Genomic DNA, 144,179 nt, shown 5'->3' with positions numbered 1-144,179 from the left:
ACAAAGGAGCCAGAGTAGCCAAAGCAATCCTGAGCAAAAAGAACAAAGATGGAGTCATTAAAACACACAATTTCAAAACACACTACAAAGTTAATGTAACCAAAGAGCATGGTATTGGTGAAAATACAGACACAGGCAATGAAAGAAAATAGAGAACATAAAAATGACTCTATGAGGGCTGGGGATTTAGCTCAGTGGTTCTGCCGCCTGCCTTGCAAGCGCAAGGACCAGAGTTCAATCCCCAGTACCAAAAAAAAATGACTGTATGTATTCATAGCCAATTTATTTTGACAAAGGCACAAAGAACCAACATTGAAGAAAGGATGGTCTCTTCAATAAATGATGCTGGGTAAACTGGATATGCATATGCAGAAAGATGAAATCAGACCTCTATCTCTCAACATAAACCAATAAACTCAAAATTGGGCAAATATTTAAATGTGAGACACAAAACTACAAAGCTACTGGGAGAAAACATAGGGAAAACTTTAAGACACTGGTCTCAGCAAACATTTTTATATTACCCCAAAAGTACAGAAGACAAAAGCAAAAATTGACAAATTGGGTTACATCAAACTAAAAGTATTGCACAGCAGAGGAATCAATCAACATAATTAAGAGACCACACATGGAAAGAGAGAAAATATTTACAAACATTTAATCAAAAACAGATTTTCAGAATATAGAAGGAACTCAATTCAAGAGCATAAAACAAATAATCCAATTTTAAAATGATGAAATGGTCTGAAAGATGTTTCTCCAAATAAGATATATGAATGACCAGGGAATACATGAAAAAATATTCACCATCACTAATCAGGGAAATGCAAATCAAAACCACAATAATGTGTCACCTCACACTGGTTTTCATCTGTACTATATAAAAATAATAAAAGATAAGTATTGGTGAGGATGTAGTGAAAAGAAAACACAAACTGTGTTGGTGAGAATATAAATTGGTACAGTCAATTGGTATAACATAGGTTCCTCAAAAAATTAGAAATAGAACTACCAGATGATCCACCAATCCCAGTGCTGGGTATACAGTAGCTTAAGAAATTCAAATGAGTATTTTAAAGAGACACCTGCACTCTTGTGTTTATTGAAGTACTATTCATTATAAGCAAGATATAGAATCAACCTAAGTGTCTATCAATGGAGTTATGAATAAAGAAATTGAACTAAAAAAAGAAATAAAATGTGACATATAAACACAGGGAATATGATTCCACCATAAAGAAATGAAGTTCTTTCATTTGTAGCAATATAGATGGAACTGGAGGACATTATACTAACTGAAATAAGTTAGGCACAGAAAGACAAATACTTCCTAGTCTCATTTATATATGGAAGCTGAGAAATTTATTTCATAAAAGTAGAGCATAAAATAGTGGTTACTAGAGCCTAGGAAGGGTTGGAGGGCATAGGGATAGAATGAGTATAGTTAATGGATACAGGGATGCAATTGGATAGGAGGAATAACTTCTAATATTCTCCTGTACAGCAGGGAAACTATGACTGAGAACAATTAATTTATATTTCAAAATTGCCAATAAAGAAGGTTTTGAGCATTCCCTGTCAGGAGTCATTCTACATAATTTGGGGGAAAATCGTTTCATAATTAAAGCATGACTATAGCTGTCTAAGGCCCAATGTCACCTTGCCCGAGAGCCAGCTATGGCATATAGAAACATAACTGTTTTAGCTCTGGTCACAAGTTGAGGCCTTAATGATCCCATGATACTATGATGCTCAAGGGCAAGAGTACATTAGCTGAAGGCATCCTGATTCTTTGAAAATGGGGTAATAATAAAAAAAGAGAAAAGTTTCACCTGGGGGAAGGACAAGATCTTTATTAGCATGCTATCTTGTCCCATCTACTGTTAGAGAATGCTCTCCTTACTGCTCTCATTAACATAAGATCCTCAGTGACCTAAGATCCTCATCAACATAGGATTACTGCCATGCCGTAAGTCATCTGATACTCCCTCCAAATATTGTATGTATCCAATAAATAACTGCTAGCTTGGAGTGTCTTTGTTTTTGCCCACTCTGAGGCACTGACCTCCCGGCCCCACATGTACTTTGAAATTACGCAATTCTCTATTGTCTTTCTTTCTTTAGCCCTCACTGGTCCCCTTTCTTGCCAGTCAGGATTGATCGCCCTCTGATAGTTCCCAACACAGAGAAATTTTAGACGTTTGAAGTGATTGATATGCCAATTACTCTGATCAGGTCATAACACATTATATACATACATTGAAATATCACAGTGCACCCCATAAATATGTATAATTATTATGTCAATTTTTAAAAAATTAATGTGTATAGATTAAGATCTCCAATCAAAATGCAGCTGCTCTCAGAATTTTTTTAAAGATGCAATAGTACAAATGGCCAATAGGTATATGAAAAAATATTCAACGTCTTTGTTATAGTTTTTATCCAGATGTTCCTCAAAAGCCTCATGTGATCATAGGTGGGAGCTTTGGAAGGTGATTGAACGATAGGGGCATTATAGCTGACTTGCTATTAGGAAGTGGGGCCTCGTCAGAAGAGGCAGGTCACTATGGGCACGACCTAGAATGTTACATCTCTCTTCCCGGCTCCTCCTCTTTCTGCTTCCTGTCCACCGTGTCATAAGCAGCTCTCCTCTACCATGCCCCTCTGTCATGCCATCCTGCCTTAGAACCAGGTGACTATAAACTGTAATTGTAAGCCAAAATAAACCTCTCTTCCTTGAAGAGGTAAGCGTTGGGTTTTGTTTCCCAACAATGAGAAAGATGACTAAGACAGGTTTTGGTGTGGGAAATGGTGCTTGCTAAAGGCCAAGAGAGTATAGAATGAATTGTAGAAGGTCGTTATAAATACCAGCTACAACCACATGTCCAGTTATAGAAACAAAGATTATAATTGCAATTTTTCTTTATTTTGTTAATACTCTTGTGTATACATTCACATATATTATAAATAAGTATTTATGTTTTCTTTGTAACATAATGTTGATAGACTTAATATTGGTTAATTATTATTAAATCTAAATATAATGTGCAAGTTATGAAATATTAAGAGAGATGCAAGATGGCCATATGTGTATCACCCAAATAAAAACTGCTTTCTATTCTGGGGAGGGAATTAGTGCACATCCATTTGTTCACAGGATAGTTATATTACAGTAAGGATAATTATGAACTTTCTATTGTATTTGGAAACTATGGTTTAAGATGTGTTTGCTTGTCAAGTTGACAAGGGGTTGACTGTGATAGTTAATTGTGATATGTCAATTTGAATAGATTAAGAAATGCCTAGCAGATTAGCAGAGCATAGTTCTACGTGTGTCTGTGGATGATTGACATGTAGACTGAGGAGGGTACACCAACCCTGGATGTGGGAGGCAGCAACCAATAGGCTTATAGCCTGGATGGAAAAAAGGGAAAGAAGAAGAAAGTCTTTCCTTTTGCTTCTTGGGAGGACCCAAGACTTTGTCATTACCTTTGGATTTCATCTTTAGTTCCTTCAGGCTTCCAGCAGACTCTTTAGCCTTTCAACACAGACCCTCTGGCTTTCTGACACAGACTCACCCTGGACTCTGCAGTGAGCTCCAGGCCTTCGAACTTTGGATCCTCCGATTTTCCAATGCACAGATTGCCATCTTGCATTCTTCCACCTCTGATTTTACAGGCAGCCATTGTAAGCCTCTTTAGTAAATCTTTTATATATCATATATTTTATATTAAATTGTGGGGGCATTGGCTAGAGGTATGTATGAGATGGATATGCACAGGTAAGGGACTTTTGGAGCCACACACTCCAAACTTCCTGGAATGTATGGTTACAGATTAAAAGATAACTTACAGGGCCACAAGTCAAGTAGGATCAAAATGCATTGCCTTAAGGAATGAATGTTCTGGTCTTTGTTCTCCCCATATTCCCATTTATCATTTAGATTGGTCTCAAAGTCAGTCATTTAACACACCACCCTGATCTTTCCCTGTCCTCCTCCATCCCCTTTAAGAGTTCCTGCATAGACACCCTTCTTTTTTATTTTATTGTTGCTTCGTGGTTATATCAATGAAAGGCCACGGAGGCTTCAGTTTGGGGTTGTCATTTGAGACTTTCTCATGCTGAGGGATTGTGGTTAATGGCAGACCCCTTGGGCCCTCTTGGAGTATGGATTGGACATTGACTCTGAGTAGTCTTTGAGTAATTTTTCACCCTTTTGTGCCATGCCACAATTGCCAACTGTGACATTAAATCTGTTCCTCTACTGAACCCTAACTGTTATAATCTTTCACCACCAGGGGAATGCAAATCAAACTATATTGAGATGCCATATCACTCCAGTCAGATTGGCTATCATCAAGAAGACAAAAAAGAACAAATGCTGGCAAGGATGTGAGGGAAAATGAAGACTTCTATACTGTTGGTGAAAATAAAAATGAGTACAGTCACTAAGGAAAGCAGTACAGCATTTCTCCAAAAACTAAACATGGAACTACCATTTGATCCAGCTGTACCACTCTTTAGTTATTCCCCCCAAAATTAAAGTAACATACTAAAGCGACATCTGTATAACCATGTTTGTTGTAGCATAATTCACTATAGTTAAGCTGTGGAACCAGCCTAGGTGTTCATCAACGATGAATGAATAAAGAAAATGTGATATATAAATGGAATATTACTCACCCATTAAAAGAATTAAATCATGTCATTTGCAGGAAAAATGAATGGAACTAGACACAATCATGATAAGGAAAATAAACCAGCTCTGAAAGACAATTATGAATTTAACTTCAGATATTTGAAGATTCACAAAATTTTCTTCTGTTGCACATTTCTAGCTTAATTTCAGTGTGGTTTGAGAAGACAATGTGTATATACCCTGTAGTTTAGATCTGAAATGTTACCCAATGGCTCATATATTAAAAGGCTACAGTCCTTGGCACTGTTACAAGGTGTTGGAACCTTTAGAAGGTGAGGCCAAATAGAAAGGAGTTAGGTCATTCAGGCATGCCCTCAAAAGTATATTGTGACCAAACCTCCTTTCTGTCTCTCTTTTTGCTTCTCGACCACCATGAGGTGAAGAGGCTTCCTCTGCCACTTGCTCCCAAGATGATGTGTCTGTCATGCTGCCATAAGCCCAAAGCAATAAGGGAAAGGAGATAGACCTTAACCTCTGAAACCACAAGCAAAAATAAACCTTCTCTTATTAATTTGATTATCTTAGGTAATTTGTCACAATGATAGAAAGCTAGCTAACACAAAATCAATTCTTAAATTTGAGGCTTGTCTTATGGCCTTCCATATCATTTATATTTTAGAAGCTTCCATATGCTTTTGAGAAGAATATATATTCTGGTTGCTGGTTGGAGTGCTCCAAAAATGTCAGGTCTACTTTATAGTGCTGTTTAAATATTCTATATCCTTGTCTATTTCTATCTCATTTTGCTCTCTATTATTTTTTTGGTACCAGGGATCGAACTCTGGTCCTTCTGCTTGCGAGGCAGGCAGCAGAACCACTGAGCTAAATCCCCAGCCCCTTCATTTTGCTATCTATTATAGAGTTGGGGCATTTAGGTCTCCAACTATTATTGGTGAATCTTCCATTTATGTCTTCAATTTTGTTAGTTTTTTGTGTCATGTAGTATTGGGCTCTCTTGTTAGGTGAAGATATGTTTATTATTATTTTCTCCTGTTGAATTGATTCTTTTTTCATTATAAATACCTACTTTTCTCTTGTAAAACTATTTATAGGGAACAGAGAAAGGGGATGTTACTAGAACCTCTGCAGTGAGTCCTAGTCTCCTCCGAGCCATGGCAGCACAAGGCAAATTAACTAATCATACAGGAAAGGTAGAAAAAAATGAGACTTGGAGAAGAAGCTGAGCTTTGGGCCTGATCAGTGCTGCTCTGGGCAGCAAAGACGAAAGCCTGGGAGCTTGCTGCACCTTTTATTCAGTACATCGGGAGAAACAAATGTAGCAAATGACTTGCAGAGAGTTCAGTACATCAGGATAAACAAAGTGTAACAAATGACTGGGGGGTGGCAGAAATCCAAGAACAATGAGGAGCTGAGTAGATGAAGATTTTGTTCCTCCTAGGATGTCTTCAGCTGGTGTAATCTTGTCCTGGAGCACCACAGCATCACCAGATCACTGAGGTCTCAGTTGTCACCAGAGGCCAAAATGGAATTATATCTCGAAATGCCATAGCTGGCCTGAAGGCAGGAGAACTAGGCCTAATCAAATGATTTTTCCCTAAAATTATATAGCATTGCTCCTGAAAACTATTGATCTTAAGGCCCATATTTTCATTAGTATACATACTACAGATCTATTATAGGTACTGTTTGCATAAAATTTCCCAAAACTTTTACTTCAAATCTTTCTCTTTCAATACAATGTCTCCTGTAGCTATCATTGCATCTTTTTTAATACTCTATATTATGAAGGGTTTCATTCAGCAGTCATACATGCATATAACATACATTGATAATCCACCCAATAACCCTCTTACCCTCCCCTCTCCTCTTCCCTTCTCTTTCCTCTTCACTAACAGTATAGCATCTACTTTCATATTTCTTCTCTTTCTCTCTCATTTTTAGGTTCCACATATGAGAGAAAATGTATCATATTTGTCACAGAAATTAGAAAGTATTTTGAGCTGATATAAACAGAACACATCACAGGAAAATTTACCAGATACACCTAAATCAATCCTTAGACAAAAATTTATAAAAGTACATGTCTATAAGATAGTCTTGGTTACTTTCTCATTGCTGAGACACAGTACACAGTACCCACAATGTACAGGAGGACAGGTTTATTTTGGCTCATAATTTGTATAGGTTTGTCCATAGCTGGCTGGCTCTAAGGCTAAGCAGAAGGGAGGGGAGCAACATCTCATAGCATGGTGGTAGGAAGCAGAGATCAAGGCAGGAAGGAGGAAGATAGACCATTCCAGACTACATCCCAGTGAACCACCTCCTCTGACCGGGCTTCACCTACCAACATCACATTTAGCTTTAAACTCACTGATGAGTAACAAGCCCCCAAGATCCAATCACCTCCCAAATGTCTCACCTATGCAGACATGAGGCTTTGGGGGAGATCTAGATATAAATCATAATAGATCTTAAATCAGTAACCTAAATCTCTGCTTTAATAAACTAGAAGAAAAAGAATAAACTAAACTCAAGGCAAGGAGAAAGAAGATAATAATAATATTACTGTGCAACTCAATGGAATAGGCAGTAGAACTATACAGAAAACTAATGAAACCAACAGGCGACTTTGTGAAAAGATAAATGAAATAGAAGAATCTATACCTAGACTGACCAACAAAAAAAGAAAACACAAAATTACTAGTCATAATAAAGAAATGGGCATTACTACTAACTACAGAAATTTAAAAAATTATAAGGTACTACCATGAACAATTTTAGGCTAACAAATTAAACAACTTACATAAAATTAATAAATTCCTAGAAAGACAAAAAGTAGTGAAATTGACTTAATTTTTATTGATTGACTGATTGCAGTGCTGGGGATGGACCCGGGACCTCATGCATGCTACTACCACTGATCTACTGACTTTAAATATTTTTTATTAAGTTTATTTATTGGTACATTTTAGGTATACAAATACATTTGTCACTGGGATCTTGTACCTTTACATGATGTATCTTGGTTCTTATTTTTTCCCCATTCACCGGCCCTCCCTTCACCCCCTCCACCTTCCTTATTTACAAATAATTTGTTTCCATTTTTTTCTTTTCTCATATTTTTTCTTTCCCCTTCTTTCCTTTCCCCTATCCGTCCCATTTCCCCTATTCCTTTAGACCTTTTCTTCCTATTTCACAACATTAATTATACATTTTGATCCTTATTTACACTTTTAGTTTTTCACACCAGAGAAACTATTTGGTATTTACACATGTGTGTCCTATTTATTTCAGTTAAGAGTATGGCCTCAATGTGCATCCCTGACTTTAAATATTAAGAAACTAAATCATGGATGTGGCCCTGAGTTCCATACCAAAGCATCAGGAGAAAAAAGTAATTGAATATATATATATTATATTATATTAATATATAAGCATATATATATGCTTATATATTAAGACCAAGTGGTATTTATCATAGGAATGAAAGGTTGATCAAAAACAAAATTAATTTACATAACAAAACATAAGAGAATAAAGGAGAGAAATCCATAATCACTTCAATTGACATAGAATATGTATTTGACAAAACTCAGCAGCTAATCTTGATTTTTTTGTCTTTTGGTGGTGGTAATGTGGGCTGAATCCAGTGGCTAATGCATACTAAGCATGTACTCTACCAATGAGCTACATTCTCCACCCCACCATTTTAATTTGTGTGTGTGTGTGTGTGTGTGTGTGTGTGTGTGTTTGACTGAGGATCAAACCCCCAACCACCGGGGCACTCAACCTTTTTCTTTCTTTCTTTCCTTTTTTTTTTTGAGACAGGCTTTCACTAAGCTGCTCAGACTGGTCTTAAAACTTGTGATTCTCTTGGCTCAGCCTCCTGAGTAGCTAAGATTACAGGCGTGTACCACTTTGCTGACTTGATTTTTTTTTAAAGGAATTCAACAAACTAGAAATAGGAAACAATCTAATCGATCTATTGAAGGGCATTTACAAAACAAACAAAAACTACAGTCAAGGGAATAGTTAATGATAAAAGACTTAATCATTTTCCATTGATAATTGGAATGAATCATAGAATTTGCTCTCAACATTTCTATTAAACAATGTACTTAGTCCAAATTCAAACCCACGCAATCAGGCAGAGTGAGTGCAAGACTGAGAGCATTATCCAGATTACCTGATCTTAAATACTATGGAATTCATAAATGCATACACACATGCACACCTACATACACACACACCTGCACACAGATGTACTACACCTGGTTAACATGTTGAGTAAGGTCACAGTTTACTACATCAATACAAAAAAACTCTAGTTTATTAACACCATGCATTCCAAAAATGAAGTTAAAAAAATAATTCCATTCACAATAATATTTTTTTTCCGTAAACTCTTTTCTTCGTAGATTTTAGGTATACAATACATTTACATTTATCATTGGGCACTTGTACATATACATGATGTATCTTGGTTCTTATTTTTTTCCCCATTACCCGTGCACCCTTCACCCCCTCCAACCTTCCCTATTTACATAGATTTCATCTCCATTTTTTATCTTTTCTCATAATTTTTCCTTTCCCTTCTTTCTTTTCCCTTTCCCCTCTCACTACCCATACCCCTTTGGATGTTTTCCTATTTCAAATTATCAATTATTCATTTTAATCATTTTAATCCTTATTTACACTTTCAGTTTCTCACACTAGAGAAACTATTCGGTATTAACACATGTGTGTCCTATTTATTTCACTTAAAAGCATGGCCTCAATAATGCCTCCATTTAGCTATAAATGTCTCTAGTTTCTCCTTTTTTATAGCTGATTAGTACTCCATTTTATAAAAAAAAAACACATCTTCCTTATCCAGTTTCCAGTTGATGGGCACTTGGGCCATTTCCAAGCTTTAGCTTTTACAAACTGTGCCGCTATAAACATGGGTCCGCATATTTCGCTGTGGAATGATTCTTTTATTTCTTTTGGGAAGATACCCAGCAGGGGAATAGCTGGGTCAAATGGGACCTCTAGCCCTAGTTCTTTGAGATATCTCCATACTGACTTCCACACTGGTTGCACCAGTCTGCACTCCAACCAACAATAGAGAAGGTTACCTTTCTCCCCACACCCATGCCACCATTTGTTATTGGTTGATATACTGATAGCAGCCATTCTTTCTGGGGTGAGGGGGAATCTCAGTGTCATTTTCATCTGCATCTCTTGAATGACCAGTGATGTTGAACACTTTTTCATATATTTATCTGCTGCTTTTACTTCTTTGTCTGAGAAATGTCTGTTCACTTCAGATGCCCATTTTTGAATTGGGTCTTTGAATTTGGGGGTCTGATTTTTTTCAGTTCTTTATATATTCTAGATAGTAGTCCTTAGTCTGAGGTACAGGTGCTAAACATTTTGTTCCAGACTGCCGGTTATCACTTAGCTCTGTTGGTGGTTTCTTTTGCAGTGCAGAATCTTTTTAATAAGATGAGATCCCAGGTGTTGATTCTTTTTGCTAGTTCCCGTGCTACTGAGGTTTTGTTCATAAAGTCTTTTTCTATGCCAATGTCTTCAAGAGTTCTACCTAACTTATTTTCCAGCAAGTTTAGGGTTTCTGTCTTAATATTTAGATCTTTAATCCACTTCGATTTTAGTTTAGTGCATGGTGATAGGTACGGGTCTAGTTTTAATCTTTGGCAAGTCAAAATCCAGTTTTTCCAACACCATTTATTAAATAGGCTATCTTTCCTCCAATGAGGGTGGTTGGCTTCTTTGACATAGATGAAGGGGCTGAGTATGTCTGAAGTTGTTTCTGCATCTTCTACTCTATTCTATTGTAAAAGGAATTGTTTCCCTAATTTCTCTCTCAGTGAATCTGCTATTTGTGTATAAGAAGTCTATTGTTTTTTGAGTGTTGACCTTATATCCAGCTACTCTACTGAATCTGTCAATTAAGTCTAGAAGGCTTTTGGCCAAGTTTTTTGACTCTTCTATGTAAAGTATCATATCATCAGCAAATAATGATGGTTTACCTTCTTCCTTTCCTATCTTTATTCCTTTTATTTCTTTCTCTTGTCTAATTGCTGTGGCTAATGTTTCCAGAACTATATTGAACAGGAGTGGTGATAGTGGGCATCCTTGTCTTGTTCCTGATTTTAGCATGAAAGTTTTCAGTTTTTGACCATTCAGTATGATGTTGGCTGTTGGTTTTTCACAGATAGCCTTAATCAAGTTGAGATAAAGACCTTCTATTCCAATTTTCTGTAGGGTTTTATCATGAATGGGTGTTGAATTTTGTCAAATGCCTTTTCTGCATCTATTGAGATGATGATATGGTTTTTGTCCTTAACTCTGTTAATATAGTGTATTACATTTATTGATTTACAAATGTTGAACCATCCTTGCATCCCTGGGATAAATCTGACTTGGTCAGGGATTTTGAACTTCTTGATGACCCTCTGTATTCTGTTTGCCAGTATCTTGTTGAGGATTTTTGCATCTGTGTTCATTAGAGAGATTGGCCTATGTTTCTCTTTTTGAGTTGGGTCTTTCCCTGGTTTTGGAATCAAAGTAACACTTGCTTCCAGGAATAAATTTGGAAGCCTTGCTTCCCTTTCAATTTCCTTGATGAGTTTAAAGAGTAATGGTCATAGTTCTTCAATTGTCTTGTAGAATTCAGCTGTGAAGTGATCAGGACCTGGGCTTTTCTTTGTTGATAAATTTTGTACTACATTTTTAATTTCACTCATTGTAATTGAGATGGTTAAAATTTATATATCTTCTTCATTTAACTTTGGCATTTCGTATGTATCTAAGAATCTGTCCATTTCTTTTGTGTTTTCCATTTTATTAGAGTACAGGTTCTCGAGTAGGTATGGAAAATCTTCTGGATTTCTGCTGGGTCTGTTATGACTTCACCTTTTTCATTCTTTTTTTTTTTTTTTTGGTACCAGGGATCGAACTGAGGTCCTTGTGCTTGCACAGCAGGCGGCAAAACCACTGAGCTAAATCCCCGCCCCGACCTTTTTCATTCTTAATTGCATGGATTTGAGCATTTTTTGATAAGGTTGGCTAAAGGTTTATAGATTTTATTTATTCTTTCAAAAAACCAACTCTTTGATTCATTAATTTTTTCTATCATTCTCTTAGTCTCCATTGCATTGATTTCTGCTCTGATCTCTATAATTTCCTCTCTTATAGGAGCTTTATGTCTGTTATGCTCTTCTTTTTCTAGAAGCTTGAGGTTCTGCATTTGGTTATTTATCTGAGTTCTCTCGTTTTCCTAATATGGGAATTCACTGCTATGAATTTCCCAGTTAGAACTGCTTTTGCTGCGTCCCATAGATTCCTGTATGTTGTGCTGGCATTATCATTTACTTGAAGAAACTATCTAATTTCTTTCTTAATTTTCTCTGGGGCCCACTGGTTGTTCAGGAGGGTGTTATTCAACTTCCATGTGTTTGTGGGTGCTTTGTGGTTTCTTATGTTATTGATCACCAATTTTCTTGCACTATGGTCTAATAATATACAGGGTATAACTTAAATTCTTTTACATTACTTAGACATGTCTTATGAGCTAACATGTGATCTATTTTAGGGAACGACCCGTGTGCAGCCAAAAAGAATGTGTATTCTTATTTTGTGGGGTGCAACACTCTGTAAACATCTATTAAGTCCATTTGTTCAATAGCTTGGTTCAGTTCTAGAACTTCATTGTTAATTTTTTGTCTAGATGATCTGTCTCTTTGTGATAGTGGGGTATTGAGGTCCCCCATTATAATTGTGTAACTGCTTATTTGGTTTTTCATGTCCATTAATATTTGTTTTGTATAGTTGGGGGCATTCATATTTGGTGCATATATATTTATGATTGTCATCTCTTCTTCTTGGATTGTTCCCTTCACAAGGATGTAGTGACTATCTTTGTCTCTCTTAGTTTTGGTTTGAAATCTATTTTGTCTGCCAATAAGATTACTACCCCTGCTTTTTTCTGGATTCCTGTCTTGTTGAGTACTGTTTTCCATCCTTTTACTTTCAGTCTATGAATTTCTTTTTGAGCTAGGTGTGTTTCTTGTATGCAGCATGTTGCTGGATTTTGCTTCTTAATTCATTCTGTCAGGCTATTTCTTTTGATGGGTGAATTGAGGCTTTTATAATTGATAGTTATAATTGAGAGATATTGACTCATCCTTGTGATGATATTTTGCTGTTTTTGGCTCTTTTATTTCTTATTTGTTCCCCCTTTCCTTTTAGTTTCTTACATTGCCTGGTGGCTTCCCTCTGTTGGGCCTCATGGAGTTGTGACCTTCCTTGTCTTTTTCTATGATATTGCTTAGAATTGTTTTGAGTGTTGGTTTAGTGTTCATGGAATTTCTCATGTGTCCTTTGTCATGCAAGTAGCCAATTTCCACATCTATTTTGAAAGATAATTTTGCAGGATACAACAGTCTAGGTTGGAAGTTATTTTCTTTTAGGGCTTGAAATACTTCACTCCAGGCTCTTTTTGACTTGAGGGTTTGTGTTGAGAATTCTGCCATGATTCTGATGGGCTTTCCTTTGTAGGTGATTTGTTTCTTTTATCTAACTGCCTGTAGGATTTTGTTTTTCTGTTGGGTTTCTGGGATCTTGACCATTATATGTCTAGGTGTAGATGTTTTTTGATCATGGCTAGTTGGAGTTCTATATGCCTCACTTATCTCTATGTCCAATTCTCCACTTGTGTCTGGGAAGTTTTCTACTATTACTTCTGTGAACATTTTTTTATATGTCAATTGTACTTTGTCTTGTTTTTTCCTGGACTCCTATCAGTCTTATGTTATTCTTCTTTGCATCATCTAGCAGCTGCTGGATGGATTTCTTGTGGTCCCTTACTATTTTCAAGAGATCTCTGTTTTCCTGGTCCTTAACCACAATCCTGTCTTCTATATCTGATATTCTATCTTCAGATTTCCTTAATCTGCTCTGTATGCTTTCAATGGAGATTAAAAACTGAATATCTGTTTGAATCTGTTTCATGGATTCCATTTTTTCTTATGTCGGGCAATCATGGTTTGCATTTCTTTCTTATGCTGGCCATTCATGGCTTCCTGCATGTTTCTGAGCTCATCTATTTTTTTTATCTGTTTCTGTTTTAGAGCCTCTAATCATGTCTTTCACTCTTCTCACCATCTCTGTAGTTATCTGGGAGATTATTTCTGCTTTGAATTTTTCTAGAGCCTCATTTATCTGTATTCTTACTTCCTGTGCTAATAGTTCAGGTTGTCTACGTGGTTGATTATCAGACTTTTCCACCTTGATTTCCCCCAGACTTTGCTGTTTGTGGGGCGGAAGTCTGAGTTTGTGCCTTACTTAAATGTCTTCTCATGTTTGTTTTTGGTACTGTCCTTGGTTTACTTCCTGGGTTAATATTTTGAAGTTGCTTATTGTACGTATCTTTGTTGATGTATTTAGAACCTTTATGGAATGATTGCTTCTGAGAGGTGTCTTCTAGATATTGCTGGCCTTTATGTTTTGAGTCTCTAACGGCTCTGATGCTGTCTCGTTTTCATTATACCAGGAAGGACAACTGATTAGATCAATCACAGCACCTTACCCAAATGATAGAATCAGCAACACAATAGCATCAAATACCTCTTAGAAAATGACAATTTGTGTTAGTTATTAATCTATCACCTTTAATTGTGTGAATTAAATCAAAATCAAGGACCAACCCAACATATGTTTGTAGTGAATAAACTCTTCAATATAGTAACTTTACCCTTTGGGATGGGAGTTAGACTGAGTTGGGGTGGGAAGAATAGGTATGTAGAAGGATAGGGGAGGGTTAGTAGTGAGGCCAGAGGGCACAGGCAAGAGAAGAAAAGAAAGATAAAGAAGAAATATGAATTAGGGACAGAACAGGAACACAAACGGAGATTAAGAACAATGTGGGAAAGCACAGGAGTGAGGCAGAAAGGGAGAGAAAGAACAGAGAAAAGAAAGAATAAGGAGAAAAATAAATTGTTTTATTTTTTATTTATGTACTTATTGGTACATTTTAGATATGCAATACATTTACATTTATCATTGGGTGTTTGTACTGGAACATGATGTATCTTAATTTTTATTTTTCCCCCATTACCTGTGCGCCCTTCACCCCCTCCACCATTCCCTATTTACATAGACTTTGTTTCCTTTTTTTTTTAGAAAAATAAAAATTTTAAAAGAGTAGCAAAGAAAAAAATTAAAAATAAGAGCAAAAATATGGTGGTAGTTTTGAAAATAACAAATAAAAGATAAACATGAAGGGCCTCCTTCAGGGTATTTCTCTGCTATCACAATAGACAATGTGGGGAGCAGTGTGCAGTTATAAGTCCATGAGTCTCAGCAAGCCAGTCACAGACCCGTGAGATTCAGGCAGATTTCTGGCTACAAGTCCCAAGTTGAGCTCCCTGTCCTCCTGCAGGGTTGAACTCTGCAAGGTTCTATTGCAGGTTCCAGCTGCCTTTCCCCTAAAGATAGTCCAAGTATAGATGGGAGGTGATGATCCCTCCAACTTACCAAGCTTGGTGGTCTGGTGTGTGTTTATTGCAGAGATTCTCTTCACTCTTCCAGTGGGCTTCAGTTTTCATCAGGGAACCTGAGAGAGGCCCTCTCTTGGTTATTCACTTCTGCAGCTCAGGACAATGGCCTTTATGTCCCCGTGTGACTATGTAGTGTGTATCTAAGTAGCTGCACAGCCAAGAGGCCAGAGGCGGGGAAGGGGCTGTTGTTGCAGTTGCCCTCGTGGCTGAGCTGACAGCTGGTGGGTGTGCCTTGGGGGTCTTCACTGGCAAGGTCTCCTGGTTGCAAGTGGGCAGAGCGAGCCGGACTGAGCAGGTCACAGCCACCCCATGCCCACTCTGCCCGCTCGGCTCCATTCACAATAGTATTGAAAAGAACAAAATTATTTAGGAATAAATATAACAAAAGCATCACAAATTTTGTATAGTGAAAACTATAAAACATTATTGCATGGAATTAAAGAAGATCTAAATAATACAGATGGCACCCCAGGCCTCAGAGCAAAGAAAGGGCCCCTGAGGAGCTGAACCTTGTGGAGCTGAGCTGCACACACCACCATGGGCACTGCCCCACCCTCACCCCAGGCCTCCACGTGAAGAGCAGAGTCAAGCGGGTGCCTGCAGCACCACTCCAACAACCCTCCCCCGCTGTTCTGGCCTCCTGATTGCCCCAGTACCTGGATCCACACCGCAGAGGCACAAGGGTTCATAAAGGCCATGGTCATGCGCTTCAGAAGATAGAACAGAAGTAAACAACAGAAAGAGGGACTCTCTCAGGCTCCTTGATGAAAATTGAAGCCCAGTGGAAAAGTGAAGAAAATCTCTGCAATAAAGGCACACCAGACCACCGTAGTTGGTAAGTTGGAGAGATCATCACCTCCCATTCATATCTGGACTATCTTCAGAGGAAGGGCAGCTGGAACCTGCACTAGAACTTTGCAGAGTTCAACCCTGCAGGAGGACAGGGAGCTCAACTTGGGACTTGCAGCCAGAAATCAGCCTGAATCTCAGGGGTCTGCTGCTGGCTTGCTGAGACTCATTGAATTAGATCTGCACACTGCTGCTCACGTTGTCTATTGTGACAGCAGAGACATACCCTGAAGGAAGTCCTTTATTTTTATTTTAAAATTAATTTTTCTCTCTTTTTTTTTTTTTTGTTACTGGGTATCAAACTCAGGACCCTGCACTTGTGAGGCAGGCAGCAGCCCCACTGAGCTAAATGCCCAGCCCTCTTAGTTTTAATTTTTACTTTTTACATTTCATTTTTTTCTGCTCTTCAAATTTTTCTTTTTTCCAGCTTTTTCTTTTTTCGTTCTTTTCTCACCCTCTCTTACTCTCTCACTTGCTCAAACTCCCACATTGTTCTTCATCTCTCTTTTTGTTCCTATTCCTACCCTAATTTGCATTTCTTCTTTCTCTTTCTTTTCTTCTCTCTTTTTCCTTCTCTCAATTGTCATTAGTTCAAAGTAATGTGAATATAGTTGCTACCTTCCCTATTGCTGTCAGGTTGTTCTGTTCTTGTCTTTGTTCTTTCATTCTGTCTTTTCTTCCTCTCTTCAACAGTTTCCTAGAGTTATCAGTTTCCTTTGCATGATCTTCCTGTGTCTTCTGGCCTCACTTCTAACCTTTCCCTATCCTTCTACATATCTATCCCTCTCTTGCCAACTCCTTATAAGTCCCCATCCCAAAGGGCAAACTCGCTATACTGAAGAGTTTATTCACTATAAAAATATTTTGGGGGGGTCCTCGATTTTAATTAAATTCACACAGTTAAAGTTGATATATTAATAACTACCACAATTTGTCATTTTCTAAGCTGTGCTTGATGCTATTGTTGTTGCTGATTGCATCACTTGGGCTAAAGTGTTGTGATTGATCTAATCAGTTGCCTTCCTCACATAATGAAAATGAGATTGCCTCAGTCAATAGAGACTCAAAATCTAAAGACCAGCTATATCTGGAAGACACCTCTGAGAAGCAATCATTCTATATGGGTTCTAAATACAAGCAAGAAAGATGCCAGAGATACCTACAATAAGCAATATCAATATATCAACCCAGGAATTAAACCAAGGACAGTACCAACAACAAAAATAGAAATCAGAAGACATTTAAGCAAGGCACAAACCAAGACTTCCAGCTCACCAAAGGCAAATTCTGTGGGAAATGGGGTGGAAAAGACTGATAATCAACCACCTGGACACCCTGAACTGATAGCACAAGAAGTAACAAAACAGATGCATGAGGCTGTAGAAAAATTAAAAACAGAAAAATTTCCCAGATAACTACAGAGATGGTAAGCAGAATGAAAGACATGATTAGAGACTCTAGAACAGGAAGAGATTAAAAAAAATAGACAAGATCAAAACCATGCTGGAAACCATGAACACCAAGCACAGGGAAGAAATGCAAACCATGAAACACATTCAAAAAGATCCAGGAGACTAAAAACTCTATTGAAAGTATACACAGCAGACAGAGCCATTCTGAAAAGAGAAAATCAGCTATAGAAGATAAGATCACAATTAGTGACCAGGAAAAGAAAAATTGCTTCAAAATTGTAAGGGACCATGAGAAATCAATCCAGCAGCTGATAGATGATGCAGAGAAGAATAACATAAGACTGATTAGACTCAAAGAAGAAACAGGAGAGAGTGCAGATGACAAAAAACACTGTTCACAGAAGTAATGGCAGAAAACATCCCAAGCAGGGGAGAAGAACTTGACATACAGATAAGTGAGGCATATAGGACTCCAACTAACCTTTTTTCAAAAAAAAAATCTACACATAGGCATATAATTGTTAAGATTCCAGAAATACAACAGAAGAACAAAGTTCTCCAAGCAGTCAGAGAAAAGAAACAAATCACATACAAAGGAAAGCCCATCAAAATCACAGCAGATTTCTCAACGCAAACACTCAAGGCAAGAAGAGCTTGGAGTGATGTATTCCAAGCCCTAAAGGAAAACAGCCTCCAACCCAGATTGATGTACCCTGCAAAACTATCTTTCAAAATTGGAGAAATAACATACTTTCATGACAAACAGCACCTTAGGAATTTCATGAATACCAAACCAGCACTCCAAAAAATTTTAGACAATATACTAGGAAAAGACAGTGAGGATCACAACCCCAGGAAGCCCAGCAGAATGAATCCATTGGGCGCGACAAGAAATTAAATGTAAAGGGGGAGAATTCAACAAAAAGAAAAAGTCATGACAATGATAAGTCAATATGTATCAGTTACAACCATCAATGGCAATGGTCTCATTTCACCAATCAAAAGAAATAGACTGGCAGAATGGGTCAAGAAGCAAAATCCAACAGTATACTGCATACAAGAAACACACTTAATTCAAAAAGAAAGTCACAGACTGGAGGTTAAAGGGTGGAAAACACCCTTTTCCATGTCACAGGAACCCGAATAAAAGCATGAGTTGCTATTCTCTTTGCAGATCAAGTGGATTTCAAACCAACACTGATTAAGAGAGACAAAGAAGGACACTGCATCCTTGTAAAGGGAATAATCCAAGAGGAAGAGGTACATAAATACATATGTACCAAATGCTAGTGGGCCCAACTTATAAAACAAATACTAACAGACATGAAAAGTCATATATGTACTAATACAATAGTAGTGGGGGACCTCAATACCCCACTGTCACCAAGAGATAGATCAAATAGACAAAAAATAACTATTGAAATACTAGAACTCAATAGAACTCTTGAACAAATGAACTTAACAGATGTTTACAGAGTGTTCCACCCCACAAAATCAAAATACACATTGTTTTCAGCTGCACATGGGTCATTCTCCCAAATAGACCACATACTTGTTGATAGAACATGTCTAAGTTAGTGCAAAGGAACTGAAGTTATCCCATGTATATTATCAGACCATGGTGTGATGAAATTGGAGATCCATAGCAAAAGAAACTCAAAAAATTTCATAAACATGTGGAAATTGAACAATACAATTCTGAATAACCAATGGGTCACAGAGGAAATTAAAGAAGAAATCAGACAGTTCCTTCAATTAAATGACAATGACAATACAACATGTCACAATCTATGGGACACAATGAAAGCAGTCTTACAAGGGAAATTCATAGCAGTGAATACACATATTAGGAAAACAGGATGAATCCAATTAAACAACCTGATGCTGAGCCTCAAGCTTCTAGAAAAAGAAGAGCAGGACAACCCCAGAGCTCATACAAGGGCGGAAATTATAAAGATCAGAGGAGAAATCAATGCAATGGAGACTAAGAGAAAGATACAAAAAATCAATGAAGCCAAGAGTTGGTTCCTCAAAAGAATAAACAGAATTGACAAACCCTTAGCCAACCTTACTAGAAAAAGGAAAGAAAAGGCCCAAATCCATGCAATTAAGAATGAAAAGGGTGAAATTATAACAGATCCAGCTGAAATCCATACGATCACCAATACCTACTTCGAGAACCTATATGCAAATAAGATGGAAAACAGAAGAAAGGATAGATTCCTAGATACCTGTGAATTACCAAAGTTGAACAACGAAGATTTAAAAATTCTAAATGACAGTATATCAATCAATGAAATTGAAAACATAATTAAAAACTTATCAACTAAGAAAAGCCCTGGTCCTGATGGCTTCACTGCTGAATTCCACAAGACATTTACAGAGGAACTACTGCCACTATTGTTTAAACTCTTCAATGAAATTGATAGGGAAGCAATACTCCTGAATTCATTCCTGGAGGCAAGCATCATCTTGATCCACAAAGCAGAAATAGACCCAATCGAAAAAGAGAACTTCAGGCCAATCTCACCAATGAACATAGATGCAAAACTCCTTAATAAGATACTGGCAAATAGAATACAGAAGATCATCAAGAAGATCATACACCCTGACTAAATGGGATTCATTCCAGGAAGCAGGGATGGTTCAACATATGCAAATCAATCAATGTAATACACTATATCAATAGAGGCAAGGAAAAAAACCATATGATCATCTCAGTAGATGCAGAAAAAGCATTTGACAAAATCCAATGTGCATTTATGATAAAAACCCTACAAAAAATTGGAATAGACGACCTCTACCTCAATCTGATAAAAGCTATCTATGAAAAACAAACAGCCAATATCATACTAAATGGTCAAAAACTGAAATCTTTCACACTAAAATCAGGAACAAGACAAGGATGTCCACTATCACCACTCCTTTTCAATATACTTTTGTAAACATTAGCCACAGCAATTAGACAAGAGAAAGAAATAAAAGGAATGAAGACAGGAAATGAAGAAGTCAAATTGTCATTATTTGCAGATGACATGATACTCTATATAGAAGACCAAAATAACTCCACCAAAAGTCTTCTAGACTTAATAACCAAATTCAGTAGAGTAGCTGAATACAAGGTCAACACACAAAAATTAATAGTTTTCATATAAACAAACAACAGACTGACTGGGACAGAAATAGAGCAAATAATTCCTTTCAGAATAGCATCCAAAAGCTGAAATACTTAGGAATCAACCTAACAAAGGAAATCAAAGACCTCTTCTCTGAAAAACTATAGCACTCTGAAAAGAAAGATTGAAGATGATATCAGAAAATGGAAAGACATCCCCTGCTCTTGGGTAGGAAGGATCAACATAGAGAAAATGGCCATACTTCCAAAACTACTATATAGATTCAATGTAATTCCAATTGAAATCCCAGCAGTATACTTACTTCATGGACCTTGAGAAAATAATCCAAAAATTCATTTGTATCAAGAAGAAACCTAGAATAGCAAAAGCAATTCTAGGTAACAGAGACATGGCAGGGTGTATCACAATCCCCAACTTGAAACTATACTACAAAGCCATTGTGATAAAAACTGCATGGTACTGGAAAATAAACAGACCTGAGGATCAGTGGAATAGATTAGAAGATGCAGAAACAACTCCAGACATACTAAACTACCTCATCTTTGACAAAGGAGCCAACCATCTTCACTAGAGGAAAGACAGCCTATTGAATAAATGGTGTTGGAAAAACTGGATTTCAACTCGCCAAATATTAAAACTAGACCCCTATTTTCACCATGTACTAAACTAAGATCGAAGTGGATTAAAGATCTAAATATTAAAACAGAAACACTAAACTTGCTGGAAGATAAGTTTGGTAGAACTCTTGAAGACAATGGCATAGGAAAAAAACTGCATGAACAAATCCTCAGTAGCACGGGAATTAGCATGAAGAATCAACAACTGGGATCTCATCTTATTAAAAAGCTTCTGCACTGCACAAGAGAGCACCCACAGAGCTAAGAGAAAACTTACAATGTGGGAAAAATTTTTACCAGCTGTTCCTCCACAAAGGTCTACTATATAGAATATATAAGAACTCAAAAGAATTGGACCCTCCCAAATTCAAAGACCCAATTCAAAAATGGGCTTCTGAAATGAACAGACATTTCTCAGACAAAGAATAAAAGCAGCAAATAAACATATGAAAAAATGTTCAATATCACTGGTCATTGGAGAGATGCAGAGGAAAACAAGGCTGAGATTCCACCTCACACAGAAAAAATGGGTGCTATGAAGAAAGCAGCCAATAACAAATGCTGGCGGGGCTGTGGGGAGAAAGAAACCCTTCTTCATTGTTGGTGGGAGTGCAGTCTGGTGCAACTACTCTGGAAATCAATATGGACATACCTCAAACAACTAGGATTAAACATCCCATTTGACCCAGTTATTCCTCTGCTGTGTATCTTCCCAAAGGAATTAAAAGAATCATGCCACACTTATATATGGTCACCCATGTTTATAGTGGCACAGTTTGTAATAGCTAAAGCTTGGAAACAGCCCAATTGCCCATCAACTGGAGATTGGATAAAGAAGATGTGGGTTTTTTTTTAATGAAATGGAGTAGTACTTAGCCATAAAGAATGAGAAACTAGAGACATTTATAGCTAAATGGATGCACATTGAGGCCATACTCTTAAGTGAAATAAAGAGGACACACATGTGTAAATACCAAATAGTTTCTCTGGTGTGAAAAACTAAAAGTGTAAATAAGGATCAAAATGTATAATTGATATTGTGAAATAGGAAGAAAAGGTCTAAAGTAGTAGGGGAAGTGGGAGGGGTAGGGGAAAGGAAAGAAGGGAAAAGAAAAAATATGAGAAAATGAAAAAATGGAAACAAAGTCTTTGTAAATAGGGAAGGGTAGAGGGGTGAAGGGAGTGCAGCGAAATGGGGAAAAAACGAAGAACCAAGATACATCATGTAAAGCTACAAGATCCCGATGATGAATATAACTGTGTTGTGTACCTGAAATGTACCAATAAGCTTAATGGAAAAAATAAAATAAATAGACTTTTCCAAATTGATCTACAGACTCACACTGATTACTACCAAAATTCTAGCTGACTTTTTGAAAAGAAATTGATGAAATGATACTAAAATTTATGGGAAATTCAAAAGATTCAGGGTAGCCAAAACTGTATTGAAAAAGAGCAAATTTTGTTGACTTGTATGTTTCAATTTTAAAATTTACTACAAAACTACAATATTCAACATGGTGTCATACTCTCATAATGAAAGGCATGTAGAAAAACTGAGTAGAATGTGAGTCTAGAAATAAACTCAAACATCCACAAGCCATTGAATTTCAACAAAGGTATGAAGACAATGGAGAAAGGACACTCTTTCAACAAATATTGCTAGATTAATTTGACAGTCACAGTGCAAAAATATGAACTTAGACGTTCACTTTTCTTTTTCTTTTTCTTTTTTTTTTTTGTGCCAGAGATTGAACTCGGGACCTTGTGCTTGCAAGGCAGGCGGTGGCATCACTGAGCTATATCCCCAGCCCAGACCTTTACTTTTCTATGGACAAGAAAATTTTAATTGGGCAAAAAAAATTTAAATGGGCAAAAAACTGTACACATGTTGATGGCAGTGTTATTCATAATAAGTAAAATCTGGAAACAACTCAGATGTCTCTCAGTGGGTGAAGGACTAAACAAACTAAAATACACCTATTAAGTGAATACTACCCATAAATTAACCATTGATATATGTAATAAGTTGGGTGAGTTTCAAGATAAGTATGCTACAATACTTGACAAAAAATACCAATCTGGCTTCTGTTTTTGTAAATTATTTAGTCTCTACTGTTTTTGTTTCACTCACATTAGCTCCATTTTCACATCAAAGCAGAATACTGTCTTGCATGGAACTCCCCCCCCCCATTTTTTGTTTTTTTGTTTTTTTATTTTTTTGGTTAGGAGACCCATGAACAGCTTTCTTGCCTAAATTGCTCATTTTTATTTACTTACTGTCATGTGAAGGACGGTTAATTGCTTTCTTAAACATTTCTGTAAGGAAAGTTAAAAAATGCTGAACTTCAAGTTTTGGATGACTATGGTTCTTACTAGGAACAGATTTTGCCTGGTATATCCAGGTACTCTTTAGAGCCTAGTATTGATATCAATAAAGGAATGCACTTCAGAATAGCAGTATATTTTATACTGATGCAGAAGTGATTTCAAGAAACAATGACTTATTAAAATTGCTTTTTATTTTCATAATTTTGAAATTGATGAGATATTTTATTAATATTCCAGTCATTACTTTTAATTCAAGAATGTAATTTTACCAAAAGAAAAATTTGAAAATTTCTATTCAAGTTAATGGAATTAGCTATTAAAAGAAAAATAAGGAGAAGAATCCTGCTGTTTTCAGTGTTTCCTGATTTCATTTTTGTACATATGAAGAGGAATTTCAATTATGAAAAATTTTTAAAAGATATAAAAATATATGTACTTTTATTTCCTGTCTTGAAGATTTTGAGTTACAATATTATTTTCAGATTATTTCAAGAATGCTGTGTTTTGAAATGAGATCCCATTTTTTCCCCATTATAGATTGTTTTCATAAAATTCTGATATTGGTTGTGGCCTAGTGCCTTAGGTTTTACAGATTTTTCTTTTAAATGCAAGACCTTTTCAACAAAATAGTGTTTGTCATCAGTTTAGTACTAAACATTTATAATTACTGTGTAATTATAAACAAAAATACATAAAGCTTTGAATACAATTATGTAGCATAAAAGTTAAGTTGTTCACTATGATGCCATCTTAGAATTAAACAAAGCTATTACTAGGGCTGAAAAGAAAGAAAAAAAAGATAAGCATGCTACGTAAAAAAAGTCAATCCCCAAAGATTACACCCAGTAATATCAAGGCCATACTCTTAAGTGAAATAAATAGGACACACATGTGTAAATACCGAATAGTTTCTCTAGTGTGAGAAACTGATAGTGTAAACAAGAGTTAAAATGATTAAAATGAATAATTGATAATTTGAAATAGGGAAAAAGGTCCAAAGACGAAGGAGTGAAGGGAGGGGAAGGGGAAAGGAAAAGAGGAAAAGGAAAAACTATGAGAAAAGAAAAAAAAATGGAAATGAAATCTATGTAAATAGGGAAGGGTGGAGGGGGTGAAGGACGCACAAGTAATGGGGAAAAAAATAAGAACCAAGATATATCATGTACAGGTACAAACACCCAATGATAAATGTAAACAAATTGTATACCTAAAATGTACCAATAAAATGTACCAATTAAAAAAAGATTACACCCAGTAAAATCTACATAACAACCTTGAAATGACAACAATATAAATGGTAAACATATTAATGGTTCCCAGAAAGTGAGGGGGAGGATTGTTCAAAAGTCTAACAGAAATGATCTTTGGGGTGATGTAATTGTTCTATAACTTGACTTTGAAGGTGGTCATAATATCCTACACTTAAAGTTTTACAGAGCGTACACACACACATACACACATACATACACTCCCAAATAAGTACATTTGGTTGAAAATCCAAATAAGAGATTGTATCAGCATCAATTTTTTGTTTGTGACAATGTATCATAATTATGTAAGATGGTAAGATGTTGCTATTGGAAGATATTGAGGGACCTCTCTACCATTTTTTTACAAGGACAGATGAATCTACAATTGCCTCAATAAAAGCTTAACTTTAAAAATAGGATAAGAAGTTTCAATATAAGTAGTACAATTGGGGCTGGGGGACCACTCCCCTTCACCCACTAAAATTTAAGCAATAATCTAGGGCCAGTGCTCCTTCCATTGTTCTGAGAGAAGTAGAAAATAATATAACAAAGATTCAGGAAATCTCTACAGCTCCAGGCCAGAGCACTTGGGTGTTAGATCTTGTGGGCTGACCTTCAGTAACTTTTTCCCCACTAGAATTTCCTTAAAGGTTCATGCATATGTACTGCATCTCAAATTTGACCAGAGTGAACGCTGGGACAGGCCTGCATGCCCGAAGCTGGTGACATGGCTCACCAACCTGTCAACCATTCCTGTCAATCTCATCCAGAGACTCAATGAGATGTACTGGGGCTGGGGTGCACATCTTTTACAATCTGAAAGTCTGATTTATCTGTGCATATTTCTTAATTTACTGCTACCCTGACACCACTTTTCTGTTCATGCCACCTTTTTTGTTTCTGCTGGCACAGACCTGCCCTGAGCATGTCTTCCCATTATCTTTAAGAAATGTAGCTCATTTTTCTTTTATCATTGGATGTACACTTTTAATTTTTTGCCCATTGTACACTAGAGCCTGGAATCTGTCAGATCCACAACATACTATCAGTTTAAGTAGGTATTTCCTCAAAGAAGGTATGCAAATGGGCAATGGGCACAAAAAAGATGCTCAACAGGATTAGTCACTGGGGAAATGTAAAATAAATCCACAATGCACACCTGCAAGAATAGCTATAATCAAGAAGACAGATGACAACAAATGTTGAAGAAAATGTGGAGAAAATGGAACTTTCATACATTGATTGTGGGACTGTAAACTGATAGACTCATTTTGGACAGTTTTGCAACTTCTTAATAAGATGAACATAGTCTTAACGTATGGCCCAGAAATTCCACTTACAGATATCTAAAGAGAAATGAAACCATATTTTCACACAGAGACATGTACATGGATGTTCCTAGTAGTACTTTCATAATATACAAAAGGTAGAAGTAGCAGTACTTTCATAATATACAAAAGGTAGAAGTAACAGGTAAATGAATAAACAAAATGTGATATACCATAACAATGGAAAGCCATTTATTAATTAAAAGAAGCAAAGAACTAACACATGATACAACATGAATGAAACACAAAAACATTATGCCAAGCAAATGCAGCTAGATGTCAAAGACCACTTCTTTTGTAATCTATTTTATTTGAAATGTCCATTAAAGAAACACAGAGATATAGGGCTATTGCTGCAGCTCAATGTTAAAATACCTGCTTTGCCTGTGTGAGGCCCTGGGTTCAGTCCTCACTACAGGGGAGGGAGAGAGAAGGAGGGAGAGGAGAGGTGAGGGGAGGGAGAGGGGGGAACAGAGAAAACAGATTAGAAGTTATATAGGGTTGAAGAAGAATGGAAATGACTGAAAATGGGGCAGAGTCTTTAAGTGTGATAGAAAAGTTCTAAAATTAGTTCGTAGTGATGCTTGCACAAGTGTGTAAATTTATTAAAATCATTGACTTATATATTTTAGTAATTAAATTAAATAAAACTATTATTTAAATGTTATAATTCTTTTCAGCTGTTTCAAGGTTGAGACCCTCTCAAATTATTAAACTTGTGTTCTTGTGCCTCATTGTCTCCAATAATTAGGAAAATTGCCCCATTCTTAGCACATCAGATAGAATGACACGGCCTGCTTTCTTCTCTATCCACTCATTTTACTATTCTTAATGCTAAAGTATCATTTAGAAACCATGGTGTTTCTTGTGCTTACTGACAATGGGTAGATAAATTGTTTTTCTCTGCTTGTCCAATTCCAAATTCTCTATAGTTCAGCAAAACAAACTACCTTTGGAATCACCCATGCCTTTTCAGCACAATGTATATGTAAGAAAATTGATGAGCTGATTTGACTATATTTGTATGTTTGTCCAAGTATATCACTTCTATAAATTTTGTCCTTTCAACTTTTGCCTAAATGTCCGGGGCCTCTTTCCATTTTGACAGAATTTCTATCTCCCTTTTCCCCCCTCCTTCCATAAATACTACATAGTACAAGAAGTAACAGAAAGTTCCTTTTTAAAAGTAAAATGTTAATAAAAATGCTTAGCCTCTCCGGGTTGTGGCAAAGTTCTAAGGCAAAAGTCTCATAAACTGTAATACTGAACAAACAAGGACTCGATATTCATATACCTTGAGATACACAGGGCAAAGTTCTAAGCTCAGTTTTATAAAACATGCTTTCCCTTAACAGCCTGCACCGAGTGTAACAATACCACATTTTAGTTAATAGGAACTAAAATTAAAGGGTACATCCCTTGGATACAGTATTAAGATCAGCACCTGCAGACCGGACCTCGATAATTCCCTGGAGTTCACCTCTAAGGGACCCCTCCCCTTGGAGCTGCGCAAGCGTACAGCGAATTTGCTCCTATCTCCCTCTTGTCCCCGCCTCCAACATAACCCCCTCCGTCTGCCCAAGACGCAGGCGCATCTCCTCAAGTCTGGTCCTTTCCCACCTCTACTTTCTCTTTATTTCGTTCCCCCTCCTCTTCTTGCACCTCTGCAGGTTCAAACTCTTCTAGAGGAGAGTGGCGGCGATCGCGAAGTCACGTGATGAGCATCCTGCTGCCCAACATGGCGGAGTTCGACACCATCTCGGAACTGGAGGAGGAGGAGGAGGAGGAGGAAGAAGCAGCAACGTCGTCGTCGCCGCCGTCGTCGTCGTCGTCGTCGTCGTCGGTGTCTGGGCCCGACGATGACGAGGAAGATGAGGAGGAGGAGGAAGAGGAGGAGGAAGACGAAGAAGAAGGGATAGAGGAGGAGGCGCCACCCCCACGTCGGGTAGTGAGCGAGGAACATCTGCGGAGATATGCCCCCGACCCTGTATTGGTGCGGGGCGCCGGCCATATCACTGTGTAAGTGAGAAGGGGCCGTGGGGTTTGCAAAGGCAGAGATTTGGCGACAGAGAAAATAAGGGGGGGGGCGGCTATGGAGTGGGGGAAGGGTGATTGAGGCGTGCAGTTAGGAAAGGACACCTGGTCTAAATGGAGAAACCGAGTGAATAGGTGTGTAAAGGGTGAGGACAATGTGTTCATGTAGCAAATGCAGGTTTAAAGTAGGGATAGGACAGGGAAGTTAGGGCTTTGAGAAACAGAGGCATTGGGGTGAGGGTGAATCTCCTTTTTTTGTATGTATGCTGGCAAGTGAATAGTCTCTAAACTGCAGGATGTGCGAGACTATTCTTTACTACCAAGATTAGTGTCTAGTGGAAAACAGCGACTGCTGTGACATGTGACAAGAACTAGGCTTGGATTTTTCAAAACAGAGATATGTTTTGTGAATGTTATAAATATCCATCCACCCACATATTCATCCATTCAGTCTTCCTATCTAATAATCCTTATATGAATGAATACAATCATCCTTTCCCTATTTAGAATACCACTCACTCTGACGTTACTTAAATATTATACCATTAGAGGTTCAGATTGATAAGTACTGTAGTTTCAGGGGTCTCTGGTGCTAGTCAGTGTTGCTTCTTTCTGGCCCTGTGACCTTGGTGGGTTGCTTCCTATTTCAGGGCCCTGGTTTCTCCATCTGTAAAACGAAGGTTTGGAGTAGATTTTTTAAAATGTAATTGGTATATGTTTTTGATACATAATAATTATATTCATCTTGGAAAATTGATACATATACATGGTTTCTAAAACCTTGCAGCTCTGAGATAATTTAAGATACTTCCGGGGGATTTTGTATGCCCAAATACTAAATTTACAAAAATTAAATATATATGGAAATTAGTCTTCCAGGAGCTGAGGATGATTTCTTGAAAATTTATCCAGGGTAGCTTTTTTTTTTTTTTAACAAATTGAAATCACGGATCATATTTAAGAAAATAAAATGGTGGTGGGGGGACTTTATAAGATTGGTTGCAAAGGAAGAAGAAAAATTGGTATTTCTCTGTGCTTCCTTGTTTTTATTTTCTTGAATTATAAATATTTGGAAGTGTGAGTATTCCGTTATGTTCATTCTCTTAACTGGGCTTTACTGTACTTTCAAAGTAGCCCTGTGCTTTCCTATTATATTGCCTATAATTTTGATGATGGCTCAAACTATAACCTCTGACTTTCAGTTGAGTTTATATTATATGAAACCATCTAGTATGTATTACCTGCTCCATCGTATTAGCTTTTAATATTTTTTAACATGTCGAGTATTTTGACTGTAATACATTTTTGTAATCTTTGCATAAAATGTATTAACAAAGATTTTGAAATTGTAGAAGGATTTAGGGAGGCTCTTAGACCTGCTTTTTGACTAGGGAATCTTAACAAAATTTTCCTTTGTCCAAGAATTTTGCAGATAGCCTACAATATTCAGATGCCAGCTTACCATGCTTTTTTACATCTATTTCTTTAGCTAGGGGGAGGCAATTTATTACTCAAACTACTGTAATTGATTCTCCAGGGAAGGTTCCTTTCATGCATGTTATTTTACATAACCAGAGCAAAGGTATCTTATTCCAGCCCATAATTTTATTCTCCAGCATTCCATCTCCACCTGTTATTTTATAAAATTCAGACAGGGAAGGAGCAAGGAAACAGAATTTAAGTTCCCTGAAATTTATTTGGGGCCCCATTCTACTTTCCATATAACCATGGTGAAGTACTTACCAACTTATTTTCTTCATTAAAAGCAGAGCACTGACAGTTGGTATGCCCAGGCCTTTGTGAGAGGTGTAATGTCCTTCCCAGTGTTAGAATTCTGAAGTGGTGGTGCCGGTGGTAACTGTTAAATTGACTGAAGCCAAGACTGTGAAAGCACCAGCCAGTTCTTGGATCACTAGAGAATGTATAAAGTTTAAAAACTTATTTAGTTTTATTGTACACATTCTTTCACCTAGAAAACACATTTGATATTAAATGTGTGGAATTTGAAGAAAAGATTAAAAATTTAGGGGCCGGGGATTTACACCAGTGGCACCACACTTGCCTTGCAAGTGCAAGGTCCTGAGTTCTATCCCTGGTAGCCAAAAGGAGAAAAAAACGGTTAAAAATGTAGGAGAAAGTTTTGCTGAATCTGAGAAATGGGCTATGGTAGTAAAGCCTTCCTTAAATCAGGTGAAGTAATATTCTTAGGAAATCTTCAGCACTGCAAACATAACAGCAACAGCAACAATAAAATATCAACTTCCGTTTAATTTTTTCTGGCGTAGGAGTGTTTGAGTTTCCCTAAACTGTATGCCCTGTTTTTGTTTTTGTTTTTCTGTGATGCTGGAGACTGAAACTAGGGCCTTGCATGTGCTAGGAAAGCACTCTTATCACTGAGCTACATCACCAGCTCTACCCCTATCTGAATGAAAGATTTCTTATCCTCTCTCAACCCTGATTTTTTTGTATTCTCTGTGCAATGTTTATTCTGTAGAGGACTACAGTTTTTGTCAGTTCAAAATGTGAGAGCCATGACCAGTTGTCATATACATTTCAGAAAGCTCAAAGAAAATATTTTGAAGGTTTTCACTATGAAGAAGTGATAGATGTTTCAGGTGATAAATATGTTTAACCTGATTCAAACTCAGTATATCTTAAACTCAACAGTTTTTTTCCTTTCTGCAATGGCTGTATTTCTAGTTGCTCTGTTTTTGACCCTTGTACCACCATTCTGATCTATCTCTCAGGTTAATATTTAAAATCTTTGAATTATTTTGACTCTTCCTTCACCTTGAATTACCTTATGCCCATCTTTCCTAGAGCTGTGTCATCATATCTTTTGAAACATCTCTTAGATTTTTTTTTTCATATTCTTCATTCCTATTTGGTACTCCTCTGGTTTGGGTTGCCATCATCTTCTGCTTGAATTATTACCAGTTTGTTGCCTCTCCCCACTCCTGTCCATCCTGTATGCTTGTGCCAAACTGATTTTCTTAAAATATAGCTTAATCATGTCACTTTCCTGCTGCTAACCTGCACTGGATCTTTATTAGATCTAAATTTCTATGCTATCTTCCTCAGCATAGGAACTCCTCAGAGTTCAAGGAGTCCCTCCACTTATCCAAAGCTTACCCCTCCTTTTGTATCTTCCACACCCTTCTCTTCCAGCCTCCTCATAGATCTTGCCCATCAGGCAGCCCTTTCCTCTCCAGTAGTACCTCTCTCTACCTCTCGACTAGCTCACACTATAGATGTATTCAATCTTTCTGATTTTTAAAAAATGAAATAAGACAATAGCCTTCCAATACGTACATTCCCTTTAGCTATTATCTAATTTATTTTCCTTGTCCTCCGAATTTTGTAAGAGTAGCTATGCTAACCATATTTATTTCCTCTGATCTAGATTCTTCAAGCTCCGCCATGGAGGACTTGACCTCAGTTTGAGCTCACTATTACCCTCTTTTTTGCTAAGTCAATGGACATTTTTTATTCCCTGTCTTTCTGTCCTCCCTGCTACATTTGACATGTATGACTCCTTTTTGCTTGAAGACTTCTACTCCAGGGTTCACAGACATACAGGCCTTCAGAAGTAAGTAAGACAAGTCACAGAAGACAGTGCAGCCTAAACAGTGATGGGACCTTAGTTGAACTGGAAAGTATATTTCTAACCTAAAGGTGTTCACATTCTGATTAGAAGAAAATGCTTTTCCAGCCAAACACTTTAATCTCCTGATTCTCCTTGTACTTTTCAGACTTTTTTTTTTTTTGTACTGGGGATCGAACTCGGGACCTTTCGCTTGCGAGGCAGGCAGAGGAACCACTGAGCTAAATCCCCAGCCCTTTTTCAGACTATTTCTTAACCATCTCATTCAATGGGCTTGTCTTCCTTTCTTGCCTCTTAAATACCAGTGATCTCCAGCGTTTTGTTCTCTACTCTTCCTATTCTTTCCTCTCCCTAAATGATCTCATCTCATGATTTCAATTATCTGATGTCTCCCAAATGTATATCTCTGTAGCAGGCTCCACTCAGGCTTTTACCTGAACCTTTTCACTTTATGGCCCACTGTCACCTTAAATTCAATGTGTTTATTTTTTTTTTTGGTACCGGGGATTGAACTCAGGACCTTGTGCTTGCGAGGAAGGCGCTGGAACCACTGAGCTAAATCCCCGGCCCTCAATGTGTCTAAACAGAACTCAGCTTCCTGTCCCACTCTTTATATCCCCCAAATCTGAGAAATGCCTTCCAAATTTATATTCTCTATCTCAGTTGAATGTACCTTTACACACCCCATTACCCATCCTTGGTTCTCCTTCCCACTGCTAAGAAATCAGCAGATATTAATAAATATGTGATTTAATTGCCTCTTTTCCTCCCATCACTTCCCTTATGCACTCCCCTTTCAGCACCCTAACTAGTTGTTCTGCCTTCATCCTAACCACTCTTACCTTCATCCTCCTGCCTGCTGTTAGAGTAAGACATCAAAGTTCTCAAAGACTTAAGATTATTCTGTAGTTTTTACTTCACCTCCAGGAGAGAGTCTAAACTTATAGGAGTGGACCCTGCTCATTTCCTGCCCTTTCCCTCACGGCTTATATGTTTGCTGTTTCTTATCTTACTGCTTGTCTTCAACCTGGGGTCTCCATCTAAAATGGGCCAGGGCTGGGAATGTAGCCCAGAGGCACAGCGCCTGCCTGGCAAGCAAGAGGCCTTGATTTCAATTCCTGGTACCAAAATAAATTTAAAAAAAAACTGGGACCAATATCCACCTCCCCTTACCCTAGTTTTCCGTATATCACCACCTCTTACAAGTCTTCTTTGTCCACATTAAATTGTAAATGAAAATTGTAAGCTGTCATAGCAAGAACAATTTCTCATTCCCTGTGAATCCTCAATACCTTGCACAATACAGGGCATGAAGTGAGTTGAATGAATATTGGTTTACTTTAGTAACACTCAATATCCCCATTGTAGCTAAAACTATACCATAGGTACTACTTAATTGAGTCATGCTGTGGAGAGGACTTCAGAGCAGAGATATATATGGATAAACAGTGTCATCAGTTTCATTGATGGGGTTTATGGCATGACCTTACATCTGAAAGTGTTAAGGCAGCCCCTATGTGTACCCTGTCTACTTATATGTATCATCTTAATATTTTTACTTTGTAGTTACTTTAACAAGATATTAATCTTTTAACATGCAATTAATTACAGTTTCTTAAGAAGTAGAATGGCCTAACCATTGTAATTCCAGTTCTAAAATAATAATCATAAATAGATATTTGGGTTTCTTTTTCCAAATTTTAAAAATATACAACCAAATTATCTGCTATAGATTTGAGATTATAGAAACAAAAATAATGAATAGTCTCGAGGTTATTGTTTCAGAAATCCTATGCATCTGAGTGATAATATGTGTAAGTATATTTATCGCTTTTCTTTTTTTAGAATAAACATTTAGAACCATTGTATTGAGATACAGAAAAAATTACATTTCATGAGATTTTTTTCATTATTAATAGATATTACCATGCTCTTTAAAGTCTTAAAATATATGGAATTTACCCTTGCTGGAATACTGGTATAGATATTAGTAGATATGATAGACTGCCAATTCTCAGAAATTCATGAATTGTTAAATTAAAATTAATTTTTAAAAGCTGAGGTTATTAGGTGTAGAATGGAAGAAGATGACCAAATTCGTGGAACAGTGCATTTTTGCAAAAATTAGAGAGTGCTGCAAATTCTGATACTTCTCAAGTCAGAGAAAGGGATGCCTTTTCCCTTACCTATCTTTGAGGAATTATAGTAATGCTCTGTTAATTTGTGTTTATAAAAAGTGAATATTTTGTAAGGCTTTAGATTTTGAGAATAGTGAGTTTATCTATGGTGACTTGTCATTATGAAGTGTGGTGAGACATGGTTATTTCTATATAAAAAGATATACCCAGGATCTTTTTAAAAATCTCTTTGTTTTGTATAGAATAGCCTTTCATTTCCCATTTTTCTTTGGTATAATAAATACAGAGTTCAATGCATGTGCTTCAGAATCAACATTAAATGCATAGTTTTCTTGTAAAATCGTGTAACTTGTTGGCAGAATTTTACTACATAGTTTTCTTAAACAGTCTGAGCACATGAATTTTAACTTACACAAAGTTTTGAAAGGCTCATATATGTCTACTTTCAAAAAGATTAAGAACAGTGAGAAGTGTAAGGGAGGAAAGGAGAGGGAAGAACAACTAAAAGGACCCATTATTTGCTTCAATTTTCTTTACTCCAAAGAATTGTTCCAGGAAGTTAAAAATTTACATATTGAAGACATTTGACAAAGAAAATACTAATTAGGAACCATCAGCTAGGTAAATTCAAACACATAATAGAGTTTATATTTACTAAAATTGATAAAGAGAGTATGTAGTCTCCAAGTGCCTGTTTAATGCTGAAGAGCCCCACATCTTGCCCAGTGTCTGTCACAGATGAGTAATGAGTAGATGAGCTTGTCTAACCTCTGTGAACTCAAAGTTCTTAACTTAATGGTTTGTTTGTGAAATAGAGATGAGATGCTTTTTCAGTAACAGCCATTTTAACATTATTTTAGTAGATATTAAGTAAAACTGTTGGGCCTGAATATCTTTGAGTTATTCTTTTTTTGTGTTGAGTTTTTAAAGAGGAAAGTTAAATCCCTCGTGGACAAGAACAGGATTGCTACTATTAGCCAAAATTATGAAAGAGTATTGGGCTTTGCTTTTCTTTATACTTTTTGGTGTGGATATAAATTGACCCTCCATACCCACAGGTTCTGCATCTACAGAATCAACCAATTGTGAATCCTCCCCCCACCGCAAATTACATCTATACTAAATGTGTACAGGCATTTTCTATTCCTTAAACAATACAGTATAGCAACTATTTACGTAACATTTACATTTTACTAGTTACTTTAAATAACCTAGAGGTGATTCTAAGTATATAGGAGGATGTAAGCAGGTGTATGCAAATAATACACTGTTTTAATATAAGGGCCTTGAGCATCCAAGGATGTTGATATCCAAGTTGGGGCCTAGAACCAGTCTCCCACAGATACTGAGCACTGACTGTATGTAGGTAATAGGGGAGTATTTTATGAAGTAAGATGCTGCTTTCTTTACCATTTCTAATATACTTTTTATATTTTAGAAAAGACAGTTCCTTTTTCCTTTTTATATTAGAGAAGAAAATTGGTAATGATAATTCAGCAAATATTTCTTGAGAACTTGAGCACTAGAGGTAAGTACTGTGAAGAATAGAGATAACAAAATTCAGGCCTTATTTTTCAAAGCTACCAGGATAATCGCCTTTAAGATATTGATATGGAGCAGCAAAGAAAAAAGAATATTTTATTACTTGTTGAATTATATAGTATAGATTGGTAGTGCATTCAAGGCATTACAGGAGGGGTTGCAACTTGACTTGAGGCTTGGATACTCTGTAGGATTTAAACTAGAGAGAGGAGACAAATGAACCACATGAGCAAAGACAACAGCCAGAGTGGCAGTGGGCAATGGAAAAGAAAGAATCATGAGAATGATTTTAGAGGAATAAGTGACAAGACTTAGGGACCACCTACTTTTAAGCAAGGTGCAAAAAACAAGAGAGAGAAATGTGCAAAAATGATTCCAAGATCTAGGTTAAAGGAAGAGTAATGTGCCATTGATAGAGATAAAGAATTTGAAACTGGTTTCCAAGAAAGGGTAACATTTGATTTTAGATGTTTCAGTTGAAATTGTAATATTTTCTAGCAAGATATCCAAATGAAAGTTTTCATTATACATTTGGAGATGAGGGACTAGAGTCTCTTTGAAAATATGTATCACTAGAGATAATAGAACGGATGGTCGTCAGTGTAGAAGGAATTGTTGAAAATATTAAATTCAGATAAATTGTTAGAGTTCCCTTAGAAAAAGAAGCAGATGAATTAAAGTTAAGTTTTGGGAAAGGGTGTGTGTTGGGGCAGAATGAAAAGAGTGAGAGTGTTAGGAAGAAGGGTGTAATCAACACTGTCATGGCTGCAAAGTTAAGAGAAGAATTTTCTTCTTAGAAGAAGATATTGAATTTGGCAATAAATAAGACAAGGTGAACTTGTCTTTCTGAATGAATTTACTGAATGAAAAATTATTTTCTGTAAAATGACCACGTCAGAAATAAAATTTCAGAAGATTAAGAAAGGAAGGGGTAATAGGGAACTGGATAGCAGAAAAGTTCATTTGTTAGGTGGACAAAGTGCAATGAGAGTAAAGCTAAGAGTTTTTTTAAAAAATAAAAATACTCTAGCTGGGCATGGTGGCGCACACCTGTAATCCCAGTACTAGGGAGGCTGAGGCAGGAGGATTTCTGTGAGTTAGAGGCCAGCCTGGGCTACATAGTAAGTTCAAGGTCAGACTGAACTACATAGTGAGACCCTGTCTCAAAAAACAATATTCTAAACATTTTGATAGTTATATCTGTATCTATCATATATTTGATATCTAGTAAGGAATGGTAGCTGGCAAAAATTAAAATGGTAGCAATCTCTAATATAGGTAGGATCATGTTATTGACACTGAATCTCAAAAGCATTTAGATAAAATGTAGAAAAAATATATATATATGTATAAATATATACTTTAAAATATATGTATATACATTCTAAAAATGAAACATACATCTATTTTTTGTTGCACAGTAAGAATGTACTCTTTGTGGAATAATGAATGACATCTTTTTGACTAGTGATAAAGTCACTAATGACTTAAGTGAAATATGATTCTTGCTCTATTAAATATTTGTTGTTATTGATGGCTGAGTTAGCACATAATTGTAAATATGTTTATAACACTAGAGTGTCAATTTCTCAAGCAGTAGATGAATTGTCATAAAAAAGTCATGCATAGGGATGACCCAGCTTGTTTTAAGTTTAGCTGCACTATCTCTTTGTGCAGATTTAGTATATGTGCTGCCAAAGTGAGCACTCTGTGTGCAGATTTAAAGAGAATGTGTGTTTGTATACTGTATTTTCATTGCATGTTTTAGTGACACCTAATCAGAAGTAATGAGTGACTTTTTAATGTAGCTAAGTTCTATTTACAATTGCCAGTTTGTTTTCTCTACTATTTTAAAATAATAGAATTTGGTTTAAAATATATTTTCAACATGTCAGGTGTAGTATATTTATAAACAGATATATATCTTGCCACTAGTTGCTAAATATAGTCTTTGTGCTTAGGACTGGGTTGTGTCCTTGAAATCAGCTATGAGCATAAATCATGCAAAGAGAATATGAAATTTCTGCATAGAGTTTTAATAAGACATTGAACTCCTGACATTTTCTTAAGAGACCCTATGACTAAAATGCCATAAATCATCTGTTATTATGCTTCAAATTTTTATTAAACACCCACTAGATAGAGTCCAGTATGCTACTGGACATAATGGAAAATAGCAAAATAAATAACCCACAGTTTCTGTTCCCAAGGAGCTTAAATAGGACAGAGAAGATGTAATAGTTGGGTCATCATTTGAATTTTGGTTCTCCCCACTTACTAGATAAATACATGACTTGGGGCAATTCATTAATTAATTTAAATTTTTTTCTGAATGTTAGCTTCTTTGTTCAAAAAATGGGAGTGACAGTACCTTTCTTGAAGGCTTTTAAAGTTTTGAACTCATGTCGTTATTTAGCACAGTATCTAGCCTGATAAGTACACAGCTATTGGTAAGTGTTATTGTCTTTCTCACATGGAATTCCATAATGATTACCAGTGTCTTGCCCTTTTTGCTTACAACTTAGTATCCAGTAACATAAAATTATAGTCACTGCAATATGGTATCATTTAAGATTCAAGAAGTGACCTATGGTATCCCTACTGAAATTAACAAGTAGGTGAGCAAAGGCTTATTGAAACTTTTTTGATTTCTTATTACAGATTTTAGTGTGCATCCTGGAAGAGAAAGCCTTAGAGGCTAGGATCTGTTTTCTTAAAATTGATTGAGAACATGAAAGCCATTCATAAAGATCAACCCTTGAATATATGAAGAATAACTGGTCACAGATTATCAAACTCTATATTTCCGAAGGCTGCATTAATGGAGGAAGAGGATACTTTCTGTTGGGAACATTTTTCATGCATACACCAAAGTAGAAAGAACAGTATAATGCTTTCCCACATACTGCCTGCCCATCACTGAACTGCAGTAGTTAATAGTTTTAATGAAGAAATATTTTGGTAAAAAAGTATGACATTTCCAGCTCTATTATAGGTATTTCTCCAATTTATTAATTTTGAATCTCATATCATAGGTGTGGTTGAAATCCTACTTTAACATTTGCTCTTTTTGGACAACGGTTGCTATTAATTTGAATTAATAGTTAAAGATATATTTTCTGTAAATGTCACTGAAGATATTTTCATGACACACTTTTTTCAATTTAATGTTTTTAGGACTTCTTTATCTATTTTAATTAAGTGTATTTTAACTGGTGTAAAAAAACTTAAACATTGTTCATGTTTAGGACACATTTGAAATCAAAAGACCAAAAGAAAAATGCATGGGTTTGTAACTTTTTTAGGAAAGCGAAAGGGTTAAATATGCTGGATAGAATATATTTTGTTCTTTGTTTTTAAGGTTTGGCTTGAGCAACAAGTTTGATACTGAATTTCCCTCAGTTCTAACAGGGAAGGTAAGTAGTAGTTTGCTTTGAACTTTCTCATTCTAATGCATTTAGCATTATGATAAGTGCTTTCTTTGGCAATGAAGTCAAATCGCAGGAGGCCTCTGTTCTTGAAAGGTGTGTTGAGAGTGATTGAAAGCTGTCTCTGACTACCAGCTTCTGACCAGTTATTTTATCCATTGTTCATTAATGCTGACCAATATTTCTTTAGATATTTAGCTTTTCCAGTTTTTCCTCTTTTCCCATTACAAGTAGCTATGATTGTTTCCATTTCCAATAATTTCCAATGTTTGTTAACAGAGTTATATTCTTTAACCATATCACTCTATTATTTTCAATGTACTCTATGGTGTCAAAGAATATGTACAATTTTTAAAAGAAACTATATTTGAAAAATCCTGTTAAAACCGTAATGCTAACTTTTAAGCCCAAGGGAACATTTTCTGCCTAAAGAAGTTATTTACACCCATTTATTACTTGAAGAAATATAAAAGAAAGAAGCCATTAGATTGCAAAATATGCATTAATTTCCAAATGATGGATAACTGAAGGTTTGGGTAATTGAAATGGTAATTTGAGGTTAAAAGCTGTTAATTTTTACATTTGGAATACTATAATTTAATGTTTCTATTTAATAATTTTTAGTTCTATCATGATGATATTTGTCAGTATAGATTTTAGTTTTATTTCAAAATTATTTCATTCTCTAAAGTGCTATTTTTAGTGTTAAAATTTTTCTCATATCATTAGTAAGGAAAGCAAGGTACACAGTCTGGTAAGTATATTTCAATATATGAAATGGAAGAAATCAGCACATTAATAATTATACTTTGTGTATACAAGAAATTCTAGAAAGAAACGTATTTTACAAAAAGAAAGTCTAGAAAGATATACATGAAATGGAAGAAATAAGCACATTATTAATTATATTTTGCATAAAGAGATTCTAGAAAGATACATGTGAAACTAATAAAAGTTTTTGCCATTGACAGAAAAAGGGGACCAAGATGGATGGAGGGAAGGGTGGGGATGAGGCTACTTTCTGAACCTTTTGAACCTTCATTTACATCTAATTTGTTCTCTCACCTAAACTGGTTGAGAATGAGATATGTTGCTTCTACTAATATTAGCTCCTTTTGTCATGATGCATTTTCCAGGTGTTTGCTCTTTTCATTTTTAGCCTAATTGTAATTTTCCCTCCAGCCACTTTGGGGATTGGAGGAAGAGAGAAAGATAACAGACTTATTTCTTTTTTCAAGAGATATGTCTGAGATCATAAGAAAATGTATTTAACCCTGAAAAGCAATTTATACTTTATTTGCCTCATTTTCCCCTGAAAAACTGGAGCTAGCTTGACACAGAATATAATAAACAAGCTTTGTAGTCAGATCTGGGTTGCAATTCACATTCTTTTATGGCTACTGGCTATTGGTCTTGGGCAAGACACTTCTAAGACTCAGTTCTTATGTGAAAAATGGCAATGATACTGATGGTTACTTCACTTCTTAAAGATTAAATATTAGTGCATAAATGAAGTTTCTAGTGTATTCTCAGATACTTAATGATTTCCTAATGTCAGTTTGGGCTTCTCTTAACTATTCTCATTGTATCCTTTTACCCTGATTATTTCTTTCAATTTACTCCCTGGCTTTCAATTTTTTTTTGGTACTGGGGATCGAACTCAGTTCCTTGCGCTTGCGGGGCAGGCGTTGGAACCACTGAGCTAAATCCCCAGACCTGACTTTCAGTTTTTAATTGCTCTTGCCCCCTTTTCTTTATCTGAGTTATAATTTATTCTCTAGTTCTACTACTAATTTATCCTGACTGTTGACCCTTTCTACCTCTTCTAGCTATAACATCAAATCCTTCTGTACAATAATAAGCATAATTCCTGTGTCAGTTAACTTTTGAAAATATGTGGTCACTTCGCTTTTTAGGACCCCAAAATTTTGTGGTGTGGGTCTTTGGCCTCAGTCTCTAATACATTCTGTTTTCCTACCCTGGTCATTTAGGATAATTCACCAATTGAAGTAACAGCTTAGACTTAGATGTGTTGTTATAGAAATTAATCAAAAATGTGATCTACAAATTAAACAGCCATGAATATATCTCTTGAATATAACATTAGTAAAATGATGGTAAATTCAATACTAAAATTAAGAGAATGTGAAGTAAAACATCTCCAACAAAAAGGATATTCTTTTTGTTTCCCTTGCTATTGCAAGTTTTGTCTGGACAGTTACATCTAGCATTATTATTGGCTTCCTTTTTATAAGTTTGAATTACAGGTCTAAGAAATTCTAGAAAATGAATAACCTAAAAAATGACAGTGAATGCAGTTGCCTCGTGTAAGAATTACCTGATTTAGGAATTGGCCAGTTTCATTTGTTCAAGGAATCTTTGTAACATCTTTTCACACCTCCTCATCTCTTCTCAGGCTTCCTGAAACTAAAAGTTTCACTTACTCAAAAGATACTACAATTGGTTAAATTAGAGGAGGAAGAATGGTAAGCTGCTTTTGGCGTGCCTTAATGTAACCTAAATGATATGGATAGCTGTTCTTACACACATCCATTCTTTTCAGGTAACCATGTTTTGTGGCACACATCATAAAGATGTGTGGGTATTTATTCAAGTGTGTATCATCTTTAGTGTGCCAAGTTTCCCTTGTATTGGATAAAGCATATATGATACTGTGGTAGTTTTCTTATTGTGGAAAACATTAGACAGAATGCTAAAGGTCAGTTGTTGTTTGGTTGATTGATAGACAGATTGATTTGGTGCTGGGGATTGAACCCAGGGCATGTTGCATGGTACCACTGAGCTACACCCCCAACCCTTAAAGGTCTGATTTTTAAAAATCATATGGCTGTAACGGGCCCCTCTGCATACTAGAGGTAAGAGCCCCCTGGCTTGCTCCATGTTAAGCTGACTTGGTGTCTCTTTGTCATTCATTAACAACCCCTCCTCAGTGAGAACAAAGTAGCGGGTCTCTGTCCTGGAACAAGGCCTGCCAGCCAGGTGAGGATTAGATACAGGTCAACATACCACCACTCCCACCACAGAGGAGGAGGCTTCCAGGTCAACATGCCACTGCTCCCAGCGCAGAGGAGGTTAGTCGCCCCAGTCGAAATGAGAAGACATGTAAACAAGCCTCAAAACCAGACTTCCAAATCACCTACAGCAACCCCAAAGGGAAATGAGATGGAATACTCAGATACTCAACCACCTGGACTCCCTGAAATGGCAACAGAAGAGGATCTGGAAAAAATGAAATCAGAAATAATTTCTCAGATAACAGCAGAAATTGTGCCCATAGTGCAAGACATGATTAATAAATCTAGAGAAGACACAGATAAAAAAATAGAGGAGCTGATGAATATGATGGAATCCCAACATGGGAAAAAGATGGAATCCATAAAACAGATGCAAATAGATTTCCAGGAGATGGAAAACTCCATTGAAAGTCTATCCAGCAGAATGAGCCAATGTGAGGACAGAATTTCAGATATAGAAGATATGGCTGCTATTAGAGACCAGGGAAAGAAAAATTGCTTCAAAATTGTAAGGGAACATGAGAAATCAATCCAGCAGCTATTAGATGATGCAAAGAAGAATAACATGAGACTGATCGGAGTCAATGAAGAAACAGGAGAGAGTGCAGATGACATAAAAAAAACTGTTCACAGAATTAATGGCAGAAAACATCCCAAGCAGGGGAAAAGAACTTGACATACAGATAAGTGAGGCATATAGAACTCCAAGTAGCTGTGATCAAAAAAAATCTACACATAGGCATATAATTGTTAAGATTCCAGAAACCCAACAGAAGAACAAAGTTCTATAAGGAGTTAGAGAAAAGAAACAAATCACATACAAAGGAAAGCCCATCAGAATCACAGCAGACTTCTCAACACAAACCCTCAAGGCAAGAAGAGCTTGGAGTGATGTATTCCAAGCCCTAAAGGAAAACAGCTTCCAACCCAAATTGATGTACCCTGCAAAACTATCTTGCATAATTGATGGAGAAATAAGATACTTTCATGACAAAGAGCACCCTAGGAACTTCATGAATACCAAACCAGCACTCCAAAAAATTTTAGACGGTATCCTAGGAAAAGATGAAGATCACAGCCCCAAGAAGCCCAGCAAAATGAATCCATTGGATACGACAAGAAATTAAATGCAAAGGGGGAGAATCCAACAAAAAGAAAAAGTCATGACAATGATAAGTCAATACTTATCAGTTATAACCATCAATGGTAATGGTCTCAATTCACTAATGAAAAGAAATAGGGAGAATGGGTGAAGAAGCAAGATCCAACAATATGTTGCATACAAGAAACACACTTAATTCAAAAAGAAACTCATAGACTGAAAGTTAAAGGGTAGGAAACAATATTCCATGCTACAGGAACCTGAACAAAAGCAGGAGTAGCTATTCTTTTTGCAGATCAAGTGGATTTCAAACCAACACTGATTAAGAGAGACAATAAAGGACACTACATGCTTGTAAAGGGAACAATCCAACAGGAAGAGATGAGAATCATAAATATATATGTACCAAATACTAGTGCACACAACTATATAAAACAAATACTAATGGACATGAGAAGTCATATATGTACTAATAGAATAGTAGTGGGGGACCTCAATACCCCATTGTCACAAATAGATATATTAACAAGACAAAAAATAAGTAATGAAGTACTAGAACTCAATCAGTCTCTTGAACAAATGAACTTAACAGATGTTTGCAGAGTGTTCCACCCGACAAAATCAGAATACACTTTCTTTTCAGCTGCACATGGGTCATTCTCCAAAATAGACCACATACTCGCTCATAGAACATATTTAAGTAAGTGTAAAGGAATTGAAGTTGTCCCCTGTATATTATCAGACCATAGTGCGATGAAATTGAAGGTCAATAGCAAAAGAAACTGCAAAAATTTCATAAATACATGGAAATTGAACAACACACTTCTGAATACCTAATGGGTCACAGGAAATTAAAGAAGAAATCAGACAGCTCCTTCAATTAAGTGACAACATCAATACAAAGTATCAGAATCTATGGGACACAATGAAAGCAGTCTTATCAGGGAAATTCATAGCACTGAATACTCATATTAGGAAAAAGAGCAAGCCCAATTAAACAACCTGATGCTAAACCTCAAGCTTCTAGAAAAAGAAGAGCAGAACAAACCCAAAGCTCATACAAGGGAGGATATTATAAAGATCAGGGCAGAAATCAATGAAATGGAGAGAATGATCCAAAAAAAATCAATGAAGCTAAGAGTTGGTTCTTCAAAAAAATAAACAAAATTGACAAACCGTTAGCCAACCATATCACAAAAAGGAAAGAAAAGGCCCAAATCCATGCAATTAGGAATGAAAAAGATTTAATTACAATGGACCCAGGAGAAATCCAGAGGATCATCAATACCTACTTCCAGAACCTATACACCAATAAGATGGAAAAAAACGAAGAAATGGACAGATTCATAGATATGTTTGAATTACCAAAGTTGAATGAAGAAGACCTAAAAATTCTAAACAACGCAATATCAATCAATGAAATTGAAAACATAATTAAAACCTTATCAACTAAGAAAAGCCCACATCCTGATGGCTTCACTGCTGAATTCTACAAGACATTTAGAGAGGAACTACTGCCACTACTGTTTAAACTCAATGAAATTGAAAGGGAAGCAGTACTTCCAAATTCATTCTTGGAAACAAGCATCACCTTGGTCCCCAAAGCAGACAAAGATCCAACTGAAAAAGAGAACTATAGGCCAATCTCAGTAATGAACATAGATGCAAAAATCCTTAATAAGATACTGGCAAATAGAATGCAGATCATCAAGAAGATCATACACCCTGACCAAGTGGGATTCATCCCAGGAATGCAGAGATGGTTTAACATACGCAAATCAATAATACACTATATCAACAGAGCCAAGGACAAAAACCATATGATGATCTCAATAGACGCAAAAAAAGCATTTGACAAAATCCACCATACATTTATGATAAAAATCCTACAAAAATTGGAATAGATGGTCTCTACCTCAAATTAATAAAAGCCATCTATGAAAAACCAACAGCCAATATCATACTAAATGGTCAAAAACTGAAATCCTTCACACTCAAATCAGGAACAAGACAAGGATGTCCACCATCACCACTCTTGTTCAATATAGTTCTGGAAACAGCCACAGCAATTAGACAAGTGAAAGAAATAAAAGGAATAAAGACAGGAAATGAAGAAGTCAAATTGTCATTATTTGAGGATGACATGATACTCTATATAGAAGACCCCAATAACTCCACCAAAAGTCTTCTAGACTTAATAACCAAATTCAGTAAAGTAGCTGGATACAAGGTGAACACACAAAATTCAATAGCTTTTCTGTACACAAACAACAGACTCACTGAGAGAGAAATAGGGCAAACAATTCCTTTCACAATAGCATCCAAAAAACTGAAATACCTAGGAATCACCCTAACAAAAGAAATCAAAGACCTCTTCTCTGAAAACTATAGCATTCTGAAAAGAGAGATTGAAGATGATATCAGAAAATGGAAAGACATCCCTTGCTCCTGGGTAGGGAGGATCAACATAGCGAAAATAGGCATACATACAAAACTGCTATGTAGATTCAATGCAATCCTAATTGAAATCCCACCAGCATACTTCATGGACCTTGAGAAAACAATCCAAAAATTCATTTGGAACAAGAAGAGACCCAGAATATCGAAAGCAATCCTAGGTAACAGAGACATGGCAGAGGGTATTACAACCCCCAACTTGAAACTATACTACAAAGCTACTGTGATAGAAACAGCATGGTACTGGCAAAGAAACAGACTTGAGGACCAGTGGAACAGATTAGAAGATGCAGAAACAACTCCAGACACATTCAGCCATCTCAGCTTTGACAAAGGAGCCAAACACCCTCACTGGAGTAAAGATAGCCTCTTTAATAAATGGTGCTGAAAAAATTGGGTTTCAACTTGTCAAAGATTAAAACTAGACCTTTATGTCTTAACATGCACTAAACTAAAATAGAAATGGATTAAAGATCTAAGTATTAAAACAGAAACGCTGAACTGGCTGGAACACAGGTTAGGTAGAACTCTTGAAGACGTTGTAGGAAAAGATTTTATGAACAAAACCTCAGTTGCCTGTGAACTAGCACAAACAATCAGTGGGATCTGTTCTTACTAAAAAGCTTCTGCACAGCAAGAGACCACCAACAGAGTGAAGTGACAACCCACAATGTGGGAAAAAATCTTCACCTGCTCTTCCTCAGACAAAGGTCTACTATCTAGAATCTATAAAGAACTTAAAAAAAAATCAGACCTCCGAAATTTAAAGACCCAATGAAAACATGGACCTCTGAAATGAACAGACATTTCTCCAACAAAGAAGTAGAAATAGCAAATAAACATATGAAAAAACGTTCAGCATCACTGGTCATCCGAGAGATGCAAATGAAAACAATGCTGAGATTCCACCTCACCCCAGAAAGAATGGCTGCTATCATGAAATCAACCAATAACAAGTGCTGGCAGGGCTCTGGGAAAGAGGAACCCTGCTCCACTGCTGGTGGGAGTGTAGACTGGTGCAACCACCTTGGAAATCAGTATGGAGATACCTCAAAGAACTAGGACTGGAAATCCCATTTGACCCCGCTATTCCACTGCTGGGTATCTTCCCCAAAGAATTACAAGAATCATACCACAATGATATATGTGCACCCATGTTCATAGCAGCACCGTTTGTAATAGCTAAATCTTGGAAACAGCCCAAATACCCATTATCTGGTGACTGAATAAAGAAAATGTGGAGTTTTAAAAATAAAATGGAGTACTACTCAGCCATGAAAAATGAAAAATTAAAGACATTTATAGCTAAATGGATGCACATTGAAGTCATACTCTTAAGTATAATAAATAGGACACACGTGTATATACTGAGTAGTTTCTCTAGTGTGAGAAACTGAAAGTGTAAATAAGGACTAAAAGGTATAATAAATAATGTGAAATAGGAAGAAAAGGGGCAAAGGCAATGGGGAAGTGGAACAAATAGGGGAAAAAAAGAAGGGAATGGAATTAATATGAGAAAATGAAAAAATGGAAACAAAGTCTTTGTAAATAGGGTGTAATGGAGGGGTTGAAGTTAGGGCAGGGGAAGGGGGAAAAAATAAGAACCAAGAGAGGTTATGTAAAGGTGCAAATTTCCAATGATGAATGTCATTATATTGTATACCTAAAATGCACCAATAAAATAAAGTTTTTTAAAAAATCATACGGCTGTAACATTAATTTTATTCCTTTTTTCTTTTTAATGAGAAAGTTTTTTTACCAGTAGGCACTTTCATTTGTATAGGTTTCTTTGGATTCTCAAAATGATTCCCCAGTAACTGGGATAAGAGATTTTATGGGAATGTAAAAACAAAAAAGGAAAAAAAAACCCATCTGAATTCCAGTCTTTATAACCCTTGGGTTAAAATATTTTCAAATAAATAAATGCAATAGCTGAAATATAAAAAAACTGTTCTTCTAAAATCAGTCTTCCTAAGCATGAGTGAATTTCTACATAGCTTTTATGTCTGCCTGAAGTAAGCAAAATTGCACAGTGAATTCTGAAAACCTTAAAAGTCTTTTGCCCAGCTTTGTGGCTCAGTATTAATTTTTTGCTTCTTTTGTTTCAATGTTCATAATCTTTTATTAGGTTCAGAAAAGATTGTTTTCACTATTTCACTAAAGATAAATCCTCCTATCATGTTAGAGCATATCAAGGAATATATGCACATGGGTTCTGGTAATCAGAAAATGAAAGAACCATAGAAGTTTGGAAAAGAAATTAAAGTGTCCGGCCCTTACTTTGAAACAACTGAATACTACAGTATTATTGGGAGATTAATATGCAATGTTGGGAATCTTAAGCCATAAAATTTGACCATTACTATTTATGGCAAGTGATTGACAGGGCTGTGTTCCCCACAACTGAAGCAGGAAATCAGTCCTGCTGGGTTTTGCTTAGATTTTCTTCTGTTTGCAGCATCTCCTGCTTCCTGTTGTAAAATATTACAACCCTTTCCCTCACCTTTATGGTTTTTTTTTTTTTCTAAGAGTTAAAGTAATGAAATGCTTTTTTACAACCTACTAAAGTAAGTGGCTTCCAGCTAACCTACGTTACTAGAGATACTCAGTTATATGGAAGTAAATGAGTAAAATGTTATTTAATTCTGATTCTACACAGTTGAACATTTATTTCACATCATTTAAAATTGAGAGTTAACTAATTCTCATTTCCTATACCTTTGTCTCTATTTTATGACCTTTATTGTAATTCAAATACAGGTTTTGTTCAGATAATTTTGGTCTCCTTTTAAAGAAAAAATGCATATCTGTTGTTTGACATTCTGTTAAAAGTTTTTCACTGTATTTGTCTTATGACTTCAAAAATTTGAATCCTCATTTTTAGTAACTAGAATATTTTAGTTTTTTATTTGTCCATGAGAAGAGTACAGACAGACTATTTGTTGTAAGTGGAAAGTGATGGTGATAAAGAAGGAAAATTGCCACATTTTAGGAATTTTTCTTTGCACTTCCAGAAGCATTTAGAGTGACACATAACAAATTTTATATACCTTGACATATAATGTATTTCATTCACAACGTTTTAAATAAAAAGCCAGTTTTCCTTTCCATCTTTCCTTTTTTTCTCCTAATTTTAGTTTCCCTCACATTTCTAACTCTATTCTTTCCTAGTGAGAATAATTTGCCAACTTTTTGTTTGTTTGTTTTTGAGACAGTCTCTCTGTGTAGTTCAGGTTAGCCTTGGACTCACTATGTAGCCCGGGGTGGCCTTGAACTCATGGAGATCCTCCTGCCTCAGCCTCCTGAGTGCTGGGACTATAGGCCTGTGCCACCATGCCCGGCCTAGAATTTGATTTTCTAAGACTCCTTGTAAATGTTTTTTTTTTCTTTCAGACCGACTCATTTCTGCATTTATCCTCACCCTTTACTTTTAATATCTTTCATCTGTACTTGTGCTGACTTTTAAATAAAAATTTAAATTCTAAGTCCTTTTATTTCTTAATGGGCAGAGCTAGTAATTTTATGATGTGCATGAGTTTATATCGTAATTTAACATTTTAAAAAGTGTGGTATTGATTCTGGATACACAGTTTAAAGAGATTTGATAGTAATGTTGTTACAAATTAGTAGAGGTAAATCTATAAACATATTTTTCTTTATTTAAACTTCTACTTGGTTACTCAGTAGTTCCCTAGGAAGAAAGAAGTTGAATATTGCATTTTTAGAGAGGCGAATCTTACCATATTAACAATTTGGTATCTTGTTTTTATAAAGAATGTGAAAGGGCTGGCAATATAGGTCAGCACTACGGTAGAATGTGTGCTTACCATACACAAGACCACGAGTTCAATTCTTAGCACCCCAAAAAGAAAAAGAAAGGAAGAAGAAAGGAAAAGAAAAAGAACATCTTCTCTGAAGAACTGAAGAGCAATGAATCTACATTCAAATGTAGCACATTATCCTTTGGTTTATCATATATAGTAAAATTGTAGAGTATTAATTATATAATCAAACTCCTTTCCTCAGGTCCAAGTCCACACAAAAGTGAGCTTTTCTTTTCTCCAAATCTATTCAGAAACATGATGTATAAACTCCCTTTTTCAAAGTATTCTAGTTTCGAAGTTCTTTATAAGATATAATTTCCATTCTCAGTATATAAAACAAAAGCTTTTTTCTGTTTTATAGATGCAAAATTGAAGCTAAGAAAAATTAAATGATTTTTTCTGGGATTTTTCTTAACCAATAAGAACTTGAATCCAGATCTCTTCATTTATTATCTAGTGTACTTAGCTTGTTAGTATTTTCTATTTTCAATTATAAGGAATGGTTCTCTGAAGTTATTTTTATATTTTCCCCAGAGATTTTTGTCATTTAATTGAAATTATGTGTACACAGTGATTGTCATTGGATCATGTTGCTGACAATCTAAATGGAGAATGAAACGAATTTACTTGTCCTGTCCAAACTACATTTTAATCTTTACAATTCCACAAGTGTTGTTTATTAGGAAGAAAGATTTATTGGACTAAGCAATTAAGCTTATTGGGTAACATAAACAGATCAAATAAAGCTTATATACTTAATATTTTTATCATAATAGTGCTGAAGTCTGTGATCATATATCCTTACATCATCAGCTAATAAGTATATATTTTATAGTGTTGCTTATAAGGCATCTCTACTAAAAGATGAAAATGTAATAAATTGATTCTTCTAGTACAATTTTTTTTGTTTGAGAGAATAAAGCCCTATATTTATTGATACCTAACATACCAGTTGGGTTTTTATTGTACAGTAGCTTAATTTTCTTAACAATTTCATAATTTTTCCTTTTACAGCCAGATGCTAAAAATTTTTCCCATAAATGTAAAAATCTGACCATGTTCTAAGTAAAGGAGAATCAGATTTCTGATCCAGAAATATGATTTTACTGAAAGCAAAGTATTTTTAGTATGTCTTTGAATTGTATAGTCTTCAAGCAGAATTTTGGGTGTAAATCTAGTTATGATGTCTTTAGTTTTCTCATTGTTCACAACGAATCACAAGCAGCCACTTCCAGGAATGGAGCGGTAACTAGAAATATTAAATTTGTATATTTTAACTTAAATTTGTAAATTTCAAATTTGTATATGTCAACTTTCAAATACCTGTTTTATGCTGAATAATATTAGGCTGCTTTAAATATAATTGCTAGGCATTATCTTGTTAGTATAACATTTCCCTGCAAACAATGGCAAATGTTAAAATTATTGTGTAGCAAATTTGCCTTCGAGAAAATGTTTAAGAGTTGCCTTTTAAAAAGTAGTCCAGGAATATTGCTAAGGTCTAATTTTAATTCCATTTCTTCTGGAAGTATTTGAGTTTTTATTGCTTTATGCTTCTACTCTTACTTAACTTTAAATCAGAGTACCTAAAGACTATAAACAGTATTGCCTTAATATTGAGAATATTTGGTAACAAAACTGCTTAATGAGTATCCTTAACCATTAATTTTATTGCTGTCATTTTATTGTTAGTCATTTAAGAAGATTATTTTTGAACATCAGGCTAAGATCTTTGAATATGAAATTGTTTTATTTTCCAATGTTTTTCAAGAATGTGATACATATTTATGGGTGCAGAGGGGAGAAAAATAGACATTTGAAATTCCTTAAAGTATTTGTAATAGGACATTTTTCCTTAGATTTAGAGATAAATAGTGGGGAGCTTCCCACAAACTGTTAAAGATAGTGCCCTTGTTGTAGGTAGCTCCAGAAGAATTTAAGACCAGCATTGGCCGTGTGAATTCATGTTTGAAAAAGGCTCTCCCAGTCAATGTGAAATGGCTGCTTTGTGGATGTCTCTGCTGCTGTTGCACACTGGGTTGCAGCCTGTGGCCTGTTATTTGTCTCAACAAAAGAGTGAGTATAGCCATTTTATTGTATAACAATAATAAGAGCTAATGTTTATCTAACACTATGTGCCCAGAACTGTTTCAGTATACTTTACATGATTTGTTTTTAGTTCTATAGTAGTTCTATAGTAGTCCCAATAGTAGTTTATTTTAGAGATAAACTCAAGGGCAGAGAGATTAAGTCATTTGTATAACCTTTATCAATACTTTATCATTTAATATGAGTTCCCATCATTCTAAATAAATGTGGTATAATCAGAGTACTTAAGTAAGCATAAATACAAGTGAACTTACTCTTTTGTCAAAATCCAAGACTATGACTTAAAACATTTTTAACCTGTAGGTATGTGGGAGAGCTTCTTCTGATCTGAAAAAAAGGCTCAAGGGAGAGAAACTTACAAAGTTGGGGGGAAAATTCTTAGCCTTGAACATGTTACAATATTCTAACAGAATATTACTAGTTATGTCATGAATTTAAGCATACTGTTTTAATCTTGTGTTGTTTAAAATTTCATTTTTGTTTTGGGCATGTTTTCCCACAGTGGGAAGACACCTTTAAAATGTGTGATTGAGGTCAACATGGATAGTGAATTCATTTTATCTGAAGTTCTTTTCCCAGTACCATATTAATGTTTTCATTTAAACTTTTAAATTATTAGCCCACTAAATCAGATTCCAAATGATAATATCTCGTGGAGGAATAATTGTTGTTGCAATTACTTCACTAAGGTGAAAAGTATTCCCAAGAAATACTCATCATTTTTTTCCTCTCCAGTTTTCTCCTACCTTTTTCATGTCTACTTCAAAAAGACAAATACAGTAATAAACTATTACCAGCATTCTGACTTTTTTAATGGAAAAATGCTAACCACCAGTAGGTCAGAGCTTTACTTTAAGTACAGCTTAATTTGTCTTAATCAGTCTTCTCAACCAGCTTTCTGTAGTTTTTTAGATTTCTTAATTGTCATATCTGTCTTAAAAGCTATGACCAATAAATCTTACCCACTTCTATCATTTTAAAAGCTTCAGTGTGAATTAATTGTGGTTGGAATTTCTCATCATGTAAATATAGCCAATTTCAATTACTTAAGAACAGATTTGTTTTTTATTTTAATATTATCTAAGATCTGTCATTTTTCTTTGACCTATGTGTGCTTTGTCCATTTATGAATACTTCCACTAGAGGGTTTGAAATAAGGAGAAACAATTTTTTTTACTATGAGTATTTCTAATAGAATAATAAATGGACAATGAGATAGTCCTGCTGAATACTGCTGTGATCTCTCCTTATTGTCCATTACTTTAGTTAAGAATTGAGATGTTGGGGCCTGGAATTTAGCTCAGTGGTTTCGCCACCTGCTGCGCAGGTGCAAGGACCTGAGTTCGATCCCCAGTACCAAAAAAAAAAAAAAGAATTGAAATGTTATGTTAATGTACTCCTTCCCCACGAGTATTATAATCATTATGTACCCAAACATCTACTAATAAAAAAATTAAAGTTGAATAAGAAGAGTTCATACTGAACTTGAAGTATCAGTCTATTCTAATTCACTGATGTTTCAATTAAAAATAATTCAATAAAGATTTATAAAATATTTTCCTATGATAGTTCACTGTCCTTTCTGGATCCTGTTCCCTCACCTATAAAATCAAAATAATACTTCTTATAAGGTAGTTGTAATGATAATGAGATAATGATAATGAGATTTAAGGTACCTTACTGCTTTTTTTGTCTACAAGGAAAAATAAAAGCAAAATACAATTTATGAATTTTTATACCTTCACTACTGCTTCCTAATCTGTAAATAAGTAGTATGGACTATAATAATTTAAATGGACAGATAATTAGTATCCATGTAGCCTAAATCCCTTACTTTGTATGTGTGGAAACTAAGGTCAAGAGCAGTGAAGTTACTTACCCGGGGTTACATAACAAATGACACAACCAAAGAAAAAAAATCTTTGTTTTGGTTTGGTTTGGTCTTTGTTTCTAACACTGTGTTCTCTTGACATCATGATTCTTATGTCAGATGTTCTATTCCTGACACAGGAAATATTTGGATATGTGGTGTGATAAATGGCACTGGGTTTTAATTCTCTAGCAGTGATTGGAAATTTTTTTCATAAAGAACCATATAGTAAATATTTTAAGCTTTGTGGCCCACAGGTCTGTGTTTTATCTATTTAACTATGCCATTATAGCATGTAAACAGTCATAAAGTATACATAAATGAGTGAACATTGTTGTGTTCTCATAAAATGTTAATGCTATTTGAAAAATTAGGTTATAGTTTGCCATTCTAGCTATCTCTGATTGGGTATCTAGCTTTATGGAAGTCATGTCTGTTTATCCATAAAATAATATAGAAATAATACGATTACTTTGTCTTATGTCACAAATTTGCTTTGTGAACCAGTCATTATAAAATGTTTCCAAAAAACAACTTTCGTGTAAACAGTCTGCCTTACATACTGTTTTTATTTTGTATTTTATTTATTTATTTATTTATTTATTTATTTATTTATTGGTACTGAGGATTGAACTCAGGACCTTGCGCTTGCAAGGCAGGTGCGGCACCACTGAGCTAAATCCCTGGCCCTTATGTACTGTTTTTAACCAGTTATAATTCATGGACACTTTCAGTAGCAAATATGGTGATAGAGAAAGAAATTAAGTTCAGGATACCTTCAGCTCCCTCTAATAACTTTTGGCTCTGATGGGTATTCCATGGCAGCATGATATATGAAATGAGGGTTTTCATTTACCTGTTCTTACATATATCACTGAAACAACTGTAATATCATAGCAAATTTAAAAACTGGGCTAAAGGCCTAACCATGCCACCACCCTTAAAACTTAACCTTTCCCTCTTTTTCTTTAAAATTGGATAAATTGGGAGGGATGTTCAGAAGGAAGGGACTATTCTCCATCTCACAACATGAGTGTGATGTTTTAGGAGATGGAACTTATAATCCACTGTTTGATTCTAGGTTTTTGTATCTAATCATAAAAAGAAGGAAAAGCAAATGATAGAAAGAAAAGCCCCATCCGTACAGTATGCTATATGGAAGAGAAAATCAGTCTTTGCAGTAAGAAACAAACACTTCTGCTAAGAGTTAAGCACATTATATAGAATCTCTATGTAGACCTTTTATTTATGCCTTTCACAGAATACATTCTGTGTTTTTAGGCAAAGATAGCATGCATAAAGCTAGTGCATAGAGTATTAATAACTTGGTCATAGCATATCTTTTCCTTACTGTCTTTGAACTTTTTAATTTTTGTATTGAACTTCAGTCATTTGACTATAGCAAAGAAAATGATGGTGTTTCTGACAAATTCTAAAGGCTGATGAGTTCACTTTGTCTTTTTGTCAGTTTTGCTAGCTAATAGTTTTACTGCATGTGGGATTTTGTCTGCTCTAATGTGCAGTGCTTGGTATTTAGCTAATGTTGATATGTTTCCTCATCAGTTGAGTGTCATTCATCTAGTTTTTAAAAAGCATTTTGAGAAATAATTTATTTACCATGAAATTTACATATATTAAGAGGACAATTAAATTTTAGTAAGCTTATAGTGATTGTATAACTATCACTACAACCTCATTTTAGAACATTTTCATTATCCTAAAAAGGAAACCTTGTGATCACTTCTAGTCACTTCCCATTTTCACAACCAGTTCTCCTAATTCTAAGCAACACTCTTCTACTTTCTCTTTTGGACATTTTATATATTACATTCATAGAATGTTATTTTCATGGCTAGCTTTTAAAACTGAGAAAAATAAATTTCATTGTGAAAAACATACAACATAAAATTTGCCACTTAACCGCTTTAAAGTGTATAATAAAGTGGCATTAAGTGCACTGACAGTGTTATGCAACTATTACCACAGTAGTTCCAGAACTTGTTCCTCACCCCCAAGGAAAACCTCATGCCTGGTAAGCAGTCACTCGCCATTTCCCTTACCCTTGGGAAGTGAAAAAATATTCCTTGTGCTTTTTTCTTGCAGAACAATTTAAGAAGGATTGGTATTATTTCTTAAATATATGGGAGAATTTATTATGAAGGTATCTGGTCCTGGAATTCTTTTTAGTGGGTTTTTCATTACTTATTCAACCTCTTAACTTGTTACATGATTATTTAGATTTTCTGTTTGTACTAAGAACTTGTCCATTTCATCTAGGTTGTCTACTGGCCTACCATTTATTTATCTTACTATTTTCTTAAAATCATTTTTTTTCTGTAAGATTGACAGTAATGTTCCCACTTTCATTTCTGATTTTAGTAATTTGAGTCTTTTTTTTCTTAATCCATGTAGCTGAAGGTTTTTCTAATTTGTCTTTTGAAAGAACTAACATTTGGTTTTGCATAGCTTTTAAATTGTTTTTCTATTCTTTATCTTCACTTTGCTGTTTTTGTTCTTCTGTTAGCTTTGGGTTTGAATTAGTCTTTTTTAAAATTCCTTAAGGTATAAAATTTGGTTATTGATTTGAGACCTTCTTTATTTCTGCTTTAACTAAAAGTCTTGATATGCTGTACTTTGATTTTCATTCATTATTTTCTCATTTCCCTTGTGAGTTCTACATTAGTCCATTAGTTGTTTCCGAATGTGGTCTTTAAGTTCCACATTTGTGAATTTTCCTTTTTTGTTTTATGATTTCTCATTTTGTTATTATTGGTAAAGATACTTTGTATAATTATAACCTTTTTAAGTTTATTGAGTCTTGTTTTGTGACAAACCATTTAACCTGTCCTGAAGAATTTTCCATATATACTTGAGAAGAATTTGCTCTTTATTGTTGTGGGATGGAGAATTTTCTATGTATGTTAGATCTAATTGGTTGATAATATTGTTCAAGTTTTAATTGATCTTCTGTGTAGTTTATTCATCCATTATTGAAAGTAGGATAGTTTAGTCTGTATTATTGTACAACTATCCATTTATCTCTTCAGATTTCTCAATTTTTATTTCACATATTTGGTAATTATTTCCTCTTGATGAATTTATCCTTTATCAACTTACTTTTATGGGCTGAATGTTTATGTGCTCACAAAATTCATTATGTTGAAGCCCTAACCCCCACCATGATGTTATTTGAGGTAGGACTTTTGGGAGGTAATAAGGCCTAGAGAAACTCATGAGGGAGGGGTCATTATGATGCGATTAATACCCTTATAAGAAGAGACTAGAGAACTCTCCTTAACCTTTTCTCTTCCTTTTCTTTACTGCTTCCCATCTCTCTCTCTACCTCTATCTCTATTTCTCTCTCTCCTTACCATGTGACGATACAACAAGAAGGCAATTCTCTACAAGTCAGGAAGAGGTCCCTCACCAGAACCAAGCCCTCAGACCTCACAACTGTGAGAAATAAATATCTGTTTATTAAGCCACTCTATCTGTGGTCTGTTATAGTAGCCTGAGAAGACTAAGACATATATATATACTGGCCTCTTTTTTTTTTGCACATGAATGGTGTGTGTGTGTTTGTGTGTGTGTGTGTGTGTGTGTGTGTGTGTGTGTGTTTAAAGTCTGTTTTGTTTAATGTAGCTATCAGAGCTTTTTTTGGTTACTATTTCTTGGAATGGATTTTTCTGACTTTTCACTTTCAACTTGTGTCTCTAAATTGGATCTCATGTACAATGCATATATATATATATATATATATATATATATATATGGATGATGTGTTTAAATTCCTTTTGCAGATCTTTTTAAATTGAGAGTTTAATCTATTTACATTTAAGGTGATTACTGATTATTAATTTGCTGATGCTTCTGTAACAAAGTACCACAGATGAGTGACTGAAACAACAGAATTTTATTTTCTCAAATTTCTACAGGCTGAAAGTCTATGATCAAGATGTCTTCAGGAGGGTTTTTTATTTGAGTCCTTCGACTTATAAATGGCCATATTCTCTCTTCACATGGTCTTCCTAATATATCTTTGTCTTAATCTCTTCTTATAATAATATCAATCATTAGATTAAGTCATACTCAAAAGACCACATTTTAATTTAATTGGTTCCTTAAATATCTTATCTCCAAATATATACCACTCTGAGGTACTGGGAATTGTGACTTCAACATGAATTTTGAGGGGATATAATTCTGCCCATAACGCATCAGAAAAGATTTGTTCCTTCTATTTTGCTACTTGTTACAGACATGCCATCACATCTTTATTATTCTTGAATTCCTCCATTACCTCCTTATTTTGTTTAATTGATTTTTGTAGTGTATTTTATTTTTTGTATATTTTTGTTTTCCTAGTTGTTACAATTAAGATCTTAACCTTATAACACACTATTTTGAATTGATACCACTTTAGGTTCAGTAGTATACAAACTCTACTTCTTTGTATTTCTATACCTCTACTTCCCCTTTTATCACCAGTTACATCTTACATACCATGTGCCCATTAACATGGACCCTTAATTTTTGTTTTATGCTTTGTCTTTTCAATCATGTTGGAAGAAAAGTTCAAAACCAAAAGTATAATATTGGCTTTTAAAAAATACTTATGATGCACGTTTACCAGTATTACTTTATCCTATGACTCAAGTAATTGTCTAGTGTCTTTTCATTTCAGTTTGAAGAACTTCTTTAGAATTGCTTACGTGCAGTTCTAATAACAATAAATTCCTTCAGCCCTTGTTTGTCTGAAAATTTCTTAATTTCTCCTTTTCTTCAAAGTGTAATTAAGCTAAGTACAGAATTCTTGGTTGACAGTTTTTCTTTTAACACTCATAAATATATTATTCCCACAACTTTTGACCTTTATGGTTTCTGATATGAAATTAGCTGTTAATCTTATTGAGGCTCACTTGTAGGAGGTTGCTTCTGTCTTTCAAGATTTCTTGTTTTTTGTACTTTCAATACTTTAATTATACTTTGTCTTGGTATGGCTCATTTTTGAGATTGTCCTTCTTGGAATTAATTTAGCTTCCTGGAACTTTATTTTTTGCTTTGTGCAGATTCAAATTAATGCCCAGTGTCAGTAAGTTTCAGCCTAAATAACCTCCTTTCAGTTTTTATCATACAGTATCTTTATTTCATCTTTATTTTTATATGTAATTTTTTAGATCATACATTTCTTGAAATTTTTTAGGTTTATAGAAAAAATAAGCAAACAGTATAGAGACTTGCTATTGTGATTTGAATCACAAATGTTCCCCCAGAAGGCTCATGTGTTCAGAGATGGAGCTTCTGGAAGGTGATTAGATTATGAGAGTAATCCACTGATGAGTTCATAGCCAAATATGCTGTTAGGAGATAAGGCTTGATTGGGGGAAATAGTTCACTGAGGGATTAACCTGGAAAGATATGTATTTTTATGCCTGGCTCTTTTGCTCTTTGGCTTTTCCTTGCTTACTCTGCTTCCTAGATGCTATGATGTTAGCAGTTTTCTTTCACCATGCACTTCCACCCTGTTTCTGCCTTGAAGCCACAGACCATGGATTGAAACCTCTGAAACTATGAGCTAAAATAAAGCCTTAACCCCCTTAAGTTATGTATGTCAGATAGTTTGTCCTGTGACGAAAAGCTGACTCATACAGTTGCCAAAAATCCCGTCTTTCAATGCCAGTTTTCCTTACCATTAGCATCTTGCATTAGTATGATACAATTGCAACAACTGATGAACCAGTGTTGATCCATTATAATTAACTAAAGCTTATTGGTTTACATTAGGGTTTACTGGTTTTTACACTCTGTAGTTTTTCTTTAATTCATTAACTTTATTGGTACATTTTAGGTATACAATATGATGACATCCATCATTGGGAATTTGTACCTTTACATGATATGTCTTGGTTCTTATTTTTTTTCCCCATTCCCCCGCCCTCCCTTCCACCCCTCCATGTCTTCCTGTTTAAAAACTTTGTTTCTGTTTTTTCCTTTTCTCATATTTATTCTTTTCCCTTCCCCTACCCCTCCCACTTCCTCTTCCCCTTTGGGGCTTATCTTCCTATTTCATATCTATTATACATTTTGTTATTTACACTTTCAGTTTCTCACACTAGAGAAACTATTTGGTATTTACACGTTTGTCCTATTTATTTCACTTAAGAGTATGGCCTCAATGTGCATCCACTTAACAATAAATATCTCTAGTTTCTTATTCTTTATGGTTGAGTTGTACTCCATTTTATAAAAAGAAAATCTTCTTTATCCAGTCACCAGTTGATAGGCAATTGGTCTGTTTCCAAGTTTTAGCTATTACAAACTGTGCCACTATAAACATGGGTGCACGTATATCACTGTGGTATGATTCTTTTAATTCTTTTTTTTTTTTTTTGATAGTGGGGATCAAACTCAGGTCCTTGCACTTGCGCAGCAGGCAGTGAAACCACTGAGCTAAATCCCCAGCCCTATTCTTTTAATTCTTTTGGGAAGATAACCAGCAGGGAAATAACTGGGTGAAATGGGACCTCTAATCCTAGTTTTTTACAGTATCTCCATACTGATTTCCACAGTGGTTGCACCAATCTGCACTCCCACAAATGGTGGAAAAGGGTTCCTTTTCCCCCACAACCCTGCCAGCATTTGATATTGGTTGATTTCTTGTTAGCAGCCATTCTTTCTGGAATGAAGTGAAATCTCTTCAAATGTTTAATGACATGTAACTGTCATCATAGTGTCATACAGATCAGTAGTTTCAGTGCCTTAAAAATTCAAGGTACTATACCTGTTATAGTTTATATATAGATAGCCCCACATGAGCCTCAGGCACACATAAGTGGGGCTTTTGGAAGCTGCTTGGGTCATGGAGATTTATAACTGTCAAGCTGTTAGGAGGTGGGGGTCTGGTCAGAAGAGGTGGGTCATGGGGGTGTGTGGCCTAGAAGGGTTTATCTCCCTTCCTGGCTCCTCCTTTTACTTTTGGCTTCCTGCATACCATGCCATGAGCTGTTCCTCTTTTCTGCCATGCCCCTGTGTCATGCTGTCCTGACTTGGATCCACCAGACTATGGGCTGAAACCTCTACAAACTGTGTGCCAAAAATGAAAGTTTCCTCCTTTACTTTGCTGTTATCTGGTATTGTGTCTCAGCAATGAGGAAAGTGATTAAGACAATACCTATTCAACTGTCCATATCCCAATCTATCACCAAACTTTTTGTCTCCAATTTGCTTTTTCTTGGATGTCATATATAGAATTATAAAAGATATAATCTGTTCATATTTTCTTCTTTCATGTATCAATGCATATTTACAGTTCTCTATGTCTTTTTGTGGCTTGGTAGGTCATTTCTTTTTATCATGAAATAATATTCTATTGTTTCTATGGGCCATTTTTTATCCATTCCTCTATTGAAGGACATCTTGGTTGCTTCCAAAGTTTTGCAATAATAAAGAAAATGAGTCAGCAGTTTTCAACTTGCTTGGGTGAATGCTAACAACTGTAATTGCTGGATCATGTGGTAGGAATATGTTTGGTTGTGAAAGAAACTGCCAAACTGTTATGCAAATTAGCTCCACCATTTTGCATTCCTGCCAGAGATGAATCAGACTTCCTGCTTTGCACATCCTCACCAGCATTTGGTGTTATCATTGTTTTGGATTTTTGCCATTCTAATGTGTTTAGTGATATTTTCAATTCAGCAAAATCATATGATGTTAAATAGCCTTTTATGTTTATTTCCTGTCTGTGTATCTTCCTTGAACAGGTTTCTATTCATACCCGTGTAGGTTTTGTTGTTAATGTTATTTTGCAATACTGAAGATTGAAATTGGGGCTTTGTACATACTAGGCAAGTGCTCTACTGCTGCCACATCCCCGGTGCTTTCCCCTTTTATTCTTTTGATACAGAGTCTAACTAACCTTGCTCAAGCTGGCCTTGAACTTGTGATTTTCCTATCTCAGCCTCTCGAGTAACTGTGATTATAAAGATATGCTACACTATAACTGGCTCTATGTTCCTTAAAAAATGGCATGGGTGTGGGGTGCTTCTAGAAGAAAAAGGGCTGGGTGCCCTCCAGAGTACTCTCATCCATAATTTCTGGAGGGCTGGGACTGAGGGGCCTATGCCCACCTTCTAAATGTGGTGTTTTATTATTGTTGACCTTTTAGAGTTATTCATATATTACTTTGGATACCAGTACTCCACAATATGTGTGTATTGCAAATTGTTCTCTCATTCTGTGGTTTTTTTCTTTTAACAGTGTCTTTTGTAGAGCAGAAATCATGCTTTTTGGTATTGTATCTAGTAATTTATTGACAAAACTAGAGATCAACTAGATTTTATTGTATGTTATATTTTAGAAGTTGTATGGTTTTACATTTATATTTGGTTTGTGGTCCATATTGAGTAATTTTCTTTAAAAGGTGAATCGTCTGTGAGTAGATTCTTGTGTGTGTGTGTGTGTGTGTGTGTGTGTGTATGTGTGTGTGTGTTTGTGTGATACACATTTGAATGCCCAGTTATATCAGCACCATTTGTTGAAAAGACTATTTTTTTACCATTAAGTTGATTTTGATTACTTGTCAAAGATCACATGGCTGTATTTGTGAAGGTGTGTTTCTGGAATCTATTCTGTCTCCTAGATGAATTAATCAATTCTTTTGACAATATACACTTTTGATTACTATAGTTTTATAGTAAGTTTTAGGTTCAGATAGTGTCTGACCCCTGACTTTGTTATGCTTAAATATTGTGTTGACTAATTTGGATCTTTTGCCTTTCCATATAAACTTTATAATCAGTTTACTGATATTCACAAGAGAACGTGCTGAGGTTTTGATTGGGACTGCATTGAGTCTGTGGATTAAGTTGGAGAGATCAGACATCTTGACAGTGTTGAGTCTTCTTATACATGTTCATGAAATATCTCTCCACATACTTTCTTTTACTTCTTCCCTCAAAGTTTTGTGGTTTTCTTCATAGAGATCTTGCACATATTTTCATAGATGTGTATGTTAGTATTTCCATTTTGAGAGTTCTAAAATGAATGGGACAGTGGGGTTTTGTTGTTTTTGTTTTTTTTTTTTGCTTTTTGTATCATCTGGATCTTTGTTTATTGGTGATGTTCTCTCTCTCTCTCTCTCTCTTTCTCGTGGGTGTGTATGTAAATCTCTTACAGCTAGCTGCTGCTACTTTCTCTCTCCCAATGTCAGCCCATTTGCACACACATGTAATAAACTTGAATTTTCTCAGCTACCTGCTAGAATCAATCCCTGATTTTTGTCTCTTGTTTACTGGAATACACTTTTCTTTTCCTCACAAAAAGTCTGTTTAAATGAGTAGTTTCACATGCACTATGTATAACAGGTGGTACTTGGAATTTAACTCAAGGCCTTTTGGACTGAGCTACATCCCAAGCCCATTTTTCTATTAATTTTTATTTTGAGATGGGGTCTTGCTAAGTCACTAAGTTGCCCAAGATTTGGCTCAAACTTGGAATCCTTCTGCCTCAGCCTCTCGGGGATTACAAGTGTGCCCCATCACACCCAGCTGGTATTGTTTTTTAGTTCAGAATCCATTTGAGTTGATGCTGGAATGGGGTCCACTGGGCTGTAATAGATGTATTCTCATGTGAGAACATGAATTTCAAGAGGTCAGGAATAGAATGCTACACTAAATGTTTACATCTCTCTAAAACTCATGCGTTGAAATCTAGTCACCATGTAATGGTATTAAAAGGCAGGTCTTTGGGGAGGTGATTTGACCATGTAGGCAGAGCCCTCATGAGTGAGATTAGTGCCCCTGTAAAAGAGACCCTAGCTAGTTGTGGTAGCACACACCAGTAGTCCCAGGACTTTTGGAGGCTGAGGCAGGAGGATCACAAATTTAAGCCCAACCAGGGCAACTCAGTGAGACCCTGTATCACAAAAGGGCTGCCGACAGAGCTCAGTGTGAAGGCCCTGAGTTCAATCCCCATTACTGTAAAAAAAATTTAAAAATGAAAGAAACCCTAGAGAGCTTCCTCAGCCTTCTGCCAAGTGAGGACACAGCAAAAAGATGACTGCCTGTAGATCAAGAATTGGGCCCTCATGTGACATTGAATCTCTTGGCAATCTGATCTTGGAGTTCTTAGCCTCCATAACTGTGAAAAATAAATTTCTGTTCTTTATAAGCCACCTTGTCTGTAGTATTGTATTATAACAGTCTGAGCAGACTTAAGACACATCCCAATCTGTTTACTTTTTTTTTTATCTTATTGCATTACCGATAACATCCACTATTATTTTGAATGGGAATAGGGAAAGTTGCCATATAACTGATCTTTGCAGGAAATCATCTAATTTCTCACCTTTAGGTATGATGTTAACATTAGATTTTTCTTCCTAGATGCTGTTTGTGAAGTTGAGGGCATTCTTTTCTATTCGTAGATTGCGAAGAGCTTTTATCATGAATGAATATTTCTTTTGGTCAAATATGATCATATGACATCAAGCTTGTTGATTTAATGGATTACATTAATTGATTTTTAAATGTTGAACCAGCCCTGGATACCTGGGAAAAATCCCACTATATTGTGGTAAATTCATTGTTGTATTTGATTTGCTAATGTTTTACTCAGTATTAGTGCATCTATGTTTATGAGAGATACTGGTCTGTAGTTTTGCTTCTATGTAACATCCTGGTCTGGTTTTGGTATTAGGGAAATATTGGTCTTATAGAATTAGTTAGGGAGTGTGAGAGACCAAAATATTGATTATGCCCAAAGCAGGCTGTAAGCAGTGCAGGCTGTAGAGTTAACGTCACAATTGGCCTGTTTATAGAAGTGAGTCCAGCCGAAGCCTACATGCCGAGGTCAGAGTAACTTGCACCCAAATTCCATTCCCACAACTAAAACTTTCTTAACTGAAGGACTGTGTTCTAATTACAACCATATTTTTTGTGTATTTTGTTCCTAATTCAAGAATGCTTTGTCTTTTCTTTTACAAGCCTTGCCTCCATTAGTTTCCATAGAAACTACATGATTGCACACCCTTGCATGTAGTTTGCCTTTACTAATAAAAATCAATGGCTTTGACAGACCAGCACCTTTTGCTAAAGTAGCATTGGCCATCTTGGCTCCTCACTTTGTCTCTCTTATTTCTGTCTTTTAGTTTTTTTTTCTCAGGCTTGCATCATACACTGAGTGGGAGACTGGAGCCTACTGCAGAGGTTTCTGGTAATGTTTCATGGGTTTCCAGTATGGAGTATTCCTTCTGCTTCCATTTTCTTGATTATATAATAGAGAATTAGTATAATTTTTCTGTAAATATTTTATTGAATTTATCAGTGAATCCAACTGGGTCAAATTCTATTTAGTAGGTTATGACTTAGTTTCATTAAAAAGAGATAACCCTATTCAGATAGTTTCTTTCTCCATGTGTGAGTTTTGTATCTCTCAAGTAATTGGTCCACTTACTGTAAATTATCAAATTCATAGAATTGTTTATAATATTCCTTTACTACATTTTTGTGGGCTTTTTCTCTGAGACAGGGTTTCACTTTGTAGTGTAGGCTGGCCTTGAACTCACTGTGGAGCCCAGGCTGGCCTCAAACTCACAAAGATCCTCCTATCTCAGCCTCCAGAGTACTGGGATTACAGGTGTGTGCCACAATGCCCATTTTACTGTACGTGGGATGAAAAGTGATGGCTTCTATTTTTTTGTTATTAATAACTTTTATCTGCTCTCTTTTCTTCTTAGTTTGCCTTGACTATTGGTTTATTAATTGTACTGATCAGTTCAAACATCTAGCTTTTGATTTTGTTCATTTTTTTCTATTGATACCCTGTTTTAAACTTTATTGTTTTATATTCTTTTATTATTTCTTTTCTTCTGCTTCCTTTTTTAATTTGTCCTTTTTCTAATTGCCTGAAATGAAAGCTTAGATTATGTATTATAGATCTTTTATTTTTGCCTATTTTTATTAGTATATGTTTACAATACATTCATCCTGGGGAAATGATACATATAAATTTCATATCTTGATCCTTTTTACTTCCCCTTCTTCCCATCTCCCTCCATCCCTAGATTCCCTTCCCCATCTCTACAAAGTCTATGTCCCTGTTTACTACCTGTCTTTTATTTTCTTTTCATTGATTGCTATAAATTTCTATTTAAACTTTGCTTTAATTGTATCCCACAAATTTCATAAGTTGTATTTTTATTTTCATTTAGTTCAAAATGTTTTAAAATTTTTCTTCACTTATTTCCCTCACGTATTATTTAGTAGTCTGTTAAATTTGAAGTATTTGACAAGGGGTTGCAGATATCTTTTTATTATTGATTTCTAGGTTTGTTCCTTGGGGTCTGAGAGCATATTCTTACTTTTGTCCTGTAAAATTTGATAAGGTGTGGTGTTATAACCCTAAATACTGTCTTCATGAATGTTCCATATAAACTTGAGAAGTATCTATATTTTTCTATTGTTAGTTGAAATATAGTTGCAACTTAGAACCATTTGATTGAGTGTACAGTTCACTTCACTTTTGTCCTGATTTTCTCTCTGCTTCTGACAGTTACTAATAGTTGAATATAGACAATGCCAGCTATAATAGTCAATTAATTAATTTCTCCTTGTAGTTCTATCAGTTTTAGCCTCACATATTTGAGTACATTGTTAGATGTAAACACATTAAGGAGTATTATATTTTCTTGGAGAATTGACATTTTTCTCATTATGTATGACATTTATCTCTGATAATTTTTCTTACTCTGATATCAGCTATTTTGAAATTACCAAATTGCCTTCAGCTTTCCTTTGACTGCTGTTAGCATGGTATATCTTTCTCCATCCCTTTACATAGTTCATATTTGCCTTTATATTTAAGTGTGATTCTTGAAGACAACATATAAATTTTTTCTGTCCTCTCTGACGATCTTTTTTTTAGATATAGTTAGACCATTGGCAATTAAAGTGATTATTAATATGGTTGGATTAATATCATTACTCTTTTCATTACCCTTGTTCTTTCCTTTTTGTATTTTACTGCTTTTTTCTTTCTCCTCTTTTAACTGAGTATTATATATGACACCACTTTTTTCTTCTTGTACCATATCAATTATATTTCTTTTGCCAGGAATTTAGCTCAGTGGCATTGAGCTTGCCTCTCAAGTGCACGGTCCTGAGTTCAATCCCTGGTACCAAAAAAACAAATATATATAAATACATATATATACATATACATATATATATATATATATATATATATATATATATTTAACTTTTTTAGTAGTTGTCTTTTTTCTTTCCCATTAAGTTTATTGGTACATTTTCAGTATAAAATGCAGTTACATTCATCATTGGGAACTTACATCTTTACATGAGTATCTTGTTTCTTATTTTTCCCCCTTCCCTTGCCCTCCCTTCACCCCCTCCACCGTTCCCTATTTGCAAAGACCTTGTTTCCATTTTATCCTCTTCTCATATTTTTTCCTTTCCCTTTTTTCCCTTCCCCTACCCCTCACAATTCCCCTGCTCTTTTAGACCTTTTCTTCTGGTTACACAATATCAATTATACATTTTTTAAATTACAATATTAAGATCTAGGAGACATTACCACAGATTTTACAGAATTTAAAAGGATATACAAAGCATATTACAAAAATTATTTTTGAAATAAATTTGACAACTTCTAAGAAGTACCTTGGAAGACAAATTAATGAAACTAACTCTGGAGGAAATATAAAATTTGAATAGCACCTATTAAAGAAAGTATATTCCTAGCTTGAAAACCTACCTATATGACAACAGCAGGCTCATAAACATTTTAACTGATAAATTATATCAAACAATTAAAGCAGAAAAAACAAGGAACACTTCTCCCCTCATTTTAGGAACTCAACATTGTGCTAATCCTAAAACTGGATAAAGATAATAGAAGGAAAAAGTATGAACATAGATAGAAATTTGTTTAACAAAACAAACTATTGGAAGTCAGATCTGGCAGGATGTAGAAAGTGGTTTTGTTATAGGGATGGCAGTGTTGGTTCAGCATCGGAAGATCCACCCCCAAAAGTCATCATTTTAGAAGAGGAAAGGAAAAAGCCATATGATCCTGTCACTAGTTGGAGAAAAAGTATTGGACTAAATTCTACAGCTGTTCGTGGTAAAAGCTATCAGGAGCCTAGAAGTAGAACAGAAACTTCTCAACAGATTAAAGACATGTACTCCATACTTCCAGCGAGAATGCCTTATATGAATGGAGAAGATACAATGCTTTCTCCTTAAGATGGGGAACAAGGGCACATATGCTTACTCTTTATCTGTCCATTAAACTTTGAAACCTAGTCCCCACCAAAATAGTCTGGCAATAAAATGACACAATTAGGATAGGATTGGCATGGCAGAAACAAAATCTTTATATGTAGATGAAATGATCATCTACAGAGAAAATACTAAGAAATCTCTAGGAGCCCCTAGAACTTGTACTTCAATTTAGCAGGATTAGAAAACACAAGGTATATATAAAAATTCAGGTCTGTGTATACTTGCTATAAATGAAGAATTGGATATTGAAATTTAAAAGTTATGTAGGAGTACAAAGGAACTAGAAAAGTTAAAAAGAAAAAGAAAAACAAAAACAGTGTTGGAAGACGTTTAGTACCTAATTTTAAGACTTCTTCTAAAGCTACAGTAATCAAGGCAGTGTTGGTGTAAGGAAAGACATATAGATCATTGGAATAAAACAGAGAATCTAGAAATAGAACCACACATATATGGTCCACTGAGTTTTGAAAGATTATTTAACATTAACATTTTATAGAATATAAACTCAATTCAAGAGCTGAGGAAGAGATAGTGTTTTTAGCAAACGGCACTAGAACACCTGGTATCCATATATAAAAAAGTAACCTCAACCCTTTTTTTCCATACATGAAAATAACTTGAAGGGATCTATGAACCTAAATAAGAAAGCCTAAAAGTATAAAACTTTAAGAAGAAATTATAAGGGAAAACATTTATGAATTCAGGGTAGGCAAGAACTAACTACCTAGGATACAAAAAACATGATGTATAAAAGAAAAAAATTGATAAATGGGAATCCATCAAAATGTAGAACTTCAAATGACATCATTAAAATGAAAAGTAATCCTTAAACAGACCATATTTACAATGTATATAACCTATGACCAGAATATATAAAGAATTCTTAGAGCTCATTAATAGACAACCGAATTAAAATGTAGACGTAAGAAAATGATAAATAGCCAGTATAGCACAAGGAATGGTGTGCAACTCTAGAATCAGAAAAATACTAATCAGTACAATAATAAGATTGAATTATACACTCATTAGGGAGATGAAGTTAAACGTTTTAAAAGCCTTGTCATGACTTTTTCATTTTGTTGGATTCTCCCCCTTTCCGTTTAATTTGTCAGGCCTGGTGGATTCATTCTGCTGGGTTTCCTGGGGTTGTGATCCTCATTGTCTTTTCCTAGGGTATTGTCTAAAATTTTTTGGAGTGCCGGTTTGGTATTCATGAAGTTCCTGAGGTGCTCTTTATCATGAAAGTATCTTATTTCTCCATCCATTTTGAAAGATAGTTTTGCAGGGTACATCAATCTGGGTTGGAGGCTGTTTTCCTTTAGGGCTTGAAATATATCACTCCAAGCTCTTCTTGCCTTGAGTGTTTGCATTGAGAAGTCTGCTGTGATTCTGATGGGCTTTCCTTTGTATGTGATTTGTTTCTTTTCTCTCACTGCTTGTAGAATTTTGTTCTTCTGTTGGATTTCTGGAATCCTAATTATTATATGCCTATGTGTAGATTTTTTTTGATTAAGGCTATTTGGAGTCCTATATGCCTCACTTATCTGTATGTCAAGTTCTTTTCCCCTGCTTGCGAAGCTTTCTGCCATCACTTCTGTGAAGAGCTTTTTTATGTCATCTGCACTCTCTCCTCTTTCTTCATTGACTCCAATCAGTCTTATGTTATTCTTCTTTGCATCATCTATCAGCTGCTGGATTGATTTCTCATGGTCCCTTACAATTTTAAAGCAATTTTTCTTTTCCTCCTCACTAATTGCAATCTTATCTTCTATATGTGAAATTCTATCTTCACATTGGTTCATTCTGCTGCGCAGACTTTCAATGGAGTTTTTAATCTCTTGGAAATCTGTTTGTATCTGTTTTATGGATTCCATTTGTTTCCTATGTTGGGATTCCATCATGTTCCTCAGATCCTCTATTTTTTTATCTGTGTCCTCTCTAGATTTATTAATCATGTCTTGCACCATGAGCAAAATTTTTGCTGTTATGTGAGTAATTATTTCTGATTTCATTTTCCCCAGATCCTCTTTTGTTGCCAGTTTAGAGAGTCCAAGTGGTTGAGTATCTGATTGTTCCATCTCATTTCCCTTTGGGGTTGCTGTAGGTGATCCAGAAGTCTGTTTTTGGGACCTGTTTATGTGCCTTCTCATTTCCATGGGAGTGGGTGCTTCTGGCGCCCACACGGCTCACCTTCTCTGTCCTAGGAGCTTGGGATGGCAGTGGGGGAGCTTCCTTCCGGGCGCTGGGACCGGCTCAGCTTCTCTGCCCTAGGAGCCTGGGATGGAGGCGGGGAGCTTCCTTCCGGGAGCTGGGACAGGCTGAGCTTCCCTGCCCTAGGAGCCTGGGATGGAGGCAGGGAGCTTCCTTCCAGGTGCTGGGACCGGCTGAGCTTCTCTGCCCTAGGAGCCTGGGATGGAGGAGTAGTTGTGTTTGATTTTGCAATATCATTTACAACCAGTCCATGTCTACTTTCAACTAGCAATATGTCATTTCTCAGGTAGTACTAGTACCCTGTAACACGCTATTCCCAATTCCTCCTTCTTATTATAACATTGCTGTCACTTATTTCCCTTATCTACAAGCTATAATCATTGAATTATTTCTATATTATGTTGAGTAAACTGTTACCTCTTAGATCAGTTAAGAATAAGGGAAATAAAATATTTTGTTTTACCTGCATTTATTCCTTCTCTAAAACTTATCTCTATGTATATCATTTTCTTTTTCTTTGAAAAACTGCTTGTAACACTTCTTGCAAGGAAAATCTGTTAACCACAAACTCCCTTAAGTTTTATTTTTTTCATAAAATCTTTATTTCTGCAGCATTGGAGGGTAACTTTACTGTGTTCAAATTTTCATGTTAGTGATTCTTTTGACTATTTGGTATTTCATTCCCCACTCTTTTGCTAGCATGGTTTTCTCTCCTTGCTCTTTATCTGTAAGGCTTTTTTCCCTTCTGCTTTCTTTCAAGATTTTTGCTTTGTGTATGATTTTCTACAGTTTGCACATTGCACTCATTGTATATTTTCAAATATTTATTCAAGCTTTGTATTCTCTGAGCTTTCTGGATCTCTCATTGGTTTGGGGAAATTCTGTCACTGTTGCTTTTTTTTTTTGTTAAATTCTTTTATTGGTACATTTTAGGTGTACAACACAATTACATTTCTCATTGGGAATTGTACCTTTACATAATACATCTTGGTTCTTATTTTTTCCCCATTCCTAGCCCTCCCTTCACGTGCTCCACCCTTCCCTATTTACAAAGACTTTATTTCCATTTTTTCCATTTCTCATCATTTTTCCTTTCCCTTCTTTCCTTTCCCCTGCCCCTCCCACTACCCCTACCCCTTTGGACCTTTTCTTCCTATTTCACATTATCGATTATTCATTCTAATCATTGGTACATTTTAGGTATACAGTATAATGACGTTCATCATTGGAGATTTGCACCTTTACATAATCTCTCTTGGTTCTTATTTTTCACCTTTGCCCAGCCCTCCCTTAAACCCTTCCATTCCTCCCTATTTACAAAGATTTTGTTCCTATTTTTCCATTTTCTCATATTAATCCCATTCCCTTCTATCCTTTCCCCTAGCCCTCCCACTTCCTTCCCCTTTGCCCCTTTTCTTCCTATTTCACATTACCTATTATACATTTTAGTCCTTATTTACACTTTCAATTTCTCACACCAGAGAAACTATTCAGTATTGATACATGTGAGTGCTATTTATTTCACTTAGGAGTATCGCCTCAATGTGCATCCACTTAGCTATAAATGTCTCTAATTTCTCATTTTTTATGGCTGAGTAGTACTCCATTTTATTAAAAAAACCACATTTTCTTTATCCAGTCCCCAGTTGATGGGCATTTGGGCTGTTTCCAAGTTTTTGCTATCACAAACTGTGCTGCTATGAACATGAGTGCACATATATCACTGTGGTATGATTCTTGTAATTCTTTGGGGAAGATCCCCAGCAGTGGAATAGCAGGGTCAAATGGGACTTCCAGTCCTAGTTCTTTGAGGTATCTCCATACTGATTTCCACAGTGCTTGCACCAGTCTACACTCCCACCAGCAGTGGAGCAGGGATCCTCTTTCCCCACAGCCCCACCAGCATTTGTTATTCGTTGATTTCATGATAGCAGCCATTCTTTCTGGAGTGAGGTGGAATCTCAGCATTATTTTCATTTGCATCTCTCGAATGACCAGTGATACTGAACATTTTTTCATGTATTTATTTGCTATTTCTCCTTCTTTGTCTGAGAAATGTCTGTTCATTTCAGATGCCCATTTTCGGATTTGGTCTTTAAATTTGGGAAGTCTGATCTTTTTAAGTTCTTTATAGATTCGAGATAGTAGACCTTTGTCTGAGAAAGAGCAGGTCACATTGTGTGTTGTTTCTTTACACGGCTGGTGGTTTCTCTTGCTGTGCAGAAGCTTTTTAATAAGAAGAGATCCCACTTGTTGATTGTTTGTGCTAGTTCACAGGCAACTGAGGTTTTGTTCATAAAATCTTTTCCTACACAGATGTCTTCAAGAGTTCTACCTAACATCTGTTCCAACTGGTTCAGAGTTTCTATTTTAATATTTAGATCTTTAATCCATTTTGATTTTAGTTTAGTGCATGGTGAGAGATACAGGTCTAGTGTTAGTCTTTGGCAAGTTGAAGCCCAATTTTTCCAGCACCATTTATTAAAGAGGCTATCTTTCCTCCAGTGAGGGTGTTTGGCTCCTTTATCGAAGATGAGATGGCTGAGTGTGTCTGGCATTGTTTCTGCATCTTCTAACCTGTTCCACTGGCCTTCAGGTCTGTTTCTTTGCCAGTACCATGCTGTTTTTATCACAGTAACTTTGTAGTATAGTTGCAGGTTGGGGATTGTGATACCCCCTGCCATGTCTCTGTTACCTAGAATTGCCTTTGATATTCTGGGACTCTTCTTGTTCCAAATGAATTTTTGGATTGTTTTCTCAAGGTCTATGAAGTATGCTGCTGGGATCTCAATTGGAATTGCATTAAATCTATATAGCAGTTTTGGAAGTATGGCCATTTTCACTATATTAATCCTTCCTACCCAGGAGCAGGGGATGTCTGTCCATTTTCTGATATCATCTTCAATCTCTCTTTTCAGAGTGTCATAGTTTTCAGAGAAGAGGTCTTTGATTTCTTTTGTTAGGTTGATTCCTAGGTATTTCAGTTTTTTGGATGCTATTGTGAAAGGAATTATTTGCCCTATTTCTCTCTCAGTGAGTCTGTCATTCGTGTAGAGGAAAGCTATTGATTTTTTTGTGTTGACCTTGTAACCAGCTACTTGACTGAATTTGGTTATTAAGTCTAGAAGACTTCTGGTATAGTTCTTGGGGTCTTCTATATAGAGTATCATGTCATCTGCAAATAATGACAATTTGACTTCTTCATTTCCTGTCTTTATTCCTTTTATTTCTTTCACTTGTCTAATTGCCGTGGCTAATGTTTCCAGAACTATATTGAACAAGAGTGCTGATAGTGGACCTCCTTGTCTTGTTCCTGATTTGAGTGTGAAGGATTTCAGTTTTTGACCATTTAGTATGATATTGGCTGTTGGTTTTTCATAGATGGCTTCTATCAGTTTGAGGTAGAGACCATCTATTCCAATTTTTTGTAGGGTTTTTATCATAAATGCATGTTGGATTTTGTCAAATGCTTTTTCTGCATCTATGGAGATAATCATATGGTTTTTGTCCTTGGTTCTATTGATATAGTGTATTACATTGATTGATTTTCGTATATTGAACCATCCCTGCATCCCTGGGATGAATGCCACTTGATCAGGGTGTATGATCTTCTTGATGATCTTCTCCATTCTGTTTGCCAGTATCTTATTAAGGATTTTTGCATCTATGTTCATTAGTGAGATTGGCCTATAGTTCTTCTTTTCGGTTGGGTCTTTCTCTGCTTTGGGGATCCAGGTGATGCTTGCTTCCAGGAATGAATTTGGGAGTATTGCTTCCCATTCAATTTGATTAAAGAGTTTAAACAGTAGTGGCAGCAGTTCCTCTCTAAATGTCTTGTAGAATTCAGCAGTGAAGCCATCAGGGCCCAGGCTTTTCTTAGTTGATAAGTTTTTAATTATGTTTTCAATTTCATTGGTTGATATTGAGTTGTTCAGAATTTTTAGGTCTTCTTTGTTCAACTTTGGTAATTCATATGTATCTAGGAATCTGTCCATTTTTTCTGTGTTTTGCATCTTATTGGCGTATAGGTTCTGGAAGTAGGTATTGACGATCCTCTGGATTTCTGCTGGGTCTGTTGTAATTTCACCCTTTTCATTCCTAACTGTATGGCTTTGGGCTTTTTCTTTCCTTTATCTGATAAGGTTGGCTAAGGGTTTGTCAATTTTGTTGATTCTTTTGAAGAACCAACTCTTGGCTTCATTGATTTTTTGTATCGTTCTCTTAGTCTCCATTGCATTGATTTCTCCTCTGATCTTTATAATTTCCGCCCTTGTATGAGCTCTGGGGTTGTCCTGCTCTTCTTTTTCTAGAAGCTTGAGGTTCAGCATCAGGTTGTTTAATTGGATTCATCCTGTTTTCCTAATATGTGTATTCACTGCTATGAATTTCCCTCTTAAGACTGCTTTCATTGTGTCCCATAGATTCCGATATGTTGTATTGTCATTGTCATTGAATTGAAGAAACTGTCTGATTTCTTCTTTAATTTCCTCTGTGACCCATTGGTTATTCAGAAGTGTGTTGTTCAATTTCCATGTGTTTATGAAATTTTTTGAGTTTCTTTTGCTATGGATCTCCAATTTCATCGCCCTATGGTCTGATAATATACATGGGATAACTTCAATTCCTTTTCACTTACTTAAACATGTTCTATGTGTGAGTATGTGGTCTATTTTTGAGACTGACCCATGTGCAGCTGAGAAGAATGTGTATTCTGATTTTGTAGGGTGGAAGACTCTGTAAACATCTGTTAAGTTCATTTGTTCAAGAGTTCGATTGAGTTCTAGTATTTCATTACTTATTTTTTGTCTAGTTGCTTTATCTATTTGTGAGAGTGGGGTATTGAGGTCCCCCACTACAATTGTATTAGTGCATATATGACTTTTTCATGTCCGTTAGTATTTGTTTTATATAGTTGGGTGCACTAGTGTTTGGTGCATAGATATTTATGATTGTCATCTCTTCCTCTTGGATTCTTCCCTTTACAAGGATGTAGTGTTCTTCTTCATCTCTCTTAATTAGTGTTGGTTTGACATCTACTTGATCTGCCAAGAGGATAGCTACTCCTGCTTTTTTTCGGGTTCCCATCGTGTGGAATATTGTTTTCCACCCTTTAACTTTCAGTCTATGAGTTTCCTTTTGAATGAAGTGTGTTTCTTGTATGCAGCATATTGTTGGATTTTGCTTCTTGACCCATTCTGCCAGTCTATTTCTTTTGATTGGTGAATTGAGACCATTAACATTAATGGTTATAACTGAAATGTATTGACTTGTCATTGCCATGACTTTTTCTTTTTGTTGGGTTCTCCCCCTTTACATTTAATTTCTTCTCATGCCAGATGGGTTCATTCTGCTTTGCTTCCTGGGGTTGTGATCCTCAATGTCTGTTTCTAGGAAATTGTGTAAAATTTTTTGGAGTGCTGCTTTGGTATTCACGAAGTTCCTAAGGTGCTCTTTGTCATGAAAGTGTCTTATTTCTCCATCAATTTTGAAAGATAGTTTTGTAGGGTACATCAATCTGGGTTGGAGGCTGTTTTCTTTTAGGGCTTAAAATACATTACTCCAAGCTCTTCTTGCCTTGAGGGTTTGCACTGAGAAGACTGCTGTCATTTTGATGGGCTTTCCTTTGTATGTGATTTGTTTCTCTTCTCTAACTGCTTGTAGAACTTTATTCTTCTGTTGAGTTTCTGGAATCTTAACAATTATATGCCTATGTGTAGATTTTTTTTGATCAAGGCTATTTGGAGTTCTATATGCCTCACTTATCTGTATGTCAAGCTCTTTTCCCCTGCTTGGGAAGTTTTCTGCCATTATTTCTGTGAAGAGTTTTTTTATGTCATCTGCAGTCTCTCCTGTTTCTTCATTGACTCCAGTCAGTCTTATGTTATTCTTCTTTGCATCATCTAGCAGCTGCTGGATTGATTTCTCATGTTCCCTTATAATTTTCAAGCAATTTTTCTTTTCCTGGTCATTAATTTCAGTCTTATCTTCTATGTCTGAAATTCTGTCCTCACATTGGCTCATTCTGCTGTGTAGACTTTCAATGAAGTTTTCAATCTCCTGGAAATCTATTTGCATCTGTTTTATCAATTCCATTTGTTTCCTATGTTGGGATTCCATCATGTTCCTGAGCTCCTCTCTAGATTTATGAATCATGTCTTGCACTAGGGGCACAATTTCTCCTGTTATCTGAGAAATTATTTCTGATTTCATTTTTTCCAGATCCCCTTTTGTTGCCAGTTCAGTGGGTCCAGGTGGTTGAGTATCAGAGTGTTCCATCTCATTTCCCTTTGGGGTTGCTTTTCAGGTAATCTGAAAGTCTGGTTTTGAGACTTATTTACGTGTTTTCTCATTTCACCTGTGGGGGCAGGGCTGTTGTCGCCTGCACGGATTACCTCCTCTGAGCTTGGAGAGGTGGGACAGGGGCCAGGAGCAGTGGTAGGGATGGTGGCCCAAAAGCCCTTTCCTCTGGGCTGGGAGAAGCGGGAGGGATGGTGGCTGGGAAGCCCCTTCCTATGGACCAGGAGCAGTGAGAAGGCAGCTCAGAAGCCCCTACCCCTGTGCTGGGAATGGTGGGAGGGATGGTGGCCCAGAAGCCCCTTCCTCTGGGCCAAGAGCGGCGGGACAGAAGGTGGCCCAAAAGCCCTTTCCTCTGGGCTGGGTGCACTGGAGGGATGGTGTCCAGGAAGCCCCTTCCTGTGGATCAGGTGCAGTGGGAAGGCAGCTTAGAAGCCCCTACCTCTGGGCCGGGAGTGGCAGGACTCAGTACTGTGGTCTGGTGGTCCATTGTCCTCTGTATCTTTGTAGTGTGGAACCAGGTGGCTGTACAGAGGAGCAGGTTGGGGCAGGGGGGCTCTCCAGTGGATTGTTGCCGGGGTGCAGGCTGATTCGGCATGTTCCACACAACTCGCGACCTTGGTAGGGTGTGCGCAGACCTGCCTGTCTGCCCTGGGCTGATTCGGTGTGTTCCGCAAGACTCACCACCTCGGTAGGGCGTGCCACTATTGCTTTAATTATTTCCTCTGTTCTTGTTTTTCCATTATATATATTGTATACTTTGTAATTATCTTGGATATTCTCTTTAAGTTTTTCCTTTTCATTTTAGTTTCAGAAGTTACTATTGATGTATAGCCATGCTTCACTGATTCCTCCCTGAGTCATGTCCTGTCTACTCATTAGCCCATGAAAGACATTATTCATTTCTGTTACAGTGGTTTTGCTTTCTAACATTTTCTTTTTATTCTTTCATAGTTCCCATCTCTCTGCTAATATCATTCTTCTGTTTGTGCATGTTGTCCATTTTTCCACTAGGACTCACAGTATATTAATCTTAGCTTATTTAAATTCCCAATCTTGTACTTTCAGCATTTTTCTCACTTCTGAGTCTGATTCTGATGCTTACTCTCTCTTCAAAGTGATTTTGGTTTTTTCTGTAACTTCTGGTTTGTTTGTTTTTTTAAAGCTAGACATAATGTATTGAGTAAAAGGAACTGAGTTAAATAGGCCTTTAAGGTAAGATTTTAAGATTATCTGGTTAGTATTTATGCTGTTTACTGTGTGCTATAGCCATAAATGTTGGAGGGTAAACTGTCCCATAGTGCCTAGTATTCATGTTTTTGTCTAGCCTGTTTTCTTAGAGACTTATTAAGTATAATCTGGCAAGCACAGTTTTTTCAGTTAGATTCCCCTATTGATGTATTGGTAAGGTATGAAAGAAGAGTAAGCACTGTATAGCCTTATCAACTGGAACTCAGTTTTTTAAATGGGCCCATGCCCCTAGGCTGTGGCCTTTATAAGTGCTTCTCAATTTTGTTTTGTCTTGTTTTTTCCCCTTATGTGACATAGGAATGCTAGAGTTTGCTGGGATGTATATATATATGTGTGTGGGTGTGTGTGTATATATATACACACACACACACACACACACACACACACACACACACATATATATCTCTCTTTCCCTAGATTGATCATGCTTGGCAAAATCTATAGTTGTTTAGGCTATGATAGTAGCCCTTAGTAGCCACTCTTTTACAGAAGAAAGGAATGCTCTGGGCATATTTTTTAATGGCTTCTTTTCTCCTTTCCGTGCCAGAGCATAAGGGGATTTTTCTCTGATTACTGAGAGAATTTGATAGGGTTCCTGGTAAGTGAAACTCAGCAAAGTGTGGAGCCTCCCCTAAAACTGGGATATCCTGACTTGTCCCTACTAAGGCTTGTCCCCTTTAAGGTTCCCCACAATTTGTCAATTAAAGTTTAAGTTTTGCTCCTGTGGTGGTCCTGGTTTACATGGTGTTGTCTTTTATGTTTTTGCATGGGTAGGTTGTGCGACTTTGTATTTGCCAGTCTGTCTCTTCATTATTTGATGCACTTGTGTACATTACCACCTCACTTCTAGGAAGAATCTTACAGAAGTTGTTGATTTTCCTTTTATTCCATTTTTTTTATGTTGTGCTCCGAGGAGAGAGGACTTCTAAGCTCCTTACATACCTAAATAGATCACCTTCATTTTTTAAAGTTGTCATGCTTGACACTTATTGTTTCATCACTTTTTTTTTTCTGGTACCAGGAATTGAACTCAGTACCTTGAGCTTGGGAGGCAGGCGCAGTGCCACTGAGCTAAATCCCCAGCCCTGTTTCAACACTTTCTTATCTCATCATCTTTGTCTTCCATTGTTTCTAGTGAGAAGTTAGCTGTTAATATTCTTCAAGTTCTCTTGTAAGTGATGAGTCATTTTCATTGAGCTGCTCTCCACATTTTCTTTTTGTTTTGTCTTATTTTGTTTCTTGAGACAATGTCTTGCTATATAGTCCAGGCTGGCCTTGAACTCACTGTGTACCCCAGGCTGACCTTGAAATCACTGTGTTTCCCAGGCTTCCATCAAACTCATAGTGATCTTCCAGTCTCAGCCTCCTGAGTGCTAGAATTACAAGTGTGTGCCATGACATCCAGCTTCAACATTTTCTGTCTTTCTGTGGCCTTCAACAGTTTTACTGTGATAGATCACATTACATTTTTTCTACTTGAAGTTCCTTCAGCTTTTTGAATGTATAGGTAAATATTTTCCATCAAACTGTAGAAGATTTCTGCCATTATTGTATTATTTCTTCTATTTTATTCTTGCTATCTTTTTTTCTCAATACATGTATGTTGGTAAACTTAATGATGTCATATATATTGGGGAGGGGGGTTCTGGTTATTTTCCGTTATCCTTTTTATCTTTGTTCTTAAGATTTTATAATTGCTTTTAATATGTATGTTTTCAAGTCTACTCATTCCATCATCTTCCACCTCAAATCCTAAATCTATTTTATGTCCTTATATCAGTTGTGAATTTTAGCAATTGTATTCTTGTATTAATAACTTTTCATGCACTGGGACAAAATACCTGACACTCACATTTAACATGTTCATGTCAGGGCCATAATTTGTATGTCTCACTGCTGGGTGGCCCTGACTGGAATTCAATCATCTGATGTTAAGTATCTAACCACCGGTGGTTCAAGCCACCCAATGGGACAGTTATTCATGTACCACTGGTGGTTCGAGCCAACAGGAATGTGTTAAAGAAAGAGAGGTTTATTTTGGCTCATAGTTTCAGTAGATTGAATCCATGGTCAGCCAGCTCCAAGGCAGAAACTGCGTAGTATAAGGGCCCAACAAAAGAAAGCTGCTCACATCATGTTGGCCAGAAAGCAGAGAGAAAGAGAAACCAGTTCACACCACCTATGACCTACCTCCTCTGACCAGTCCCTACCTTCTAATAGTACATTCCACCCTGAATTTATCAATGAATCAATCCACTGATGAGAACAAAACCCCCATAATCCAACCACCTTCCAAAAACGCTGAACCATGAATCCTCTGAACAAGAGACTTTTGGGGTGACATTTTAGATCTAAATCATAATAATTCTTTAACTCCAGAATTCTATTTTATTCTTTTTAATAACCATCTCCTTGTTGACATCCATTGCTTGTTAAGACATTGACATAATCCCTTTTTTTTTCTATTCATAGCATGGCATGCATATTTTATTTCTGTATTGTAATATACTGATTACTTTTTCTGCAACTTTTGTCCTTTTGGCTCTGGATGTTTAAAGTTACTTCAAATTTATCTTTGCTTCTTTTTTAGACTCTTAAATCTCTATAACAAATTTTGTATGGTCAGATTGTAGTTTTTTAGAGCTTAGTGCTTTCATTTGAATATAGTATCATGTTTCTATCATCTGGACACTTCTGTCATATTTTGCCAGCTAATGAAATCCTTTCTTGGCTTCCAGTATGGTCATTGGGTTTTTAAAATATTGTTTTATTGTACTAAAATTACACAAAATTTACTATTTTAATCATTTTAAGTAAACAGTTTAGTTACTTAAATTGTATTCACAGTGTTACACAACCATTACCATTATCTATTTCCAAAGCTTTTTTACTACAAACAGAAATTCTATAACCATTAAGTAATAACTCTTTATTCCGCCTTCCTTTAGACCCTGAAAACCTGTAACCTATTTTGTCTCTCCAAATTTGCCTATTCCATATACTTCATATAAGTGAAATAATGCCAAATTATCCCTTTTGTATTTGATTTATTTTACTTACCCTAAAGTATTTGAGGTTCATCCATATTATACCATGTTTTGGAATTTCATTGTCTTCTTTGGCTGAATAATAATTCATTTTTGTATATATACTACATTTTGCTTAATCACCTATTGATGGACACTTGGTTGTTTTCACTTTTGGCTACTTTAAATGATACTCTAATGAACATTGCTGTATAAGTATTTGTTCCATTCTCTGCTTTCAGATTATTTGCATATTACCTATGAGAGCAGATATGTGGATCACATGGCAGTTGTTTATCTTTTAGGAAGCAGCAAAATGTTTTCCATAGAAGCTGTACAAGTTACATCCTCCTCATCAATGCACAAGAGTTCCAATTTGTCTAGCTCCCCACCATTTGTTGTTTTCCACTTCATTGATAAAAACTACTCTAATGAGTATGAAATGTTACTGCTTATGGTTTTATTTTTAATTTCCCTAATATTGATACTGAGAATCTTTTTATTTGCTTATTGGCCATGTGTTTATCTTTTTGAAGAAATTTCCGTTCAAGTCCTTTTATCCATTTTGTTACTAGGCTTTTTACTGTTCTTGAGTTGTGGATGTTTTATATATCCTGGTTATTAATCCTTTATCAGATATATGATCTACAAATATTTTTCCTGTTCTGTGGTTTATCTTTTTATTGTTTTGATAATAACATTTAATACGTAAAAGTTGTTAATTTTGATGAAGTCCACTTAAACTATTTTTTCTTTTCTTGCCTGTGCTTTAGGCATCATATCTAAGAAATCATTATAAATCTAATATCTTAAAAATTGTTTTCCATGTTTCTAAAAGTTTTATGGTTTTAGCTATGATGTTTAGTTCTCTGATTAATTTTTGTATATGGTATAAGGTAATGCTCCAACTTCATTCTTTTGCGTATGGATATCCATTTACCTACAGCATTTGTTGAGAAGACTCTACTTTCCCATTTGAATAATTTCTATCCTTGTGGAAAATGAGATGACCGTATATTCAAGAGTTTATTTTAGGCTCTCTATTCTACTTCATTGATCTATATGTCTATTTGTACCAGGACCACACTTTTTTTTATCACTATAGCTTTTTTAGTAATTTGTTAAATTAGAAAGTATGAATTTTCCAACTTTGTTCTTTGTGTTCAAGATTACATGACCAATAGAGGTACCTTCAGATTCCATATGAATTTTAGGGTAGGATTTGCTATTTCTCTCCAAAAACGTCCCTGGTATTCTGATAGAAATTTCATTGAATTTGTAGATTTGGAGTAGGTAGTGTCATTTTGATAATATGAAGTCAGTCTTCCAATACTTGAACACAGGATATCTTTACATTTATTTAAGTCTTCTGTAATTTTTTTTCAGCAATGCTTTGTATGTGTTTTGCCTCCTGGGTTAAATTTAATTATAAATATGTTTTTGCTGTTACTGTAAATGTAACTGTTTTCTTATTTTCCATCAGATTTTTTGTTGTTCTTTCATAAAAACACAGTTGTTTTTGTATATTGAATTTACATCTTGCAACATTCCTAAATTTGTTGGTTGCAACAGATTTTCTGTGGATTCTTTAGGATTTTCTGTATAGGAGGTATGATTGAAAAATACAGTGCATGTTCAAATAAAAAATTGTTACAATAAAAGATACATTGTCATTAATCCACCTCACTTCAAGCACACTTATCCCGTTGTTCTTACCATTTTCTGAAGCAATTCTGGAAGTCCTTTTTTGGTCAGTGCATTTTAGTTGCACTGTCATAGCTTCCTTGATATCCTGAATAGATTCAGAACATTTACCTTTTCTTATGGTTATATCTGGATGCCCCTGCAAGCCTCATGCACTACAGCTTACTTACTTTTAAGAGATGGGGTCTGGTAAGAAGAGGCAGGTCCCTGTGAGCATGACCTGGAAAGGTATATCTCCCTTCCCAGCTCCTCCTTTCACTCTCAGCTTCCTGGCTGCCATGACTTGAGTGGCTTTTTCTCTGCCATGCCCCTCTGCCATTCTGTTCTGTGGTGGAGCCAGCCAACCATGGACTGTCACCTGTGAACCAGAACAACTCCTTTAAGTTACAGTGTCAGGTATTTTGTCCTAGCAGTGAAGAAAGTTACTAAAACACCTTTCATGGCCATTTTGATTTTGAGGAACAGCTAGAAGTCACATGGTGCTAGATCTGGTGAATTAGATGGATGAAGACACACTGTAATGTTTTTTATAAGCCTGGCTTTCCCTTGGATGGCACACTGCAACAGCATTCACTGTATTGTTGATCACACCTTGTAAAGACACTCACTAGAGAACTACCAGAATTGCTTCAGGAAGTAGCAAGAGTTATAGGATAAGTGTATTCAAAGTGAGGGGGGTATTTTGATGGGGATTAATGGTACTGTTTTTTACCATAATAAATTTTTTTAAATTTAAACATTCAGCATATTTTTTGGTCACCCCTTGTGTAAAGTCATGTCATCTGTGAACACAGATACTTTTAATTCTCTCTGCTGAGCATGGTGGCACATGCCTGTAAACACAGCACTCAGGAGTCTTAGGTCAGGATAATCACCATGAGTTTGAAGCTACCCTGGGCTACCTAGTGAATTTAAGGCAACGTGAACTACATATCAAGATCCTATCTTAAACACCTACCCAAAATTATTTGAAAAATTTTACTTCTTTCTAATTTGGATGCCTTTTGTTTCTTTTCCATGCCTAATTTTTCTGGCTTAAATTTCCAATACAGTGGGCCCTTGACTTATAAACTTAATTCATTTGCAAGGGCTGGTTGTAACTCAAGTTGGTTGTAAGTCAAGACTATTTTTCCCATAAGAAATAATGGAAATCCCCATAATGAGTTTTGAATCTCCTGAAGCACCCCTTAACTAACCTTTTCATAATAAAAAGGGATTGTACAATATACATAATTTACCAGAAACACCAATAATTTTCCTAGTGTATTCACTAAAAAGTTATAAAATGTGCCTAGTTTACCAGAAACAATAATTTCATACTGTACTCACCATTCAAGTTGACATCTTTGGATTGCAGAAAAGGAGGATGAAATGGAAGGTGGTTATTGTTTGGAAGGAGAGTCCTCTTCCATATGAACATCAAAAATCTGGCTCTGTGGTGTCCTTTCTCTCCTTGGGAGAGTCTATAGGCCACTAGGACCTGCTTCTGGCTCACTAGGTCTCAACCTTTTCAGAACTAAAAACTGGTCTAAGGTTGTCTGTTCCTGTCTTTTCTTTAACACTGTTCTGTAGTATGACATGACATTGTCATTAAGCAAGTGAATACAATGATTGTCTTTTTCTCTGTCTGGGTGGGTCTTCTCTACAAATGTTTGTAGCTCTGTCCATTTTTTCAGGATTTCCTTTATTTTAGAAGAAGAACTTTGCTGCACTGATTGTTAATACTCCCCCTCCTCTTCAGAAAGCTCCTCAGCTGCCATTCTCTGTCTCTCCACCAGAAGTTGCTAAAGTTTCTCTGCAGACAATTCCTCTGAGTGTTCCTCCACCAGTTGCTCAACGTCGCCACTGTCTACCTGCAAGCCTATGGACTCTGCTGTAGTGACAGTGTCATCAACCACAGGGTCAATTGCAGGCTCAGGCTCCTCTACACAGCCTTCAAAGTCTCTCTTCTATATAATTTTAGGCCACACTTTCTTCCAGGCAGGACTCAGTATCCTTAGAGAGACATTGGCCCAGGATTTCTTAATTAACCCCACACAGGAAAGACTGGCATTCAGGTCGTAACTCATGACCTTGGTCGTAAGTTTAAACTAAAATTTTAGTCATAACCTAAGTTGTTTGCATGTGAGACCAGTCGTAACTTGAGGGTCCACTGTACTATAATTGAATAAAAATGGTGAGTGGGCATCATTATCTTGCTCCTATCTTAGAGAAAATCTTTAAATTCTTCACCATTTATTACAATGTTATCTTTATGTTTTTCCTGTATAAACCTATTATGTTAATTTTCTTTCTGTTCCTAATGTGCTTTTATCCTGAAAATGTGTTGAATTTTCCTTTTTATGTGAACCATTTTATTGATACATAGCTGACATAAAGAAAAGTATATCTTAATCTATTCAGGCTGCTATAACAAAATACCATAAACTGGGTAGCCTACACAAAAAAGAAATGTGTTTCTCACAGTTCAGCACCACAGTCAAGGCGCCAGCAGATTTGGTTTCTGGTGAGGGTTCTCATTCTTGGTTCATAAAGGGAACCTACTCATTGTGTCCTCACATAGTAGAAAGGATTAGCTCACTCTATGGGGTTTCCTTTATAACTAATCATATGATTGACCCCCAGTGTCCCTACCTGCTAGGGTTAGAATTTCAACATATGAATTTGGGAGGAAGGGTACATAAGTACAGACATTCTTCATTTAATGACTGGGTTCTGGTCCTGTGACCAGGTCATTGATTTAATTGGGCACTAAATGAGCAATTGTATATAGTATGTACATTACAATATTCAGAACAAAGAAATGATCAAAGGAAACTCCAACTTGATGACTTTCCTTTTATTTGCATAACTGTTACATGCAGTATTATAATGTATAACAACATAAATTTACTATATAAAAAAGGTATATTATACAAAAGAAGAGATTAAGCCTCTAAAAACAAAATGTATAGAACTTTACACAAACAAGACAGTTCATAAGTCTGAGCAGTGGATTGTGAGTCCAAACAGTCATTAAACAGGTAAGTCGTTAAATGAGGAATATCTGTATTCAGTCCATTCCACTATATATATTTAATGTATACATCTCAATGAGTTTGAAGATAAATATATACCCTGGAAGCCATTATCACCACCAAGGCTCTAAATATATCCATCACCTCCAAAGATTCTTCCCACTATATATATTATTGTTTTTTTCTCAGTAAGAATACTTAATATAGGATCTACTTTCTTAGCAGTTTTAAGTATACAGTATGGTGTCATTAGCTGCTGGGCACTATGCTGTGTAATTGATCTCCAGAATTTATGAATCTTGTATAACTGAAACTTTATTCCATTTAACTATCAAGTATCTCTATCTCCCTATGACCTGGCAACCACCATTTTACTCTCTGCTTCTGTGAATTTGAATATTTTAGATTTCACATGTAAATAAGATTATACATGATTTGTCTTTATATATCTGTCTTATTTCACTTAATATGACCTTCACTCCATACCTTTTATTCTAAATGATGCATCTCTCTCCCTCTCCCCATCTCTCCCTCTTTTTAATATATCATAATTTCTCTAGCCATTCTTATGTCAGATGCTTACATTATTTTTATACCTTGGCTATTGTGAATAATTATACAGTGAATATGAGAGTACAGCTATATTTTTGAGATCCTAATGTCTTTGGATATATACCCAGAAATTGAATTGATGCATCATATGTTAATTCTGTTTTTTAATTTTTGAGGAACCTCCCTAGTGTTCTACCATTGACTCTACTAATTTACATTCCCACCAACACAGTATAAGGGTTCCTTTTTCTCTACATCCTTACCAACACTTATCTTTCAAAAAAAAAAAAAAAGATGTCCTAACAGGTGTGAGATTATATGTCATTGTGTTTTTTTAATTTCCCTTATGACTGATTATGTTGAACACCGTTTCATGTATCTGTTGACCATTTGGATGTCTTCTTTTGAGAGATGTCTATTTAGGTCTTTTGTCCATTGTTTAACAATTTTTGGTTTTTGCTTTTTTGATTTGTTTCTATTCAGTTATAGAAATTTCTTATACACTTTGGATATTAATCCCATATCAGATAGCTGGCTTGCAAATATGTTCTCCTTGTATGTACTGAAGCTTTTGACATTGATGTTATCTTGCTTTTGTTGACTATGCTTTTGTCATCTTAGCCAAAAATTTCATTTCCAAAGGGCAGTGTCAAGGAACTTATTCCTTATGTTTTCTTTTACAAGTTTTACAGTTTCACGTCTTATGTTTAAGCCCTTAATCCATTCTGAGTTTGTGTGTGTGTGTGTGTGTGTGTAGTGTCTATTTCATTCTTTTCCAAGTGGATATCTAATTTTCCAACAATTTTTATTGAAGAGATTTTCATCCTCTATTGTGTGTTTTTTGTGCCCTTGTTGAAAAGTAGTTGACCATATATGGGTAGTTTATTTCTGGTCTTTCTACTCTCTTCTGCTGTTCTAAAAGTCTGATTTTATGCCAGTGTTATACACTTTAATTATTACATCCTTGAAATATAGTTAGGAATCAAGCATTGTGAGGTCTCCAACTTTATTCTTTCCGAAGATTCCTTTGGTTAAGGATGTTCTGTGATTTCATACAAATTTTAGGATTGTTTTCCTGCTTCTCTGAAAAAATGCCATGAGAATTTTCAGAGAAATTGCATTGAATCTGTAGATTGCTTTGGGTTGTTTGGACAACTTAATAAGATAAATTTTTCCAGTCCATGAACACAATACAAATCTTTTAGCTTCTTGGTTTAATTTATTCCAAATAATTTTTACGCTACTATAAATGGGATTTTTTTGTCATGTATAGAAATGCAACTGATTATTATATGTTAATTTTAAATCCAGTAACTTAGCTGAATTAATTTACCAGCTCTACCTTTTTTTTATCCACGTTTTAGGATTTTCTATATATATAAAATCATGTCACCAGCAAACAGAAACAGTTTTGCTTTTTTATGATTTAGGTACCTTATATTTCTTTTTCTTTTTCTTTTTTGGTACTGGGGATCAAACTCAGAACCTTTCGCTTATGAGGCAGGCACAGTGCCACTGAACTAAATTCCCGGCCCCCCTTATATTTCTTTTCTTTTGGTACGGGGGATCGAATTCAGGACCTTGTGCTTTTGAGGCAGGCGGCGGAACCATTGAGCTAAATCCCCGGCCCCCCTTATATTTCTTTTTCTTGCCTAATTCTTCTGGTTAGTACTTTCAGCTCTATTATTATCATATGTACCGAGCTGGTGGTTCTGCAAACAAGGAATGAAGTCGTGAACCAAAGGGGAGGAGGTTAGGAGCATTTTTATTGGTAATAAAAAGAACAGCTCCTGAATTTCCAGGAGGGGTTCCAAGTGGGTAGTCATGTGGCCCCTCATTCTAGAGTCACTTTCATAGGTAAGCAGGGCACAGGAATTGCTAAATTATTTAGTGGCCACCTATCATGAGTGGCTGTGTGAAGTTAAGATGACCAATTGGAATTCAGGCCCTCTAACCAAGTTCTTTCACTTGTAGGGTTTAGAGGAAACTGAGATCTTAGGGGAAAAAAACCTGGTTATTTTGCATTATAATTTCTTCACAACTGAGGAACTTAGTAGGGAGTGGCTGCATCTCCCTTTAGAAGGGCTTCATTCATTCCATGTTGCCTGAGGAAGTTCATTATTGGTCCAGAGTCCTAGTTCTCTGTTATTTAAATTCTCATCAGTATGGCTTATTACCCAGCTCTGTTGCCGCCGGCCCTTCCAGCTAGCTGCCACATTCATAAGCTAAGTAAACCATCCCCCCCCCAAATATCCCTAACTGTCATATAGGGAAAATGGGAAAAGATCAAATATAGCTACTTCCTGCTGAAATCAGTTCACGTAGAGGAGACAAGATGGCCGTCAGGAATTTTCTCCAAAGAGCTAATCTAAGAGGCTTTTCATAGGTGCCTTGTTGGGGTTCAGCAGTTACAGGGTGTCCTCAGAGGTCGATGTAGTAAACCCCTGTAAAAGGAGTTTGGCGCATTCATCATTGGCTCCACCTGCGTAACAATTTGGACCCTTTTTTTTTTTTTTTTTTTTTTTTTTGACAGCCATTAGGCAAGAAGAAACAGATGTTACCAAGAGATTAACAAAAGGCATAATGGGGTGAATAGGGGAAAGAGCTGAGTCCAGACACTGTCCTTAAGGGATTATAGTAGAGATTGTAACCAGCTGGGTTCTAGACCTGCCTGCTCATGAACATTATCTATAATTCTGATATTTTCTTTTATTGTTCTAAGCTCTTCCTCCACCTGATGTGAATTATTTACCCAAAGACAACAGGTTTCATTTATTAGTGCACAAGTCTCTTCAGTTTCAGGTGTAAGAAGATTAAGAGCTCTGTGGTTTTGAAGATCAGTTTCAGCTAAAGAATTTAAAGATTCTTGCTGAGCTTCTGTGGCTTCCAATCTCCAGCCTTATATAGTGAGGTTTAGGACTGATCTTTCTAATAGGGGAATGCCTGCAAACCAAAAGAATCCCCTGGCAATCACATGTCCCATACCTGGTCTCTATAACAGGGTTATCATGTGCATGTCTAACCCAATCTCATTTTTCTAATCCATTGTAAGAGGACATATTACTTAAAAATTGTTTTTCATTAGTACATGTTTGTAGTACATAATGATTGTATTCATCGTAGGCAATTTGTGCATGTACATAACACATCTCAATTGTGTTTTTCCCTATCCATCCCCCATTTTTTGCCAGCATCACATTCATTTATCTCCGAAGTCCTTATAAAGTTGATTATCATACATATAGATTAACAGACAGTCCGGTCCCCCTTCTGTCTCTCTTAGGCAGAAGCATTCTTTCTCCCGATAAATTTTTCCTACTCTTAACCTCTATTGTCCCTAGAATTCATTCTTCAGTTTTAGAGAACACAAACTCACATTTCAGATATCTAGTAGGTTTGGGAGTTACATCTCTTCCCCTATATCATTTTGGAGGTCTTCCCATGAGATTACTAGTCCAAGGTGCTTCGCTTTTCTGTGGCTGCTGGATTTCAAGACAAAGCTTCCTACTAAAGGATAGCAAATAAGAGTTTTCTTTATGTCGTTTAATGTCTTGGGATCAGATGGAGGTGTTTGACTGAAAGACTATTCCATACTAAGATGGACATAAAAACAAACCAATTGGGACCCTGGAAGAGCTATTCCCAGAACATATACAGAGAAAGTGAAACCAAATGAGTCAAGAGATGAAAGACGATAAATGGCCCCAGAAGCCAGATATTGTGGCACACACCTGTAATCCCATCATTTGAGAGGCTGATCCAGGAGGATCGCCGTGAGTATCCAGAACAGAAGAAAAGAAGAGATAAACTTCAAGTGGACCTCTAGGCGTCTTACTGGCTGAAAATAAAAAAATTAAAAAACACAGAGGCCCCAGCACCTGGAAGGAAGCTCCCCACCTCCATCCCAGGCTCCTAAGGCAGAGAAGCTCAGCCGGTCCCAGCACCCAGAAGGAAGCTCCCCGCCTCCATCCCAGGCTCCTAGGGCAGAGAAGGTGAGCCGCATGGGCACCAGGAGCACCCCCCCGCCCATTGTAGAAATGAGAAGACACATAAACAAGCCTCAAAAACAGACTTCCAGATCACCTACAGCAAACCCAAAGGAAAAGAGATGGAACAGTCTGATACTCAACCACCTGGACTCTCTGAACTGGCAACAAAAGAGGATCTGGGAAAAATGAAATCAGAAATAATTACTCAGATGACAGCAAAGATTTTGCTCATGATGCAAGACATGATTAATAAATCTAGAGAGGACAAATAAAAAAATAGAGGATCTGAGGAACATGATGGAATCCCAACATAGGAAACAAATGGAATCCATAAAACAGATACAAACAGATTTCCAAGAGATTAAAAACTCCATTGAAAGTCTGTGCAGCAGAATGAACCAATGTGAAGATAGAATTTCACATATAGAAGATAAGATTGCAATTAGTGAGGAGGAAAAGAAAAATTGCTTTAAAATTGTAAGGGACCATGAGAAATCAATCCAGCAGCTGCTAGAGGATGCAAAGAAGAATAACATAAGACTGATTGGAGTCAATGAAGAAAGAGGAGAGAGTGCAGATGACATAAAAAAGCTCTTCACAGAAGTGATGGCAGAAAGCTTCGCAAGCAGGGGAAAAGAACTTGACATACAGATAAGTGAGGCATATAGAACTCCAGCCAGCCTTAATCAAAAAAAAATCTACACATAGGCATATAATAATTAGGATTCCAGAAATCCAACAGAAGAACAAAATTCTACAAGCAGTGAGAGAAAAGAAACAAATCACATACAAAGGAAAGCCCATCAGAATCACAGCAGACTTCTCAATGCAAACACTCAAGGCAAGAAGAGCTTGGAGTGATATATTTCAAGCCCTAAAGGAAAATAGCCTCCAACCCAGATTGATGTACCCTGCAAAACTATCTTTCAAAATGGATGGAGAAATAAGATACTTTCATGATGAAGAGCACCTCAGGAACTTCATGAATACCAAACCGGCACTCCAAAAAATTTTAAACAATACCCTAGGAAAAGACCATGAGGATCACAACCCCAGGAAACCCAGCAGAATGAATCCATTGGGCCTGACAAATTAAACGGAAAGGGGGAGAATCCAACAAAATGAAAAAGTCATGACAAGGCTTTTAAAACGTTTAACTTCATCTCCCTAATGAGTGTATAATTCAATCTTATTATTGTACTGATTAGTATTTTTCTGATTCTAGAGTTGCACACCATTCCTTGTGCTATACTGGCTATTTATCATCTTCTTACGTCTACATTTTAATTCGGTTGTCTATTAATGAGCTCTAAGAATTCTTTATATGTTCTGGTCATAGGTTATATGCATTGTAAATATGGTCTGTTTAAGGATTACTTTTCATTTTAATGATGTCATTTAAAGTTCTAAATTTTGATGGAATCCCATTTATCAATTTTTTTCTTTTATACATCATGTCTTTTGTATCCTAGGTAGTTCTTGCCTACCCTGAATTCATAAATATTTTCCCTTATAATTTCTTCTTGAAGTTTTATACTTTTAGGCTTTCTTATTTAGGTTCATAGATCCCTTCAAGTTATTTTCATGTATGGAAAAAAAGGGTTGAGGTTAATTTTTATATACGGATACCAGGTGTTTTAGTGCCGTTTGCTGAAGACACTATCTCTTCCTCAGCTCTTGAATCAAGTTTATATTCTATAAAATGCTAATGTTACATAATCTTTCAAAACTCAATGGACCATATATGTGTGGTTCTATTTCTAGATTCTCTGTTTTATTCCAATGATCTATATGTCTTTCCTTACACCAACACTGCCTTGATTACTGTAGCTTTAGAAGAAGTCTTAAAATTGGGTGCTAAACATCTTCCAACACTGTTTTTGTTTTTGTTTTTGGCTTTTCTGGGTCCTTTGTACTCCTGTATAACTTTAAAATTTCAATATCCAATTCTTCATTTATAGCAAGTATACACAGACCTGAATTTTTTATATGTACCTTGTGTTTTCTAATCCTGCTAAATTGAAGTACAAGTTCTAGGGGCTCCTAGAGATTTCTTAGTATTTTCCCTGTAGATGATCATTTCATCTACATATAAAGATTTTGCTTCTGCTGTGCCAATCCTATCATAGTTGCGTCATTTTATTGCCAGACTATTTTGGTGGGGCCTAGGTTTCAAAGTTTAATGGACAGATAAAGAGTAAGCATATGTGCCCTTGTTCCCCACCTTAAGGAGAAAGCATTGTATCTTCTCCATTCATATAAGGTGTTCTTGCTGGAAGTATGGAGTACATGTCTTTAATCTGTTGAGAAGTTTCTGTTCTACTTCTAGTCTCCTGATAGCTTTTACCATGAACTACCATGTAGAATTTAGTCCAATACTTTTTCTCCAGCTAGTGACAGGATCATATGGCTTTTTCCTTTCCTCTTAAAATGATGACTTTTGGGGGTGGACCTTCCAATGCTGAACCAACACTGCCATCCCTATAACAACCACTTTCTACATCCTGCCAGATCTGACTTCTAATAGTTTGTTTTGTTAAACAAATTTCTATCTATGTTCATACTTCTTTCTTCTATTGTCTTTATCCAGTTTTAGGATTAGCACAATGTTGAGTTCCTAAAATGAGGGGAGAAGGGTTCCTTGTTTTTTCTGCTTTAATTGTTTGATATAATTTATCAGTTAAAATGTTTATGAGCCTGCTGTTGTCATATAGGTAGGTTTTCAAGCTAGGAATATACTTTCTTTAATAGGTGCTATTCAAATTTTATATTTCCTCCATAGTTAGTTTTATTAATTTGTCTTCCAAGGTACTTCTTAGAAGTTGTCAAATTTATTTCAAAAACAATTTTTGTAATATGCTTTGTATATCTGTTTAAATTCTGTAAAATCTGTGGTAATGTCTCCTAGATCTTAATATTGTAATTTAAAAAATGTATAACATATTGTGTAACAGGAAGAAAAGGTCTAAAAGAGCAGGGGAATTGTGAGGGGTAGGGGAAGGGAAAAAAGGGAAAGGAAAAAATATGAGAAAAGGAAAAAAATGGAAACAACGTCTTTGCAAATAGGGAAGCGTGGAGGGGGTGAAGGGTGGGCAGGGGAAGGGGAAAAAGAAAAGAACCAAGAGACTCATGTAATGGTACAAGATCCTAATGATGAATCTAACTGTATTTTATACCTAAAATGTACCAATAAACTTAATGGGGGAAAAAAACCCAGACAGGCTAATGGGCTACAAAAATCATGAAAGACAATTATAGTAAAATTAAGGTACACTATTAGGTACATTCTAGATTATAATAACTTTTTTGTCTTTGGTTGCATTGTCTGTCTTTCATTTCACACTTTATATATTGAGTTTTTCATATAAGAGAAACCATGTAATATTTAACCTTGTGTGTATGATTTACTTCACTTAACATTATGGTCTCAAGGTACATCCATTTTCCTACAAATGGCTCAAGTTTATGGCAGAATAATATTCCATTATGTATAAATACTACATTTTCATTATCCTTTCATCTGTTGATAGACATATAGGCTGCTTCCAAGATTTACTTACTATGAATTGTGCTCCTATAAATATGGATATACATATATCACTGTGGTGAGGTTTCCTCAGTTCTTTTGGGACAATACCTAGAAGATGAATTGCTGGGTCAAATAGAGTTTCTAATTCTACTTTTTTGAGGATTCTTCATACTGATTTCCATAGTGGCTGTACCAGTTTGCACTCCCCAGAATGAAGAAAGATTCCCTTTTCCTGCTGCAGCCTTGCCAGCATTTGTTATTGGTTGATTTCCTGATGGTAGCCATTTTTTCTGGAGTAAGGTGGCATCTCAGTGTTGTTTTACGTTGCATTTCTCAAATGGCCAGTACCACTGAACATTTTTTCGTATATTTATTGGCCATTTCTACTACTTCATCTGAGAAGTGTCTGTTCATTTCTGGTGCCAATTTTTGGACTGGGTCTTTAAATTTAAGGGGTCTATTTCTTTGAGTTCTTTATATATTCTAGATATTAGTCCTTTGAGGAATAGCTGGCAAAATTTCTTTTCCCATTTTATAGGTTGTCTCTTCACTCTGTTGGTTCTTTCTTTTGATGTGCAGAAGGTTTTTTAATTTGGTGTGATCCCATTTGTTAATTCTTGGTATTATTCCTTGTGCTACCAGGGTACTGTTCAGAAAGTCTTTGCCTACACTTGTGTCTTAAAGTGTTTTACTTATTTTGTCTTCCACCGGATTCAGTATTTTTGTCTTAATATTTAGATCTTTGATTCATTTTGATTTTAGTTTAGTGCATGGTGAGAGATATGGGTCTTTGGCATGTAGATAGCCAATTTTCCCAGCACCATTTGTTAAAGAGGCTATCTTTACACCAGTAAAAGGATTTAGCCCCTTTGCCAAAGATAACGTAGCCAAGTGTGCCTGGAGTTGTTTCTGCATCCTCTATTGTGTTCCATCGATCTGTAAGTCTGTTTTTTCTCTTTTTTTGTCAGTACCATGCTGTTTTTATCACTGTAGCTTTGTAATATAACCTAAAGTCTGAGATTAAGAGGGTATATTAGATATGTCTCTTTTATGCTGTGATAGAAGAGATGATTCCAAGAAGGGCCCTAGGTTGAAGACCTGGCTTGAAAAAGTCGTCTGATCTGGACTTACACCTTAGTCTTTGAAATAGCTGCTGCCACCATACAGGCTCCTCTCTGTTTGTAGGATAGCACTAAATATAAGTCTGTTCCACATAAGAAATAGAATCCAGTTTCCTTAAAGGAAGGGCCCCCAAGTGTCATCAGGGGATAGAATGTTCCACTTACTGTTGCTTTTTTGGGACCCTCTTTATTAGAACAATCACTAGCAGAGTGCTCCTTTGACAATTCCAATTGTCCACTATGGTTTTTTTTTTGAGGTACCAGGGATGGAACTCAGGACCTTGAACTTGCCAGGTGGGCATGGAGCCACTGAGCTACATCCCTGGCCCAAATTGTCCACTATGTAAATACAGTGGACCCTTGACTTATAAACTCAATCCATTCCTGAGGGCTAGTTGTAACTGAAGTTGGTCGTAAGTCAATAAGCTGAGATCTGGATGTTTACCTGGGTACACACTATAGATAACAAGAGGCAGATGGATCTTACATTAACCTATTAACCCAAGTTGTTTTTAGTCAGGCCGCTTGTAACTTGAGGGTCCACTGTACTCCCATGGGACAGAGCTGTTAAAAGTATGATGTTTGCAAGCAAAATTGTTGGGGTTGTACAAGCACATTGAGCTCCAGTAGAGCTTTGAAAGTTTGAAAGAATGTTTCCTGGACAAGAGGTATGGACAACTCATTTCAAATACGATGAGTTATGGCAATCCCCATATGCCAGCATAAAGAGAAGGAAATATTGAAGGACCTCTCAAGTGTATGAGAGGTATCTAAGCAATTAGTTAACCCCCAGCAATGGGAGGGGGGTTAGGTCCCTGAACTCCTATTGGATTTTTAAGAACCAGTGTTGTGATACATTAGGGCCCAATTCTGAGTGCTCCCAGACAGCTCTTCCAAGAAAGGTCCTGTTTTCTTTCTGGTACAGACAGGTGCTGTTTTGAAATATAAGATAATGTTATAGAACTTAAGAAATAACCATCCTGCTCAAGAGAATCCTTTATGTGATTGAATGCAGAGAGAAGCATTTCCCCACAAGTCAACCATTTGTCCCACCCTGATTTTTGTGTTTTCTCCTGAGGAAGCCCTGCATGGGTTTTCTATCATCCTATTTAAGGATAAAAATTGATGGCAGGATCCATTCACAGTAGCAGTCTATTTAATCGACAGAGGCAAAGCTACTAAAGGGATTGCTGGGTCAGTTCTCCCTTGTGGGGATATCCAGCAATTGGAATAATTTCCTCACTGTGTGATGAAAGAAATGGCTGGTGTGAGGGGCTATTGATAGGCACTAGATTGGGTGGACAGTGTGAGGAGAAAAAGGGATAGGAGTATAAGAGAGAAGACACTGCCTCTTGTAATTAGGGATCCCTTAGTTTCTGAAATAATTTTACTCCTTTGGGAGAAGGCACACTGAACTACATAAAAGGAGGAATAAGACTAAAATTTCTAAGACTAGGTAGAACAGGGTTGAGATAAAGCACTTTATCTATTATCACTTATTTCCTGAGGGTCTGGTGATGTTTTCTTGAAGAGAAATTTTAGGCCCTCCAAGGGTTTACAGGAATTTTGATGTGTCTCCTCAGTTTCCAGTGGTTCATCTGAATTCTATGGTTTAAGTCAGGAGTATTGTATCCAGAACTCAATTCTGGCTACCTTGACAGCTGATGGAATAGATGTGATCACCGCATGTGGTCCTTTCCATGTAGGTTCTTGGGAGGGATTGAGCCTTCAGCAGCACCAAGTCTCCTGGCTAGAACAGAGAAGGCCCAGCCTGGTCTCTGTATGGCATTCCTTAAACAATTGTTGGACAGCCGGGGATTTAGCTCAGTGGTTTCGCTGCCTGCTGTGCAAGCACAAGGACCTCAGTTTGATCCCCAGTACCAAAAAAAAAAAAATTATTGGACAATTGGCTGAAACTTGGCTAGAGCTGTAATGTCTGTAATTTGGGTGACGGTTTCCTGATCAACCAGGAAGTCATTGGTGAGGCACACTCGCCCACAGAGCATTTCAAAAGGACTTAGTCCTAGTGTCTGGAGTGAGTTTTTTATTTGTGTCAGGGCTAAAGGAAGTAAAGTGGGCCAGGGGAGATGAATTTCCTGGATGAGATTTCTGAGGTGTCTCGTTAAGATCTCATTCATCTTTTCAACTGATGGATTGTGGACTCCAGGCATGATGGAGATGGTACTGAATTCCCAGGTCTTGGGAGATTCCCTGTGTAACAGCAGCCTTAAAGAAGTGAGTATTATCACTCTGGAGGCTCCTGGGGAGTCCAAACCTGAGAATAATCTCTGAGGATAAGGTCCTTATCACCTCTGAAGCTTTTTCGAACCTGAAAGGAAAAGCTTTCATCCAATTAGTGAAAGTATCTACCCATACTAAGAGATACCTAATTCCCTTACTTTTGGGTATGTAAGTGAAATATATTTGCCAGTCATTCCCTGGATATCCCCCACTTTTTGGCTCTCAGGGGGTGTGATCCTTCTATTGGAAAGGTTGTTTTGTGACATACTTCACAGGCTTGATGAGCCTGTACAACTTGTTGAGCCATATGGAGGAGTCTCTTACCCATAAATAATCTCTGAACCATTTGGTCAGTATATTTCTTTTCTAAGTGGAAAACTTGTTGAAGAGTTTAATGATTTTTCATTGGCTGGTTGCAGGTATAAGTAGCTCTTCACCCTCCATCTGAAACCACCCAGAAGGGAGGAGTTGGTATCCCTTTGATAGGGCCCATTCTGTTTTAGCTCTGGTATAATTAGGCTTGGTATCTCCCAAGGGGTTTCCCAAAATAAGGTCTCCTGGGTGACTGCTGGACAAAAAGGCTCTCAAGCTACTGCCTTGGCCACTAGATCAGCCTGTCAGTTTCTCTGTGCAACCTCATCTCTTCCCTTTTGGTGCCCTCTGTAATGTATAACTTCCATCTCAGGTGAGAGATAATTTCTACCTCAGCCGAGAGATAGAAGATAAAGAGGTGATCAGTTTCCCTGTGTTAATAGAGGATCCATTTGCTGTCAAAAATTCTCTTTCCTTCCAGACAATGGCATGAGCATATATATAGCAGCAAGAAAGGATATTTTGAATCAGTGTAAATACAGTGGTACCTTGGTTCATGAATGCTTTTGTTTGTGAACAGTTTGGCTCACAAACAGAAGCATTTGGAAAATTTTTGTTTTTGTTTGTGAATTCTGCATTAGGTGATGAACACGACCATAGTCATCTTTCCCACATGAACACAAACATGACCATCTTTTCCAGAATCATGGAATGAATTAAATTCATGAACTGAGGTACAAGTGTATTAACCCTTTTGTCTTTACTGAGCTCTAGTGCTGTAGTAACAGCTGTAAGCTCTGCCAGCTAGGCACTAGTTCAGGAGTCAGAGGGGAATTTTCAAGGGTGCTCTATAAAGTTACCACAGCATATCCTGCCTCTTGTAATTCATTTTCTACATATGAGCTTACATCACAGAAAAGAAGCATGTCAGGTTTGGCTATATGGGTATCTTGGAGCTCTTCCCTAGCTGCGTAGGTGTGGAGGACTACCTGTTTACAGTCATGGTCCAAGGCCTCATCTCCTTCTGGAAGAAAGGTGGCAGAATTTAAAGAAAGATAGGTCTTTAGTTGGACAGCTGACTCTTTCAAAAGGAGTGCCTGATATTTAAGAAGGTGGTTATCAGAAAGCCATAAGCTCCCTTTGGAAGGAGAAATCTGGCCATATTATGAGATGTAAAAACAGACCCTTTTTCTGAAGTTAGTTTAAAGACTTCTGGAACCAGAAAGGCCACTGCTCAAAGGCAGGCTGGCCAGCTCTCCGCTGCTATACTCTGTTCTTGGCTCAAATATCCTACTGATTGTTTGTTGGACATTCCATTAATCTCAGAGACATATAAGTTAAAGCATATAAGACATAAGTTAAAGCAGTGTCCTACAGGGAGGTTTCATGCAGGAGCATGTAGATGTTCTCTGAGTTTTTGAAAAACCTGTGAGAGCTTGATTCCCAACTTAAATGAGTATTAGACTTTTGAGTCTTTTTAATTGACTGATAAAGGGGCCTTGCTATCTCACCATAACCTGGAATCCATAGGTGACAAAAGCCAGTGATGCCTAAGCATCCCCTAAGTTGTTTTAAGGTCCTCAGGAAGGGAAAGGAAACAATTGGTCTAATATATTCTTCCCCTAGCCTTCAGGTTCCCTTGGAGAGGACTAGACCAAGGTATTTTACAGGGGGACTACAAAGTTGGACCTTAGCTGGAGAAACTTTGTATCCCTTCTCAGCTAAAAAGTTTAATAGGGCTTTGGGTGCCTTGGTCTGAGAGTTCCTCAGAAGGGGTCCATAAAAGAATATCATCCACATAGTCTTAAGACTAGTAGGTCGAATCTCAAGAGAGAGCTTCTCCAAATAGGTGAGGACTGTCTCTAATTTCCTGGGGGCAGGGAATTAACTGAGTAGCTTGATCAGAGGGATCTTCAAATGCAAAAAAAAAATTGCGAATCAGGGTGGAGGGGAATATAAAAATGGCATCTTTCAAATCGAAAACTATAAACCACCCAGCATCCTCAGGAATCTAGCATAAGAGTGTACAGGTTAGGCACTACAGGGTGTGAAGGCACTACTGCCTCATTTATTAGTCAGAAGCCTTAAACTAGTCTCCACTCTCCATTGGGTTTTTGAATGCCCAAAATAGGAGTGTTTCAAAGGCTGTTAGAAGGTCTGAAGAGGCCTTGGGCCTTTAAGTTGTTGATTACAGGCAGTAATTTCTTTTTAGCCTCTGGCCTCAATGAATATTGTTTTTGGTAAAGGAAAGAGGTCCAGTCTTTTAAGTTAATGAGTACAAGCCTGAGTGCTTGTTCTCTTGTTCCCTGAGCTTCCCAGAATTCTGGATTAACCTCTTTTTCCATTAAGCGAAGGCAAAAGTGCTGATTTGGGATGCATATAAATGGTGGTGTTTAGGCAGGATAGAGTATCTCATTTTACTGGAGAGGTTGGGCTTTCTGGCATAATCAGAAAGGCATGAGAAAATAAATCATCCCAACTACAGCAAAGGGGCTGTGAGAAATATTTGACTACAGATTTTCCACTTATACCTCTGACAATCATACTGAGAAGGCCAGTCCAGGACTGGAGACGAGAACAGAAATAGCAGCTCCCATATCCAGGAGGAAGTTAATTTCTCTCCCCTCTATAGTTAAAATCACCTGGAACTCCTGAGCACTGATGACAGTCTGATTTATGGGAGCTTGTAAAGGGTGCCCTGGGCCCCTTCATTCTTCTTGTTGGACCAACTGAAAGGCTGGCTTTCCCAGAGACCTTTGCCTTTGGCAGCAATCCTGCTTCCAGTGGTTCCCCTTACAGATGGGGCAGGAGGAAAATGACTCTTTGGCCTTCTGGTGGCAGTGACCCTGACCACATTCCCAGTTTCTACAGTTACAGCAAGCATATGAATCACCATTAGGGCCCTGGGAATTTGATCCCCCCGCCAGAGGGCTGCCACTAGTGCACCTCCTTTTCTCTGATCTCACTTTTCCTTGGCCTCCTCTCAGTCTCAGTTGTAAAAGACCTCAGTGGCTAGTTTGAATAAAGAATCTAAAGAGCTATCAAAGCCAAATACATTCTTCTACAGTTTTCTCATGTCCAGGGCAGATTTGGTGTGAAATTTATTCTTAAGCATTATTTACCCCTCTATGGAGACTGGAGATAGAAGAATAAATTTAGTTAAAGTGTCCTGGACCCTTTGTAAAATGGCAGAGGGATTCTCTTCACTGCCCTGTTACATGATTGGTAACTTGGAATAATAAGAGGTTTAGAATGAGTCCTTTACAATCCTTCTAGATATATCTAGAAATATCTACATGCCTTCTCATCCTCACTATCATTGTTACCAGGCACCCAGCTTCTAAAAGTAGCTCGCCAACTAAATGTTCCCGTGTTTTGGGTTGCTCGTTTGTCCCTCTGGAATTAGATTCCAAGTTCTACTCATCTCAATTAAAGAATTGAACAAAATGAGCAAAAAGCAGTGGCCAAGTTTATCTGAGAAAGTAAAAGTGAACAGTGCAGAAGAAACTGGCTGTGTAGAGCAAGCTTGGGCCAAGTAAAGAGAAAAAGGGTAAAAGCAAAAAGTACACACTGCCTCTGGGAAACACAATGTGGACTATTGTGGAAAATTACAATAGCAAGCTCTTCGTGGGATCTGTGTGTCCTTTGTATTGTCCAAATCTCAAGGAAACCTGCGAGAACGTCTACATATGAGTCCTGAGAGGCGGTGCTGGGATCCCATGTCTCAGGCTGACATCAGGTCTAGGCCATCCTATTGAAAACCTGCTCGAATTCTCGTAAGAAATCCACATGCAGGGCTTTGGGAACTGTTCTGCACATGTGTCCACTATCTTGTAATTAATGGGTCACCCCTACTACCCTAGACAGCTTTGCTACACCCTAATCTCCTATCTCGTGATCAGGGTCCCAGTCAGGATCACCTCTTGGGATGGCTTGACTCCCTATTGGAATTGGCCTTTCCTCTGGCTGTAGTTCCTCAGGCCTTCTATAATTAATCATGTGTAATTCATCTCCAGAGACTTCATCAAAAGATTGAGCTAACCTTTGTAATATCTTTATATACTTAATCAGGATCATCAGAAAACCTTCCAAAACCCTGTTTGATCTGTCTTAAATTTGTCAAAGAAAAGGAAGGACACATGGACTCAGAGAACACCATATTCTCTCCTATTCACCTCCTGAAGAGGGTATAGTTCCCTTGCAGATGCTAGTTTGGCTTTTTCAGCAGCTTGGGTTCTGTGGATGGACTAGAAGGGTTAGATGGAGCTGCCTGAGTCTCACCAGGGCCTCATGAACCCACAAATGACCTGGGCACCAGCCTGCATTGCCAGAGCAGCTTGGGGTTGTCTCTTAAAGCAGAAAATATCTAGACATAGGGAACTTCTGACCATTTTCCCTCTCTCTTACAAAACTGATCTAATTGAAGGGTGGTTTCATAATTTGCACTTCCCTGAGGCAACCATTTCTGAGTTCTCAGGTCATAGCCAGGTCAAGCTTTTGTGCAGAAAATACTAGGTGATCTTTCTGTAAACTCTTAAGGGTCAAATGATTTCCAGTGACTTAATATACACTCCAAAAACATGCAAGAAGCTGCCAAGTTCATGTTTCCCATTTTGAAAAACAAGCAGAGAAAGGCACCCCTTTCACCTGCCTGTTTGAGCCAGTAGCTTGGGTAGCCACTGGTGTTATCCAAAGGAAGTGGCCTGGGGCCAGAATACCATTCTTACCGCCCGTATATGCACCTTTCCTGGCAGTCTTTTGGTTCATACTAACTGCAGTGGAACTTCTGGCCCTCATTTAGCATTTGTTGACCTGGCATCATGCCCCAGAGAGAAATCATGGCAAGAGAAAGGCAGTTCATGGTTCCCTTAATGTACATTCTGACTAAAGTCCCCATCCACCCTTTTGGATCTCTAAAACACTGTTTTCAGATCTGATAATGTTTGTTGAGGTAGCCCTACCTTAAAAACCTATTAGTCCACCCTGCCCTAGTAGTATTCCTCAAAGGTAAGGGGAGGCTAGGAGTGGAGATATACTCTAGTTTCCAGCACCACCCTAAGGGCAGGAAGACATACAAATTGGGACTAAAAAACCTTTTAAGGGTGAGTGTCTCTGATCTTTAGTCAAAAACATACCTTCAAAAGAGGAAAGAAATAAAATGGCAGGAAAAAGTTGGAGTTAATAGTCTTTAACGTAGCAATGAAAGAGGTTATTTCCTCATTATGCCTGAGTGAGTTAATGGAACAATTTACCCAAGAGTTCTCATTCTCTGTCCCAAAAGACCCAGAGTGAAAGCTTCAAGAGCTAAAAGTACTCCCTCACCAGAGGAGGATCAAACCAGAAAGGAAACAGACAAAGCAGGATTGACATTCCCTTCCATGAGTATGAAAGGAGGATCAGGCCAGACTGCCCGAGTGAAACCTGTCCTTCCAGTTAAACCTGTCTTCCAGAGAACAGCAGCTGTGGTAGTTCCCTTTACATTACTGAAGAAGTCCTGTGATTTTATATGAAGCATATTGTTCTCCACATCTACTCTACCACCATGAAAATGACAGAGGAGACATAAGTCTATCCAGTGAAAAAACAGCACAAATCTTTGTCTCCTAAATGGAATCATTGTTAATAAGAACAAGTTGCAAAAAGAAAAGGACAATAAAAACTCCCCATTTGGGACTTACCTCCTATTAATCTCAGTTCTCAGATGAAATCCCCCAGATATTACCATATGTACCAAGCTCATGGTTCAACAAACATCAAGGAATGAAGTCACAAACCAAAGGAGGTTAGAAGAGGTTTTTTTTCTTAAATTCTTTTATTGGTACATTTTAGGTATACAATATGTTTACATTTATCATTGGGCATTTGTACCTCTACATGATGTATCTTGGTTCTTATTTTTTCCCTGTTCCCTGTCCTTCCTTCACCACCTCCACCCTTCCCTATTTACAAAGACTTTGTTTCCATTTTTTCCTTTCCTCATAATTTTTCCTTTCCCTTTTTTCCTTTCCCCTTCCCCTCCCACTTCCCCTACCCCTTTGGAACTTTTCTTCCTATTTCAAATTATCAATTATTTGTTTTAATCATTTTAATCCTTATTTATACTTTCAGTTTCTCACACCAGAGAAACTATTCTAGAAGAATTTTTATTGGGGAAAAAAAACCCAACTCCTGCATTTACAGGAGGGGTCCCGAGCAGGTAGTCACATAGGTCCCCCCCCCCATCTAGAGTCACTTATAGGTAAGTAGGACATAGGAATTAATTGTTTGACAGCCACCTATCATGGGTGGCTGTGTGAAGCTAAAATGGAACTCAGGCTCTCTAACCCAATTCTTTTATGTGTAGTGTTTTGGGAAATGGCAATCTTAGAAAAAACTGGTTATTTTGCATTATACTTTCCTCAGAACTTAGGAACTTAGTATTCACTCAGGTGTCTACATCTCCCTTTAGGAGGGAGTGGGCTGCATCCCATATTGCCTGAAGAAGTTCACTTGTGCTCCAAATTCCTGGTTCATTATCTATTTTTATTTAAATTCCTAGCAATATAGCTGATTACCCACCTCTGTCTCAGGCCCGTCTTCTAGCTTGCTGCGTCACTCATAAGCGAACTAAATAAACGGTTTTCTATATTATCTTGAGTAGAAATGGTAAGGGTGATAGGATTTCGGTCTTGTAAATTTTGTTGACTTGTTTTATGACCTAACATATTATCTGTACTATAAAATGTTCCATGTACCTTTCCCTCTTACTATGACATCCTCATCTTGTTCCTGATCTTAGAGGAAAAGCACATTTCTACAAATTGACTATGATGTTGTTTTGAGCTTGTCATAAATGGCCCCTATTGTGTTAAGGAACAGTCTTTATCAAATTTGTTTAGATTTTCATCTTGAAAGGATGTTGAATTTTGTCAAATGCATTTCCTGCATCTGTTGGGTAATCGTACACTTTTTTCCTTTGGTTGATGTGTAGTATCATTGTTTTAAAATTACATATATTTAACCATCTTTGCATCCCAACAACAAATCCCACTTTATTTTGGTAAATGATCCTTTTAATGTGCTGTTGAATTCAGTTTGCTGGTATGTTGTGAGGATTTTTCCATTTGTGTTCATGAGGAACATAGGCCTGAAATTTTCTTTTAATCTCCTTGTCTAACTTGGGCATCAGGGTGATACTGGCTTCATAAAATGATTTGAGAGGTGTTCTCTCTTCAGATTTTTGGATGGGATTGAAGATTGGTATTACTTCTTTGTTACGTGTTTGTTGAACTCATCTATGAAGCCATCTTTTCTTGGAATTTTCTCTGATGGGAGACTTTACCTTACTGATTTAATCTCCTTTCTTATTGGTCTGTTCAGATTTCCTATTTCTTCATGATTCAATCATCGTGGATTTCATATTTCTAGGAACTTATCCATTTCCTCTAGGTTATCCAGTGATGGAATATAATTATTCATAATAGCCTCTTATGGTGATAGAGGCTATATGATTTATGGACCTCCAAAATAATATACAGGAAATACTATTACTCCCAACCTGTTAAATGTCTGAAATGCAAATTTGTGTTCTTTAAAATTGAAGAATGAATTTTAGGAACAATGGAGGTTAAGAGTAGAAAGAATTTATTGAGAGAAAGATAGTTTCTGCCTAAGAGAGACTGAAGTGGGACTTGGAGAAGGGGTTTCCTGCCAACCTCACCTCTCAAGGGTGTTTAATTGAGCAAAGCTAGGAGGTGAGGTGGGTTCAAGGTGGGACAAAACTATAATCAACTAATAAGATAACAAGTATAGCCACTTAGGTAATATTGATCCAATGGGAAATCACAAAGTGGGTATGAGGTGGGACAAAACTGTGGTCAGCCAATGAGATTACAACAAGTATAGTCACTTACATAATTTTGATTAAATGGGGATCAAATGGGGAAACAAGTTGCATAGCAAGGGTACATGGACTATACAAGGATTTTCCAGGAAGGAATGAGCTAGGGAGGTTTTGATTCCCACCCAAGGTGATTGATGCCTATTTAGAGTATCAGTCACTGCTGTTCAACCCTAAGGGAAGTATGTGGGTGTAGTAGTTCCTCTTTTGCTTCAGTAAATGTGCCTCTAGCTACAATTGTCTTCTGAGCTGAGGGCCCAGCCCTGCCTAACTGCCTTATATTTTCTAACTTAGCTGTCTACAATATTGGTACCTCTTTGAGAACAGTTGTTATGACTCTTCTTTCATTTCTGATTTTACTTAAGTTGTTTCTCTTTTTTTCTTAGTTTTGATAAGGGTTGATTTTTTTTTCCAACAAACTAATTCTCAGTTATGTTGATCTTTTCTATTTTCTTTCCTGGTATCTGTTTTATTTCTACTTTGGCCTTTATTTCTCTCCTTTCGCAAAAATTAGGCTTAGTTTGCTATTTTTCTAGTCCTTGAGGTATAACTCTTACACTGTTTGAGAACTTTCTCAATTTTTATGTGGATATATTTTACTATAAACTTCCCTCTTGAACTGCTTTTGTTTTATACCATTAGTTTTAATATTTTGTATCTCCATTTTCATTTCTCAAGACATTTTAAAATTTCCGTTTTATTTATTACTTTGACTTATTGGTTGTTCAAGACTATGTTGTTTAATGTTCACATATTTGTGAATTTTCCAAGGCTGTTTATATTATTGACTTCTTGTTTCATGTTGTAAAAAATAGTTTTAGTTAAGTTATGAATAAGGCAGCTCACTAAAGGAAGGGCCTGAGATAGAGTTGGATGATCAGCCATATTGATAATAATTAAAATAAGAATAGACAGTGAACTTGGACTTTGGACCAAGAATGAACTTCCTTAGGCAACATGAAATGTAGCCTCCCTACTAAAAGGAGTTCCTGTCATCCCGACTGAACAGAGAGTTTCAGCCCTCCCCTGCTAAGTTCCTCAGTTTTTAGGAACATAAAATGCAAAATAACCAGTGTTTTTTCTAAGATTTCAGTTTCCTGTAAACCCTGCATGTGAAAGAACTGGGTTAGAGGGCCTGAATTCCAGTTGGTCACTTTAACTTCATAGAGCCACCCATGATAGGTGGCCACTGAAAACCAATTCCTGTGTCCTGCTTACAGATAAAAGTGGCTCTAGATTGAAGGACAGCATGGCTACCCACTTGGGACCCCTCCTGGAAATCCAGGAGGTATTCTTGTTATTATTTCAATAAAAACTCTCCTAACCTCCTCCTTTGGTTTTCAACTTCACCCCTTCAAGTTTGTGGAACCATGAGCTTGGTTCATAGAATAACAGTATTATTGCTGTTGGAAGAGACATTTGATAGTGATATAGGAGAAATACTACTCCCAAGCAGCTAGATATCAGATATGCCATGTTCGTGTCCCTTGAAATTGAAGAATGAATTTTCAAAGGACAGTGGAGGTAAAGAGTAGGAAAGGTTTATTGAGAGAAAGCTCCTGAGTCCTGAATGGGTTACCACTGAGCCCCCTTTTCAGGGATAATTTATGCAGCAAAGTCACAATGTGGGTACAATGTGGGTCAAACTACAATCAACCTGTAGAATTATAAGTATAACTGCTTAGCTTACATTGATCCAGTAGGGAAGTGGGTCATATAAGAAGGTTACATGGAAAGAACAAAGGCATTTTTTGGAAAGGATGGGTCCAGATGCTCTGGTCACCTCCCTGGGTGATTGGTGCTTATCTGGACTTCCTGGACCAGGTGGTGCTAATCATAGTATAATTCTAAGATGCTGCATATCCTTTAGGGAGGCATGTAGGCCTGGCCATTGCATCTTTTATCTTGAAGCTTGTCCTTCTTCACAAGCCACAACTTCATTTTTCACTGACTTCCATGAGAGCCTAGTCCCTTTCTGACTGTATATTAATTTCTATCTAATTTAGCTGTCTAAAATAATAGGACTTCAATCCTCGTAAATTTGTTAAGACTTGTTTTATGACCTAACATGTTATAGTGGTAACTTGGTTCAGGAATTTAATTCGTTCCACCATTCTGGTCATGAACCAAATTATTCAAAAAAACCAAATCGAATTCCCCATAAGGTTCATTATAAATAAGGTTTATCCATTTTAACCCCTACTATCTTAGTTATTTTTTCATTGCTGAGACAAAATACTTGACACTTAAAGTTAAAGGAGGAAAGGTTTATTTCATCTCACAGTTTGAAGAGGTTTCAGTTCCTATTGGCTAGCCAAAGCAGGGTGGCATGGTAGAGGAGAAACAGATCATGCCAGGCATAAGGCAGTAAGCAGCAAAGTAGCAAAGCGGCAATTCACAACAGCAGCCCTCTTTCTGTCCCTTATATTCTATCCATGCTACCTGCCCTTAGCTCTCATACCCAGGGTGGGGCACCCTTAATCTTAGCACAACACCATAAATCAATCCCAGCATCACATCATTAATCCCAGCTTCACATACTCCAGATCCAGCCACCTCTGAAAAGCCCCACCTATGACTAAATGAGGCTTTAAGAGGACATCTAGACACATGCCATAACACCTACCAGTGTAGTTGCAAACCAGTTTTGATCATAAACTGAGTCAAATTTTCCCATAAAGTTCAATGTAAATAAGGTTAATCTGTTCTGAACCATATGTATTTTTTAACCACAAAAATGTGAAACAAGTACAGTATGATGTGAAGAGAGAGAACACTAACCTTGCTTGAGGCATCTTCTGATGTGGAGCACAGGAAGGTGGGTGGAGGGTTATTGTTTGGAGGGAGAGTCCCCCTCCATAAGGACATTGGGGAGATCTCCTTCAGGGGTTTCCTCTCTTTGTCTCTTACCTACAGGGTCAATTTTGATAAAAAAAATCTGTCTGTAATGTCACTAGTTTTTTCCTGTGCTGCGTAACCTCCTGGAAATGAGAGGCAACATTATCATTCAACAGATTCAACACTGTTTGTTACAGTTATGTTGGGGTGGTGCTTGTTAAAGAAATCCTGGTGCTCATTCCATTTTTCCATAATGAATTTTATCACATCACTGCTAACTTCCTCCCTGTCTTCCTCTTCCTCAGTGGAATGCTCTTCACCAAGCACCTTCTGCTGCTCACTCTGGAGTTCAGCAAGTTCTTCCATCATCACCTTGTCCTTATGGTCCTCAACAAGCTCTTCTATGTCTGCACCATCAATGTCCAGACCTATACTCTTGCCTATGGGCACAATCTCTTCCACAACCAGTGCATCAGACCCTTCAAAGACATGTTTAGTGACACATTCTGGCCACAGTTTCCTCCAGGCTGAGTTTAAGGTCCGGTACCTGACATCTTCCCAGGCTTTGTCAATGAGGTTGATGCATTAGAGGACATTGAAATGTTTCTTCCAGAACTCTTTCACAGTCAAGGACTTCTCTTCAGTGACATTAAAACACCTGGTGAAGAATGCCTGTGTGTACAGCTTCTTGAAGTTGCAGATCACTTGCTGGTCCATGGGCTGCAGAAGAGGTGTCCTGTTGGGAGATAGAAACTTGACCTTTATGAAATCATACTCAGCATCCATATCACCCACCAAAGCTGGAGGTATTGTCCATCAGAAGGCATCTTTTAGGCAGTTGGTTGTCAGAAAGATATTTCTTAACAGTGGGTGCGAACACCTTGTGGAGCCATTCCATAAAAAAATTGCCTTGTGACCCAAGCTTTCTCATTGGCCCTTCACACGACAGTCTGGCCTTGTTCACATTCTGTTCCTTGAATGTACAAGGGGTCTGGTAATGTTACACCAGTAGTGGCTTAATCTTTAGATAGGTGCTTACGTTCACATACAGCGAAAGGGTCAATTTGTCCTTCATGGACTTATGCCTCAGCAATGGCTTTTTCTCCTGCATGATACAGGTTCTGTTCAGCACCTTCTTCCAGAAAAGCCCTGTTTCATCACAGTTGAACACGGGTTGAACAACATATCCTTCTGCCTTCATGAATTCCATGAATATTTTCTTGTAGGCTTCTGCAGTGGCCTTGTCAGAACTGGAAGTCTCTCCATGTCTTATCACACTTCACTTGAGGAATTTATCAAACCACCCTCTACTTGCTTTAATTTCATCAATTGTTGTACTTCTGGAGGGGTTTTCTTGCAGTAAATCACGGTACAGTTTCCTGGCTTTTTCACAGATCATAGCTTCACTAATACTATCATCTGCCAGCTGTGTCTCGTTCAACCACACTAACAAAAGTTTTTCCATTTCTTCCAGCATTTGTGTCCTTTGCTTGGTTAACATTGTTACTCCTTTTGCCACATCAGCTCCTTTGATGGCATCTTTATTCTTCAAAATAGTTGAGATTGTCAACCTTTCTATCTTGTACTCTGAGGCCAGATCAGTCACACAAATACCATGCTCATGCTTTGCTATAATTTTCTTCTTCAATTCAGTGATTATTTTCTTAAAAACCTTCTACCATTCTTGCTCTGCACTTTCTTGTTACCTTCATTATTGCTCTACTCATTCTTGACACCTTCATTACCGCTCTGCACTTTCTTTTTTTTTTGGTAGCAGGGATCGAACTTGGGACCTTGTGCTTGCGAGGTAGTCTCCGGAACCACTGAGCTAAATCCCCGGCCTCTCTGCACTTTCATTTTAACAGAAGTGTTCATGAACTGAGGCATTACTGTGTGTGTACTAGAGAATGTCCCATATACATTGTCTTCTTACTATAAAATCTTCTGATATATGAAAGTAGGATATTTTCCATTTATTTACCTCTTCTTTAATCTTCATTTTTAAAATTCTTTTTATAAGAAATCTCCAGAAACTCAGAAGTGTAAAATAACATCTCTATATTATTTCAAGTCAGAAGTCTGGGCACAATCTAGCTCTTCTAGCTTCTCTTATTGGAGTCTCACAAGGCCAAAGTTGAGGTGTAGGTAGGTCTACATTCCATCCTGAAAATCCTGCAAAAGAATTTGCGTCTAATACCTTTCACATTTTGGTAAAATTTATTTCCTTCTCAAACTTTCTATGTGGCCCTTTCTATTGTAAAGCCATCAGTAGTGGCTTGAATCCCTCTTGTGTTTCAAATCTGCCTTTGCACTAGAAAGAAAAGATTCTGTCCTTTTAAGGGCTCATGCAATTACATTGGCTCTTTGCAAATAATCCAGCATAATCTCCTTACTGTAAGGCCAGTTGAACATTAAGATCATTATTTTAATACATCTGCAATGGCCCTTTTGTAATGTAACATACTATATTCACAGATGCAGTGCCAGGGCCTAAATATAGTAATAGGAGTAAAAAATCTACTTAGCACAATCTTGTGTCCTGAAAACTGGCTGAGCCACTTATTAGTTCTAATAGTATTTCAGTGGTTTCCATGGTGGTTTCTGTATACAAAATCATGTTGTTTGTGAATGAAGACAGTTTTGCTATTTATTTCCCAATCTGAATGCCTTTTATTTTTTACACTTGTCTAATTGCCCTGGGTATAACTTTCAAACAATGTTGAAAAACTGTGTTAGGAAACATACTTGTCTTATTCTCAATCTTAGAGGGTAAACATTTATTCTTCCTCCATAAAGTATAATGATCTGTAGGTTTTCCATACATGTCCTCCATCAGACTGAGGACGTTATCTTGTCATCCTAGTTTTTTAAAGTTTTTATCATGAATGATTATTGGATTTTTTCCAATGCTCTTTCTAAACCTGTTAAGAAAACCAGGTGGTTTTTGTCCTTTATTCTGTTCATATATTACATTAGTTTAGTTTAGTGTTCCTGGGATAGATTAAAACTTGAGCATGATCATATTGCTATTATTATTAAGAATTTTATGTTTTTATTAATAAGAGATATTGATGTATAATTTTCTTTTTTGTGTGACATTTTTGTCTAGCTTTAGTATAAGAATAATATTTTCCTTTAGGATGAGTTTGGAAATGTCTCTCCATTTTCATGAAGAATTTGTGAAGGACTGGTATTATATCCTCTTAAAATGTTTGGTAGAATTCATCTTTAAAGCCTTCTGGTACTGTTTTTTTTCTTTATGGAAAGATTTTTAATTACTAATTCAATCTATTTGTTATTCATCTGATTTTGTCTAGATTCTATCAAGTATAATGACCTCAAGATAGAATCTAGCATTGTTGCTGACCTAGTCAACTATAAATGAACCAATTTAATTAGAATTTGACTCCTATTGTCTGTTAACTTTTGTAGTTGAACAGGTAAAATAGTTTTTTTATGTTGATACTTTGGAAATCATTTCAGAAATAACCTGGCTTGTAAATCATTGAATTTTAGAGAATAATTTTCAAAGTTAACAATGCCTACCAGCAGATTTTTAAAATCAAAAACTTTATAAAACTCCAATAAGAATAAAATATGCATAACAATTTTAATGATTTCAAAGGATTTGCAAACTTTTCTTACTTCCTAAAAAATATATACATTCTGAATGAAGAAACTCGGTCTCAGCCCTTCTTTTACTAAATTCCTGCTTCTCTCATTTTTCTCTAAATAAAAGTGCTCTCACAGGCTGTTTCAACCATTTTCTTTTCAGTGGAAAATACTGATACAGGCTCACCCTCTCTAGACCTTTACTAACTGCTGCAGGTGTGGTGTTGTTCTGAGACCTCTGACAGAAAAACTTCCTGTGAGGAATCAGATTAGTTTGGCATGTTAGGTGTTTATTGAAAAAATAATCCTATGAAAGGTATGTGAAAATCTAAATTAGATCTTTAGTGGACTCCTAACAATATTGGTAAGGTTTTTGTAACAAGGCAGTGAGTGCTCTCGCAACTCAGAGCAATTCATACATTTTTTTTTTTTTAATTTGGTACCAGGGATCGAACTTGGGTCCTTCCGCTTGTGAGGCAGGCGCTGGAACCATTAAGCTAAATTCTCGGCCCCTAAATATTTTATTTTGTTGAATAAATACATTTCCTTTTTTTTTTTTTGGTACCAGGGATCAAAATCGGGACCTTGTGCTTCGAGACAGTTGGCGGAACCACTGAGCTAAATCCCCAGCCCCATACATATTTCATTTTGAAAAGTACAAATTAAAATCTGATAGATATCTTACTATAACTGTATATTAATCAGCCCTATATTACTGTATTACTCCTCTTTTGGCAGTTTCTGTCAGTTACGTTGCTTTTTTTCTGATTAATAATAGAAAAACGAGGAGAAATAAATAGGATCTTATATGTAAACAGAAAGATATAGGTACATATAGTTTACAAAGTTTTTCAGTTCATCATGTAACAGTGTCTTGATCCTTTTTCTTAGACCAGAAGATCAATTCAGAAGTTACTAGAATGGGAAAATAACAGACTATATCACAAGGTAAGAAATTGTAAACAAAGCCAGGCATGGTGATACACAACTGTAATCCTAGTACTCTGGAGGCGGAGGCAGGAGGATCACCAGGAGTTTGAAGCCAGGCTAACCTACATAGTGAGTTGAAGGCCAAGCTGAACTACATAGTGAGAACCTGCCTCAACCCCACCCCCCGCAAAAGAAAGAAATTATAAACAAATGAATGCCCTATTCATAAATCCACATTATTAAATTGAAAAAGAAATAAGTACTAAATGGGAATCTTTCAGGCCATGAAGGAATACCTTAGAGAATTAATATTCAATTTTTAATATATATTATTGACCAGATATTTTCAAGTGCCATGTTTCATATCATATACCTGGATTGCTTTCAATGACCTGTTCAAATGTCTAGGTTATAATTAAGTTCATACAAAAATTCTTAACAAAACTGTGCTTTCTTAGCTTGCTTTGCACTGGAAGTTGACTAAAAGGAAATGTGAAACTAGCAATATGATGGAGTATGTAAGTATGAAGTTGTTTTAATTACATTTTTTATTTAATGCTAAATGTAATGTTTTACTATGTTTATCATCTGTCATTTATTCTTCCTGCCATTTTTTTCTCCTCAATCTGAACTTTCATTTGAAATGTAGAGGTTTCCCTTCATTGTTAGATTTGTAGCCAATTTAAAATATCCTTAAAGCCCACACTTATTTATATCTTAGAAAAGTCTCTACTAGTATGCTTAGATGAATACGTTGTATAACCTTGAAGTTGTTTTAACATCATAATGTTATTGTGGTGAGGAGAGCTTCCGCTAAGCAAAATATTTTCAAATGTTGTCAAAACTTGCATAAAATAAAAATTGAGTTATGAATTCTGGATTCATATTTCTGGCTTTTTCTTCTTGGCTGACATTAACCTTTTTAGTGAAGAAACAAGTTTTAATATAGTTTCAGGTTTTTTTTCTGAAAGCTATAAATTTTAGTCATACAACATAAATTCACATATAGCCAATGTGATCAACTCAACATCATTAACATTCAAAAGAATATTAAATTTATCCAAACTTCAAGCTGCTGACATGTAGTACATTATATATTTAATAGTAAAGATACCATTTAAACCAGGATTATTATAAAATCTGTCACCACTTTGAATCGTTTTGGGGAAAATGTGCAAATGACCACAAATGTAAAATCTATTATAGATAAAACATTCAAAAGTATATTAGGTTTTTATTTCTAAACCTTTGTATAAAATGTTTGGTCAATCTACTTGAATACTCTTACTTTTCACAAACAACTTGTAAAAGATAGTAATCCTCAATTGATATCAGCTACCTTAATTGAAAAATATATAAACATATATTTTTTTCTATTCTATGTGACATAGTTTTAATTCATTCTAGTTACCTAAAAAAATGGTGAGAGGGGAAGAAGATGATAATAGTATAATTTAATGGTGTTTGCTGGCTCCTCTGACCCTAAGCAAATAATTTTTGAAAATCAGGAAAATTCAACTGTCAGTTACAGGACATAGTTTTATCTACCAGCTTAACATTTATTTATGTATGTATGTATGTATGTATGTACCGGGGATCGAACTCGGTTCCTTGTGCTTGTAAAGCAGGCGGTGGAACCACTGAGCTAAATCCCCGGCCCTACCAGTTTAACTTCTAAATTGCCAATCTAATCACAACTTGTGGTAAGTTATGTATGAAACTCTGGTCATGAATTTCACTTACTTTGTATAGAACAGGATCAGTATACAGCCTTGTGAAAAATGACTAGACTTCCAGGCCATATTAAATGAAAAATATTTTGTTTTTATTTTACAGGTAATACTAATAGAAGTCTTACCAAAATATCCCATATTCCGACCTGACTGAGAAGTTTTATTCAGTCACTTCTATGTTACCTGTCATTTCCTACCCTTAGTGCCTTGTAGATGATTTTGGAATGAAGGTGGTCTTCTTTGCTGTATTCAACTTATTCTTTATAATAATAGAATATTCTCCTCACTCTTCTATTTGTGTTGGTTTAAGAAGAAAATTTGCACATCTTTTTTTGTTGTTGTTGTTAAATTAAGCTTGTGTTTCACACTGTAAATTTTTAAATACACATGCATATATATATACACATATATGTGTGTATATATATAGTTGCCACTAAAAATAAAACATCAGTACTGGTGTTTAAAAACGAAAACAACCCTGTTCTGAGCATGCTGCCTTATAATTTTCATACTCAGTGTTCCTAAATATGCATCATTTTTCTAGGCTACTTAATGCTCTGTAATCCCTTACTGGACACACTTAAATAAGCTTTTAGTAGCTTTTAGAACTGGTTTTACTCTGCTTTTAAAGGACATGCAAATAATAGTTCTGGTTTTGTCCTGCACTTTGCTAAATTATTACTTATGTTAGTGGATAAAATATTTAAACTTCTAAAGACTTGTAAATATTGTCTCTTTGCATAATGTAAAATGTGGTATGCTATGGTTTACAGAATGTAATATTACTCTTACTGTTGCCAACAATTCTGCATAGATTTTAATATGAATGAAATTTGCTAGCGTCCTTTTGAATGTAGAGACCATTAACATACAGTTTTATGGCAAAGCCGTGAGTTTGTTAAAATTTCAGGTGTAGGATAGGGTTGCCCTTTGTGTAACAAGCAGATTAAAATTGAAATCATTAGTTCACCCATCATGCATTGAACCTGAAACCAAGGATGTGACTTTTTTTCTATTTAATTCAGTATTTCCCATTTTGACCTCTACTCCTTCAACCAAAATAATTTTTTTACATCTGACATATTTTATAGCCTCTATATTCATTTCATTTTTTTACATATTTACTCCCTCCTTTGAAAATGCCCAGAAATATGACTTTTAAGAAGTATTTTGAAATTTCACATGCCTTGGAAAGTATCTAGACCCCCATGAAAGCCACTGATGACCCTTTTCTGGAGTTCAGATACTCTGTTCTGGGAAAGAACTAGTTGTGAAGCTATGCCTAAAGAATATATTGTGGCTGACTTATAGTTGAGAAGATATTCTCAATCATCTTTTTGAGGATCTTTTTTAAATACTCAGATGTTATTGAAGAAAGACAAGTGTTTAGACAAAAATATTTTAGTGTGGTAATTTTACCATGCATGTAGCCATTTTATTGGTATGTGCATATTTCTCTTTCTTTTCACAATTAAGATGAATGAGAATACCATTCCAGTTTTACTAGACTGTGAAGTTTTAGCATAACAAAAGCTTTATGTCGCATTAACTGCAGATGTATGTCTGTGTGTATGCATTATTTATAATTCATAGTGCTAAAAATAAAAAGTGTCTGGGACTGAATAATATTCTATTTGTCATCCTACTCATACTGCGTTTAGTAAGCTTTATAGGCAAACATTCATCCCAGTGAAGAGAACAATCATTTATTCACACAAGAAAAAGCTTTTTATGCTACTTTTAAAATGTATGCCTAATTTTAAATCTACAATCCTTGACCAGTAAAAAAGGAGGGGGAAAAGAGAAACTTACTTGATATATGATTATAATTGTTTGCACTAGGGCTTTCCCACCTCCCTCAGTGGAGCCCCCTTTATCCACATGCCACCCAGCAACCCCAGATCTCTAACTTTTAATATATTGTATATGCCTGAAAATATGTGTTTGCCTGCTGTAAAATTGAAGGTGTATTTTTATATATAAGGTGGAAATCTCTGAAAATGCATACCCAGTGTTTTGTTTTATAGCTAAGATCAAGGAAAAATTGTATGTGTGGTTTATGTTCCAGCTAATGTCATCAAATTTATGCTTTAGACTGTGAAATTTTAATACCAAAAATCATTTCCAGCGTAATACACAATTTCTAATCATTGCTGATAGAATAAATTGCTTCACAGTATCAACTCTTAAACTCTTACATTTTTCTATAACCTTGGAATTTGATCAGTTGATGATCATAACTTTTTTTTGCCATGTATGTATAAACCTCACTTGGTTTTCCTCAAAGAACAGCAGGAAGTAGTAAATTATTTTCATGAAACAATATTAAGACAGGAATAGAGTCTATCTGGAGGTGACAGTATGGTGTTTATCATAGAAATCATTTGCTGGCATATATAATTTTTTTCTGCAGTAATGGGGATCAAATCCAGGGCTTTGTGCATATGCTAGTCAAATGCTCCACCTCTGAGCTACATCTCCAGCGTTTGTCTGTTTGTTTGTTTGTTTGTTTGTTTTAGAGACAGCATCTCACTGTTACCCAGCTGGCCTGAAAGTTGTGCTCCTTCTGCCCATGCCTCCCAATTTTAATCATGCTTAAATTGATTATTTTATTGTTCATTATGATAGTTGGCTAATCTTAGTTAGACTACTCAGAAAACACTAATTTTCTCTTTTTTCTTTCTTATATAACTGCTGTTTCAAACTGTTTTCCCTTGCAAGTGGCTGATGAGCAGTTGGGTATTTTGGAGTGTTTGAAGAGGGAATTATTTTCTTTTCAATGAAATTGGCAGCAGTGAATGCTGAAATGACAACATACACTGTGGTAATTAATTCCTCCTCCATTAAGTCTTTTTGTTTTATCCTCAGGATGGAGTATACTTGTTTGTTTTTTCCATTGGGTTACTAATTTTGTGAAAGTTGTTTCTAGGTTGAGAAAAGTAATTTTGAATTTCTTTTTTACATAATACTCCTTAATAAAATCTGCCATGGTTGCATGCATTTGCCAAAGCATATACATTTCACTAGGCTTTGAGGTTACAAGGCAAGAGATTTCTTTAAAATTCACACTCGAATGCTTTTCATTTGACCCAAGATTCTGGCTTAATAAATTGATCAAGCTGGCCATTTTTAAGCTCATCCAGAAGGCCAATACTATTCATATTATTAAAAACAAATATGGGCAAGTGTCATTTACAGATTAATTTCATCCCAAGGCATGTGCTTTATTCTTTGTTCCCTCCTACCTCCATGTTAATTTAGAAAAGAGACCATTATAGTCAGACATTTGAAGTAGATGGAGAAGTGCCTTGTCTTTTTTGAACAAAGATAACATATTATGTGGAAGGAAGCAGAATGAATTGGTAGATTATTAGATTAGAAATCATCCTCTTCAACTAGATCTAGAAATACTTTACAAGTGTATCGTATTTTATTATATAAAGCCTATTTCCTTGTTTTCCTCTAATATGTGATATATTAATGACAGACTATCACAAAATAGGACCATCAGTCATTTAAAAGCTAGGATAATTTTAATGCTAGTAAGCATAATTTTAATTGGTTCTGGGAGGACAGTGGTCTTTGAAGCCCTACCAAAACCCACTTAAGTATTTAATGTCTATATCATACATATTATTATGACCTGTAAACACTAATGTCTGAGAAATTACACTGCTAATATTTATCAATATATTTTAATGAAATTTTTCTTGTTTTTTGATAATTTCAGTAAAATTTGATAACGTTTGTAAGCCTTTGAACAAGTAGGGTTTTTTCAAGAGTATGAGAGCTTTAAAAAATCATTAGCATTTTTATTTTCTTTATAGATAATTGCCACTTTAAAAAAGTCAAACCTTACTACTTCAACATAAAGCCCCCAAATGATATTTCATTAGAATTTACTATATTGATATAGGAAGATACAAAGGATATAGAAATTATATTCATCTCCTGATTAATTGGCGCACTTTTACATGGAAATACTGTTTGCTAATTTGATTATAAATGCTCAAGTTTCTTAAAATTAGGTCCTGTTACACCTATAAAAGTCTGCTCTTTAAAAAACATTTGTTTTGAAATGATTGCCAAATTATTCCATTTTCCTTAAGTGGTGAATTGTGGGAAATTTTTCACAGAAAAGGCATAGGTTTTATTAATATCTGTACATGTAATATGTAGACGGATGAATAGATAGATAGATACATAGATACATAGATAGATAGGACAGGGCCTGATTATAAGCCAACCTTTTCATTTTGATGATGGCAGCCTGAGAATATGTTCCATTTTCTATGGAATTTGTCAGACTCCTGTTAAATGAAGAAATGGCCTAATATTCTGGGCCCCATAAAAGTCACCTAAATTATATGTCAGCCTCTTGATCTGTAAAATTACAGGGCTGAACCTAAAGCTGAACAGAAAATTAGAGATTATCTAACATTCTGTGATGCTAGGAATTCTTAGGAAATTTTTACTCTATGTATTTAGAATGATTTTTCCCAAATCTGCTACCCTTGATGGAAACTCTCACAGCATCTTGCACACGTTGAAAGTGCAGTTTACTGGCTGGCTGTTCAAGTGTGTTATTGTTACTCAGACTGAACGTGATGCCTGCTAGACCTTAATCCTTCCATGTTGATAAAAGTGAATGTAATTCCTCTAGCAACTGAGGACTGAGGTCTATGTGCTTTAACTATGTGGAATCTAACTATGCAGTTGGTATCCAGGTGAGAATGATAGCTTTGACAATGGATATATGGTTTGACATTTATATGAGGGATTTCATATCCAGCTCAACATATGCTTTAGTGTTTTATGAAGTTCCATATCCTCAAAAATATCTATGGGAACAAACTGATAAGTTTAGGTGGAAAGGAAAATAATGTGTACTTCAAACCCAAGTCAATTGTGGTTTAATTTTTAGCTTTGCTGCCTAATTCCTCTGTATCTCATGTCCTCATTGCTGAAGTGAGGACAATAATCTGTACCTACCTCACGGGGGAATTGAGGATTTTTTTCATTTATTAATGTGTTCTGAAGTTGATTGAAAGATATACTAGATATCATAATTATGTAATTCCTAAATAGTTTCCTTTAAATCTGTTTTCTTTCTCAGTAAGACCCTACAGAATGAGTGTTGCAGTTGATCTATTTTTCAGTAATAAATTTTGCTATTAAACATGACTAATTGTATTATGTTAAACATGACTAATTGTATTATGTTAATACTTGATTAGGGAGGAAAAACAGGTAGAGTAAATCAGTGATTCCTAGTTTGGGGCAGATGAAGTTAAAAGTGGGGGATATCCTTGATCCTTTTGAATTATTTCAAAAAATACACTAGAAATTGTACATTGACCCATAATATTTCTGCTACACGAGCCAATTGAGACATGGAATTTTCAGGCATTTTCCTTATATTCTTTCAATTCTGTCAGTAAACACTGCTTAATTACACTAATCGGAAGCTGTGAATAGCAGTATTTTCATTATTGAGTAAAAGAAAAGCCTATTATTACATGCAATTTGTTAAATACTTGAAAACACAGAGAAGGAATCAAGAAGAGATCCACATGATGAAAATGTTGGGAGCCACTTTTATAAAAGAACTAAGATTATTTGACTCTTCACAGATTGCTTACCTAGTCCCTAAATAATGAAGAGGGGTGTGTGGTTGTGTGTGTGTGTGTGTGTGTGTGTGTGTGTGTGTGTGTTGCTAGATTGGTCTATATAACTTCAGAGTAGAATTCATCTTCAGTTTTCTTTTTTAGGACTATATAACAGCTAATTTACCAAGGCGTGTACATGTAATTTATATATCTATATATACACGTACAAAATTCCAAATGTGGGAAGTGTTATGTCATGTTTTAGCATTGGGTTATATATCGGTTTCTGAGTCTCAAAGTAGTTCTGTGTGTAAACTCAACATGAATCAGGGCAATAATTTCTCAAATATTCTTTTTCTGTTTATATTATTTAAGCTTTTATCTTGGCTTAATTTTCCATTTTTCTAGTAAGCAAATAGTGTAAAATTGTTTTAATGCCTGGACTTTGGAACAAGTTACAAATGTTTAAAACTATATAATCTACAAGCTAGTTTGCCATTCTTGGACTAACCGCAATGAAATATGAGTCTCAGCGGCAAGAACAGAACATCTGGATAGCTAAAAAGTGGACATTGATCAAAACATCTGGCAGAAAATCCTACAATTTCTACTTTTTGGCAGAAGATTCCTGTTGGGACAGCTTTACCAGAAAAGAATAATAGTGGATGTGTCCGTTCAAACCAAGAACTTTCATGCTTCTTGTAGTGTAACATAGCCTGTGGAATGAATCCATTTTTCTCTCTTGAATCCAGAGATGACTCCTCTGGAAGAACTCAACCTATATACAGCTGTGCCAAAATAAAGAATACCTGCCTCTCTGAAACTGTCACTGCTGCTTCTGTCATTGTTCACTTGTCAAATAAAACTTTATTCTCAGGATGCAAAATTAAAATAAAGTGCAAATCTATATAATATATTGAATTGTGTGTTTTGGGGGCACATCTTTCTTCCCTTCTTTGTGGTTTCATCAATATAAGGTAATTATGTAAAAGTTCTTTTCAAAGTTGTAATTTGCATATTTCCCCTTCCCACACTGGCTAGTGTTATGTCTGATCCTATATGTAATTTAATTGGCTTTGGGGGCCTTTTTGTGCCTAGTGTTTGGTATATGGCTAAGTAGAAAGTTACTTCAAAATGACTTTTCTTTCACCCTGCATGCCTGCCTCTGAAGTATAAAATTAAAATATGGAAGAGTCCATCCTGGTTACAAGATGACCATGGCAAGAGAAGGAAGTTTCCAGATGTGCACCTGAATACTCAGGTCCTCCAAAATGGAGGAACCAAAGCTAGATAAGGAAAGGCAAACAAGAAACTCCAGATTCAATTCCAGTATGGGGAACAGAAAGGGAAGCCCCATTTGCCCCAGGTCCAACCTACACACAATTTTGGGAGAGGATCTAATACCCTGAGTGAGAGATCCAGCAAGGAAGGGCCAAGGCTATTCAAAAAGGGTCTTGACTTTCCTACCCTCCCCACCTCCAAAGGGAACACAGCAAGATATTCAAAGGCTAGAGCATCAGGAAAACTGAAAGCAGGTGTTTTGAGAGGCCCCTACTGGCCCCTTGGGGAATTTGAAGGCAGATGCAATAACCCTGATTAGGGACTTGATCGAGTGCTGAGAAGACTGGTTCAGGGACTACTTAAGCAGTAGTATCTGTGAATAAGGAGACCTTGGAGAGAAGAGACCAAACAGTCTCTGGAATAGGAATCTTCCCATTCTTCCTCCGAACACCAGAAGTGTTTGTGCCAAACTCACTGTAGACCGTCAGGCACCCACATGGGAAACCCCCATGATTCCTTGCCAGGGGCTGCTGGCAATGGGACCTGAGGTGGGAGGACAGCAGAGTGGCACACTAGCCAGAGGGTGTTCAGCGGTGCGCTTGACAGAAGGTTTGTGAGGGAGAATACAAAAACGGCAGCAGGATTTGCTTTGTAGGGAGATGACTGGGATGGAGAGGGATCTAACAAGTCAACAAAAGTTAATTACTAAACTAATCACACTGCACCCTTTCCTCATTCAATTATCTGAGGGGGTCTGGCTTTAAGACAAAGGCAAAGACCTACAGGGGCATACCCAGTGCTTGCAGCAGAGAAGAGGGCTTAAAGGAACATTGAGATCTACAAACCTCATTCAGTGGCAGGCACTTGGGCAGGTCATGGGGAGGACCAACTCCGAGGCTTGCAATAACAAGCAGAGTGCTGTGGAATGGGAAAGGAGGAAAAGAGGTAACTTGTGGACACAGCAACTCTGTAACAAGCAGGAGAGAACCAGGCCCATGGCTTATCTGGTCCCTACAGATTGAACCTTACCCAACTGTGAACATGGTGGGAAAGAACTCACTATTTGAACCCAGAATGCAACATCAGTAGGTCTGCGACAGCACTTTAATACTATGTTTTTGCCACCTCACTTTTTTGGTGTTTATTTTTTCTCTCCTTTCATCTCCTTAACTTCGCTCTCTTCCTGTATTTTTCTGTATTCTGTATATAGAAAGTGTCTGTGTAAGTGGAAAGGAGAATAATTAGAGCTTTAAATACTAGCTTTCAAAGGCAAGTCAGCGTAACCTTCACCACAATTTTGTATAGAGGATTCAAACATAAGGTAACTCACAACATATTAACAGGTTCCAGCCTTCTTAAAACTTACTTCAATGTATCCCCTCTACTCCTCCCAAAATATTCTCTTAAACCCCTCAACACTAGCCCTCTCTCCAGCTATTAAAATAATTCCAATAGAGTCCAATCTCTTGTTTGATTTTCACCTATTGATAGTTCTCTCCTCAACTGATTGATTTCCCCCTTTCTTTTTCCTTTTCCCCTTCTCACCACATCCCGATCAACCTGTTAGTAGCACTATAGCATAGTCTGTCTAGGTCACTGTAAAGGGTGAAATTGTCAATACAAGTTTTAATGTACATGACTGATGTGTGGTTAGATCTGTTAATATCGGTATAACTGGTAGGGACTCTGTCTATGCAACACAATGGTCAAGTCTGATTCTATTAAACTGAATAGGTTGAAGAGGTAGATATATACAAAAAGTAACTAAATCCAAGATCACTTCACTGGGAAGGAAACAGTAACTAAAGAGGTCTTTACACTAGCAACAGTCTTTCAACTCTAATAGATCTTCAACCAGCAATGCACACACACACACACACACACACACACACACACGAGAAAATCTGGCAACAAAATGCCTCCAAAAACTCTTAAATCCCCCAAAGTAGATCAAATGGGCATCAATGAGGAAGAAATAAAAAACTAAAGGGCTGAATTACCTGAGATGATAAAAGAACAGACAAAAAACCCCCCCAATAATGTGTTTGGCAACCTCAAGGACAATATAACTAAACAGAAAATGGACTTATTAAACTAAATGATCAGTGAGGTTAAAGAAGGCATGAATAAAATGGTACCTAAGCTAACTAAAATAATGCAAAACATGAATAACCAGTTAGCAAAGAATTAAAGTCTATGAAAAGATGCCAAACAGAAATACAGGACATAAAATTCTATGGAGACTATGGGCAGCAGAAGTGACTAGTGTGAAGAGTCTCACAACTAGAAGATATGGCTAACACATGTAAGTGATACCCTAAAACTGAAAGATCACCAAGCTGCTATGACACAATGAAGACTAACCTAAGATTAATTGGAATTAGAGAAAAATTAGAACATGATATGAATGGCATAAAAAATCTGTTTATAGAAATCTCAGCAGGAAATTTTCTAAGTCTTTAGAAAGAATTTAACATACAGGTAAGTAAAGCATATAGAACCCCAAATAGCCACAACCAGGAAAAAACTTCCCCATGGCACATCATGGTCAAAATCCCAGAAGTTCAATATAAGGACAGAATTTTAAAAGCTTTCAGTGAAAAGCAAAATTACCTATAAATGTAAACCTATTAGAATAACCAGATTTCTCAACACAAATCTTAAAGATTGGGGGCTGTTTGAGATTATGGTCTCAAGAGGCATCCATTTTCCTACAAACGACTCAAGTTTATCTTTATGTCAGAGAAGTATTCCATTGTATATAAATACCATATTTTCTTTATCCACTGATCCATTAATGGGCATCTGGGCTGTTTCCAAAATTTAGCTATTACAAATTATGCTATTTGTGCTATTAGAAATTATGCTATTACAAATTTAGCTATTATAAACATGGGTATGCATATGTCACTGTGGTACGATGATTTTACCTCTTTGGGAAGACACCAAGAAGGGAAATACTTACATCAAGTGGAACCTCTAGTTTTAGTTTTTTGAAGACTCTGCATGCTGATTTTCATATTGGTTGTAACAATGTTACACTCCCATTGGCAATGGAGAGGGCTTCCTTTTTCTGTATAGCCTCACTGGTTGATTTCTTGATGATAGACATTCTTTCTGGAGATGGAATCTCAGTGTTGTTTTAATTTGCAATTCTTGAATGACCAGTGATGTTGAAAATGTTTTCATATACTTATTTGCTGTTTGTACTTCTTCATCTGAGAAGTGTCTATTCATTTCAGATGCCCAGTTTTAGATTGGGTCTTTAAATTTGGGGGGTCTGATTTTTGTGTTCTTCATATATTCTAGATATTAGTCATTTGTGGAATAGCTGGTAAAAATTTATCCCACTGTATGGGATGTCTCTTCGTTCTGTTGGTTTCTTCTGCTGCACAAAACTTTTTAATAAGACGAGATCCCAGTTGTTGATTCTTTGTAATATTTCTTGTGTAATCAGGGTTTTGTTCATGAAATCTTTGTCTACACCTGTGTCTTCAAGAGTTTTACCTATTCTATCTTCAAGCAGAATTAATGTTTCTGTTTTAATATTTAAATATTTAATCCATTTTGATTTCAATTTAGTGCATGGTGAGAGACATGGGCCTAGTTTTAGTCTTTGATATGTGGAAAGCCAGTTTTTCCAGCACCATTTATTAAAGAGGCTATCTCTATTGCAGTGAATATGTTTGGCCCATTTGTCAAAGATAAGGTGACTGAGTGTTTTTGGAGTTCTTTTTCCCTCTTCTATTCTGTTTCATTGATCCTCAGGTCTGTTTTATGACCAGTACCATGCTGCTTTTTATCACAATGGCTCTATAGAATAATTTCAAGTCAGGGATTTTGATGCCCCCTGCCTTGTCTTTGTTGCTTAGAATTGTTTTTGGTATTCTAGGTTTCTTCTAATTCCAAATGAATTTTAGGAATGTTTTCTGTAGTTCTGTGAGGTGCTACTAGTAATTTGTTTGGGATTGCAATAAATCTGTATAACAATTTTTGGAGTATAGCCATTTTCACTATGTTGGTTCTTCCTACCCAAGAGCAGGGAATATCTTTCGATCTTCTGATATTTTCTTCAATCTCCTTTTTAAGAGTACTGTAATTTTCTATACATAGGTCCTTTATTTCCTTTGTTAGATTGATTCCTAAATATTTCAATTTTTGGTGCTATTGTGAAAGATGTTTCACTAATTTCTTTTTCAGTGATTTTGTTATTCATGCACAGGAATACTATTGATTTTTAAATGTTGACTTTGTATCCAGCTATGCTACTGAATTTGGTTATTAAATCTAGAAGTTTTTGGTGGAGTTTTTGGGGTCTTCTACATAGAGAATCATGTCATCTGCAAATAATGATAATTTAACTTCTCCTTTTCTATCTTTATTAATTTTATTTTTCTTCTCTAATTGCTCTGCCTAATGCTTCCAGAACTATGTTAAATAGAAGTGGTGATAGTGGACACCCTTGTCTTGTTCCTGATTTTAGGGTGAAAGCTTTCAATTTTTGACCATTTACTATGATGTTGGCTGTTGGTTTGTCATAGATGGCTTTTATCAGATTGAGATAAAAACCACCTATTCCTATTTTCTGTAGGGTTTTTATCATGAATGGGTGTTAGACTTTGTCAGGTGCTTCTTCTATGTCTATTGATATGATCTTTGGCTCTGTTGATGTGGTGTATTACATTTATTGATTTGCGTATGTTGAGCCATCCCTGTATCCCTGGAATGAATCCCATTTGGTCATCGTGTATAATCTTTTTGATGATTTGTTGCATTCTGTTTGCCAGTATCTTATTGAGGATTTTGCATCTATGTTCATTAGGGAGATTGGCCTGTAGTTTTCTTTTTTGGTTGAGTCCTTCTCTGGTTTTGGTATCAGGGTAATACTTGCTTCCAGGAATGATTTTGGGAGTATTGCTTCCCTTTCTCTTTCTTTGAAGAGTTTGGAGAGATTTGGCAGCAGATCTTCTCTAAATTTCTTGTAGAATTCAGTAGTGAATCCTTCAGGACCTGGGCCTTTCCTTGTTGTTAAGTTTTTAATTAATTTTTTATTTCACTTATTGATACTATGTTGTTTAGAACTTTTATATCCTCCCGATTCAGATTTGGTAATTCATATGTATCTAGGAATCTGTCTATTTTTTCTGTGTTTTCCATCTTGTTACAGTAGAGGTTCTCAAAGCAGGTATTGATGATCATCTGGATTTCCCCTGGATCTGTTGTGATTTCACCCTTTTCATTTCTAATTGCATGAATTTGAGTTTTTTCTTCCCTTTTTTGATGATTGCCAAAGGGTTTATCAGTTTTATTTAATCTTTCAAAGAACCAACTCTTCCATTCAGTGATTCTTTGTATTGTTTTCTTAGTCTCAATTGCATTCATTTCTGCTCTGATCTTTATAATTTCCTCTTTTGTGTGAGCTTTTGGGATAACTTGTTCTTCTTTTTCTAGTCATTTGAGGTTCAACATTAGGTTGTTTATTTGAGCTTGCTGTGGTTTCCTGATGTGAGAGTTCACTGCTATAAATTTTCCTCTTAGGATTACATTCATTGTATCCCATAATTTGCAGTATGTTGTGTCATCATTGTCATTTAATTGTAGATGCTGTTTAATTTCTTCTTTAATTTCATCTATGATCTGGTTGTTCAGGAGGGTGTTATTTAATTTCTATGTGTTTATTAAGTGTTTGTGGTTTCTTTTGATGTTGATTTCCATTTTCATTGCACTATGACCAGTTAATATGCATGGCATGATTTCAATTCCTTTGCATTTGCTTAAGTAAATTCTATGGGCTAGTATGTGGTCTATTTTGGAGAATGTCCCATGTGCCACTGAGAAGAATGTGTATTCTAATGCTTTGGGATGGAAGTCTGTAGACATCTACTAAGTCCATTTGTTCACAAGTTTGTTTCAGTTCTGATATTTCTTTGTTGATTTTTTGTCTAGATGATCTGTCTATTGTGATAGCAGGGTGTTAAGGTCCCCCGTTACAACTGTGTTCATGCTTATTAGATTTCTCATGTCTGCTAATGTTTGCTTTATATATAGTTGGATGCACCAATGTTTGGTGCATATATATTTATAATTATTATCTCTTCATCTTGTATTTTTCCTTTAACATGTATGTACTGACTTTCTTTGTCTCTCTTGATCAGTCTTGGCTTGAAGTTCATGTTGTCTGCAAATAGGATAGCTATCCCTGCTTTTTTCTAGGTTTGTGTTGCATGGAAAGTTTTTTTCCATCCTTTGACTTTCAGTCTATGAATTTCTTTTTGAGTTAAATGTGTTTTTTTGTATGCAGCATATGGTTGAATCTTATTTCTTGATCTATTCTGCCAGTCTGTTTCTTTTGATTGGTGAATTCAGACCATTTACATTGATGACTATAACTGATATGTATTGGTTTATCCCTATCATATTATTTTACTGCCTTTGGTTCCTTGTATTTCCCCTCTGTTTAATTGCTTGCCCTGTCTAGTGACTTCTTTCTATTGGTGTTCTTAGAATTGTGGTTTTCATTTTCTCTTTCTCAAATGCCCTTCAGAACATTTTGTAGAGCTGGTTTGTTGGTCATAAATTTCTTCAATTGGTCTTTATTATAGAAGTATCTTATTTCTCCAATGATTTTAGAAGATGATCTTGCAGGGTACAACAATCTGAGTTGGACATTCTTTTCTGCTAGGGCTTGAAATACTTTCCTCTATGCTCTCCTTCCCTTAATGGCTTATGTTGAGAAGTCTGCTGTTATTCTCATGGGCTTTCCTTTATATATGATTTGTTTCTTTTCTCTAACAGCTTTTAATATTCTGGTCTTGTGCTGAATTTCTGGGATTTTGCTTATTATATCTTGGTGTAGATTAATTTTGGTCATGGGTATTTAGAGTTCTGTATGCTTCACTTATTTGTATGGCCAATTCTTTTTTCATGTTTGGGAAGTTTTCTGTCATTACATCTGTGAACAGGTTTTTTTTAATGGCAATTGCACTTTCTGCTCTTTCATTGACTTCAATCAGTCTTATATTGTTTTTCTTTGTATCATCTTGCAATTGTTGATTTTGAAATAGATTTTTCATGGCTTCTTGCTGTTTTTAAGGTACCTTCCTTTTTTTTTCAGTACTGGTAATTGAACTCAGGACCTTGTGCTTGTCAGGCAGGTATGGTGCACTGAGCTACATTCCCAGGCCTAAGATACCTTTCTTTTTGTGGTCAGTAACTGCAACCATGTCTTCTAGATCTGAAATTCTGTCTTCACCCTGGTTTACATGGCTGCCTATACTTTTAGTGGTGTTTTTAATCTCCTGGATATCTGTTTGAATCTGTGTTATATATTCCATTTCTTTCCTGTGTTGGATGTTCATGGTTTCCATCATTTTCCTAACTTCCTCTATTTTTTTATCTGTTTCTACTCTAGTTCTATTGAGCATGTCCTTCATTTTTGTTACTATTTCTTATTTTTTTACTTGGAGGATTACTTTCTCTATAGTCTCTTCTATTTATATATTTACTTCTGCAGCTATCATTTCAGAAAGTCCAGGTAGATTGCTTCCAATTTCTTGTATCTCCTTGTCCCCTGGATGGGCTGGACGAGCTGGATGTCTGGGGTTGCATTTTGCTTCTACATCTTGTCATTTTCTTTTTTTAATTTTAGTTTTTTCTGAGTTGTTGCTTGTAGGTCTTTTTTTATGGTAGATAGCTTTATCACTATTATCAGGCTTCTCTAGGAAATGCCTGTTCCTCAGAGGTGTCTTCTAGGTGTAGGTGGTTCTTGGCCTTTGTGTTTATCCCAAGATCCTACCTTCCCAATCTGTTGAGGAAGAGAGGTTGCTATGTGTTTAGCTCAACACCTAGTTCTTTGGTACTGTACTGTGGTTTTGGTTGTGACCCCAGACAATTGCAGTTTTGTCAGAGGCTGGAGAACAACTAATTACAACAGGTATGATATCCTGGCTAAAGTAGTACAATTAGCAGTATCAATAGCATCTAATACAGCCTAGCAACTGAGAAGCTGTGGTCCTTATTAGTTTGGTACATTTAACCATACGAGCAAGCTCTACCACTGTATAACAAGATCCAATTTAAATCAGGAGCTTGTCTGCAGTAAGTTTCCCTTTAGAAGAGTGATTTTCATCCTGTGGGAGGGAAATTTAAGAAGGATAGGGGATGAAACAGGGAGATGAGTGAAGAGAAATATAATAGAAGTAATAGAAGCTGCAGGGCAAAGGATGAACACCAAAACTTTGGGATTTTGGAGGAGAAGACAGGACAGAAATAATGAAGGAGGAAGCAAAGGAATATTGAAGTGAACCAGAAAGGCAAGAGACACTGTTGACTCACACAAAAGTTTCATAAAATCAAGAGAGATAGTTGAGGGAAAGAGAGAAAGAAGACAAATAGAACAGAACAAGTATAAATGTATAAAACCTAAACAACAGCAACAGAAAAAAAAAAGACAGAAGCAGGGAAACGAATCAAGCAAACAAGGAAAAAGAAAGACAATCAAAATACTAAAATTTCTCTGATGTCCACAGTTCTCTGTTAGTGCTCAAGACAGAGCCTGTAAATGCACTGTGCAGCCCATCAGGTCGGTAGAAAGATCAATCCTGGACATGAGGCTATTTCTGATTTCTGAGGTTGAGAGTTGGGATCCTTCCACAGTCAGCAGCCTTCCCTATGTCACTTGCCCAGGTTTCTCCTCTGTGATCCAGTCTGCACAGCTCTCTCAGCTGCTGTGGCACCCTCTGCTGGAGCCAGCCCGAGACTATTCTCAGGCCTGTGTGCTGTTGGCCCCTCCCAGGTCTTGAATGGGCTCCTCTGTTCCACACCTTTGATTATTTTTACATTCTGTCAAAACTGGTGAGGGTGAGCTCCTTCGTCTCACTACTGGCTATGGTTCTTTGCGTGTGTCCACTGCTACAGTGCAGGGAGGAGTGTCCCCTTCCTGCCACTAGCCAAGGCTGCCTGCCCACCCACATCTCTGTTCACAGAGCAGAGGGGATGCCTCAGGCTCTTTGTAGCCGGGAAGAGTATTTTTTAAATTTTAAATTTAGTTTTATTGGTACATTTTAGGTATACAATATAATGACATTCATTATTGGAAATTTGCACCTTTACATAATCTCTCTTGGTTCTTATTTTTCCCCCTTTCCCTGCCCCACCCTTCAACCCCTCCATCCCTCCCTATTTACAAGACTTTGCTTCCATTTTTTCATTTTCTCATATTAATTCCATTCAGGAACAGTTTTATTGGCCTTGGGTGGTCCTCGGAGTGGAGTTTGGCTGGACCCCGTCTCTGCTTCTCAACGTAAATTCCCTCAATCTACTGACCAACTGCTGGCAGTCCACTGTGGCTGGACAGCTCTTCCCTTCTCTCTCTCAGGGCAGGAAAATGGCCCTTGGGTTAAAAAAAAAGAAAGCTATGCTGTTCTGCTATCAGAGTTCAAGTGCACGCCTCTCTGCCCCAAATGGTGGCCCTGCACACCAGCTGCCTATTGCTGGAGATTCTCTTACCAACTTTTCTTCCTCTGGAGTGGGCCTTTGGGTCATATTGTCTTGCACTTTTGCTGTTGCCTCCAGATGTACAAGACTCTCCCGATCCAGGTCCCTTCTCTGTTCCTCAGTGAGCAGCAGAGTTGTTTTCACTGATCCCTACTGGGGCGGATATACCACCAATCCGCTGGGTTGAGTGTTCTTTGATCAGTGTCAGTGATCTATTTCTTCTCTAGCAATAGATCCTATTTTCTTCTCCTCCTCTGTCAGTTCCCTCGATGTTCTCATGTGCCCTCTACACTTTTTTTTTTTTTTTTTTTTTTGGTCTTTGGGCTGTTGACTTCCAGGATCCAGGCACCTTGTCCTGGAGAAGCTGTGCCACTGGCACTCACCGCTCTGCCAACTTTTGCTCTTCAGTATTATGTTAGATGTTAATTTAAAATTAACCTCTTCTTCCTTTTACAGTACCCTTATTGCTATTGCACATGATGCAGACATCTATGATAGTATATACTCTATTTTATTCTGCTTATTTGTCCTACTGGATTTTCTCCATCTCCTCCACAAGAGGGAGACCTCTTGAGTGTCTGGGCCATGGATGGTTCCTTCAACATTCTCATCATTATAAAGCTTTGAATGACTGTGGCTTGTCTGCTCCCTTTATCTCCCTTATGGGGATAATTCTGGGAACTGGTCCAAGGTCTTTTTTTTTCTATCTCACAGTATGCACTTTGTAGCCCCTACGTGCTTTTTCAAAGTTACTTTTTGACTGCTTCTAGAAATTAACACAAGTCCTGATAACTCAGTAAAATTGTACAGAAATAATACAGATATTTGTCTCATCCCTTGCAAGTCTCCACAATGAACCCTAGCTACTACCCCTTTAACTTTGCATTTGCTGTTTATTCTATCTGTCTTTGAATTATTACTCTATCTGTGCTTGCTTAACTGAGTCCTCCTCATTTCTCAAGACTTAGCTCTCAAGGCTCATGGTAGCCTTCATTAATTCCTTCCATGATCTTTACAGCTCAACTTAAGGCATCCCTTGAAGTTGTTCAATATTATTTGTGTGCATGCTTCCTTGTTGGCCAGGAGATGGCTTATTAATATCTACACTACCTCTGTCATGCTGGTACATAAAAATTTACTGCATATGGTTTTATTTTCAAAAGCCCTTCAGTGTGTAAATGATGGATTGAGTTGCATTTGTGTCCTTTAAACTTCCTCACACTGAAATTTGAACCATACTCTGTTCATTATAGTGACATAGAGAAGCTGTCATAAAATTATAAACAGAAACCTCCAATTGCTTCTCACGTCCATTGGTTTTCTGTGTTACTCATGGGTTTCAAGGCCTTCCCTGTGGTAAATTTTACACCTCTCGAATATCCAGAGAAACTTTCAAGATTCATTTATTTTCCTGAGATTAAAGAAAGAACTTTCCCATGGCCTGTTATCTAAAATTACTTGCACATGTATGAATGCTGCATGTTTACAATTCCCTCCCGTTGTTGATATTGCCTGTGTGCATGAGTACCCAGCAGTCTTGTCGTGGCTGGCTCTGAATACACAAACCTTCAGTCTTCTCCAGATGTAAATATTGATGGTGGCACATCAAGAGAGCCATCAGCTTCACTGACAACTTCTTCACTCTTGTGGTTCCAAACTTCTTGTTTTCGGAGGAGATAAATGATGGATGATATTGAGTCCACGATAACCGAATTTCTGGGCTTGGTTTGACATCACTCTCTTGACCCAGTCATTTGGACTTCTCAAGATATTTTTTCTTTCTTCTCCTTTCTCTTCTTCATTCAAATCATATATTGTTCCTATGAGCTTTCTCAACCTCGCACACCTTCCTACCTGAGGATAGAAAGGGTTCTCTACTAAAAGTTGTGAGATTTAGACCCAGGCCTACACCATTCCTTCCTTGTGCTAAAGATTATCCTCTAAAGAATTGGGGTGGTATGGACTTCCTGTGGATTCTTCTTCCACTTTCACAAAGGCTTAAATTCTTTGGGAACTAAGCTCAAACAGCAATGTAGCTCGGCTCTTTTTACTTACTCTGATATTGATACACCTGACAGCTCCTGTACTGGCTGTTAGAATAGCTCTTCAAGAATATATGGTAGCCTGAGATAGGAGTACATTGTCCCCATGAATAGGCTCTTCAAGAAGGACCAGGTCAATATCTGCTTTGACTGGATGTTTTCCACCTTGGGGATCAAATCTGGGATAAATACAGTTTCTTTCGCAGTGCAGAATGTTCTCTGGGTCATAAGCCCCTTAAACATTCAGGTGTGACACATTTCTAAGAAAAGGAAAAGATTTACAATGATTAAATTGATAATAATAAAAATAGAAATTATCATCACACTTTCTTATGAAAGATATGACAGCATAGTCAAGCTCAGAGTTTTAAAAATGACCCAATTCTCATGTTTTTTAGCAATGCAAGATTATCTTAATTCCAGAAACTATTATTGAGTAGACTGTGATATGTGTCACACCATGCTCTGCTGGTGCAAGGCCTTGTCATGGACTTTGACTCCTGCACATCTCCAATACTCCCCCACCAATTAATTGATCTTGAGAAATTGGCTTTGTGTGCTTGGATCTTAGGGATCTCCTCTATGAATTGAGAAGAGGACCACTTATTCAAACTCAATTTCAGGTTTGACATTCTCCAAGTTGAAAATTAAGTGCATTCGTTTAAAGGATCATAGGCCAGTGAAGGTGAGGGTACAGTGAAAACAAGACCAATGTGCTAATAATTATTAGACTGATGAGTTCATGGGAGTTCATTTCATTTTTCTGTCCACTTGTGTATGTTTGAAATTTTCCACACTAAAATATTAAATACAAAATCCCATGGAAAAAGAAATGTTAACTTATGTAACTCATCTAGTGGATGATAACATGTAATTGTGAAAAGAGAGATTACTAAAATCTCTGGAAAGACAGAAAAGGGGGTTTTCATTTGGATTCAAAGATGATAGAGCATAAACTGGAGAATGGAAAGCTATCAAAATATTCCAAAATTAACATCATGGATACCTGAATTAGAGCCTAACATCAGGAGTGAAGGTGAAGAATAGAACTGAAAGACATTAGAGAGGACAAAGTCAACAGGATACAGGATTTTACAAATGAATTGATGTAAGTTTAAGTAATCGCAGACAAATTCTTGCTTAATAGTTTAGGGATGGGCAGGATGATATTGCTACCACCAACACAAAAAACCTTGCGCTTCTTACTATATTTCTTTTCTTTTTGATAGCGGGGATCGAACTCAGGTCCTTGCGCTTGCAGGGCAGGCGGTGGAACCACTGAGCCAAAACCCCAGCTCCCTTACTATATTTCTGATACAGTCCAATCTCTTCACATGGCGGACAAAACCTTCTTTTATTAAATATGCTATATCCTCTTGTAGGACTAACGAGTCATCTGAAGTAGAGATTTTACCTTTTCATCTCTGACTCCTCAGAGTTTAGTTTTCAGCCTGACACATTGATATTCAATATGTCTTTCAAGAGAATGAAGGGGGGAGGAGGATGAGGAGAAGGAAGGATAGATGAAGTGTAGGAAGAAGACTGACTTCTGTACCAGAAAGGGGTCCAGATCACATCTTCCAATGTGACAACTAGGGAGGAGTGCTAACTTACTGGGATTTGGGATCCGCCCTTGGGATTGGTGGAGTACACTAGTGGGTGTGTTGGGGTGGATCATGGAGGCACAGCCTTGGGGGGCCTATTCTGGTTGTTGGCCCCTTTCTCTCAGGCATGGTTCCCCTGCTCTGCTTTCCTGCCACCATGAAATATATTTTACTTCACCGGGTCCTTCTGCTGTGAGGTTTCTTCTTGGAGCCAGATGACCACAGACTGAATCTCCTTGAAATGTGAGCCAAAATAAACATCTCCTCCTTCAAGTTGTGGATGTTGAGTATTGTGCCCAGCAACAGGAAAATTGACTTATCATCCTCATTATGTTTCTTTGGAAGGATCAACTCAGCCTCTGTCCTGAGTTTTGGACACAGAGAAGTGTATGATAGGAAAAGAGAGGGATGAAGATAGCACATGATCAGTCTCCTTTCAATGCTGATGAAATAACCTGATTTTAGACTTAATTTAATCAATTTAAATGGTCTCAGTTAGAAAGTTTCTGTTATCCACTTCATGGGGCCTTCTTCTACCACATGTGTGATTACCTATGTGTGAGTGTGATATTTATACCATAATCACAGCCCGATGCCACTGTTACCCTCCACTTCCCTGAGAATTTATTGAAGGAAATGTAGAGTTAGCAGAAGGGATAGTACCAAAAGAAGTCCCATGTGATGTAGGGAGATAAAAAGGGATAGAATGTAGAGGGACAATGTAGATGGAAGGAAGAAGGAAGTTGGAAGAGGGGAAGAATAGATGTAAAAACAGGAGGAAAAGGCACTGGAGATGGGGGAATGAAATAGTTTTTTTTGTTGTTGTTGAGTTTTTTGTTTTGTTTTGTTTTGTTGGTACCAGAGATCGAACTCGAGTCCTTGTGCTGTGCAGCAGGCGGCCAGACCACTGAGCTAAATCCTGGCCCTGAAATAGTTTAGAAAGAAAGAGGAAATAAAATAGGGAGAAGAAGAATAGGAAGTAGATCTTTGGACATTCAAGGGAAAGTAAAACGGATTAGGATGTCTAATTATCTATGACTTACCAACACAACAGTAAGAAACCAAATATAAAACATGGTAGAGACAAAGTAGAGCCTTCACACTGGCTCAACTGGAGAGAGGTGTGATGTGGGAGCTTCTGGGGCAACAGCAGCTCTAGTAGCCTGGAGGCAGAGTTCACAGGTTACAGAAAGTCTGACATCATAAGACCTATTGTGAGATCACTGCCCTCCCTCTTCAGTAGTCACCTCAGGGCTGCTTGAGGTGGGAAATTGGTGAGAGCAACACAGGTTAAAATGAAACATTATTTTGTTTTTAAGCTCTAAGTCTTTAATATCCTGTTTATGGGCAGAGGGGAGCTAGTGTGTGTCTCAGCCTATTGTGAAAAGTTCTCCTCTTCATTACCACTGCTATTTTTCTAAGTTCCGAACCACATTGTAAAACCTAACACTTTCTAAAGATGCTTCTCATTAATCCCTCTCAGATTTGTATGATGGTTTCCATATAACTTATCTCAAAGATCTTGACAATATACACTCTCTGTTTTATTATTTTGTTATCTTTGGGAGGAGGGCACTGATATTTAGTCTCTCAACTGGAGAGAACTTCCTCATATGTCCAATTCTGACAATCTTGATGTCATGAAATATTCTCATAATAATGAGGAACTATAGATATACAGTAAAACTTTCTTGTGCAACCATAATTCATTCTGGAAACATGCTTTGACTCCAAAGCACTTGTATATCAAAGCAAATTTCCCCATAAGAAATAATGGAAACTCAGACAATTCATTTCACAACCCAAAATTTCTCATATAAAAATGATTACAATACTGTAATATAATACAAAATATACAGGAAAATAAACAAATTAACCTGCATTTATCTTTGAAAACCTTTGTGATTGGTGTGGGGGACACAAGAGAAAGGAGGGTTACTGTGTAGGGTGACTTTCACTATCAATAACAGAATCACTATTATCTATTGGCTCAATGCAATCATTTTCTTTTCATGCATCTTTAACAAGGGACCTATCCAATGACACTTGCTTTTGCCTCCTATAGAGGATTTTGTGGAAATGTAACAGTGCATTAGTTGTTAAGCAGATTCATTGCTTGTATTGCTATCTCCTTATATAAGTAATGCTTTTCTACAAAATGTTGCAGTTTCCCACATTTTACACATCTTTCTAATCTCATTGGAATTGAGGAATTCACCTGCCTTTTTATCCTCCTTCTCTGCAGATGCGATCTCCTCTATAACCTCTTGCTGTTGGGAGATGATTACCCACAATCCTGCAGCAAGAGAGAGAAAGCGAGAGAAAGAGAGAGAGAGAGAGAGAGAGAGACAGAGGCAGAACCATGGGCTCAGTTGTGATCATGTGACATTAGATGTCACATACAACTCATATTGCAAAACCACTCATTTATCAAGTTAAAATATTTTGAACAGTGTTTGCTTGTTTTGCAGAACACTCACAGAACAAGTTACTTGCAATCTTAGGTTTTACTGTAATGCAGGAATTTGAATGACTCACAAGGGATATATGCAAAGTCCAGAAAAAGATTTCAAATAATTACATGACTTAGGATCTCATTTGTATAATATACTTGGAAAAATAATGGAGATGGGGATATGTGAATAAGCTCTGGGGTGTACTAATATCAATGGACTAGTTTGCTACTATAATATGGTTATGCAAGCTATTATCATCGGAGGAGGCTGATGAATTTTATGTAAGACCTTCTTTTGTTTGTTTTTTTTTGCCAGTCCCAACTGGCTCTTTTATTTCCCAAGCCAAGTGAGACCAAGCTCTTCTCCACCCACCCCAGAGCAACCCAGAGCCCACGTCACACCCCTTCCTCAAGCCTCAGCACTGCAGATGAATTAGCGATCTCTTTTCTTTTTTCTTTTTTTTTTTTTGGTACCAGGGATTGAACTCAGGACCTTGCACTTTCGGGGCAGGCGGCAGAACCTCTGAGCTACATCCCCAGCCCTAGTGATCTCTGTTCTAAAACATGGCACCGGAAACACGAGTGTTTCTAGAGCCAGGGCTGGTGTTGAGTAGAGCTGCATCCTGAACATGGGGACCCAGACCCTGTCCCCTCGGGGTGGCTGGCCAGGGCCACCCTGGTGCTAACCCACCCTACACTGTCTTTCCTGGAAGTGGCTCTGCTATCTGTCCCTGAAGCCCAGGCCCTTGGCTAATGATCCGGTATCTTGCTCCCAAGGGAAGCTGCTTCTAGGCTGCCCCAGTGAGGGGCCACCCTTTGCCTTGCTCCTGACTTCCCACCCCCAACCTGCAGACAAAACTGAGAGTGAACACAATGTTCTCATGCCAAGCAGGACTTAATACGGGGTTGTGATTCACTGGAAAACAGGCATAAGCCTGGACTGCCAGGGTAAAAGACAAATGGTCACCCCTGCTCTGAACTGGGCAGTCCTGGTACCCCTGGCTTCCCGAAACTCCTGCTCCATCAGCAGTGACCTTCTCTGGGACCTGTGTTCCCATCCTCTGCTTTCCAAGGCCCGCCAGCATCTGGGCCTGCATAAGTCACAGTGGGTTCAGGAACCCTCACACGAGACCTGGGCATGCAGGGGCTGTTTTCAGGCCCCAATCCTCAGAGGGCTGCTTGGTCTGCACAGGAAGCAGCCTTCATCCTCCATCTCCTGTCCCTGCTCACCAAGTCTCTCTGCCTGGGCCTCCGTGGAGCTAAGGGCAGGGCCACGTGGATGGGAACCCACCCCACAATGCCCAGTGCCCCTTGGGTTTCAGCAACACTTAGAACCTGCTCAGCAGTCTGGGCTTGCACAGCTGCTCTCAGTGAATCTCACTAAAGCAACTGCTAGCAAACAGCAGAGGCTCAGGGCGTGCAGGACTCCCTCTCTTCTCCCTCCTCGCCCTCCCCACCCCCTTCTGCAGGGCCCAGCCACACCACACCGTGGCTTTGGAAAACAGAGCCCGGCTCCCTTCTCAGGCTTCCTTGTGCTCCTCGTCATCTTTCTTCGGAGAACGAAGACTCTTCTGTGTCTGGATCAGGCTGACACCTGCTTCAACCCTCCCAACCCCCACAATGACAAATTCCCAGCCCCAACCCCTTGGAGCAGAGCTGAGAGCCATGGGCTCAGGACATGGCTTTCCGGTGGGCTCGGGAGTAGGCATAGGAGATGGGATGGCGCGTCCCGGGCCTCACAGTGAATGTGTTGATGTGTGACCTGCCCGTGGCAGGCTCGAGGCAGCGCTCCCCTGCCAAGTCCCCAGGCACCCTGTACTTGGCATCACCCATGCCTCGTGCCACAGTGCCCTCCAGTGACATCCGCCGCCCGTGGATTGCGGCAGGGTGTGGTCATCCGGTCGAGGGGAGGCGGCGAGGCGTTGGGGGTGCCCTGGCTGTGGCCGGGTCCAGGGCCATGGGGTGGCTCCCCCCCAACGTACAGCCACTTCTTGATGAGCGATCGGCCCCCGGGGCAGCCACGCTCAGGGACACGTGGGAAGGCCAGGGTGCGTGGGAAGGCCAGGCCGGGCGGCCGCCCCAAGTCCTTGAGAACCGAGGGAGCAGGGTCGTTGCTGAACTCAGGTGGCGGTGGAATGACCTCAGAAGTGAACTCCTCCTCAAACTCATCGTCCTGCCGCCTGTAGAAAGGTGAGGGCGGCGATGACAGGGACCTGGGGAGCAAGGGGTCCTGCGGGAGGCTGGAGGGGATAGGCCTGTCCCAGGTCCCCCTGGGGGCATGGGGCTGCATCGCTGTCCACCGAGGCAGCGAGGGTGGCTCTGTGCCCTCTGGGGACTTCCGCTCACTGGGCAGCAGGGTGACCTTCTCCACCTCCTTGGGTGACTTGGGGACCACTGTGAAGGAGCTGGGCTTGCAGTCCGTGGGGAAGACGCTGTTAGACTTGGGCTCCGGCAGGCCGCCGTAGCCTCGAATGCTTCCAGGCAAGGAGGACCGTCCTTGGGCAAGCCCTCTGGGCCTCCCCTTCTGCGCCCCCTTCCGGGCTGCCAGGAGCAGGGCCATAGGGGACCCGCGCTCCACCACCTCCCCGGTCACAGGGTGCCAAAGCAGTTGGTCAGCAGGCAAGGATGGGGCCAGGGGTGCGGCTGGCCAGGCTTAGGGCCCCCGCAGCTCCACAGGACCCCCTGGACCCATGGCAGCCTCAAGGCTGGGGCGGCTCTGGTGGCTATGGGGCTTGTAGCAGAGCCACACCTCTCCCAGGCCCAGGGACGCCTTGGATGTGGGCAGCCTGGTGGGCTCTGTCGGGGGTGCTTGTGGCCCTGGCTGGGAGGGCGCTGCACCTTCCTGAGGTTCTGGCTACTCTTGCTGCCCACTTCGCTCAGCTGGGACCCGCTCCTTCTCTGCCGTCAAGTGAGGTGGCATGGCGGGCTTCATGGTGGCCAAGGATGATGTGGCCGGCTCAGGGGTGGCCGTGGTCCGCAGCTGAAGTGTGGTAGAGAGAGGCAGTGGATCCTTGGCCACAGGCTTGGGGAATTTGCCATTATCTGTCCCGTTTGCCAAGCTTAGTCCCCCTCCTGACCGGGGTTTGGGGGGCAGTGACCCCACACTGGGGCCTGGCATCCTTCTCTTTGGATGCAGGCAGCCGGGCCTCCAGCTCCTTCTGGATCTTCTGGACACTGGGGGCTGGGGCGTCCTGGGGTCATAGTCCACTGGAGGGAGGGGCAGGCTGGGACCCTTCTCGGGGACACCCGGGGGCATCTTCTCAGGCAGGCTCCGGGGCACCGCCTCCACTGGGGGACTCGGGCCCTTCTTGCCCTCCTTGTCCTGAGCAGCCACTGTGGGGCCCAGCCTGTGACAGAGGGCTCTGTCCTCCTTCCTGGGGCCGCACAGATAAGCTGCCAGCTGGCTCCGCAGCTGCTCCAACTGGCCGGGGTCGCACCAGTCGGCTGGCTCTGAGGAGGCCTCGGGTGCCTGTGTGGGGAGTTTGGGTTTGGACTTGGGCGTGGGTTTGAGAGCGGACAAGCTGGATTTGGGGTGCTTTGGGAATGCAGCAGCTGGAGGGGCAGCCTGCACAGCAGAAGGCTGTGGAGGGGGAAGTGGGGGTGCAGGGGGAGGCAGTGGGGGTGCAGGAGGGGGTGGGGGAGGGGCAGGGGGTGGAGGCCCAGCTGGTTCATTTGTGGGGGGCTCTGCCTGGCTGAGGCTTGGGCTGGGTGGAGCCTCAGCCTTGGGCTCCCTAGAGTGGCCTGGCTCAGCGGCACTGTTGGGGTACACCTGGGACGCAGGGCGGATGTGGAAGCTGTGGGGCACTGGGAGGTGGCTGGGGGTCTTCTTGATGGTACCCTCTTCCTCTGGGGGAGCCCCTTGGGCTTCCTGAACTGAAATAGATGAGGTCTGGACCGGGGCTGGGGGGGGCACCTTGGACAAATGGGGGGCAGTGAGGTTGGTCTCAGGGTGTGGCCCCTTTGGCTGGGCGGGGCTCCTGGGGGGGCTGGTTCTGGGGGTCTCTGGCTGCCTGCCATTCAGGGCCACATCTGATGTCCACTTGGTGCCCCCCCCCAGAGGGGAAGAGGTGGCTCCCCTCTGTATGAGGAGACGCGGGGCCAGGGGTGGCGGGGCTGGCACAGAGGGTGGCAGGGGGGCCAGAGACACCAAGGGAGGGGCAGGCGGGATGAAGTCGGGCAGGCCGGGTGTGGTTGGTGGGGAGAGGATGGGGGGGCATGGGGGGCGGGGGTGGGGGGGTTGGTTCCAGCAGCAGAGGGGGAGGCGGGGGAGCTGTGGAAGGGGGCAGTGGTGGCAGAGACTACCCTGGGGCCTGTGGAAAGTCCTGGGGTGGCCCCGAGGCTGGGCCTGGGGGAGGTGGGGGGATGAGTGCGTCGAGGCCATAGTGCTCGGGCCTCAGGTCCCCCACAGAGCTGTAGAGCCGGAAGCTGCCATTGACCAGCGAGTTGCCACCTGTCACATCTTTGCCTGCAAAATCTTCAGGGACAGAGGGGGTCGGCACAGCCAGCCCATGATTCTCCTGGGTGTTCAGCGGAAGGAAGGTCAGAAGGGGCCGCACGCGGGGCCGGGCCTTCAGTGTGGCCATTCCTGACTTGCTGACCGTGTCGAATCGAGCATTCCCGTAACTGATCCCATCGAAGTCCCGGGTCCCCTTGTCGGGGGCCTCCTGGGTAAAGATCCAGGGCGGGTTGGTGGCATAGAGAGACGTGGGGGTGGGGCTGGCGTGCTTCTTCCCGAACAGCTTGCTGAGGGTGCCCTGCACCGCCGGGGTCTTCATGCTGCCGCTGGCCGCCGGGCCTCCGCTCTACCCGGCCATGTCCCCGTGCCACCCGCCCGGCCGCTCTCCCTGTAAGACATTCTTGCTAACTTTTGCCCCTCCCTATGAATGTATAATTATTTCAAAATTTAAAATTAAAGAAAAAACTTGGGTGCTGTCTTAGTCATATAGTCATTTGTTCCATAAGCCATTCATTATAGCCGTTAGTGTGACTATAATGAAATACAAAGGGCTGGGAACTTTGCAGAGAATATAAATTTCTTTCTAGCAGTTCGGGAGGCTGCTAAGTTCAAAATCAATATGCTAGCAAGTTTATTATATGCTGAAGTCCTATTGTGCATAGGTGGCACGGTCAATGTGTTCTTACATGGCAGAAGGGAGGAAGTGGCAAAAATGGATAAATGCTGTGATTTTGCAGGGCAGAAGATTGGCAAGAAAGAGATTACTCCCTTTACCCTTGAACCTTTGAAAAAGGTGTTAATTCTATTTTTAAAACAGAGCCCTCATGACTTGATTACCTTCCAAAGGCCTTACTTCTTAATACTGTACCATTGGGTTTAAGTTTCAATATGAATTTTGGAGGGGACACTATCATGTAAACCATAGCATTCCACCCAGGACTCGCCCAAGCTCATGTACTTCTCACATAAAAAATATATTCATTATATCTCAATATCTTAAAAAGTCTTAACTTGCTCCAGTATCAAATTTAACACCTAAGTTGAAAGTCTCATGTAAATATCATCTAAACTAGACAGAGGTGAAATGCAAGGTACAATTTATCCCAAGACATATTCTTCTCCAGCTTTGAGCCTGTGAAATCAAATTGTGAGCTTCCAAAATATAATACTTGGGCAGGCATTGGACAGAAATTCCCACCTCAAAAAGGAGCAGCAGGAAAAAGGAGGAATAACAGGTCTTTAATAAGTCTAAAATCCAACAGAGTGAAGTCATTAACACTTAAGGCTTTACAATAAACTTATTTGACTCCATGTTCCACCTTATGGATATACCAGAGTGGGACTTAGGTCCCTAAGGCTCCAGGGCCACCCACAACCACAGCTTTGCTGAAAAGAGCCAACACCGCAGCTCTCACACTAACATGCCTTTAGCTCTTCCAAGTTGGAGTTGCACACCAGTGGCTCAATAGTTCTGAGGTCTTGAGGATGGCCCAAGTCACATGATTTTACTAGGCCTTGCCCTTGTGTGTCTCTCTGTGTTGACTCTGACACATTATCTCTTCTAGGCATCGTCCTTGTGGAGGTCTCTAGAGCATCGCTGCTCCTGTAGCATTCTCTGGTCTTTGAGGGTCTCTGAGGTGTCCTCAGAAATGTAAATGAAATCTGTATGCCTGTACAGTTAGCCCCATGTGGATGCCCTCAAGGTCTATGGCTTGTGCCCTCTGGAGTAATAGCTGAAGCCCTGGGACCTCCTTGAACCACATCTTAAGTTGCCAAAGAACATTACAGAAAAAAATTGGACAGCAGAGGCAGGAGGGGATCTTGGGAAGTGATGCAAAGGATCCCACAGGCAACTTGGGCTGCTTCAGCACCCTGAGGCTCTTCCTTAAAGCTATTCTACACTCAAGGCCCTGGTATTCTGTGTCTGTGATGGGCATGTCATCTTCCCAAGATCTTTAAAATGCCTTTGGGGTCAGTCCCTCATTGTCTTGAAGAATAGCATCTGGCTTCATTCAATCCATTCCAATTGAACACACCTTTGATTTTCTCTCCTAAAACGTTTCTTTTTAACATTTTCATATTTTATTGGTACATTTTAGGTATACAATATAAGGACATTCATCATTGGAAATTTGCACCTCTACATAATCTCTCTTGGTTCTTATATTTCCCCCTTCCACTGCCCTCCCTTCAACCCCTCCATCCCTCCCTATTTACATAGAGTTTGTTTCCATTTTTTCATTTTCTCATATTAATTCCATTCCCTTCGTTCCTTTCTTTGCCCCTCGCACTTCCCCTTCCCCTTTGCCCCTTTTCTTCCTATTTCACATTATCAATAATACCTTTTAGTCCTTATTTGCACTTTCAGTTTCTCACACTGGAGATACTATTTGGTGTTTACACATGTGTGTCCTATTTATTGCACTTAAGAGTATCGCCTCAATGTGCATCCTTATAGCTATAAAAGTCTCTAATTTTTCATTTTTTATGGCTGAGTAGTACTCCATTTTATTTCTTAAAAACTACATTTTCTTTATCAAGAGTTGGGCATTTGGGCTGTTTTTCTTTATCCAGAGTTGGGCATTTGGGCTGTTTCCAAGTTTTAGCTATTAGGAGCTGTACTGCTATGAACATCGCTGCACGTATATCATTATGGTGTGATTTTTTTAATTCTTTGGGGAAGATACCCAGCAGGGAAATAGCTGGGTCAGATGGGACCTCTAGTCCTAGTTCTTTGAGGCATCTCCATACTGATTTCCACAGTGGTTGCAGCAGTCTACACTCCCACCAGCAGTGGAGCAGGGTTCCTCTCTCCCCACAGCCCCAACAGCATTTGTTATTGGTTGATTTCTTGATAGCAGCCATTCTTTCTGAGGTGAGGTGGAATCTCAGCCTTGTTTTCATTTGCATCTCTCAAATGACCAGTGATGTTGAACATTTGCTATTTGTACTTCGTTGCATGAGAAATGTCTGTTCATTTCAGATGCCCATTTTTGGATTGGGTCTTTAAATTTCGGAGGTCTGATTTTTTGAAGTTCTTTATAGATTCTAGATAGCAGACCTTTGTCTGAGGAACAGCAGGTGAAAATTTTTTAACACATTGTGGGTTGTCTCTTCACTCTGTTGGTGGTTTCTCTTGCTGTGCAGAAGCTTTTTAGTAAGAAGAGATCCCACTTGTTGATTGTTTGTGCTAGTTCACAGGAAACTGAGGTTTTAAAGTCTTTTCCTACACCGATATCTTCAAGAGTTCTACCTAATCTCTATTCCAGCCGATTCAGCATTTCTGTTTTAATATTTAGATCTTTCATCCATTTCAATTTTACTTTAGTGCATGGTGAGAGATCTAGGTCTAGTTTTCATCTTTGGCAAGTTGAAATCCAACTTTTCCAGCACCATTTCTTAAAGA

At 37.4% G+C, this 144,179-nt stretch overlaps 1 protein-coding gene and 1 long non-coding RNA gene across 5 annotated transcripts in view; both read left to right on the top strand.

The window, feature by feature from the left end:
• LOC101726749 (uncharacterized) overlaps positions 1-4,742 on the top strand; it is an 18,297-nt gene extending 13,555 nt beyond the window's left edge. The window contains exon 3 of the long non-coding RNA XR_206196.4: positions 4,302-4,742. This is a non-coding gene — a long non-coding RNA (uncharacterized LOC101726749). The remainder of the gene's footprint in view (positions 1-4,301) is intronic.
• Positions 4,743-27,664: 22,922 nt separating this feature from the next.
• Positions 27,665-120,352, top strand: Chic1 (cysteine rich hydrophobic domain 1). Of its 4 annotated transcripts, XM_087196586.1 has the most exons (7): positions 27,671-28,168; positions 31,587-31,772; positions 38,829-38,883; positions 51,234-51,389; positions 112,060-112,116; positions 112,557-112,616; positions 113,935-120,352. In XM_087196586.1, the coding sequence occupies exons 1-7, from the start codon at positions 27,867-27,869 to the stop codon at positions 113,983-113,985; spliced, it is 867 nt and encodes a 288-aa protein (XP_087052712.1). In that variant the 5' UTR covers positions 27,671-27,866; the 3' UTR covers positions 113,986-120,352. The 4 variants fall into 4 exon arrangements, with proteins under 4 accessions (XP_087052714.1, XP_087052713.1, XP_087052712.1 ...); XM_087196587.1 differs by lacking the exon at positions 51,234-51,389 and having other exon boundaries at positions 27,669-28,168; XM_004867502.4 differs by lacking the exon at positions 31,587-31,772 and having other exon boundaries at positions 27,676-28,168.
• The last annotated feature ends 23,827 nt before the right edge of the window (positions 120,353-144,179 follow it).

The sequence above is a fragment of the Heterocephalus glaber genome, unplaced genomic scaffold (assembly GCF_053883595.1).
Source record: "Heterocephalus glaber isolate CG9 unplaced genomic scaffold, H.glaber_assembly_v1.0 deba00001613, whole genome shotgun sequence".
Classification (NCBI taxonomy): domain Eukaryota; kingdom Metazoa; phylum Chordata; class Mammalia; order Rodentia; family Bathyergidae; genus Heterocephalus; species Heterocephalus glaber.
The sequence above is the reverse complement of the archived record's forward strand: the minus strand, read 5'-3'. Positions and strand labels throughout refer to the sequence as shown.

Bases quoted from the DNA above. Each gene is read 5' to 3' on its own strand.
- Chic1 (XM_087196586.1), top strand. From the start codon at position 27,867: ATGAGCATCCTGCTGCCCAACATGGCGGAGTTCGACACCATCTCGGAA. The intron at 31,773-38,828 runs GTAAGTAAGACA...TTTGTTTTTAAG, and splicing joins AGACATACAGGCCTTCAGAA to GTTTGGCTTGAGCAACAAGT. The intron at 38,884-51,233 runs GTAAGTAGTAGT...CCCTTGTTGTAG, and splicing joins CCTCAGTTCTAACAGGGAAG to GTAGCTCCAGAAGAATTTAA.